The 113,855-nt window shown below is 46.6% G+C and overlaps 1 protein-coding gene across 2 annotated transcripts; it reads right to left on the bottom strand.

The window, feature by feature from the left end:
• Nucleotides 1–8,877: 8,877 nt before the first annotated feature.
• Nucleotides 8,878–109,078, bottom strand: LOC119968739 (junctional adhesion molecule B-like). Of its 2 annotated transcripts, XM_038801394.1 has the most exons (10): nucleotides 108,868–109,078; nucleotides 39,970–40,035; nucleotides 32,567–32,677; nucleotides 31,377–31,526; nucleotides 20,548–20,750; nucleotides 17,304–17,406; nucleotides 14,588–14,695; nucleotides 12,868–12,883; nucleotides 11,644–11,686; nucleotides 8,878–9,764 (listed from the first exon to the last, which is right to left on the bottom strand). In XM_038801394.1, exons 1-10 carry the CDS (start codon nucleotides 108,914–108,916, stop codon nucleotides 9,732–9,734), a joined length of 882 nt encoding a protein of 293 aa, XP_038657322.1. In that variant the 5' UTR covers nucleotides 108,917–109,078; the 3' UTR covers nucleotides 8,878–9,731. The 2 variants fall into 2 exon arrangements, with proteins under 2 accessions (XP_038657322.1, XP_038657323.1); XM_038801395.1 differs by lacking the exon at nucleotides 14,588–14,695.
• Nucleotides 109,079–113,855: the final 4,777 nt, after the last annotated feature.

Raw genomic sequence — 113,855 nt, 5'->3', positions numbered from 1 at the left:
TTAGAGAAACATTATAGTGTCAGTACAGGACCTTGGGTTTGACGTTACTCCAGTTAACAGATGAAGAATTAGAATTACAAGGTGTTCTGTTAGAAGCTTTTTTTTTCCTTTAAAACTTACGGCACAGTTTATTTGCATCAATTCAAGTCATGTGACTCAAAGCAGCTAAAAACAAAAGCATGTAAAAAAACACTATTTTCAACTCATTAGAAAAACAAAAACAGAAAATGCTGGAAAACGCAAGATACATCAGCATCGAAAAGTACACAGGGACAGATCAAAGCTTCCGACGCAGGTCCTTCATCTGACAAAACTAGAAGATGAGCGAACACTTTCATGGCAACGGTGTTCAAATTCTGCTGCAAAATACTGATCAATTCCATGGAAAATCCTGCCAATATTGCTGTACTGCCCACTGCAAATACTGATGTGTTCCTGGGACCTATCTAGAAATATTTGTAAACAGCAGGGGTTTTCCCTGAAGCTACATTCCTGGGCACCCTCATTGTTAATACTGATACACTATTCAGGATATTTTAAAAGTTCTTGTGGCCCTCTGCAAATACCGATCGAGTCACATGCGTTCCTTGGCACCCTTTTCTCCCAATTTCCTGAGAGATCTCGGGCGAAATTCTCCGACCCCCAGCAGGGTCGGAGAATCTCCTGGGGGCGCGTAAAATCCCGCCCCCGCCGTGGCAGAGATTCTCCGCCACCCGGGAAGTGGCGGGGGCAGGAATCTCGCCCCACCGATTGGAGAGGCCCCTGCGGCGATTCTCCGGCTCGGATGGGCCGAGGTCCCACCGCTGGGAGGCCTCTCCCGCCGCCGAGGTTTAAACCACCTCTGGAACAGCGGGCTCAGCGGCGCGAGCAGGCCCCCGGGGTCCTGGGGGGGCGGGGGGCGATCGGACCCCGGGGGGTGCCCCCACGGTGGCCTGGCCCGCGATCGGGCCCCCCCCCTCAGACTCCGGGCCAGTGCCCTGGGTGCACTATGTTCCTCCGCGACCGCTACGGCCTCCGCCTTGGTGAAGCGGAAGGGAACACCACATCGCGCATGCGCCGGCAGTGACGTCAGTGGCCAGCTGCTGCTGACGTCACTGCCGGCGCATGCGCCGACCGGCGAAAGCCTTTCGGCCAGCCCCACTGCCGGCGGCGACGGGTGTTTGCGCCAGTCTTCTGGTGCAAACCGCTCCGGCGCGGGGCTGGCCCCCAAAGGTGGGGAGAATTCCCCACATTTGGGGATGCGCGACCCCTGAGTGGTTGGTGCCACTCCCCTACTCCGGCACCCTCCGTCACGCCGGGTAGGGGAGAATGCCGCCCCTCATAAGCTGTTGTGGAAACAGGGGTAGGTCATTTAGCCCTTTGAGCATGTTCAGCCATCCAGTCCAGGATTTCATGGTCTCGCTGCAAACCCCCATCCTGGAAGATGGAACATTTAAATATTTAAATTGATGTCTACTTCGGCGTGACCATAATATCCTTGGGGGGGGGGGGGGGGGGGGGGCGTGGTGGTAAAATCCTGGGCACGAATGACATGTATCGCCATCAACCTGTCCTTTCGAGTTGTATTTGACCCAACATTCACAGCCTGTTGGTGGAGTGGATTACAGATTTTCACTAATATTTGTGTGGTAAAGTGCACTCTAGTTCCATTCTTGAATGGCAGAGCTCGAAGATGTCCCCTTACTGTTTATTCCCCCACCCGAGGAAACAGTCTCTATCTCCGCCCTCCTGAACAACTTTACCATTTTAAACACTTCAATTAGACCATCCCTCAATCATCTAAACGCAAAGGAATGTCAGCCAGGTTTATTCAAATTCTTCTCAATTTAAACCCTTCAATCCTTATTGTGTTTCTGGTGAATCCATGCTGGACCACTTCCCAAGTCCAATCGATCCCTCTTGAAGTGTGTTGCCCAAAACTGAACAATGTCTATCAGGTGGGGTCTGACTAAAGCCAAGGGCGAGATTTAATGGAAAAAGTTTGAAATGTCATATCGGACACGACTTCCTGGGTGTTTCCCGACGGCTGAACCGGCGAGATTGCAGCCCGTACAGTAAAAATAATAATCGTTTATTGTCACAAGTAGGCTTCAATGAAGTTACTGTGAAAAGCCCCTAGTCGCCACATTCCGGCGCCTGTTTGGGGAGGCCAGTACGGGAATTGAACCCACGCTGCTGCCTTGTTCTGCATTACAAGCCAGCTGTTTAGCCCACTGTGCAGTGCAGGAAGACCAACGACCTCCACCAGGCCACCGGGGTGAGTTAACACCAACCCCCTGGCATCAGTTCCGCCCACCAACCCCCTGAACCCGGCTCCTGACTTTGGCCCTCTCCCGCCCCTCCCCAAATAATTCAACGACTGGCACCTTGCACCTTCCCACATCCGATCACCGTGCTTGTGCCCCCAGCATATCTTGGCACCCATCAACACAAACCCTCCATGCCCAGGTCAGTTCCCACATGTGCCACCTGCAGTAGACCCCCACTCCCACTGCACCAAGCACACAGCTCAGAAAGCCCCCTCTCTGTCCCCGCAGGAGAAGTTAGCCCATAATAGGTGTGAACGGGCCCAGACCAGTGATGGATGTTCCGGACATCAGACTTCTCACCCCCTACAAGGAATGGGCTCTGGAGATTGCAGGGTTGACAGAGGACAGAGCAGTCACCGACAGCAAGGTCAGCCTGCCCCGTAGAAGTGAGGAGCCACTGCCCTTCACCCAGATGACCGGTCTCAAGTCAGTTGTTCATGTTAGATAAAATGATCCTTCCTTCCCATGGACCACATGTCCATTCTCTTGCAGCATCTCCACCTGATAGGGCCAGACGATCGGGGGTCAACCCCCCCTCCCAAGCCCCCCAAGAGAACACCTCAGATGAGAACGCCGGGGCAGCTATCGAGATGTCAAAGCCGTCACCCCACCCTCAACCAGTGCAGAGACACACACCTCGGTGGGTGACACTAATGGACAGCTTCTGGGGCACAAGCTGGTGAGCACCACAGGCAGGAACGCCCAAGGGAGTCCGAGGTCTGCCCAATCCCAGGACTCAGCCGAGTCCCAGTCAAATGCCGAGCCTCTGGGTAAGGTTATCCCCAGAGCTAATGCAGACGCCAGGACACGGATGCGAGATTCAGGAGGGGATGTCAGTGACACTCTGGTGAGCGCATAGACAATTGGAGAAGTCACAAAGACCACGGGTGCAGGAGATGGCCCCGGCAATGTCTGGCACTGAGGCCAACACAGCTAGGGTGGTGACTGCAGTAGAGAGCCTGAAGCACGACGTCACCGCCTTGGGTGGTGGTGGCCAAGGCATAGCTCAGTCAGTGACGTCATGGCTGAGGGCCTCGATATCACGTCCCAATCACTGAGCGATATGTCACAGACGCAGATGGACATTGCATCACTGCAGAGCATGGCCCAGATGTAGGTGGAAATGGTGGCACGGTGGTTAGCACTGCTGCCTCACAGCGAGAGTGACCCGGGTTCAAATCCGGAATTGGTCGCTGTCTGTGTGGAGTTTGTACATCCTGTGTCTGAATGAGTTTCTTCCGGGTGCTCCGATTTCCTCCCACAGTCCAAAGATGTTAGGTAGATATTCCATGCTAAATTTTCCCTTAGTGTCCAGGGATGTGTAGGTTAGGTTATGGGGTTACACGTGTAGGGAAGGGTGGTTGGATTTGGATAGGGTTCGAAGGATCGGTACAGACTGCCAATCTGGAGTATTTCTCAGTCACTGAGGGCATCAACACCACGGTGCAGACAATGGGGAAGCGACAGATGTGCCAGATTCGGGTGATGCAGAGGCCTCTGGAGCTCACTCTAGCTGCCCCTCTGTCCCATGGAGACCCTCAAGACCCTCCTCCACCATCCAGGAGGAGGGAGCGCTGGAGGCTGACCTGGTGCCTGCCATCAGGGAAATGATGGCAGTCTCTATCTCACTCGGATCCCCTCCTCCTGACATAGAATTTACCGTGCAGAAGGAGGCCATTTGGCCCTTCGGGTCTGCACCAACCCACTTTCACCCTATCCTCGTAACCCAATGACACCATCTAACGTTTTTTTGGACACTCAGGTCAGCTTAGCATGGCCAATCCACCTAATTTGCACGTCTTTGGACTGTTGGAGGAAACCGGAGCACCCGGAGGAAACCCACGCAGTCACGGAGAGAACGTGCAGACTCCGCACAGACAGTGACTCAGCGGGGAATCGAACTTGGGACTCTGGAGCTGTGAAGCCACAGGGCTATCCACTTGTGATACCGTGCTACCCGTTCGTGCTGCACGGAAGATTAACAAAATTGAGGATACTTGAGTAGGCTTGGGGGGGGGGGGGAATACTTACAGCTAGGGACAATGAAAGTATCAAATGTTAAACATCTAACATCTCATACATGTGAAGCCTCTGTCACGTTATTTGGCACAGCAGGCCTTGCCTGCACCCCCACCCCATTGCCCTCCGCTCCTCCAATCCCCTGGCCCCCTCAGACACAGTGGCCCGAGAGCAAGAGGCCCCAATGCAGACCCCGTGCAGATGATAGGTGTGAGTGCACCGTCAGCAGAAAGACAGGAGTGGACTTTGGCATAGACTGAGGAGCACCAGAGTTAACCTCACAGTGAGGCATCATCACTCTCCGGCCTTGTACATTGACCCGCTGACAGTACCAACACAGGCTCATCACCACGGAGTGCAGACCCTGGGAGGGTGGAACAGCGTAGTTGGGGTGGTGGCAGGAGGAAGGAGGGGAATGGGATGGGGTGGTCAATGGGGAAGGTGGAGGTGAATGGGTGGGAGCAGGGGTGGGGAAGGGGGGTGAGTTGGCAGACAAAGTCTCATCCTATGAGAAATGGGCAAGGATGAGGGCCTCCCTGGCTCTCGGGCATACCGGACCTTCGCTGCTGTCTGTCGTCCATCCTCCAACTGCCTTTGTGGGTGTTGGCCGGGCTCTCCTGGTCCGGCTCCTCAGACGAGGCCGCATGTCCCTCCTAATGCTCCTCCCGCTGATGTGCCAGGTTGTGGAGGGCACAGCAGGCCACCACCAAGCAGTAGACCCTCTGGGGGTTGGGGGATGTACTGCAATGCACCGCCAGAACAGTTCAGGGATCGGAACTGCATTTTGCCAGTCCGATGCACCGCTCAATGACAGCACAGGTGGCAACATGGGCCTTGCAATATTGGATCTCCCCCTCGGTCTTTGGACTCCGTACTGGCATCACCAGTCAGGACCTGAGCGGGTACCCCTTATCCCCCAAGAACCAACCCGTCATTCTGGCATGGTCCTTGAAGACCCTGGGGATCTCCAAGATGTTCCAGGATGCAGCTGTTGTGCACACTCCCTCGGAAGTGTGCACACATGTGCAGGATCTGGAGGTGGTAGTTGCACACAAGTTGAACATTCAGGGAGTGGAACTCCTTTATGTTAATGAAGGGCGCTCCCTGCTGCCCCGGTGTGTGCAAGGTGACATGCATGCCATCAATTACCCCCTGAACCTGGCACATCCCGGCGATGGCTGAGAATCCTGCTGCCCGGGCATCTTGATGGGCTTGGACCAGCTCAAAGTTAATATAGTTAGCTGCACGGGCATACAGGGCATTTGTGACGTCATGGATGCACTTGTGGGCTGTAGCTTGGGAACTGCAAACAAGTCCCCCCTCGAGCCCTGGAATGAACATGTTGCAGAAACGCTGAGGGCTGTGGCGGCCGTAAGCGGGTGCCTTCCTCTTCCACGTGGTGCCAAGTCCGCGAGTGCTTGGCACAGGTGCTGCACGTCTCCTTGTTGGGACGGAGCCTCCTGTGGCACACGCTGCCCATCACCTCGTCGTAGGAACAACAATGCCTGTCCATCTAGGGCATCCGTCCCGCGACCCTCATATCCCCCGAGCCTCCCCCCACCCTTACATGTTCCGCCTCATCTCAGGGTGCCATCCACTGAACCAGTTGTGCTTGAAAACTCCGCCCTATATACTCACCCGGCCCCACATCAGGAGCCCCGAAAGCCCGGATCCCAACTGGGAAGAATCCACACACACACCCTCTGGTCGCAGGATTATTTCCAGTGCGGAAGCCCAGCTGTGGGCTGTTTGTTAGCTGGTAGGACAGACAGGCAGAAGCTTTAGTTTCTCCTGCTATTGGAGGATGACTTGTAAGCCCCATAGATGCTACGTCTCTCAACCCCACACCCCCTCCCCGCCACCTCCGACCTATGACGCCCAGAACCTCCATCAGGCCCATCCCCCCTGGGGGTTCCCCCCAAGCACTTGGGCAGCAGTTCCAGTGCCCCTGGGCTGCATGCCAGAGAGTGGAAATGAATACTCAGCTCCCCCCAGCAACCACTGCACCAGTTTCCATTTTAAATAGGAGTCCTAAACAATAGGAGTAACCTCCCGTCGGGGAGCCAGTTAGTTCCCGAGAGGCCATTAAATTGGGCTTCCATCTCGCTAATCAGCTGGAGATTGGTCTGAATTGGTATCAAATGGTGTCTCGCCGTGTCGGGATGGGATCCGGAACCCTCCACCAGGAGCAGGCCGGTTAGCTCGTGAACCCATTTGCACTCGACATGGATCCCAATTTCAGCCTCTCCCGTTATTTAACCGGCGCAACCAGATCCATGCTGGAGACAACGCGGCTGTTAAATTGTGCCCCTTGTAAAACTGCAGCATTGCTGTTGACTTAAAGGCTGATTTTACATTTGCTTTTTCTTTCAAACCTAAGCATTGGTTTTATGATTTGTCTGCATGGATGCACAAGTCCCTTTGCTCCTCCACAGTTCCCAGAGTTTGCTAGTACATTAACAAACTGACTAATGTGTCTTCGTTAGATTCAAGATTTAAAGTGGATGTCTTTGCATTTTCCCAGTGCCATAGCCTTTCCCATTTAGTCTCTCTATGCAAAGGAAATCAATGCCATCATTGTATAAAAAATGTCCATTAGTACTCTGTGACATTAATATCTACAAATATGGGAGAAGAATATAGAATCTATAAGTCTTGAGACACTTAGCTTGCTGCTTGCAAACCCTCAGATTATATACTCATGAGTCCTGTTTTAATGTTATCTATCTGAGGAGTTTTGGAGTCATCTGTTCTTAATGCTGTCACATTATTGTGGCTCAGTGGGTAGGTTCAGGTTCCACTCCAGAGACATAGGGCACGACCTACCGGCCTTGTTGTGCCTGAACGGAAGTGGGAACGCAGCCGATAGATGCCAGGAAAGGCTTCCCGCGGGTCTCCAGACAGCCAGCACGCCTCGCCGGAACTACCCAGATCTCACGTGATCAGGATTCCACCCACAATGGGCAGGACCAAGCCTCACATGCTTAAGTAGGTTTAAAACCCATTTAGGCATGCAGGCCCATGAGCTATGCATGTAGGGGGTGACACTGTCCGTGGGTGGGGGTTGTGGGGGACCCACAGGCCCACTAAGAGATTGGGGCACCCTTTCAAAACGGTGGCCAGATCTCCGAGGAGCCGGTCTGACCAGCGGGTTCAGCTCCCCAGTGATGAAAATAATTCTAAGTGTGGGACTGACTGGGGAGAAACTCCCCAGGGACCACAAAAGTGACTGAGGGTGAGATTCTCCGGCACGCTCGCCCGGCGACAGAAAATTCCCGCTTGAGGCGTGGCTGAAGAATCCAGCCCCAAGTGTGGTTAGAGAGCGGAGGGGAACTCGCTGACGGAGCCGGGAGAAACTCCCAGCAAAAACCCGCACTAAGAAAGGTTTCAATTAGATCGCGCCCATAATCTAATCTGACATTTCAAGGCAGCAAAGAGAGGTTGCTGCACTGTTGGAGGTGCTGGCTTTCAGATGCGACATTGAACCATATACCAGAGAGCAGATGGGGTGATGTAAAAGATGGAACAGTTCCTCCTGTTGTCCTAGCTAATTTCATACCTTAGCCAACATCAACCAAATCAACTCATGTTGTCATTATATTGTGTGAGCTTGCTGTGCATAATGTGATGAATATAAGACATGCTCACATTTAAAAGTTTGTACCAAGTATTTTTGCTGTGACTGTTAAAAATAGGAGAGAATTATTGATGTTTGCAAGGGCAATGCAATTGTTTGTAACAATGAATGTGGGGTGCTTTTGGATTGGGGTGGTATGGTTAATGGGAGGGGTCAGGTTTGGTTGTTGCTTCTGGAACAACAGGCTGGACAGACAGTAAAACCTGATTGTTAACATTATTTCACTAATGATATAACTGTTAAGCTATTCCTTTGTTGCTTTTGTGTATAATTATGTGTTTCAAGTTCGTCTTACCATTAAGGCTGTCTGCTAGTTAGTGTTATTACCCCTCTGGTGTGGTATAATTTCCTCACAATTTTCCAAAGTAAAATTTAGGGTTCTGGTCTGGACCCTGTAATAATAAATCGTCTACCAAGTTTCCTGCATTTCAACAGTGGCTGCACTTCACAAGCCACTGATAGTTGTGCTTTAAAAGATGGATTGGAAAGGGGTCACAACCAGCCCGCTTATCGGAGTGAATAAAATGAGCGGGTGCGAAAGGAAATAGCTTGAATTTATATAGCTAAAATAAAAGCAAATTACTGCGGATGCTGGAATCTGCAACGAAAGAGAGAATGCTGGATAATCTCAGCAGGTCTGGCTGTATCTGTTGCAAGAGAAAAGAACTAACGTCGAGTCCGATGACTCTTGAGTCATCGGACTCGCAGCGTTAGCTCTTTTCTCTCCTTACATACAGATGCTGCCAGAACTGCTGAGATTTTCCAGCATTTTCTCTTTCGTTGAATTTATATAGCACCTTTCATGACCTCAGGACGTCCAGAAGCACTTTGCAGTCAGTAAGGTACTGTAAGTGCAGTCACGGTTATAATGTAGGAAACACAGCAGCCAGTTGTACACAGCAAAGTGATGAATGGCCGCCTAATCTCTTTTTAGTGATGTATGCTGGCTAAGGACACTGGAAGAATTCCCTATCCAGATTAGATTCGGTAGCAGTTAAGGCAGAGCTCCTGACTCATTCCAAGTTTCCAGCATTTGCTGTTCTTTTCCCTTATTTTTTTTAATATAAAAAAAACTAATTTAATAGAAATCCCTTTCTCTTTTGTGCAAAGACCCTGTTAAATGGAGCATGGGATCAATAGACCTTTAAAAAAAAAATGGGTGGTGGTTTATGTTCTTGGATATGAGCCAATATTACCTTCAAGTGTCACGTATAGGAACATGTTTTGAATCAGAGGATTCAAAGTTATTTTGAGTGTAAGACATTGGGGTAAATCTTGACTTTTCTCAATATCGTAGAAGGGGTGATAGGAGTTGGATTTTACATCTCTCTCCATTCTTACTTCCATTGAAGACAATAGTAGAGATGTAAAACAAATTTCTGATTCCCCGGCCACACCTTGTATCTGTGAAGTGACTTAAACATAGCAAAATGACTCAGGGTGCTTTACTGGGGCATCATCAGATGGTAGCTGAGATTGAGCCATAGAGGGAGCTATCAAGGCAGGTTGTTTACACAGGCAAATTTGAAGGAGCACCTTGAGAGAGACGGCGAGGTTTAGGGAAGGAATTCCAGTGCTTGGGACCTGGGCAGCTGGAAGTCCAGCCGCCAATGGTGGGGTGAAGAAATTAGGGATGCGCAAGAGGCCGGAAATGGAGGAACAAAGTCAAATTCTACTCCAGTGTCCTAAAGACAAGTCAAATAGTCTTTACAGATATGAATAACGGTTTGGAAATCTTCACAGATGCACTGTCCTTCCCTCTGCTTTCAGATAATAAAAGATTTGGTATGTTTGAAATCCTGCAATAGCAAGGAGAAAAAGAAAATCAGAGACACAAATATAATACATTCTGTAAAATCTATAATCACATATAAGAAAGGAACGTATTTGGATGAATAAAGAGAGAGCAAGAGATCCAGTTATCTCACGCTGGCTTCTTATGACCTGAAGCTGGAAGTTTGGAGTCCTTCCCCAATTTGTAAACTCCCCTCACCAACTGGTGACGGACCATAGCATGTGCTGACTTGCAGCCAATAAAAGGACAGGGCGAGGGAAACATGAAACTCATCTAAGCAGAGAAAACTGCAAGGTCATTCGCTGTTAAGTGTAACTGCTGATCCTGGCTTATCAGTCTGTCAGATTACAATAGCTGCAACTTTGGTGTGTATTAGAATGAATCAGAGGCTCAATGTATATTCCAGCAGACCCTGGGTATATTACGAGATTAGAGACCACGTATACATTCTAGATGAATAGCAAAGCCATAGAAAAAGCTTAGATTGATATGGAGTGTTTTTACCATCTTCCAATCTCTTGTCTATATGTTGAGTTGTTTTGCAGTTGAGTTATACTGCACACTGTCCATCTTTCAGCAGTGATGCACAACGTGCAGTATAGAAGTTGCCATAGTCCCAGAGGAGAATAGGCTGCTCTCCCCTTTCGAGCGAGGGAGAGAGAGAGCTGACTGATGGCGATATAACCGGACGGTCACCACACCTCAGGCGAAGGGCAAGGTTGAGAAGGTAGATGCCTTGAAATGAAATGAAGTGAAAATCGCTTATTGTCACAAGTAGGCTTCAAATGAAGTTACTGTGAAAAGCCCCTAGTTGCCACATTCCGACGTCTGTTCGAGGAGGCTGGTACGGGAATTGAACCGTGCTGCTGGCCTGTCTTGGTCTGCTTTCAAAGCCAGCAATTTAGCCCTGTGCCAAACCAGCCACTTGATGGTAACATCAGCTGGTACGGGAATTCAACACACGATGTTGGCATCACTTCACAAACCAGCCGTCCGGCCAACTGAGCTAACCGACCCCTGTGCAGTATTACTGAGGCATCAAGAACACAAGAACTAGGAGCAGGAGTAGGCCACGTGGCCCAATGAGCCTTCTCCACCATTCAATACAATCATGGTTGATGTTGGGCTTCAACTCCACTGGCTCATATCCCCCGATTCCCTGAGAGACCAAGAGCCTGTCTGTCCCGGCCTTAATTGTATTTAACGAAGGAGCATCCACACCCTCTGGGGATAGAGAATTCCAAAGATTCACAATCCTCACCTCAGTATTATTGATTAGCCCCTTACCCTGAAACTGTACCCCCTTGTTTTAGCTTCCTCAACCAATGGAAACAGTCTCGCAGTGTCTACCCTGTCAAACCCCTTCAGAATTTTATAGGTTTCAGTGAGATCGCCTCTTATTCTTCTCAACTTCAGAGTTGTCTCACCTTACAAGTGTCTCACCTTTTAAAATATATTCTTCTTCTTTATTATTACCACCAAAGGGCTTCACCTTTCTCTATATTATAATCCCTCTTGTTTGCTCACTCACCTAATCTGCCCAGATCTCATTTGCAGCATCTCCCTGTCCTCTCCACAACTTTCCTTTCCACCTCGCTTGATATCATCAGAACACTTAGATGCATTGCTCTCTGTCTTTTCACCTCAGTCATTAATATGGCCTCAGCACTGATCCTTGTGGTTATTCCCTGCCTGCCAACATGAAAAATCCCTGATTAAGCCCTCTCTGTTTGCCAATCCTCTGTCAATGCTAATATATTGCCCTCAATTTGGAGCCCTTATCTTGCCTATTAACCTCTTGTGCACCACCTTACCAAATGCCTTTGGGAAATCAACAAACCCTCCCATACAAACATCCGCATATCACACTATTTTGAACTTACTTCTTTCACTGGAGGAACAGTGGTATGGTTGGTGCCTTTTCCCCTGTGGAACAGACAACAGGTAAGTACAGCATAATCTGAGGGGGAGAAATAGCAGGCGAGCAGGTGGATTCTTGGGAAAGCAATGAGGAAAACCAACAATTTTGAAGAAATAAGGCAGGCGGTGGCGTAGTAGTATTGCCTCTGGACTGGTAATCCAGAGGCCCAGGGTAATGCACTGGGGACCCGGGTTCCAATCCCACCACGGCAGACAATAGAATTTGAATTCAATAAAATCTGGAATTACAAAACCATTGTCAATTGTTGTAAAAACCCATCTGGTTCATTAATGTCCTTTAGGGAAGGAAATCTGCCGCCCTTACCTGGTCTGGCCTACGCGTGACTCCAGATCCACAGCAATGTGGTTGACTCTTAAATGCCCTCAGGGATGGGCAACCAATGCTGGCCCAGCCAGCGACACCCACGTCCCATGAACGAATAAAAATAAGAAACTTTCATTTATATAGCACCGTTCACAATCTCAGGATATCCCAAAGCACTTGTACAGCCAGTTAAAAGATTTTTGAAGTGCAGTCTCTGTTATAATGTAGGAAACAACGACAGCCAACTTGCACATAGCAAACTCCCACGAAAGCTATGCAGTAATGACCATGTCACCTGATTGTCAGAGACTTTGGTTGAGGGAGAAATGTTAGTCAGGATACCGAGAGAGAGCTCACGATTGGCCCTTCTTGGAAATGTGACCTTTTACTTTAGAAAAACATGGGCAAATGTATTGTTTCATGGCAGACACTTTGTGAACAAATAAAGGTACCACATCTGGACGGGGTGGGCTTGATGGCTTAGAATCCTGTAAAGAGAGGGATTTACAATAGGTAGAGGCAAAGAGAAAAAATGAAACTGCATTTATGTAATGCGTATCACCTTCTCAGGATGTTTGAAGATAGCTCGCGCGTGTGTGGCCTGTTTGTTGCACTGTGCAGTCTCTTTACAATTTCCCCCCTGGCTGCGCACCGTAAAAGGACCACTGCTTTTGCCCTGCCTGATTGTCCAGTGTGGCATATTCCTGACTGTTGTGTGGGCGCACCCATGCAGCCTAGCGGGAATGCAGGTCAAGGTAATCTCATTATAGCAGCTGGATATTATAAGGAGATGTTAACTTCTGGAGAGGAGGTGGGAGAAGTGAAAACTTGAGGGATAAGGGAAAAACGCACAGATACTTACTTGGATGGCCTTGAACCTGTGAATAGAAAAACAAACTAGAATTAATATTTGACAATCACAAATTACATTATGAACGAGAGACATGTCTATGTCTGTACTTCCAAGATGCATTGGAACAGATATATACCACATTGAAATAAATGCAAGACGAAGGAATGCTTTTATATTGGCTTACATGGGATATACTATACAATACAGAAACAGATCATTCGGCCCAACCAATCCATACTGGTGTTTATGCTCCACCCAAGCCTCCTCCCCGGATTCTTCATCTAAATCTACCATTGTAACCCTTCCTCAACTGCTTGTCTAGGTTCCCCTTAAATCCATCCATACCGTTAATTGCAACCACTCCCTATGGTAGCGAGTTCCACATTCTCACCACTCTTTGGGTAAAGATCTTTCATCTGAATTCCCGATTGGATTTCTTGGTGACCATCTTGTATTGATGGCCTCTCCTTGTGCTCTTCCCCAGAAGAGGAAAATTTTCCCTGTGTCCACTTCATCAAAACCTTTCATAATTTTAAACACCTCTTATCAGGTCACCTGGCAGCCATCTTTTTCCAAGAGATGAGACCCATTCCTTTAAACATATACATATACAAGGATATATACATATCATTTCGTGATATATATATATACCCACATATTCCTGGAGTATCCTCGTAAATCTTTTCTGCACTCTCTGGCCAGAACTGCACATAGTGCTCCAAGTCTGGTCTAACCAAGATTCAATACAGCTTGAGCATAACTTCCCTACTTTTCAATTCTATCCCTCTAGAATAAAAGTCTAGTGTTTGTTTTTATATGACCTTGTGCCTCCACCCCACTGAATATTTCAACTTCAAATTAATAAGCAACCTCCCTGTTCTTTTCTGCCAAAATGTACATTTATTTATGTTGAACTTCAATTTTCTAATTATTTACCCATTCTACAAGTTTATTAATGTCTCCTATATTTTGTTCCAGCCCTTCTCAGCATCGACTGGCCCCTTCAATTTGGTGTTGTCCATGAATTAAAAAATGCAATTTGTGTTCAGCAGCGTTTCCAGGACTGACCCTCGTGAAACATCACTTCCTTTACTCACACTCTCTACTTTCTGTTTTGAAGCCAGTTAGCAATCCATTCTGCTACTTGCCCCCAACTCTCCATTTTCTAACCTTATTCGTTAGTCTATTATGGAGTATCCCACAGAAGGCCTTTTGAAAATTCAGATAAATTACATCTACCGCATAACCACTGTCTATTCTCTTGATTACCTCCTCAAATAATTCAATTAGATTGATCAAGGAAGATTTTCCCTTTTGAAATCCATGCCGACTATACATTATTATATTTTCCGTTTCTCGCGAAGATGTTGTTCAATGAAAAAATGTACAAGAAAAAATCATCATAATGTGTAACAAAGCTCATTTAACCAGCTTTCTGCCTCAAACGCTTCCTTTTTCTCTCCCCTATCTTAATGCTTTCCCCCTTCTCTACTGAGTGTACTGCTATGGACTTCAATAGTCTTGTTCACTGACCATTCTCCATGTGTGAGCCTGGAGAGATGTCAACACTGGGCTATTTTTGACTGTGGAAGATATTGTAACCCAACCCATTCACAGCGGAGCTCCACATGTGGGCAGCTCATTCAAGCTGGCCTCTTGCTCGCAGGACATAGATCATATCCTAACAATCCTCTACAGACACTGACCCAGGAAACAAGACATTACTCACTCCCTAAGTAACCCTTTCTGTGGGCGTAGTACATTCCGAACCCGCACAGCGACAGCACCGAGGCGATGATTATTACGGTGATGACGATTGCACCGACGTCAAGATCGTCTGTGAACAAGTGTGGAGGGTGAGTTTGAATCAAACAATTTCAACAATGGACAATATGAAAAGAAAGGAAGAACTTGCATTGATATAGCAACTTTCACAACCTTAGGATTACCTAAAGTTACTTCAACAGGTGTTTTATCACTTGGCTTTATGAATACTTTTTTAATGGAAGAAAGGTGCCTAACTGCCTAACATTATCATAAAAGTATGAACTCGTTGAATACGAAAAGAGACACATTTATTAGTGCTTTACACCCAAAGCTTTACACCTCGCTTTGTGGTATAGTCATTGTTGCAATGCAGGAAACCAATTTGTACATCAGAAGGTTCAACAAACAGCAATGTAATATTACCCCGATCATAGAACATACAGTGCAGAAGGCGGCCATTCGGCCCATTGAGTCTGCACCGACCCACTTTAAGCCCTCACTTCCACCCTATCCCCGTAACCCAATAACCCCTCCTAACCTTTTTGGAAACTATGGGCAATTTAGCATGGCTAATCCACCTAACCTGCACGTCTTTGGACTGTGGGAGGAAACCGGAGCACCTGGAGGAAACCCACGCAGACATGGGGAGAACGTGCAGACTCCCCACACACAGTGACCCAGCAGGGAATCGAACCTGGGACTCTGGCGCTGTGAAGCCACATCTGACTTTATTTTACACTGCTGTTGGTTGAGGGAAAAATGTTGGCCAGGAAGCCAAATATAATATAATAATAATTGCTTAGTGTCACAAGTCGGCTTCAATGAAGTTACTGTGAAAAGCCCCTAGTCGCCACAGTCCGGCGCCTGTTCGGGGAGGCCGGTGCGGGAATTGAACCTGTGCTGCTGGCATTGTTCAGCATTACAAGCCAGCTGTTTAGCCCACTGTGCTAAACCAGCCCTCAGGATGACCCAGAGTTACTTGAACAGGTGTTTTATCACTTAACTTTATGAATACTTTTTTAATAGAAGAAAGGTGCCCAACATTATCATAAAAGTATGAACTCGTTCAAAACGGATGTTACCAGGGGTAACTCCCCTGCTCTTTATGGAATCCCTACAGAGCAATAAGGAGGTCATTCGGCCCATCGAGTCTTCCGAAAGAGCACTCTACCTCGGCCCACTCTCCTGCCCTATTCCTGTAACCCTGTGCATTGATCAAGGCCAATCCACCTAACCTGCATGTCTTTGGACTGAGAGGGGAAACCGGAGCACCCGGACGAAACCCACGCAGACACAGGGGGAATGTGTAAACTCCACACAGATGGTCACCCATGGCTGGAAATGGTGCCAAGGGATCTTTTACATCCACCTGAGAGGGCAGATGGAACCTTGGTGTAATACCTCATCCAAAAGACAGTCTCTTCGAGAACGCAACATTCCCTCTGTACTGCACTGCAGCGTCAGCCTAGACTTTCAGCTTTGAGTCTCGGGGTGGTTAAACCTGCTGACTCAAAAGCGAAAGTGTTGACCACTGAGCTGTCACATTGCTGATAAAGCAGTGAAAATGGGAATTGTAACAAATAGATATTTTTCAATTTATGAAGGTTTCTTATGGTGAATGGGGTTAAGTTTATTTTCTCTGAGCGGGAAGTCAGTGACAAGGAGTCTTCATTGTTGTTAAAAGAGTGGGGAGCAGAATTATGAGAATATTCTTTACACAGCAGATTGTTAGTGCATGGAGTGAATTGGCACAGGGCCTGGTTAAGGTGGAAGCCATCAAATGTATAAGGGAAATAAATTGAGCAGAGTGATGCGCGATCAATAACCACAGAAACGAAGGAGTAGGCTGAATTGAAGGCTTTAATCTACTAGATGTTTCCCCAACAGCTCGAGTACAGAAAGAACAATGGCTGCTGGGAACACGTGTTCTTATACCCCACCTCATTGGGCGGAGCTACCTTACGTCTTGACCAATGAGAAAGCAACACTTGGGCCAATAAGCAGCGAGCCTTCTCCACCAATGGTAGCTCACAGTCCCAGGTACCGTAGTATCTCTAGTCATACTACCACACAGAGCAAGATGCATGGCTGTGAGGATAGAGTAGGAGAGTGCGTTATTCGTAAAAGGCTAACAGAGACACCTATAGTCTGAAAGGCCAGCTCTGCTGCTAATTCCCTCTCTGTTCTTGGCCGCTCTGGATGGTTGTTGTTAGGGTGATTGTGGGAGACTCGAGGGGGTTCAGGAGAAAATCCAGAGTGGTGAGAATGTAGCGCTTCTTACCACATAGAGCGGTAATCTGGAGGCACTCAAGGAGAATTGAGATAAACACACGAGGGAGAAAAGAATAGAAGGGTAAGGGTACGCTGATAGGATTAGTTGACGCAAGGTGGGGAGAGGCTTGCCTGGAGCACAAACACGCACAAATCAGTTAGGCCAAATGACCTGCTTCAGTGCTGTCAATTTTATGTAATTTCTGATTTAGATGCAAGCATGCTTCTAACTGAGCCAAGCTGACAAGCTAAAAGTACAAAAAGACGGAGATCATTGTAGTGTGATTTCAGTCCATTAAAAAAATCTTTTGTTACGCTGCATTTATGACAAAGAACCTGTTTCTTTCTTTAACAAATAGTACAAGACAAAGGGTAGAAGATTCAGGTACAAAAGCGACAGCACTTACTGATTTGCATGTATTGAGCAGAACATTTTTGTGGACCACCAGCTTTATTTTTCGCCTCACAATGGTATGATCCACTGTTAGTCTTTTTGACGGGATTAAATGTCTGTTAAAAAAAAAAGGTTTACACAGTCAAAGAATAAAGAAGGTTGCTTGGTTATAATAATCTTCATTTGTGCCACAAGTAGGCTTACATTAACACTGTAATGAAGTTACTGTGAAAATCCCCTCGTCGCCACACTCTGGTGTCTGTTCGAATACACTGAGGGAGAATTCAGAATGTCCAATTCACCTAACAAGCACGTCTTTCGGGACTAGTGGGAGGAAACCGGAGCGCCCGGAGGAAACCCACTTAGACAGGGGGAGAATGTGCAGACTCCGCACAGACAATGACCCAAACAGGAATCTAACCCGGGACCCTGACACCGTGAAGCAAGTGCTAACCACTGTGCTATCGTGCCGCCCACCTGATTTCCAAATTCATTTTGAATTATGGGCAGGTTCCCAAGGGAAGATAAACCATTATTCCAGTCTTGGTCACCCAGTCTTTCTATTTTTAGTAGTTAAGATTGGACAGTATTGAGCAGGATTTTAATTACAAAAAAACACGTTGTACTTGTGAAAGCATATCTGTTTTCTTAATATGGATGACAGTCACTAACAAGGATCACAGTCACTATCAGCTGGTGGCAATGTCACTGAATCACAGATTCAAATCACACCAAAGTTGAGTGAGTGGGCAAATGCATGGAAGATGCAGTGTAATGCGGATAATCGTGACGTTACCCACTTCGGTAGCAAAAACAGGAACGCAGATTATTATCTGCATGACAAGAGATTGAGAGGGGGCATATGCAATGAGACCTGGGTGTCCTTTTACACCAGGCACTGAAAATAAGCATTTGGGTGCTGTAGGTGGTAAAGAAGGCAATTTATATTTTGACCTTCATAGCGAGAGGATTTGAGTACAGGAGCAGGGATGTCTTACTACAATTATACTGGGCCTTGGTAAGGCCACATCTAGAATAGTGTGTCCAGTTTTGGTCTCCTTATCTGAGAAAGAATGTTCTTGCGACAGAGGGAGTGCAACGCAGATTTACCAGACTGATTCCTGGGATGGTGCGAGTCACGTTAGGATTATATTTGCCGGGGCGGCACAGTGGCGTTGTGGTTAGTACAGCTGTCTCACGGCGCTGAGGTCCCAGGTTCGATCCCGGCCCCGAGTCACTGTCCGTGTGGAGTTTGCACATTCTCCCCATGTCTGCGTGGGTCGAATGTGCAAACTCCACACCCCATCACCCAAAGATGTGCAGGGTAGGTGGCTTGGCCACGCTAAATTACCCCTTAATTGGGAAAAATTTACTGGATACTCTACATTTAAAAAAATTATATTTGCTGGAGTTTAGAAGAACGGTGGAGTAGGGGGGCATCTCATCGAGAAATATATAAAATTCGATGCAGACAAGGCAGGGTAGATGCAGGAAGGATGTTCCCAATGAAGGGTGCATCCAGAAACAGGGGTCACAGTCGAAGGATTAAACCATTTCGGACTGAATAAGGAGAAGCTTCTTCACCCAGGGAGTGGTCAGCCTGTGGAATTTGCTACCACAGGAAGCAGTTGAGGCCAAAACATTCCAAGGGCAATTTTCCGGCAGTGTTGCAACCGGCGCAAATCCTGATTTGGTGGGAGATTTCCCGGACAGGCCTCAAAAGGGACTTGTGCCGGTGCCAAACACTGTGCGATACTCCTGGCCTGCTCCATCCTATAGTTCACATCCAGTGAATAGCATATTAAAAGTAGAATTTAAAAGGCTGACCTGTGGCGCAGTGGTTAGCACTGGGGCTGCGGCGCTGAGGACCCGGGTTCAGATCCCGGCCCTGGGTCACTGTCCGTGTGGAGTTTGCACATTCTCCACATGTCTGCGTGGGTTTCACCCCCACAACCCAAAAATAGGCAGGTTAGGTGGATTGGCCAGGCTAAACTGCCCCTTAATTGGAAATTTTTTTTTGGGTACTCTTAAATTTATAAAAAACAGAAATAGAATTTAATATTCAAAATTGTCTTTAAGCCGAATCCTCCTGGCTCCTGTCATTCTCCCACCAACCAGCGCAAATCACCTCTGGTCTCCACTACAGGGGACCATACGGATGACCATGCCAGGGACACGGAGGCCATTGTAGCCCCCAGGTGGTTGGGTACATGGCATTGCCCTCTGGCAGTGCCACATTGACACAGCCAAGGCCAGTGTGAGGTTGGCACTGCCAAAGGGGTGGCCCCGATGCCAGTGATTCTTGAGTGGGGGTTGATGCCGGTGAGGATGATAATGGGGCTGTCACTGAAGCCTCGATGCTGGCTATAGCGCTGCGGGTGGGGCACCTTTACTGTCAGTTTGAGACTGGGGCACCCTGATCTCTGTGAAGTGTGGCTGGATTGCGTTCTGGATTGTGCCGACTTATCCAAGGCCCAAGCAGGATGGCCTGCCCGCCTTTCCCCTCCCTACCGACTCTGGACCGCCCACCTAACACTCTCCTATTCCTGAACTCCTCCTGCCACCCTCAAAATTGAGGTTGGGTAATTGACCACTGAAGGGCCTCAGCTGGGGAGGGCAGGCCGCACCAGGCGCACTAAAGTTGCACATAGATCTAGACGGGTTAGATGGCAGCACGAATGCCACCTCTTACCAGGGGCGGGGAGCCCTAAAGATGCCACCTGATAGTGTGCCACCCTCTTGAATTGCTGCAGCCCACCTAGTCCGATTTTTCTGTTGTTGTTTGACACAAATGAATCAGCCATTTCAGCAGCAACCGCATTGCTGCAGGTCTGGAGTCTCATGTAGGCCACACCAGGTAAGGATAACAGAAGGACATCAGTGTAATCAGATGGGCCGTTGCAACAATCAGTTATATCGTTCATGGACACCGTTACCAAGTCAAGCTTTCAATTACAGATTTAAAAAAAAATTTAATTGATCGACTTTAAATTCCACCAGCTTCCGTTCTGAATTTGAGCCCATGTCCCCAGATCATTAGCCTGGGCATCTGGATTACTAGTCCAGTGACATTACTACTATGTCCCCATCTATTGTTATCACTATTTTCCTGTCTCTCCCCAAAATCAGGTGATTTAAACTTTCAACCACATTCAATCATTCAAAGCAAGAACGAGTGAGATAATTATTTGAAACCTCACTATTAACCAGAACAGGGTCCCCAGAATATGGCTTAATTCCCCAAATGTTTCCCTTACCAGTACTCCAGTCTTTTGGTTCACCGTGTAGGATGTGTTGATGTAGGCGAGATCCTTAGCAGGACGCTCCAGGAGCTTTTTGTTGTCTTTGAACCAGGTGTAATCGGACGGAGGTGACCCATCTGACTCCTTGCAGGTCAACACGACCCTGGACCCTGACATCGCAGAGCTTGGAATTTTACAGGTGGGAACAGCTGGCGGCACTGGCAACAAAAGAGTAGCAATGAAGCCGGAACTGCCACATAAATCACCAAAAACAAAGACACGTATTCAAAACTTGCAGTGTGCGCCATCTACAAGGTGCATTGCAGCAACTTGCCAAAGTTCCTTTCATGGCACCTCCTAAACCTGATACCTCGACCGCCAAGATGCACCATAGCAGCAGCCCCATGGGAATGGCACCACCTGCAAGTTCCCCATCAAACCATTCCTTTGGAACTGTATCGCCGTTCCTTCACTGTCGCCGAGTCAAAATCCAGGAGGGCCTAACAGGTCCCTAATGGGTGCTCCCATACCACGTGGCTGAAGGACAGTCAACTCAGTTGGCTAGATGGCTCGTGTAACAGTAATGTTATGGGCCAGGGTTTAGAAACTCCAAAGTATATTATGAAGTCCACCTGACCCATAACCTTTATGTTGAATTTGGCTAGGATGAGCACCTTACCTTCAGGTGTGATTCAACAGCCTTCCTGGACACTTTAATCAAAATAAGCTTTATTCTAAGAACTTAGTTAATACATACATATAAACAAATAGCAAGAATGTTTATCAATTACAAACATAAAGACTCCCACAGCTACAGTAATCTATGTATAACACTTAATGAATCCCCCCTCAACTGTTCCAATTCAAAACCAAAATCCCATAAACAAAATAAACTTTTTTTTTTAAGGGAGTGGCCCAGCACTCTGCATTCTCACTCGAATAAGACTGGCCTTTCCTGAGATTCTGACGGCGTCTCGTCAGCAGGTTTAAACCCTTCCGGAAAGCAAACTTTCTCTTTTCAGTTACCAAAGCAGGTAGCTATAATCAAGGTTTTTTTTTACTGGAACAGATATTTAAAATGAAAATTGAGCGAGAGAGACAGGCCGAAACACTGATTTTCTCTGTCTGAAGTCCATAGCAGTCAAAGCGAAAGTAAAGCAAACCTCACAGCCACAGCTCAGCTCCACCCACAAAATGACATAACTGAAGCCATGTGATAAGACAAAAACCTTTCTTAAAGGGACATTCACATGACAGTAACACCAACAACATGGGCTCAGTTCTCATTCTGGCTGCAGTAGATTTGGGACCTGCCTTCTTGCCTTGCTCTTGAGAGTAGGCGACAATGGCAAACCACCAGAAAAACTGCCAAAGAAATGTCTCAGCCTGGAGCATCAGCAGAGAAAGGACCTGCCTTCGGGTGGAGCACATATGAATGAATGAATACCACGTGCACTGCAGCAGTTTGAGAAGGTGGCTCACCATTACCCTCCCAAGAGCATTTGGGGGACAGACAACAAAGGCTGACCATTCCAGCAATGCCCACATCCCATCATGAATGAATAATTTAAAAAAGTGCCCCTGAATGTTGCAAATGTCCCAGCGCGATTCACTGGAGCATTATCATCAAAGTATGCCACCGAGCCACACAAGAAGATATTGGGACAAAATATCAATTTTGTTGACATTGGCCAACAAAAGGTTTGACTAAAAACTCAGGTTTGAAGAAGGTGACAGCGGAAGAGAAGGTTGGGAAGAAAATTCCAGAGCTTAGGACCTTGGCAGCTGAAGGAATGGCCGCCAGCAGAGAAGCAATTAAAATCTGGGATGCATAAAAAGGCAGAATTGAGGAGTGGAGAGATGTAAAAGGGTTGGATGAGAAACATTGGACCAGGAGTAGTCCATTTCACCCATTGAGCCTGTTCCACCATTCAATGAGATCATGGGTGATCCCATATATATCCCATAGCCTTTATACCTTTGATCAACTGCAATCTATCAATCTCAGATTTAGAATTGCTCTTTGGGGAAGAGAATTACAAAACCTTGTGTGTGGAAGCACTTCATTATTTCACTGCTGAAAGCGTGGACATTAATTTTTAAACTCTGCCAAACCAAAGGAAATAGTTTAAAAAAAAAATCTATACTCTCCTGTTCCCCTTCATAACTTGGAAATGTTTGTCAAATCGGCCATTAACTTTCTAAACTGCAGTTTGTGGTAGTTTTGCTCAAATTGAACCCTTAGACCTCCGGTATCACTCTGGTAAAGCTATGCTGCACTCTCTCCAAGGCCAGTATATACTCTTTAAGGTGTGGGGCCCGGGATTTACGACAGTAATCCAGGGGTGGTCCCACCCAGGCTTCTTAGTACTAAAGTATACACTCTTGTATTCTATTCCTCTAGCAGTAAAGGACAGCATTCCGCTGGCCTTTTTTTTGGATGATTAGGTTACAGAGATAGAAAGGGGCGAGGCCAGGGAGGGATCTAAACATAACCATGATAATGTGGATCCAGAATCAATGGAGGACAGCAGGCACAAGAATGGTGGGTGAACACAACTTGCCCCAAAGTTAGGACATCGGCGAAATGTATTTTTGCTTCTCAGTTCTGGTTAGGAAGTGTTAATAGTGCCAGGTTTTAGTGTTCTGCCAGTTATGCTCATATCTTATCTCTTTATTAGATTCCAAACTAGCACTGTGCTCCTGGATGGGGCTTGTGAATTTGGTTCATGAGCAAGATCAATGAAAAAAGTGTCTCTCTGCTGACTCGGAGACAAGGTATTCAGCCTTTTCATATTTCTAGATCATATTTCTAGATCAGAGCAGCACGGTAGCATTGTGGATAGCACAATTGCTTCACAGCTCCAGGGTCCCAGGTTCTATTCCGGCTTGGATCACTGTCTGTGCGGAGTCTGCACATCCTCCCTGTGCCTGTGTGGGTTTCCTCCGGGTGCTCCGGTTTCCTCCCACAGTCCAAAGATGTGCAGGTTAGGTGGATTGGTCATGATAAATTGCCCTTAGTGTCCAAAATTGCCCTTAGTGTTGGGTGGGGTTACTGGGTTATGGGGTTACTGGGTTATGGGGATAGGGTGGAGTTGTTGACCTTGGGTAGGGTGCTCTTTCCAAGAGCCGGTGCAGACTCGATGGGCTGAATGGCCTCCTTCTGCACTGTAAATTCTATGAAAGTTGCGGAGGGAGAAGATTTATAAAAATGCTGCCAGGCTTGGAAATGTCAGCCATGAGGTGACGTTGGGTAGGCTAGGGCTGTTTTTGTCAGAACAACGGAGGCTAAGTGGTGGCCTAATTGAGGCGTACAAAATTATGGAGGGGCCAAGATAGGGTAGACAGGAAAGACTTGTCTCTCTGAGCTTAGGGTCCAATGACCAGGGGGCCGAGATTTAAGGAAACTGATAGATGGGTTAGAGGGGACATGAGGAAAATTATTTTCACCCAGAGGGTGGTTGGGGTTTGGAATTCACTTGACTAAATTGATGGTTGAGGCAGAATCCATCACCTCATTTAAAAGGTAAATGGATCTGTATCCACATCTGAAATGTTGTAACCTGCAAGCCTACCAACCAGGTGCTGGAAAATGGGATTCAAATGAGCGGCTAGTTTCCTTGTTCTCTTTTATGGCTGGTGCAGATGTGATGGGCTGAATGGCCTCTTTCTGCACTGTAACCATTCTATGGTTCTGTGGACTGGGCTTACCTTTACAACATTAAAGTGACTTCAGTTAGACTTTGTTGGGTTATTAATTTCAAGTAACCTGGATCTCAGGCGGGTAGATGGGAGTTGTATACAGGATTGCCCATGAATTAATTAAATGGCCTAACCCTGTTGGAACATTCAGTCTGCGTTGAGTAATTGTGAACAAACAAGAGAGGACCAGCAGGCCCACCTAACTCGATCCGGACACAGCGGAACCACACTGACTGCCTACTCTCCAATGAACCTAACAATCTCCTGCGAAAGGCAAAAACAAAAACCCACACCCAATATCATCGTGTAAAGTAGGTGGGTGATTAGCCATAGTCCACTGTAGACAATTGGTTATTGAAAGATTTCGATTGTGTCAGTTGAGGGATTTTGAAACCATTCAATTCAAGGTTACCAGCTGTACTTGCGATTACTGGAACTCAGTAGAAATTCAAGTTAAAACTTGTCAGGTGCAAATAAGAATTGTTTTATTTGTCTTCTATTGATTACAACTTGAAAGTCATTTAAAAGGCAATTCGTAGACAATTTGAAGCTTTCAAAGAATCACAGGAATTATCTTCTTAGACAAACAGCTCGAAACATAACTTTTAAAAGTCAAAGTCTGAAGTCAAAGTCTGGAAATGAAATATGAATACAGAGAGACAGTGAATAGTTCAGATCAAAGTATATATGCTTCTAACCTACCAACAAAAACTATCCTAAAACCCTCTCTCTCTCTACCCCTCTCTTTCTCTAACCTAACCCTAACCTAACTCTCCAAAATGGCGGCAAAATCTTCTATTGTTATACTATTTCATATCTGTCTTAAGTGATCTGATCACACCCCAATATAATCCTAATTGGTTTGGGTTAGACTCAAACACATTTGATTTGATGGTAAGCTGTCCATCTTCAATATGTAACATTACTTCTAATTGTTGCCTGTCTGCCTACTTCTGCATGTTAAAGAATGCAATATTGTGCTTTATCAAAGCCAGCAAAAACTGGTTTAATGCTGACCTGACTACTGCAACAATGGAGACCTCATGCAATCTTGTCATGTCACGCTGGACATGACTCCGAAAATATAATTCAAACTGTCTATTTCAATCTAGTAAAGTAAATTATGCTGTTTTTTATAAAATTGTTGTTTTGAGAATGTTGGAATCAAATATATATATATATTTGATTCGATGTTCTAACTATCCATTTATTAAAAACAAGGCAACATAGTCTAAAATGTTTCAGCTTCTATAAGTCATGGGATGTGATTCGCTTTAATCTCGAACGGCGTGAGAACAGTAGAACCTTCACTCCTGCCACCTCGTTGCCATGGATTCAGCCCTTGTTCTTGGAGAAATGAAATGAAAAGTGTTTGTCTTATCAGACTTCTGTGTTACTTTAAAACTATGACAATGAGTTTGCAAAATATGTGTTTTCTTTAATTTTAAAACTGGGGATTAATATTTACGCTTAAACAGCTATATTTTACCTATATTAGGTGTATTAGAAATACCTGGCTTCTACAGTTATACAGTTTGAGGAGCACCACCCTGCATCAAGCATGAGAGAGCCAATGAGCAAAGCTGGAATGGGAATTGAACCTGCGCCGTTGACATTATTCTGAACCAAACATTAGCCATCTAAGCTAACCGGTCCCCTACCATATATTGTACCAATGGAGGGGGGAGGGAGCGGGTACGGTACGGGAATTGAACCTTCGCTGTTGGCCTCAATCGGCATCACAAACCAGCTGCTTGGCCAACTGAATTAAACCAGCCCTCTTCTTTGAAATAGTGGATCTTTTACATCAACCTTCGAGGAGACTGGCTCTTGATTGTGGCATCTCCTTCAAAAGTCTGCTCCTTCATCTGTGCAGTGCACCCTCAGTACTGCAATGAAGTGTTAACCTAGATCTTTGTGCTTAAATCTAAGGACTTGAACCCACAGCATACGGACTCAAGAGGTGAGGGTATTATACACAAAGACACTGGTCATTCGCGAACAGCAGTCAGAACTATTCTCCCCAAATTTGACGGGATCAACGTTCAACATAACTGGATTCAGGGGACTACTGGGTCATATCTGAAGAAAGGGATATGTAGAGGTACTTTGGATGGGTGGGGCTGATCTTATTTAAGGAACAAGCTTGTTGGGTCTAATGGTGTTTTCATGCACTTCCTAAAAATCTGTTCCTGGGATTGTGGCTATTACTGGCAATTAAATCCAGCATTTATTCTCCATCCCAACCCTGCTGATGTGCTGCCTTTCTGAACCTCTGCACTCCATGTGGTGGAGATACATCCACAGTTCCGGTAGGGAGGGAGTTCCTGGATTTTAACACAGCGACTGTGAAGGAATCAGGAAACATTTCAAAGTGGGCCGACTCCTGTTCCTACTCCTTATGTTCTGAAGTCAGGATGGTGTGTGACTTTGGGGGGGAACTTGCAGGGGGTGGTGTTACCATGCACCCGTACTGCTCTTGTCCTTCGAGGTGGTAGTGTCTGCGTGATTGGAAGGTGCTGCCAAAGGAGGCTTGGTGAGTTGCTGCAATGCATCCTGTAAATGGTGCACGTTGCTGCTACTGTGCGCTGGTGATGGAGGGAGTGTATGTTTAAGGTGGTGGATAAGGTTCCAATCAAGTGGGCTGATTTGTCCTGGATGGTGTTGAGTCACTTCAGTGGCAGAACTGCACTAATTCAGGCGTATTCCATCACATTCCTGAATTTTGCTTTGCTGACAGTGGGCAGGCTTTGGAGAGTCAGAAGGTGAGTTGCTCAGTGCAGAACACCAAGCCTCTGATCTGCTTCTGTAGCCACAGTATTTAAATGGCTGGTCAAGTTTAATCCCTGATCAATGGTAACCCCCAGGATGTTGACATCCTGTGCGGGTTCAGTAATGTTAACACAGCTGAATGTTAAGGAGAGGTTCCTAGATTCTCTCTTGTTGGAGATGGTCATTGCCAGACATTTGTGTGGACTGATGCATGGACTGATTCATTATCTGAAGAGTGGAATTGAAATCTGTACAATCAATCAGCAGTAGTCCATGTGGCCCATTGAGCCTGCTCCATCATTCAATTAAATCATTCCTGATATCACATTCTGATATTCCGTCTTATTTTCCTGTCGGCATCCATAACCCTCAACTCTCTTTTAGATCACAAATCTTGCCTTAACTCAACCTGGAATATATTCAATGATCCAACATCCACTGGTCTCTGGAATACAGAATTCCAAAGATTAACAATCCTTTGGCAGAATTCCACCATTATTCACTGTAAATTATCCTGTAAACACCCCTTTATTCCAAACATCCTTATGTCGGTGGGAAAGCCCACATCTGGAATGCTGTGTGCAGTTTTGGTCTCCACGTTTAATAAGGGATGTACTTGCATTGGAGCCAGTACAACAAAGGTGCATGCCAATGTTGAGCTCGCAAACCACAATCTAAAATCACTGCAGCTGGGTGTGGCAATGGACGGGTTACCCAGAGGACAATGGAGAGCATGTAAAAGAAGGCAGATTGTATCGCCAGTGGTTGATCTACCCCACTAAGGTTGAAAATTACCAACCTTACCATACCCTAAAATTGCAGTAAAGCCAGAATCAGGGAATGGGTACAGTTCCATTTCAGCGCCAGCAGAGGACGCTGCAGCACCACAAATAAGAACGCCACTGACCACTTGACCCTGTCACACAGTCCAACTGCATTTTAAAACTCCCCAGTGCTTTTCCTGCCATATTCTCCCTTTAAATTTTCTTGGACCATGTCACACACTTTGGCCAAATAATTTCTTCTTAATATATGTAAATGCTTTAAACTTATTTGTTTTAAAATTAATTTCTGGGATGTGAGCGCCGTTGGCTTCGCCAGCATTTGTTGCCCACCTCTAGTTGCCCTAGTGGTGGTAGAACAGGAGCAGAACTAGGGATGGGCAATAAATACTAGCCTAGCCAGTGACTCTCGCATCCTGAAAATGAATTTAAAAAAATATTAAGTTCTTGGAATCATACAGCACAGAAGGAGGGAGGCATAAAGTGGATAGCTATAGGCCAATTATCCTAAGATCTATTGTTGGAAAAAAATGTTGGAATCAATTATTAAGAAAGTAAAAGCAGCTCATTTGGAAAAGCATAATCTAATCAAGAGAGTCAGCATGGCTTCATGAAAGGGAAACCATGTCTGACTAATTTATTAGAAATTTCCGAGGCAGCAGAGTGGATAGAGGGGAACCAGAAGATGTGATGTATTTGGACTTCCAGAAGGTGTTCGACAAGGTAAGTCATCCGATAAGAGCCCATGGTGCTGGAGGTAGCGTATTGGCATGCATAGAGGATTGGCTAATGGGCAGGAAACAGCGAGTGGGGAAGAAGGGTCTCTTTTTCAGGTTGGTGACCTGTAAACAGTAAGGTCCCACAGGGATCAGTGCTGGGACCGCAACGGTTTACAATTTATTTTAATGACTTGGAGAAAGGAAGGGAATGTATGGTAGCCAAATCTGCAGAGGACACAAAAACAGGTGGAAAGGCAGGTTGCGAGAGGGATATAAACATTTGCAAAGGGATATTGATAGGTTCAGGAAGTGGGCAAAAAGTTGGAAAATGGAGTATAATGTGAGAAAATGTGAAGTTGTTCATTTTGGAAGGGAGAACAAAAGAATAGAGTATTATTTAAATGGAGAAAATCTACAGACAGCTGCAACACAAATGGAACTTGGGGAGACTTGTGCATGAAACACAGAAAGCTAGCACACAGGGTGAGCAGGTAATTAGGAAGGCTAATGGAATGTTGGGCCTTATTACAGGTGGGTCGGGGGTTGGAGTACAAGAGTCGGGAAGTCTTGCTGCAACTGTACAAGGTACGGGTGAGACCGCATCTGGAGTACTGGAAGCAGTTTTGATCCCCTTATTTCAGGAAATATATTATTTCATTGGAGGCGGTTCAGAGAAGGTTCACCTGGATGATCCCCAGTATGGAGGGATTGTTTTATGAGCAAAGGTTAAACAGGTTGGGTCTCTACTCAATGGAATTTAGAAGAATGAGAGGTGTTCTCGCTGAAGCATATAGGATTGTTGGGGGGCTTAACAGGGGATCTTTCCCCTTGTGGGAGAGTCTAGGACCAGAGGGGATAGTCTCAGAATAAAGGGGTGCCAAACTGAGGTGAGGTGGAATTTCTTCTCTCAGATGGTTGTCAGTCTTTGCAACTCCTTGCCTCAGAGAGCTGTGGGGGCAGAGTCCTTGTGAATATTTAAGGCTGAGATAGATTCTTGATCAGTAAGAGAATCAAGGGTTATGAGAAAAGGGCAGGAAAGTGGACATGGCAGCACGGTGGCACAGTGGTTAGCATTGCTGCCTCATGGCGCCGAGGTCCCAGGTTCGATCCCAGCTCTGGGTCACTGTCTGTGTGGAGTTTGCACATTCTCCCCGTGTTTGCGTGGGTTTCGCCTCCACAACACAAGATTGTGCAGGGTAGGTAGATTGGCCACGCTAAATTGCCCCTTAATTGGAAAAAATGAATTGGGTGCTCTAAATTTAAAAAAAGAAAATAAGGAAAATGGACAGGAGGGATGTTGGATCAGCCTTGATCCTATTGAGTGGCGGAGCAGGAGAGGGGCTAAATTACCTACTCCTGTTCCTATTTCTTATGGTCTTAAGGAGACCTTTTGGTCCACTTTGAAAGATCTATCCCTCCCCAGCTCTTTCCCCAAAGCATTGCAAATTATTTATTTTTAATGAAGGAACCAATTTCCTTTTGGAAGTTACTCGAGTCTGCTTCTAGGTCACATTAAAACACATCTCCTCTTGTTCTCTCTGGTTTATTTGCTGATTTTCTCAAAACTGTGTCCTCTGGTTACAGGTGACCAAAATCTTAGTTAAGGAGGCGGGTTGTCAGGAGGGTCCACGGATTAGGCTTAATGTGGCTTCAGCACGGCCGCCAGTCGGGTGGTACAGGGGTGCGAAGGGAGAGGTGGAAGACAAGAGACCAAAATTGGAGAAGCCCTCAGATCGTAGGAGATGAGAAGAGGGTTGGAGGAGCTTATAGTGATAGAGAGGGCACAATAAATACTAGCAGGAGTAAGTCATATGGTCCATTGAACCTGCTCCACTATTCAATAGCATTATGGCTGATCTTTAATAATAATAATCTTTATTAGTGTAACAAGTAGGCTTACATTCACACTGCAATGAAGTTACTGTGAAAAGCCCCTAATCGCATCGCTACCTGTTCGGGTACACAGAGGTAAAATTCAGAATGTCCAAATTACCTCACAGCCCGTCTTTCGGGGCTTGTTGGGGGAAACCGGAGCACCCGGGGGAAACTCACGCAGACACAGGGAGAACGTGCAGACTCCACACAGACAGTGACCCAAGCGGGAATCGAACATGGGACCCTGGAGCTATGGCAGTGCTAACCACTGTGCTACCGTGGACTTCAACTCCATTTTCCTGTCCGCTCCCTATGTCCTTCGATTCACTGAAATCCGTCTTTCCCAGCCTCAACTGTCTTCAATGATGGAGCATCTAATACCTCTGGGGTAAAGAATTCCAATGATTCACAACCCTTTGAATGAAGTAATTCCTCCTCATCTCAGTCCTAAATGATCGACCTCTTATCCTGACACTGCGGCCCCCTCATTTTAGAATTGCCCACCGACCAGCAGCAATCTCTCTGCGTTTATCTAGCAAGACCCTTCAGAATCTTGTACATTTCAACGAGATTGACTCTCATTCTTCTAAACTCAGCCTCTCCTCATAGGGCGACCCAGGGTTGAATCTAGTGAACCTCCACTGTACCGCCTCTCATGCAAGCATACACTTCCACCCTCTGCAAAGGGATGATCCAGGGCAAAGGAGGAAAAAAAAATCTTTCTTTTCAAATGTTTCCAACAAATCAAACCTGTCGCCATGTCTGCGACTGTGGAGTGGCCGATTAGTGCCAGGCAGTCAGGCACATCGGCATCAATTGACAGCTATTAACCGGAAATAAAATATGGAAAATACAAAGCAGGGCTCTTTGACAACCAGGTCATCTCTTCAGACGCTGACTGGAACAGCCACATAATTCCAGCCATTTTCTTTCTGGATTGCATGTTTATAAAAAAAAAAGAAACTTTGACATTGTGCGGACCAGCACTGCTCACCAAGGACAGAGAGCTTGATATCTATTTCTGCAAAGTCCACCTTGTCCCCCGCGGCCGCCACTTCACAGCGGTAGGTAGCCATGTCTTCCCGGGTCACATCACGCAGTCTGATGCTGGAGCCTCTCATTTCCGCACGACCCCTATATTTCTCTTCAAGAGGGATAAGAAACATAAAAATAAACGTGGGTAAAGATCAAAGGAAATAAAGATTTGCACCTACGTAGCAGCTTTCACATTATCAGGACATCCTGCAGTGCTTCATAACTAATGAATTACATTTGTCAGCCAGCAGGGCAGCCAATTTGTGCACAGCATGATCCTACATACAGCACGGAATGAAATAAATTGGCAGCCACGGCTTGCTGTTAAATATCTTGCAGCATTATTTAGAAAAAGAGTTTCCCTGTGACTTCAAAATAGTACACTGGGATCTTTTACATAAATCTTAAGAGAGCAAACTGTGCCCCAGTTCAATGTCTTATCCAAAAGACAGATTTTGCTCTCATAGATTGGACTTCATTTTAAAAATGGAGTGCTCGGTGATGCTGTGACCCTGCTGCTTCATCACCCCTGGTCGAGCCAAACTCCACCGGGGCCCTTCTCAACTGGAGGCTGGACTATGGCAATGTTGCCTTTACCCACCTCCATCACCTCGCCCACCTAGACTGTCCCCAGGACCTGCCCATGAAGAAATGCCTGCACTCCCCACCACCCTAACCTTACCACAACTCCATGAACTCCATCTTCAGCCGTCACACTGGTTTTGATATTGTCCTGTTCTCCTCCAAATCCTTCGCAGACTTTCTATTGACTTTCTCAGTACTTCTCGGACGCTTGCTCCCACTCCACTGTTTCAATGCTACTCTTTATATCCATAGTGCTGTTCCAGTTAGTTTCCTCTCTCCGAAACCACCTTTTCCATGGCCATGTGTTGCTCCCCTGGTCCTCCAGCTCAATTGACAAAACATCTCTCCAACCACTGCCCCTCCAGCACAATCCCTTCCCATACCCAAACCTATCAGTTAAATTATTCAACTCAACTCTACCCTTCCGTTTCATTCCCCCAATATCATCTTCCTTGTCCAATCTCTCCCAACCCCTGTCATCCCAATTTTGTTGTACTGTTGAGGGTGTGGGGTGAGAGGGGGGGGGGGGGAAGAGAAACATTTCACTTGCAATAACAATCATACCCATGAGAAGGCCATTAAAGTAGACGAAGGATACTTGATTTCCGACGATTTTCTTCCACTCCAGCCGAGCGTGGTCACTTTCCACCTGGTAATTGCAAGAGAGTTGTGCCGCTGGGAACAACAAGGGAACAACAAGAGCAAAACAGTGTGAGTGGGGCTTGAGAGTGAGGCACTGGAGGGGGATGTCTCTAATAATAATGCATGCAATGTGAGAAAGTTATCGTTAAGAATTCCCCAGCTCCTCTGATTACTGAGTAACTAGACACGCGTGAACCCACACCACGAGGGCTGTTCAAAGCCCTCTTCCCCATATCGCCCTGGTAATTCTGTGCGGTGCCCTCATCGAGGTCTTTATGAGGGTGCGTGGTGAGGTGAAAAAGCCACACAACAACCATCCAAGAGGCGGCAGGTTGGCACAGTGGTCAGCACTGCTGCCTCACAACGACAGAGACCCAGGTTTAATTCTGGCCATGGGTCACTGTCTATGCGGAGTCTGTACGTTCTACCAGGCCCTCCGCTTTCCTCCGATATCCAACGGTGTGCAGGTGAGGTGGATTGGCCATGCTAAATTTCCTCTCGATGTGCGGGTTAGTTGGGATTATGGGGGATAGAGTGGGGGGCAGTGGGCCTAGGTGCCCTTTCGGAGGGTCAGTGCAGACTCGATGGGCCGAATGGGTTCCTTATGCACTGTAGGAATTCTATGAAATAAAAACCCACAATTTAAAAACCACGTGAATACATATTACACAAGAACAGGAGGAGGCTGTTCAGGCGGGAGCCGGGATCGAACCCGGGTCCTCGGCGCCGTGAAGCAGCAATGCTAACCACTGCGCCACCGTGCCGCCACTTAATTCCAGGTTTTTAATGATTTCAAATTCCACCATCGGCTGTGGAGGTATTCGAACCTGGGTCCTCGGAGCATTACCCTGGGTCCTCGGTTACTAATCCAGTAACAATACCAACATCCCGCCCCCCCGGCAAGATTGATTCCAATGGTGTGTGAGAATCATTAATCAACTTGATTCCAGGTATTTCAAAACCTGCAGTGATTCCGAATAAAGAGGAGTTAATTCTGAAACCAAAGATCTGGTCATCAGTGCCTTTAAAAGATGCAGTTATATTTGTTTCTTCAGAATGTAGACTGATATTCAACCTGATGTCAGTATAAAAGTTAGTAAAGCTTCAATGCTGCAATGTGACGTAGTGTCTCATGTCCCAGTCCTAACCTTAGTAGGTCTGCTTCCTGTAGGCTTCGCCTCAGTCCTGTACCCTCAATGTTGCACACAAGTCAGTCACAATTGGATAGGGAAATTTCTAACACAACTCGAAGATGGGAAAGCCATAGGGTGTTGTGAAAGGGAAAATGCTGGAAAATCTCAGCAGCATCTGTCGGGAGAGAAAAGAGCTAACATTTCGAGTCCGATGACGCTTTGTCAAAGCTAACAGACAGACAAAGTGGGAAATATTTATACTGTGGAGTGAGAATGAAAGATGAGTCGTAGCCACAGAAACCCAGGGAAACCGGGTGCTAATGGCCACAGATACTAAGTGGAAAGAGTGCTAATGGCAGTCCGCAGAGAGAACAAAAGATGTGAAAGGTCAAACAGCAGGGAATCTAACATCAGAGGATGAACTGTAGGTGTAGGGGGAGGGGAAGGGGGAAGCAAAGAGGAGAAAAGTGCATGAAAAGGTGGATAAGATTGGGGGGGGAGAAATTAAATGTATATTAAGGAAGAAAGAAATGGTAAAAGACAGTTAAAATGAAATGAAAACAAATGGGTCGAGGTGGGGCTGATCATCTGAAGTTGTTGAATTCGATGTTCAGGCCGGAAGGCTGTAGCGTTCCTCACCGGAAGATGAGATGTTGTTCCTCCAGTTTGCGTTGAGCTTCACTGGAACATTGCAGCAGGCCAAGGACAGACATGTGGGCATGGAAGCAGGGTCTTTTGTTAAAATGGCAAGCAACAGGTGTTGCTACATCCTCTCCAATATTATGTTATGGTCACTGTTTCCGAGGGAATCTTTTACTCTGAGATTGTTTATTCATCCTGCCTCATTACTCTTTTTTTTTTTTTTTAAATAATTTTTATTGAAATTTTTCGATACAAACATTTACCCCTACTACATTTTAAATTATAACACAACAAATCCCCCCTGGAATATCCTCCCCACGCCCTCCCCCCGCGCGCACCCCCCCACCCTCTCCCCCCCCCCCCCCCCCCCCCCCCCCCGCGCTACCAGTCTAGCAACCAAACCGTTTTTTCCCTTTCTGCCGATGGCCTCGGGCAGTCATTGCCCGCGACCCCCCGCTGACGTGCTCCCTTCGTTGCTATCCCCCCCCCCTCCCTTCCCCCCCCCCCCTTTCTCCCCGGGTTGCTGCTGTTTCGGCCTCCAGTTCCTATCTCTGATCCAGAAAGTCAAGGAAGGGCTGCCACCGCCGGAAGAACCCCTGTACCGACCCTCTCAGGGCGAATTTGATTCTTTCCAATTGGATGAAGCTTGCCATGTCGTTTAAACCAGGTGTTAACACTTGGTGGCCTTGTGTCCCTCCACTGAATCAAGATCCTTCTCCGAGCTACCAAGGACGCAAAGGCCAATATTCCGGCCTCCCCTGCCTCCTGTACTCCTGGCTCCACCCCAACCCCAAAAATCGCTAGCCCCCACCCTGGTTTGACCCTGGTTCCCACCACTCTCGATACCGTCCCCGCCACCCCCTCCCAGAACTCTTCCAGTGCCGGGCACATCCAGAACATATGTACATGGTTCGCAGGGCTTCCCGAACACCTAACACACCTGTCCTCACCCCCGAAGAACCGACTGCCTCATTACTCTTTACCAGATCCAAAATAGCCTGTTGCCTGGCTGGATCCACAGCATATTGTTCTGGGAAAGTGTTCTAGAGTACGACTCTATGTATTATTTCTCCTGGCTACCTCTGCCAATATGATTTTCCTAATCCACATGAAGATTAACCCATGACTAATGTACTGCAATTTTGCATGCCCTCATTAACTCCTGATTTATTCTCTGTCCCCCAGTAAAGCCACTGTTCGGGGGAATATAGATTACTCCCACCAATGTCTTCTCCGTTTTATCTCTTACCTTCTCCCATATCGATTCTACATCTTCTGATCCACGATCCTTTCTTGCTTTGTACTGATTCGATCTCGTACTAACAAAGCTACCGCACCACCCTTTCCTTCCTGCCTCCTTACAAAAAGTCACATCCACTGATTTAGTTCCCTATTTTGACCTTCCTGTAACCACACCTCTGCAATGGCTATAAGATCTTAGCCAATAACCTCAATTTGTGCAATTAATTCATTTATTTTGTGCGAATACTGCGTGCAATTAAATAAAGAGCCATTAATTTAGCCTTTTTACCATTTTCCCCCTTTTGACTCCATTTGCTGCTTTTTTAACGTTTGTCACTCTGTCCCTTCCTGTCACACTCTGGGTGTAATGCTGGTTATGCTGCCATATCCTTTAGCATCGTCAGCCTCCATATCCCCTCTCCAGAACCATGCCCCCACTACTTAGTTGTCGCAATGCATCTTGTAGATTGTACAAATTGCTGCAACTGTGTGTACGTGGTGGGGTAGTGGATGTTTAAGTTGGCGGATGGGGTGTTGATAAAAAAAGGACTGCTTTGTCCGGGAAAGTTTTGAGCGTCTTGAGTGTTGCTGGAGAGTGTTCCATCACGCTTCTTTTCTTTTTTTGTTGTTAAAAATTTAGTCTACCCAGTTCATTTTTTTCCAATTAAGGGGCAATTTAGTTTGGCCAGTCCACCTACCCTGCGCATCTTTGGGTTGTGGGGGCAAAACCCACGGAAACACGGAGTGAATGTGTAAACTCCACACGGGTAGTGACCCAGAGTCGGGATCGAACCTGGGACCTCGGCGCCGTGAGGCCACAATGCTAACCCACTACGCCACCCTGTTGCCCGGTTCCAACACACTTCTGACTTGTGCCTTGTAGATGGTGGGCAGACTTGGGGGGAGGCAGAATGTGGGTTACCCTCTGCAGAATGCCCAGCCTTTGACCTGCTCTTGTGGTCACTGTAATTATACGGCTGTTCCTATTTAGCTTCTGGTCAACGATAATTTTAAGGATGTTGAAAAAGGTGGATTTTGCAATGGCAATGCCATTGAATGTCAACAGGTGATGGTTGGATTTTCTGTTGTTGGAGATGGCCATTGCCTGACACTTGTGTTGTGCAAATGTTACTTGCTGGTGGAACTGTGAGAGCACATCTATGAAGACTCAGATTGAAGATCCCATCTTGCTGCCAGTGAAAGGTGCACATCGGTTTCTGCTAACGACCCTTGCTTCCCTTCAGTACTTCATCCCTCTTCACCTGTCTCACTGTTAAAGAGTGGAAGTTCACACTGCTGACACACGTGTCAATGTTTACATGATGTTGATAAATAGAAAAATAACAATAATAATCTTTATTGTCACAAGTAGGCTTACATTAACACTGCAATGAAGTTACTGTGAAAAGCCCCTCGTCGCCACACTCCGGCGCCTGTTCGGGTACACAGAGGGAGAATTCAGTTTGTCCAAATGACCTAACAGCACGTCTTTCGGGACTTGTGGGAGGAAACTGGAGCACCCGGAGGAAACCCACGCAGACACAGGGAGAACGTGCAGACTCCGCACAGACAGTGACCCAAGCCGGGAATCGAACCGGAGACCCTGGGGCTGTGAAGCAACAGTGCTAACCACTGTGCTACCATGCCGCCCATATAGCACCTTTAATGTAGTAAAACATCCCATGATGCTTCACTGGAGTGTTATCAAACAAAATTTGACACTGACTCACACAGGGATGTGACCAAAACTTTGGCCAAAGAATTAGGATTTTAAGGAGCATCTTAAAGGAGGAGGAAAGAAATCGGAGAGGTGTAGGGAGGGAATTTTGGAGCTTGGGCCTTTGCTGCTAGTGAGGGTGTGATTATAATTGGGGATGATCAAGAGGCCAGGATTATCGAGCACAGATGATTTGGAGAGTTGCTAGGCTGGCAGAGAATAGAGCAGTCAGGGTGAAGTATTGGAGGAATCTGAAACCAAAGACGACAATTTTAAAAGCCGACGCATTGATGGCCCAGGAGTCAGTGTGGGTCAATGAGGAGAGGGGTGGTGGGTATTGGAATTCGGACAGCAGAGATTTGAGTTCAGATTCACAGGCAGTTCAACACACAGAGCAAGTCCACCTAATGGATTCAGGGCCTGAGTATTAATATAAAATATCCAAAATGCTGCACTTACAGGAAGATACCGTGCATGACGCAAGAAGATAAACATCTAACCACTCCCTCATTCATTTGAAACTTCTCTCAGGCTTTTCTGGGATTACTGCCACATAGCCCATTGTTCCAAAACCCTGGCCCATTGCCTGCGTCCCCATCTCTTATTTGTTGCTGTTTAGTCAGAAACAGATTGGATACTATCCAATGCAATGGGTATGAGGTGCATTTCGTTGCTGAGGCATAATGAACCGCCTGTTATTTACAATCTATGGGAAAACAACATCAAAGCTAATTCACCCACAGCTTAACTGCTTACTGCCTCCCAGATCATGTTAAAGAAACTTGCATAAATACACTATGCTTTAAAACAGAACATTGAGCAGTAACTCAACTCCCCCCTGCTGCCAGACCTGCTGAGATTTTCCAGCATTTTCTCTTCAGCCTCGACACATTGCCTGAACACACCTCACAGCCAATAAAATACCTGAGGTGGGTGGGGAAAGATGTCCATTAGCAGCCATAATGTCCTCAATTGGCGCAAGGGTGGGCAGGCTGCCCGTTGCCTCCCACCCTCACTGGTAAAATACCAGTGACATTGGCAGGCAAAATGCCCATACACAACCTACACAACAAATTGAGGCATAACATTCATTAACTGAGAAATAATAGCTGCTAATGTAATGAAGGAAAGATTAGCTATTGAGATAATGCTGTGTGATATTAATACAAATGCAATTCTTTTTCGTTGTCATTAAAAAATAATTAACTCACTCACCCGAAACGTGTTCATGCCTTTATTTCAATAATGGGCAGATAGATTAGTGCAGTAGTGCTTTTAAAGAATCCTGATTTGTAATATTTTGGGAACCAGGAGTGTAATTCAGGCATCGTAAAATCTCGGGCTAATGGAGTTCTGTTTGGATTAAGGGGGTTTCCTGTGGAGTTAATTAGATACATTGCGTTTCAGCTTGATAAAATGATGGAATTAAGGTACCAGACATTTTGCAGAAAAGCTGTTGAGTTGAGCTTTTGGTGAGATGCGAGCAGAAGTCCAAAGATGTGCAGGTTAGGTGGACGGTCCATGCTAAATTGCCCTTAGTGCCCAAAATTTCCCTCAGCATTGGTGGGGTTACTAGGTTATGGGATACGGTGGAGGTGTGGGCTTGGGTAGGGTGCTCTTTCCAAGAGCCGGTGCAGACTCGATGGGCCGAATGGCTTCCTTCTTGCACTGTAAATTCTATGAAGGTCTATGAAGAAGTCTAGCATCTGCTCTCACTGCAGTTCAGTTAAACATATGTCTGTAGACAGATTGGCAGTTTCTTTTTAAACAGTTCAGAATTGTGTGGCAAGAAGGTGAGCTGAAATAGGCTGAGAAACAGCTTCTGAAGAAATACAGGCAGAATTTCTGCATGATTCTGACAGGATTCAGATCTTTTCTTTAAAACAGTCTCAAAGAACATCTCTGTATACAGGTATGGCTGAGTCTGCTAACTGTCTTTGAAAGTGGATTGAGATCCAAGATGGTTTGAGTGGGAATAAAGTTAGCAGTTAAGGGTTATTGATGAGCTTTATTTAAAGGGTAATTGTAAGCTATTTTTCTTGTGCGATGTTAAAGATATTTTAATACTGTGAGGCCATAAAGTTTGTTTTGATATAACATATCCCTATTTTGCACGGAATCACTCCTGCAGCGGTTTGTCCTTTCCTCAACAGTCTTACAAAATATAATATTGGAGTTTCTGTCCTGTATCCCAGCCACGGTTGGGGGTCTGATCCAGGATCGTAACTCAACATCACACAACATGTTTTTATCTTTTTAATTCTTTCCACATTTTAAGTAAATGAAACCAGCAATTCACTTTCCATACAGTCACAACGCCTCCAACGTAGTAAAATGGCCCACGGCTTCAGGAGTGGCATTCAACAGTATCTGACACTAAGCCAAAGGAGATATCAGGACAGGTGACCAAAGCATTGGTCAACGATGGAGGTTTTAAGGAGCATCTTAAAATGTGAAAGAGAAGTGGAGATGTTTAGAGTGGGAATTTCAATGCTCAGGGTCTTCTAGGCAGTGTCAGGCACGGTTGCCACTACTGGAGTGGTGGAAGTTGGGACATGCAAGAGACAATGCAAATAAAAGTCAACACTTACTTTCAAATTCCTTTACTTCAACATTGCGATGTAAAGATGTGATGGTGACTCCGTGGCTTTGATGAACTAAAAGCAGATAAAAAGAATGACTCAGTCAGGTTGCATTGAGTGCCACAAGCTGTAGCCTCTATAGGTGTTGATCCAAACGTAGACCCATCCTCAATGCCAATTAAACCTTCCATTCAAGGGTCAGAACACACAGTTCCATTCCCAGAACCCTCAAAGTAGACATTAAATATCCATGTCCTCTCCCTGCCTCCAATTCTAAGGAAGTTGAGCCGTTCCAGATTATGTGGGTCCAACCAACCAACAACAACTTACATTTATATAGCAGGTTTAATACAGGGAAAAGTCCCAGCGTGTTTCACAGGAAAGTAATCATGTGAAAACTGAGTCACATAGCGAGACATTAGTACAGGAGGTGACCACATGCCTGATCATAAACCAGATGTAAGGAGTGGTGTAAAGATGAAGAGAGAGGGATAAGGTGACTAGATTTGAGGAGGAAATTCCAGAGCTTAAGGCCTAGATGGCGGCCAGTGTCGGTGTAAAGCTACACTCTTGTATCCACACCATTCTTCACATGCAAGGCTGAACTGTGATAATGTGCAGTCTTATTTACATCCCAGCTATCTGTCGTCACATCCTCACCCAATGTCCTGGCATCAAGAGTAGTACTCTGGAGGAAAGAATCCCAACCTGTTCAGCTTTCCCTGATTGTAATAACCTTGCAGTTTTTGGATCATCCTTGACTATTGTTTGTGCAGCTTTTCTGCTGTCTCCATATCCTTCTTGGAATATGGATGCAAGGTAAGATAGTCGTCATAGGTCCAGGTAATCATAGGCTGCTTTCTCCTTTGAGAGGGGGGGGGGGGGGGGGGGGGGGGGGAGAGCTGACTGGTGGTGATTTAACCTGAGGATCACCACAGCTCAGGTGAGGACGAGAAGGCGGGCCCCTCGTGAATAACCTCAGCCGGTTCGGGAATCGAACCCGTGCTGTTGGCCTTGCTCTGCATCGCGAACCAGCTGTCTAGCCAAGCGAGTTAAACTGGCCCATAATGTCATGGAGCAAATGACCTTTGTTCTCCATTAACACATTTTGGTTTCTTACCTCTATGCCACTATCAGTATCTTCTATAGCCCTTCACACTGACATTAATGCTCTTGCCCTGCACATCTTTGTTGCAAACTCTCACCTCCCCCCCCCCCCCCCCCCCCCCCGGGGCATCTATCACATACCTTCTGATCTGTTCCAGCTGTTCCACCCTCTCTTAGACAGTACATAATACATCACATTTCTCCCTCTCTTTAACTCTGAAGAGTCACATACAGATTCGAGACATTAACTCTTGTTTCTCTCGCCACATATACTGCAGGACCTGCTGAATTTTTCCAGCATTTTCTGTTTTGATTTCCAGCACCCGCAGCATTTTGCTTTCAGATTATTATTCCAATTTCTCATTGAGCAGTTATTGGTTGCCACAGAGATAATAATAATAATCGCTTATTGTCACAAGTAGGCTTCAATGAAGTTACTGTGAAAAGCCCCTGATCATAACCACTGCAATGCTGAGGGTGTGTTACGCTCTCGGAGGTGCCATCTTTTGGATGAGGTGTTAAAACGAGGCCCGTCTGCCCTCTCAAGTGGATGTAAATGATCCCAATGCGCTATTTTGAAGAAGAAGCAATGGATGATCTGGGTATTACCATGGTTGCTGTCTGTGGGGGTCATGCTGCGTGCAAATTGGCTGCCACGTTTCCTACAATGCAGCATTAAATATTCTTCAGAAAGTATTTAGTTAGGTGAATTGGACATTCTGAATTCTCCCTCTGTGTACCCTAACAGGCGCCGGAGTGTGGCGACTAGGTGATTTTCACAGTAATTAATTGCAGTGTTAACGTAAGCCTACTTGTGACACGAATAAAGATTATTATTAATTAGTTATGAAGTATTTTGGTACATCCTAAATTCGAGAAAGGTAAAATAAAGACATTTTTCTTTTCTTATTTATACTTTACAAGAGCAGCCTTGGCAATCCTCTCTTGTCTGGAAGTTGGCTTGGCTCAAGGCTATGGTTGCTAAGCAACACACACTTCAAGGGTGACATTGTTTTCAAGCTAGTGATTACACAAAATGAGGAATGAGGTCCACACAAAAGCTGTTGAAGCTCCGGACCAACTGACAATTTCAAAATTGAGACTGACAGATTTTTGTTAAGTAAGGGTGTTCAGGGATATGGGTCCAAGACAAGTGATTGACAATAAGATACAGATCGGCACTAATCTAATAGGTGATTAAAGGCCTGCCTACTCTTCCTCCTATACTCATGGATCTTTTGGATGCCTTGCACCTCCCCCCCCCCCCCCCCCCCCCCCCCGGCCACCTTTTCTTACCACTAGCTGCTTATAGCAGGTGAATTTGAAGGGACCATGAAATGGGAAAAGGTAAATTTCAAAGTGAATGGGACGTGGTAGTGGGGGTTCAGACATCAGTAGTGGAGGATTGGTCAGGGTCTTAAATAGTTACTCTGAAGGTAGAAGTGCATCTTTTCCCTCTAACTCTTTCAGAATAATTATGAGTGTAGAACTGGCAGAACTATCTGAAGTTAGTAATTTAAATTGTTCAGTCGGGTGACACGGTGGCACAGTGGTGCCAGACAGCGCCAGGGACCCGGGTTCAATTCCGGCCTTGGGTGACTGTGTGGAGTCTGCGCGTTCCCCCCTTGTCTGTGTGGGTGCTCCTACGGGTGCTCCGGTTTCCTCCCACAGTCCAACGATTTGCAGAGTAGGTGGGTTTACGGGGATAGGGCAGGGGTGTAAGCCTCGGTGGGGGTACTCTTTCAGAGGGCAGTGCAGACCCGATGGGCTGAATGGATTCCATTCTACATTTCCCAGCTCAATACAATCCTACAGGGGAAGTTAGCTGGGTAAAACCTTACATGGGAACTTCCAAGAGGGATTCCTCAGCAAACCTTTGGTGTACCTTGATTGAATCTCATCCTATTCTCAGGCAGTGAGTGCACTGCTAATCTTAACCACTCAAGTTTTTTTATGTCACCTTTACTTTTTTTCCCCCAATCACTTCTAGTTGTCCCTGATTCTCAATCCTTCTGCCAACGGTGATAGTTTCTCCCTATCGATTCTGTCCAGGCCCCTAATGATTTTGAATACCTCTGCCAAATCTCTTCTCAACTTTCTCTTCTCTTAGGAGAAAAACCTCAGATTCTTTTTTTTTTCTTTTTTGAAAATTTTTTAGAGTACCCAATTATTTTTTCCAATTAAGGGGCAATTTAACGTGGCCAATCCACCTATCCTGCACATCTTTGGGTTGTGGGGGCAAAACCCACGCAGACACGGGGAGAATGTGCAAACTCTTCACAGACAGTGACCCAGGGCCGGGATTCGAACCCAGGTCCTCAGCGCCGTAGGCAGCAATGCTAACCACTGTGCCGCCCAACCTCAGATTCTTCAATCAATCCATATAGTTGAAGTTCCTCATCGCAGGAACCATTATCGCAAATCTTTTCTGTACTTTGTCGGATGCCTTTATATCCTTATGTGGTTCCCCGAAATGGACACAATATTCCATTTGAGGCATTTGTATCTTCATTAATGTTCCTGCCTCTGGTTAAGACGCTAGCTCGCAGGTCTGTAAGCTTTCCTCCTGCGCCGTAAGGTATTCAGAATAACTTTGCAGGAGTGGGCTATTGAATACCTAGAGCCAGAACCACAGTTCAGCTAAATCATGGTTGATCTGCACCTCAACTCCATTCATCTCCTTTTCATTTGCTGAAATACAAGAGAATGAGGCAAGCAGTTCCACAAGGTTATTTTTCAGATCCACAAAAGCAAACTTAGCGTCAGCATCAGCGTTAGCTCCCAAACAAATTCACCTAGTCCTTTTGTTGCAGAGGTTAAGGAATCTATGATGTGCATAACGTAACGAGTGGTAATATTTTAGAGTCCATTATTAAAGATGAGATCGTGGAGTACTTGGAAGTGTGTGATAAAATAGGACTGAGTCAGCACAGCTTCGTCAAGGAGAGGTTATGTGTGACAAAAGTGTTAGAATCCTTTGAGGAGGTAACAAGAAAGTTAGACAAAGGAGAATCAGTGGATGTGATCTATTTAGATTTCTAGAAGACATTTGACAAAGTGCTGTATTAGGAGACTGTTAAATACGTTAAGAGCCCATGGTGTTAATGGCAAGATAGTGGCATGGATAGAGATTGGTTGACTGGCAGAAGGCAGAGAGTGTGGATAAAGGAGCCTTTTTCAGCATGGTGACTAGTGATGTGCCTCAGGGGTCGGTCCTGGGACCACATCTTTTCACAATATACATTAATGATCCGGAAGAAGGAACTGAAGGCACATGTTTGCAGATGATACAAAGATATACAGAGGGACAGGTAGTGTTAAGGAAGCAAGGGGGCTTCAGAAGGACTTTGACAGGCTAGGAGAGTGGGCAAGTAAGTGGCAGATGGAATACAATGTGGAAAAATGTGAGGTTATGCACTTTGGAAGGTGGAATGGAGGCATAGACTATTATCTAAATAGGAAATGTTTAGGAAATCAGAAGCACAAAGGGACTTGGGAGGCCTTGTTCAAGATTCTCTTAAGGTTATCGTGCAGGTTCAGTCGGCAGTTAGGAAGGGAAATGCAATGTTAACATTCATGAGTGCTAGAATTCAAGACCAGGGATGTCCTTCTGAGGCTGTATAATGTTAAGACGTTTAGATGCTGTAGTATAAAGAGTCAAAGGTTCTGCTGCTTTGCAACAAAACACCTTTAATTTCCTTCAACAGACTTTGCACAAAACTCTAACATCACATCACCTGACACAAGGGCCATCTGAAGCCCCTTTACATATCAGTGTCAATTATTGGATGCTTAACATAAACGAGACAACTAATTGGAATGTCTCTTAACCCATTACTTAACAGTCTCCCCTTCCTTGGAGGAAAAAATAAATAATTAGGTGAAACAAAGTTACAAGAAACTCAAAAACACACACGCAATTTCCCCCCTTCTTTTTTTTTTCATTTTTTAATTTTTGCAATCTGCCCTCTGTCCAACATCTGCTTCAAACTTGCGGATGTCTATCCTTAACCTTTTTTCATTGATACTTTTTGTCGAGTGCACATTTTCCCACAGGGATTTATTGTCAATGTGACATTCAATGGGTATATTTCCCAAATCCCCTAATCCCAGAATTTCTGTAATATCTGAGATATATAAAAGGCCATATTCACCGCCTTTACAAGGCTTAATGTCTCAGCAGCCAAAGTACTTTTGACCATTCTCCATATTTTATTTGTTTTCCCACACAAGAGGGCAACATTTACCACTGTTCCCCAAATGGAAAATGATAAAACCTCCTGCGTTTGAAACCCCATCACATAAATTTGCATAGGACGCATCACTATAAACGATGAATTTCCAGTGCCTAAGGTCATCTAAAACCAGGAACCTCAAAACACACTCCTGCATTTTTAGTTTGACCAATGCTTTATTTGCTCTTATTATGTCTTCCACTTTGGGATCATTCATTTTTGTACTCAACTCTAAGACAACCTAACCAATTCAGTTGCCCAATTAAACTTCGCAGTTGCTCCTCTTCCATCTTTGAAACCATTGCGTCTTTTTGTGAAACCCGGCCACGACTAATTGCCATTGGGCTGATGCTTTCCAAATAAGATTGCTGACATGAAGTTGCCCCTAACTTAGTCTGTCCGATTTCTAGTCCAATATATTTAAATGCACCGGAAGCCTGACTTCCAATCCTGAATTCTTTCCTCAAACCAGAGATTACAATAGCTTCAAAATCACTAGTCCCACCCCACAAAAACATCATCGACATGCAACATAAATATGCCAGAAATATTTTCTTCATAGTGCCAGTAAAACATTGCCGGATCTGCTTTCAACTGGCAATAGCCTAACTTTAACAAAACTGACCTTACCGAAAAGTACCAGATTTTCGATGCATCATTCAATCCATACACACATTTGTTCAACTTCCAGAGTACCACTTCTATGTTAGCTGCCTCTTTTGGAGGACGGAAAAAAATGTCTCTTTGGAGCTGATGCCCCTGCAAAAAGGCAGCTTTTATATCTATAGACTTGCATTCCCATGCCTTTGTGGCTAATAGAGCCAAGAATATCTTTAAACTAACCCTTCCTGCCGTAGGTGAATCTACACTTAAATCCTGATCTTCTAAGTGTTCTTCAAATCCCCTTGTCACAAGCCTGGCCTTTGCCTTATAAGTTCCATCCAGAAGAACCTTTTCCATGCAAATCCATCTGTGGGATAGAGCTCTTTGTCCCCTTTCCGGTACTTCCATGTATACCCTAAATTCACTCCAACTATGCAGTTCTTGCTGTTTGGCATCTTTGATAACCTTTTCATCTAATTTATTGGAAGCCACCAAAATCTCACATGCATGTGGGCTTCTACTCCTATTAGCATTCGTAGTCTTACTCATGATCCGAGATCTTGATAAACTACGTTCCCTCTCCCGCCTGGTTTCTCGTTATGTACTGCTACTGCTTGATCTTTCACTTCTGCTGTGGGATGTCCTTTCAATAGTTCTCGACCTTTTCCTGCGGACCTACTTACTATCCGATGTACTATCAGAACTGGCACTGCGTTTCTGTGCCCTCCATTTTTGAACTTTGTGTTTCCAATCCATTGTCTTGACTCCTTTGCCTGACTGTTGTACATTCAACCAGTGTTTATACTTTCCAGTGGCCTTCCCGCCTCTACTAATAACAGTTGCATCCTTCCATTGACTAGACACTTCAGGCAAGTTTGTCACTTTTGTACCAACTTTTGGCATTTGCCCTTTCGGAAAAATGGCCTGTTCTAATTCATCAGAAGTGTTGTGTTCCTCTACAGAAACCCTGTCTATATCAGTTAACTGTTCCTCATTGTTCTGTATCACGTGGGTACCAGATGACTCTGGTTTCTCATCATGTCTGTCTGCTCTGTCTGAATTTGAAAATTGTAATCTGTACCCATTATCCTTGATGAATGTACCCTAACAGTTTAATAACCATGTTGCAAAATAATTGTTTTGCCATCTATGCCTATGATGTTCCCTGGGCCTTTCCATTCATTAGAATTGCCTCTCTGATAGTATACCATGTCTCCTTGCTGAAAAACGGCATCTGATGGCCGCACATTATGTCTTAAAGCTCTGCGAATTCTTTCAGAGACTTGTGCTTCCAAAAAAGCTTTTCTACTGCTATGTGATGCATTTAAATGCGTAGCAAAGCAGAGCTAATTGTAGTCACTTCCCAAACTGGAGACCGGTCATCTAAGATGGAAGGAATTTTAGGGTTTCTGCCAAACACTAATTGATAGGGACTATAGCCCCCAACCATCTGAAATGAATTCTTTGCCGCCCATGCTAAAGCTGAAGTTAACTTGCAGTTTGGTCTATCCGCCAAAATTGTCCGGAGCATGTCATCTATTACCGCGTGGTTTCTTTCACACACACCATTACTAAATGGGCTTTCTGCAGCCATATTCATAACTGTGAAGTTCACATTTTCACACATATCCCTAACCTCATCATTAGCAAATTCTCCCCCATTGTCCGTAAGGAATTTTGCCGGTGGGCCCATTCCTGTCCCTATCCATTTTTCCACGATTTGATCCAGAATTACGCTCTTTTCTTTACTTCGTACGATCGTTGATTGACTAAATCTGGTTGCTAAATATACAAAATGCAAAATAAATATATTATTGGCTTTATCCCAGATCTTAAGGTCCATGGCCACAATGTCGTTAAAATCCTTGGCCAAAGGTAAGGTTACTATCGGTCGTGCTGGTGTCCTTCTGTACTTCCCACAAACTTCACAGCGATCACTAACCCGTTCTATCATTTTAGTATAGTCTTCATCCCTTACCCCTGCATCCTTTATACATTTTTCAGCCTCCGAGGAGACGGATGCGCAAATTGCCTATGGGGTTTTAACACAACAAGCATTTTATCAGCTAAAGACCCATTTTCAACTGCCATTAACACATCCTTAACAACTGTACTTGAAATATTATTTGTCAGTAATGGAATACAATAGTGTCCTGACTGTGTAAATGGTAAGTCCACCGTCTTTCCAAAAACTGTTGCCGTATCCTGTTCCATATCCAGCTTCATGTGTGCTTTCTTCATCGACGGTCTGCTCAGAAGCAAAGGTACCTCACTTGATACAACATCCGTGCTAATGAAATGATTCACTCCGGCAATATTGCAAGAGAACACCACTCTTTTCAGCGACTTCAGAGTATTATCATCCCCAAACCTGAAACTTGTGGGACTTTCAAATTTCTTAAACTTGTTACGATTTTCAGCATTCAAGGAGTCCAGGTAACATTTTAACCAGTTAATTCCAGACACAGTAGATGTGCAGCCACTGTCCAATACAACACAATTGAAGGATTCTGCAACCAACACCCTCATTACTGGTGTAAAACTGCTTGTTAATAGGACAATGCCTTCTTTCTGGTCACTATCTTTTTCCTCTTCTGACTCTTCCGTGTCATGTGTCGCTTCAAACACTATCATAACGTGTTGGGCAGTTGAAAGCATAATGGTATCGAGAGTCACATCGAAACATTGATTTATCATACCCCGGGCATTTCTGGGGTTCATCTTCCTATTGTAGGTTCTAACTGGGTTTCTGTCTTCTTAATTTCTGGGTTCCGATCTCCCCCTATAGTCTTGGAACCAGTTTGTAGCCGTGTGATTTCACCATCCTGTTAGTAATGTGTCTTCTATATTCTGCTTTATTGCAGACTAACCTATGTGGCAAACTGAACTCCTGTCAAAACCAGGAGCCTATCCGTCTACACAACACTTCTGATGACTTATAACAGGCCATTTTTCCAAAAGGACAATTGCCAAAAGCTGGTAAAAAAGTGACATACTTGCCTGAAGGGTCTAGTCAATGGAAGGATGCAACTGTTATTAGTAGAGCAGGGAAGGCCACTGGAAAGTATAAACACTGGTTGAATGTACAGCATTCAGGGGAGGGAGTCAAGGCAATGGATTGGGAGAACGAAGTTCAAAATCGGAGGGTGTATTTGGATTTTCAGAAAGCTTTTGAAAAAGCCCCACATGAGAAGTAAGTTTGCAAACCTGAGGTGTTTGGGGCTGGACGAAATATACGGGCATGGATTGAGAATTGGTTAGCAGATAGGAAACAGAGAGTGGGAATAAATGGGTCTTTTTCAGAGTGGAAGATGGTGACTCGTGAGATCCCACAGGGCCTGGGCCCCCATTATTCACAATATATATATCAACAATTTGGATGATGGAATCAAATGCTATGTTTCCAAGTTTGCTGATGACACAAAAATAGGTGGAAGTAAAGAAGCTTCAAGGCAATTTAGACAAGTGAGCAAATAAATAGCAAATGCAGTATAACGTGGATAAGCATGAAATTATCCACTTCGTTAGGAAAAACAAAATGGCAGAGTATTATTTAAATAGTGATAGATTGGGAAACATTGATGAACCAAGGGACCATGATTTGATTTAATTTTTAAAAATAAATTTAGAGTACCCAATTCATTTTTTCCGATTAAGGGGCAATTTAGAATGGCCAATTCACCTAGCCTGCACATCTTTGGGTTGTGGGGGTGAAACCCATTGATTTGATTAATTGTCACATGTACCGGAGGACAGTGAAAAGTATTTTTCTGCGGCTGAGGGAACATACACAGTACGTACATAGTAGACAAAAGAATAATTAACAGGGAACATTAACAAATGGTACATCAACAAACAGTGATTGGTTACAGTGCAGAACAAGGGGCCAAACAAAGCAAATACATGAGCAAGAGCAGCATAGGGTGTCGTGAATAGTGTTCTTACAGGGAACAGATCAGTCCGAGGGGGAGTCGTTGAGAAGTCTTGTAGCTGTGGGGAAGAAGCTGTTCCTATGCCTGGATGTGTGAGTCTTCAGACTTCTGTACCTTATGCCTGATGGAAGGGTCTGGAAGAAGGTAATGCCTGGGTGGGAGGAGTCTCTGATAATGATAATGGTGCAGCATGCAATTAGAAAGACAAATGGCATATTGTCCTTCTTTGCAAGAGGATTTGACTACAGGAACAAGGATGATTTACAGCAGCCATACAGGGCCCCGTGAGACCACACCCAGAGTATTGTGTGCTGTTTTGGTCTCCTCATCTCAGAAAAGATATACTTGCCAAAGAGGGAGTGCAGCGAAGATTCATCAGAATGATTCCTGGGATTGTCGTACGAGGAGAGATTGGGTCGACAAGGTCTGCATTCACAGGAGTTTCAAGGACTGAGAGGGACTCTCAGTGAAATTCTGACAGGGCTGGACAGACCTGGGCAAGGATAGAACAAGGGGGTCACAGTCTCAGGTTACGGGCCAGTTTGGACTGAGATGAGGCGAAACTTACTCATTCAGAGGGTGGTGAACCTGTGGAATTCGGCAAGTCACTGAATGTATTTCAGAAAGAAACATATTTCCCGACACTAAAGGGGGTCAAGGGATATGGGGAGAGAGCGTATGATGCTGAGACAGACAATCAGTCACGATTATACTGAATGGTGGAGCAGGATGAATGGGCCGAATGGCTTATTCCTGCTCCTGTTATCTATGTCTCCACATTTCTGTACAACAGGTCCTCTCGCAGGACACAACCACTTTGTGGTTCACTGCCCCATTAAGGAGTTAACTAAAGACTTTTCAAGCAGCATAGACGTCTCATACAATGACGGCTTTATCAAGATTGAGCGCGTCAATGACCAAAGCTTGTAACTGTTGACTTGCCAAATGACAACCCTGTGGCACTGAACAGGAACAGTCATGGTTTCGGAAACGGTCAATTAGTGGGTCACTCCCACCAGAAAACTGAAGCCCAGTAAGTTATGTTTCCCCAGAGCTGCAGGTGAATATTTCATCCTCCGAGGCTCCGACACTTGGACATGACCCAGCTATTTGAATGAATAGTTTGAAGGGCTGTTGACAGGCCGCTGAACAATTCAATTCAACTCTGACTCCTCTGTTCAGCGTCTGTATCTGAGCACCGAGCAGCTACAGAGTGCCAGCCTGTTGCTTCAATCCTCAGATCAGGCAGGAACCTTGGCATATATCCTGGAGGAAGTTGACTAGCAGCCCTACCTTCCTCCTTTTCTTGGATAAGTCAAGTGAGTGGGGGGGAGGGGTGAAAAGGGCGGGGGGGGGGGGGGGGGGAGGGTGAAGAATCTGCTGGAAAAGTGAAATCTGAAAATTGTATACTTCAAAGTAAAAAGTTAAATTATAATCAATTCTGACAAATACTACTAAATTTGAAGAATACTCCATTTTATTTGTTCTGGGCACCCCCTGGATATACAACCATAGAATTTACAGTGCTGAAGGAGGCCATTCAGCCCATCGAGTCTGCACCGGCCCTTGGAAAGAGGACCCCACTTAAGCCCACACTTCCAACCTATCCATGTAACCCCACCTAACCTTTTTGGACACTAAGGGGCAATTTAGTATGGCCAATCCACCTTACCTGCACATTTTGGACTGTGGGAGGAAACCGGAGCACCTGGAGGAAACCCACGCAGAGACGGGAAGAACATGCAGACTCCGCACAGACAGTGACCCAAGCCAGGAATCGAACCTGAGGCGCTGGAGCTGTGAAGCGTGGAACTGTACTAACGTGTTGTCCCATGTTTCACCTTTAGTTTAAGTGGAGGGATTTTCATTTTGGTGTTCAATTAAAATTTTATAATTGCAACATTCAACACGATTCTTCCTCCAATTTCCTTCACCCAAGGTTACCTTAAAGGGGAAAATGTGTCCCATACCAAAATGTCACAAAACCATTCAGAAAAATACTCCAGTTGGTAGTGATTTGTACAATGACCCCTATTTGCAGCAAAGACATTATGGGTTGGGTACTCTATTTGTGAAATTATATTTTCTCGCCGGAGGTGAATTGCAACCTGTTTACGATCCTCCTGGGAGTGCAAACCGGCAAGCAAATCAGTGTTCCTTGCCTTGTACATTTATGCATGGTGTGGAATACGAGGAATCGAGAGATCCTGCTATGGGGCCGCACCTCAAATCAGCCTCGATCCGCCCACCGCAATCCTCCACACCTGGATTGCCTGCGTGATCCCCCTACCTATACGTACGGGGCTCACCCGACCCAACCCGTTCCCCCAGGACCCCTGCAATAGGGAGACCCCCCAGGGACCCCTGTAATAGCGAGACCCCCCACAGGACTACCTGTAATAGGGAGATTCCCCCCCACAGGGACCTCCTGTCTAAATGGACCCCTCCAAACAGAAGAGATACCTGTGCATTCCAAGCACTTAGTGCATTCCAATCACTCAAGCGTGTGATTGTGCTGCACTTACCTCTCTTTGATGTGGTCAATGTTTGTAAACATTGGTGTTTCATCACAGGCCACTGAACCATGAACGGAGATGAATGAACCAAAGCTTCAGATGATTTGTAGAAGCTGTTAATTACACACCACTTTTAGAAAGCTATGAATGGCTTGCCGTTAATTGATATGTGGGGCCCAGCAGGTCACAGCTGCTCTCCTTCTAGGAATGGACACTTGGCGCTTCAAGGTAAGTGTTACCGCTGTAATTCTTCTCACTGCCCCTTTCTGGACAGTTCTCTAAATTCCAGACAGGGGTCTCCTTTCTGGGGGGGTGGGGGGGGGGGGGGGGGGAGGGGGGCAGGGTTTCTCCTATCACAAGGGTCCCTGGAGGGTGGGCGTTGGGGGTGGGTCTGGTAGGAGTTGTGGGCAGGCAATGCATTATAGTGGGGGGGGGGGGGGGGGGGGGGTGTTGCCCTTGGCTGGGTTCGGATTATCACTCCCAGCATGTTGGACCTTGCGGTGGGCCCAGGGGCTAACAAGTTACCCTCTTTGACCACCGTGAGGTCCACCATGCCATGGCTAAGCTGGTAGAGACCACAAGTGACCCATGCCCACGTGATTACTGACGAATCACAGAGGGCCGGAGCATAGGGTGCTGGGCCCGCTAAATGGGTCAGTAAGATTTCTTTGCATTCGTTGACATGCTCTCGCTGGTGTCTGGTCGTGGACCTTGATCCTCTCGCCAGAGGGAAGTCGGAGCATCATGATCGGGTCGGCACCTGACATCAATCCCGATATTGCCCTGACGCTCAATTATCCATCTCATTGGGGAACGCAATCCAGGTGCCCCGGGACGGAGAATGCCGCTCTATATTGCTAAAGTTTTACCAGTTTCATGGGGATTGTTGACATTTTCATTTCTGAAATAAAAAATATATTCTCCAAGTTCCCAAAATGAAAGTGTCAGACAGTTCTAGGAAAATAAACGAACAGGGTACAGGAGGCAATATACTGGCACAGATTAAGAATGGGCTAACAGGCAGAAAACAGAGAGTAGGAATAAATGGGTCATTCTCGCATTGGCAGACTGTGTCTAGTGGGGTACTGCAAGGATCAGTACTTGGTCCCCAGCTGTTCTCAATATATATCAATGATTTGGATGTGGGGACCAAACGTAATATTTTCAAATACACCGGTGATATAAAGCTAGGCGGGAATGTGTGTTGTGAGGAAGATGTAAAGTGGCTACAGAAGGATTTGGACAGACTTAGGACAAGAACATGCAGATGCAATATTACGTGGAAAAATGTGAAATAATCCGCATTGGTAGAAGGAACAGATTATTTCCTTAATGTTAAGAAATTAGAAAGTGTAGATGTACAAAGAAAGCTATTGGGAAGGTTAATAGAATATTCACCTTTACCACAAGGAGATTTGAGTACAGGAGACCTCGCGTCCTGCTTCAATTGCAGAGAAGCTCGGTTAGACAGCACCTGGAGTAGCATGTGCAGTTTTGGTTCCCTCACCTCGGAAAGGATATTATTACCTGAGAGAGAGTGCAACGTAAAGTTCAGCAGACTTGTTCTGGGGATGGTGGCGCTGTCTTATAAAGAGAGATTGGGCAACTAGGCCGGAATACTCAAGAGTTTCGAAGAATGAGAAGCCATCTTATTGAAATCTACAACATACTTAAAGGAATTTCAAAATAAGGATGATGCCTCTTAGGACCAAGATGAGGAGAAATTTCTTAACGCAGAGGGTTGTGAATCTTTGGAATTCTCTACCACAGAGGGCTGTGGAAGCTCAGTCACTGAGTATGTTTAAGGTAAAGATCGATAGATTTCTGATTGACAATAATGCAAAGGGTTATGGGGATAGTGTGTAAAATGCATTGAAGTGTCCAATCAGCTGTAATTGTATGAATGGCGGAACAGGCTCAACGGACTGAACTGCTTTCTCCTGCACATATGTTCTGATCACTGTTCAACAGTAGCCAATAGACCTCTGATCCTGACCATTCTCCAGATCTTAGATCAGAGTTATAGTTCACAATGAAGGCTTGCTCATCGCCTTCTGATTCAAAGGCAAGAGTGATTAGAGTTCAACTTTTACTCACTTCAGCACAAAATCTAAGCTGTATACTGTAATGTTCTTGTCGGATGGCCTGATTTGCTGAAGCTATAAAATGATTTGTTAACATTAACTGTGGGTCAATTATATACAAAACAACATATGAATAAGAGTATGAACATGCACAAACCAGTATCTCTCTCCCAGCTCTCTAGTCAGTCTGTGGTCACCTGACTCTAACATTCACTTATATACTAATGTGACTCCATGTGACCAGTCAGTGAATTGCAACACAACTATGATATCACTACATACAACATGCAATACTGAAGGAGTGCATACTATTGGACCAAGATCGAGTCAGCCCATAAAATTGCAAATTTGAGGGAGTTCTGCCTCGTGTTCTGCCAATATTTATCCTTCAACTACCTCCTAAAAAACAGATTATCTGCTGATTATCTCATTGCGATTTATGGGACCCTTCCATGCACAAATTGTCTGATGCCTTCCCAAAAACAGTGGCTATACTTCAAATGTACTTCATTGGCTGTAAAGCTCTTTCAGGTGCTCTGGTTCATGAAATATGCTCTATAAATGCAAGTGCTGATTTTTCTTCTTTATTTTGAGTGAACATTGACAACGTGTGTTGGCCGCTTATCTGACTGCACAAGGCAAAGTAAATGAGCCCTGACCCTGTCCCCACTTGATGGCCATGGCTATGTGTTCACTTTCCGTAGCGCTCACTGTAGAACCACAGACAGAATCCTGCAGGAAATCGTCCCAGCCCAAAAAAGCAGAATTAAACTCTACTGCCATTACTGGGATCTGCTGATTGGCTCAAGAATGCAGAGTGGATTATTTTTCTCTAAGGAACAAATCTTTATGGTTTACTGTTTCATGAATAATTTCTTCCTGTAATCAGGTCGTTTTTTTTACGGTTTAGTAATGAAACACCTTCCTGTCAGCCCTGACCATGAAGCTGACTCCTTACATAATCTTTTTCTGGTTCAAAGGCTCTGGTTCAAATGTATAAATTGCTGCACGTTGCTATGAATCACTGGATTGAATCATCAATTTGACTAGAGGCCTTTGTATCAAAGAATGTTTCAACACGAAGGAGGCCTTACAGCCCATCATGCGAGTGCCTTCTCTCTGCAAAAGCAACTCACCAAGTCCCACTCTCGTTGCTACCCTTGCGCTCCAGTGCAGCAATTTATTAACCCCCACCCCCCCATTCAGATTATTGTCTAATTCTCTTTTGAATGCCTGGATTGCAGCTGTTTCCACCACTCTCAGGAAGTGTATTCCAGATCCTAACCACTCGGCGCATAAAGACATTGTCTTCATATCGCCATTGTTTCTTTTGCCAATCACCTGAAATCTGTGCCCTCTGGTGCTCAACCCTTCTGCTAACAGGAACAATTTCTCCCTGCCTAATCAGTCCAGAAGCTTCATGATTTTGAACACCTTTATCAAATCTCCTCTTTAGTTTCTCCTCCCAAAGGAGATTAGCCCGTTTCCTCAATCTATCCAAGTCCCTCATCTGCCGAAATATTGTTGTAAATCCTTCCTGCACCCTCGCTAAAGTCTTCACATCCTCCCAAAGGCGTGGTGCCCAGAATTGGACATAATACTCTAGTTATGGCCAGATGATGAGTCATTCAGAAAAATTACACTGAAACGCCACAGGGGGCAGCAGCAAACCTCAATGTGCAGAACAGCATTACCTTTGAAAAGAATAGGAAAAATGGTCATTGCTGTTCCTATGCCTTAACACTTTCCAAATAGACTTTTGCCACTCCCCCCAAAAGTCATGTGAGCTCCTGGATAAGAAATAAAGGCCAAAGCATTCTCGAAAGCTCTTCTTGGTTTCTTCCTTTCTCTCTCACCAGCTTAATTGGCAAATACGCTACTTGGAGGAAAATCAACAAGTTACCATTCTAATTTTTTATTACGATTCCAGACCAGACCCCAACAGTGGCTAGGATACTGGGCAGAAACCCCAATATTTTATTGTAGTTTTGTTCGACTGCAAGGAAAGGATACTTCACTTTACGAGTGATTTTACACGAAGGATACGGTATATTGAAACAAACTTTATTACTAACACATTACTAAAATATCTTTAACATCCCACAAGAAAATAGCTTACAATTACTCCTTAAACAATGCTAATCAATACAGTGACACAATAACCCTTAACTGCCATCTTTAATCCCACTCAAACAACAAAACCAACTCAGATCCCAATCCACTTTCAAATACAGTTAGCACTCAGGAAGAATTGCTGCATAGAGATGTATTGAATATTCCACTTTGGGAAAGAGAGATCTTTTGAGACTGCTCAAGGAAAATACTTGACACCATGTCAGAATAATGCAGAATCTTTGGCTATTTCTTCAGAAACCTTCTCAGCTCACCTTCCAGCCAAACATTAACTCAACCTCAAAACCGGACTGCTTCAACCCCTGGCTCCTCCAATTGACTACATCATCTTACTAACCATGCACAATGTCTCCAGAGGAAACCCTCTTAATATAAACAAAAATTAATTAACCCAAATTTTTATGATGCTTTAATTGCACCTCTGGCTCCCAAAAAGCCTAGCTATCTTGCAAACCAGGATTTAAAAAAAAACTACTGCAGCAGTCATGCACACACTTACCCAGACTTCTAACCCTTACCGCACCAAATACATATCATACAATATGTCTGAAACTCCTACTGTGATGAATAATAAGAACATAAGAACTAGGAGCAGGAGTAGGCCATCTGGCCCCTCGAGCCTGCTCCGCCATTCAATTAGATCATGGCTGATCTTTTGTGGACTCAGCTCCACTTTCCGGCCCGAACACCATAACCCTTAATCCCTTTATTCTTCAAAAAACTATCTATCTTTACCTTAAAAACATGTAATGAAGGAGCCTCAACTGCTTCACTGGGCAAGGAATTCCATAGATTCACAACCCTTTGGGTGAAGAAGTTCCTCCTAAACTCAGTCCTAAATCTACTTCCCCTTATTTTGAGGCTATGCCCCCTAGTTCTGCTGTCACCTGCCAGTGGAAACAACCTGCCCGCATCTATCCTATCTATTCCCTTCATAATTTTAAATGTTTCTATAAGATCCCCCCTCATCCTTCTAAATTCCAACGAGTACAGTCCCAGTCTACTCAACCTCTCCTCATAATCCAACCCCTTCAGCTCTGGGATTAACCTAGTGAATCTCCTCTGCACACCCTCCAGCGCCAGTACGTCCTTTCTCAAGTAAGGAGACCAAAACTGAACACAATACTCCAGGTGTGGCCGCACTAACACCTTATATAATTGCAACATAACCTCCCTAGTCTTAAACTCCATCCCTCTAGCAATGAAGGACAAAATTCCATTTGCCTTCTTAATCACCTGTTGCACCTGTAAACCAACCTTCTGTGACTCATGCACTAGCACACCCAAGTCTCTCTGAACAGCGGCATGCTTTAATATTTTATCGTTTAAATAATAATCCCGTTTGCTGTTATTCCTACCAAAATGGATAACCTCACATTTGTCAACATTGTATTCCATCTGCCAGACCCGAGCCCATTCACTTAACCTATCCAAATCCCTCTGCAGACTTCCAGTATCCTCTGCACTTTTCGCTTTACCACTCATCTTAGTGTCATCTGCAAACTTGGACACATTGCCCTTGGTCCCCAACTCCAAATCATCAATGTAAATTGTGAACAATTGTGGGCCCAACACGGATCCCTGAGGGACACCACTAGCTACTGATTGCCAACCAGAGAAACACCCATTTATCCCAACTCTTTGCTTTCTATTAATTAACCAATCCTCTATCCATGCTACCACTTTACCCTCAATGCCATGAATCTTTATCTTATGCAGCAACCTTTTGTGTGGCACCTTGTCAAAGGCTTTCTGGAAATCCAGATATACCACATCCATCGGCTCCCTGTTATCTACTGCACTGGTAATGTCCTCAAAAAATTCCACTAAATTAGTTAGGCATGACCTGCCTTTTACGAACACATGCTGCGTCTGCCCAATGGGACAATTTCTATCCAGATGCCTCGCAATTTCTTCCTTGATGATAGATTCCAGCATCTTCCCTATTACCGAAGTTAAACTCACTGGCCTATAATTTCCTGCTTTCTGCCTACCTCCTTTTTTAAACAGTGGCGTCACGTTTGCTAATTTCCAATCCACCGGGACCACCCCAGAGTCTAGTGAATTTCGGTAAATTATCACTAGTGCATCTGCAATTTCCCTAGCCATCTCTTTTAGCACTCTGGGATGCATTCCATCAGGGCCAGGAGACTTGTCTACCTTTAGCCCCATTAGCTTGCCCATCACTCCCTCCTTAGTGATAATAATCCTCTCAAGGTCCTCACCTGTCATAGCCTCATTTCTATCAGTCGCTGGCATGTTATTTGTGTCTTCCACTGTGAAGACCGACCCAAAAAACCTGTTCAGTTCCTCAGCCATTTCCTCATTTCCCATTATTAAAACTCCCTTCTCATCCTCTAAAGGACCAATATTTACCTTAGCCACTCTTTTTTGTCTTATATATTTGTAAAAACTTTTACTGTCTGTTTTTATATTCTGAGCAAGTTTACTCTCATACTCTATCTTACTCTTCTTTATAGCTTTTTTAGTAGCTTTCTGTTGCCCCCTAAAGATTTCCCAGTCCTCTAATCTCCCAGCAATCTTTGCCACTTTATATGCTTTTTCCTTCAATTTGATACTCTCCCTTATTTCCTTAGATATCCACGGTCGATTTTCCCTCTTTCTTCCGTCCTTCCTTTTTGTTGGTATAAACCTTTGCTGAGCGCTGTGAAAAATCGCTTGGAAGGTTCTCCACTGTTCCTCAACTGTTCCATCATAAATTCTTAGCTCCCAGTCTACCTTAGCTAGTTCTTCTCTCATCCCCTTGTAATCTCCTTTGTTTAAACACAAAACACTAGTATTTGATTTTACTTTCTCACCCTCCATCTGTATTTTAAATTCCACCATATTGTGATCGCTCCTTCCGAGAGGATCCCTAACTATGAGATCATGAATGAAGGAATTGTTTTGATTCAGGGGATTGATTCCCTGTGATTAGAGTTCAGCTGGGTAATATGCTGTTGTTGCTGGGTGTGGCAACAGCATCAGGTATTTTGCAGAAAGCAGTTCAGTTGTGAGCTAATGAGGCTGTGGCCAGAAGTCAAGCAGGTTGCTCTCATTGTAGTTCAGTTAAAAGAGATCAACAGTCTTTAAAGCAGTGCAGACCTGTCTGAGGACAAGAGGGAGCTGAAACAGCTTCTGAAGCAATACAGCCAGAGTTTCTGCATGGTTCTGACAGAAGTCAGATCTTTTCTTTAAAGCAATGTGAAAAGATCTTTCTTTCACAAAGAACATCTCTGTAAAGCAAATATTCCTGAGTGCCAGTGGTATCTAATAGTGGTTTGAGAGCGGAGGTGACTCTTTTTTCCTTGTTGTTTGAGTGGAAGTAAAGATAGCAGTTAAGGGTATTGTATCACTGTGTAGAGTAGTATTATGTAAGGGGTATTTGCAAGTTATTTTCTGGTGAAGTTAAAGATATTCTAACACTGTGTTAGTAATAAAGTTTGTTTTAATATACCACATCCCTATTTCTACATGCAATATTTTCCTGGAGCAATGTATCCTTTCCTTACAGTCTTACAAAATTAAAATAAAATATTGGGGTTTCTGTCCAGCATCCATGCCACTGTTGGGGTCTGGTCTGGGATCGTCTCATCATCACATGTTATTCAGTGAGAGTGTGAGTGTACGTGTGGCTATTGCGTAACAAAAAGCTTATGCTTGGTTCCGATGAGGAGAGAAGGATGCCTTTATATAGCACCCTTTCTGACCTCAGGACATCCCAAGTCTCCTGTCGCAAATGAAGTAGTTTTGGAGGTATAATCACTGTCGTAATTTAGGAAAAACACAGCAGCCAATTTGAGCATAGGAGCTCGCAAAAACAGCAATGTTATCGTGACCAGATAGTCTGTTTTTCTGATGTTGTCTGAGGAATAGACTTTGGACAGGGGCAGCACATGAAAACCCCAGTGCTCTTCTTCAAAATGGGACCTTACACCTCCGTCCGAGAAGGCAGAAGGAGCTCTGGTTCGCCATCTCAACTACGAGGCCCTCATGTCGGACTGTCCAGTACTCCCATCGTTCTGCACTACCTCACCAGCGTGGATTATTGGATTAAATCTCTGGATTTGAGCTGGAACCCACAACCTTGCAGCTCAGAGAGTGTTACCAACCGAGCCACGGTTGACGGGAGTTAATACATTCGAGTGGGGAGAAAATCAGGAAAAGTGGAAAGGAAAAACTCAAGTAGTGGATAGGGAGGAAATATATATAAAATCCTCACAACAGCTCTCCTTCCCCCTCCAATCCCCCAGCGCCAATCAATGGAATGTATATCGAACACAACAACATAAAACTCCTTATAAAGGACAGCTCGAATTAATCGGCTTCTTTGGCTGCTATTCAAATAAATATTCCTGACAGTCAATAACATATCGTGTTGGAGGACTCTGGCTCACAGTCCCTAACTTGTGCCATCAGTGCAATAAGGGGAATGCAGCAGACATGTGAAATAGATTATAAAAACCATTTGCTATATTGCAAGATAAGAGACACATGCAACTCGGGGTGGGAGAGAGCCTGGTATTTCACAAAATATCTCCCGCAGTGACTGCAGACTGCCATTTTTAAAGCTTCTAGTCCCACAAATAAGGTGGCACAGTGGTTAGCACTGTTGCCTCAGTACCAGGGACGGGTTTAATTCCGACCTCGGGTGACTGTGTGGATTTGCACGTTCTCACCGTGTCTGCATGGGTTTCCTCTGGGTGCTCCACTTTCCTCCCACAGATCAAAGATGTGTCAGTTGGGAGGATTGGCCAGGCTAAAATTGCCTCTTAGGTGTCCAATGTTGTGTAAGGTTTGAAGAGGAGTTCGGATTGGGGAGTGGGCCTATGTAGGGGGCTCTTTCAAAGGGTCAGTGCAACGACCTCCTTCTGCAGTGTAGGGATTCTGTGGCAATACGCTGAAAGAAAATAAAGTTAGCACCACTGCCGTGGATTCTGGGAAACAATGTGACTTTTCAAAACAATAATAATAATGTTATTGTCACAAGTAGGCTTACATTAGCACGGCAATGAAGTTGCTGTGAAAAGCCCCTAGTCACCACATTCTGGCACCTGTTCGGGTGCACAGAGGGAGACATCAGTGTGTCCAATTTACCCAACAAGTACGTCTTTCAGGACTCGTGGGAGGAAACGGAAACCGGAGCACCCGGAGGAAACACACGCAGACACGGGGAGAATGTCCAGACTCCGCACAGATAGTGATCCAAACCGGGATTCGAACCTGGGACCCTGGCGTGGTGAAGCAACAGTGCTAACCACTGCTAAGTTTATTTTGCAAGGTTATCAGGGGATATGGAGTAAAGGTGGACAAATAGAGTTAGGTATAGAACTCTTTGCGCAGAAGGCTGTGGAGGCCAAATCACTGAGTGTCTTTAAGACAGAGATAGATTTTTGATCAATAAAGGGGGTCGGGGGGGGGGGGGGGGGGCAGCACGGTGGTGCAGTGGGTTAGCACTGCGGCCTCATGGCGCCTAGGTCCCAGGTTCGATCCCGGCTCTGGGTCACTGTCCGTGTGGAGTTTGCACGTTCTCCCGTGTTTGCGTGGGTTTCGCCCCCACAACCCAAAAATGTGCAAAGTAGGTGGATTGGTCAAGCTAAATTGCCCCTTAATTGGAAAAAAAATAATTGGGTACTAAATTTAAAAGTAAAAATAAATAAGGGGATCAGGGGATATGGGGAGAAGGCAGGAGAATGGGGATGAGAAAAATATCAGACATGATTGAATGGCGAAGCAGACCCGATGGGCTAAGTGGCCTAATTCTGCTCCTATGTTTTATGGTCTTATGTCATGCCCTAAACGGCAGAACAGACTCAAGGGGCTGCATGGGTTACTCCTATTGCTAGCTTCTTATGAATATGGGAAAAGAGCCATTTGGTAGTATGAATAAAATCAAAAACTAGAAACCAGCTGAAGAGGAAACCTGGTTCCACTTAAACCGCTTTGAAGTCAGCCACATCAGCAACTGAGGGACAGTGACAGATCAACTGCTGTACTGGGACTAGTTTCAGAGCACTGTCCTGGTATTGCCCATGTATATATGTACTTTGTTCTCCTTAAGTATAAAACTACAGGACAGCATGGTAGCACAGTGGTTAGCGTTGTTGCGTCGCAGAGCCAAGGACCCAGACATTCTGAATTCAGTGTACCCGAACAGGCGCCGGAGTGTGGCAACTGGGGAATAGCGTTAATGTAAGCCTACTTGTGCCACCAATAAAGATTATTATTGAGGTGACATTTCATTAACTTGAGCTCCATCATTGACCAAGAGTCGACCGAGCTCCTGTAATTGTCCTCCATATTCCTATGGCAGGGGTTTGATACCAAACCTTTGTGGTGTGCTTCGGGTTGTCCATAGTGGTTCTCTTGTTGACTAGCTGTGTGTGTTAGATGTGTCAGCCCATGCAGCGTGTGATCCTATTTGTTAAAACATCACCTTCTGACAGTATTTCCTCCATCAAGGGTTTTCTCTCCTGGTCTCGATGTTCATTTGATACCGTCATCATTGACAGTGCCCAGAAGAGGCTGAGTTTACTTAACCACTCCGTGTTGATGAGTCACAAGTAGCAGCATCATTACGGGCTCAAGTTTTAGTACTGGAACTGTTTAAAAAAAAATGCATATTCATTCTTTTGATGTGAATGTTGCTGCCGAACGTTTAGTGCCCACCCCTAACCGAGTGGCTTTGGAGGACAGTTAGCAATCAGTGTTGGCGTGGGACTGGGTCACTATTGAGAAGATTAGGTTAGAGCTGCAGGTTCCCTTCCCAAAAGGACATTAGTGAACCAGTTCTGTCTTTACTACAACTTTCCTGGGCACATTTATTATACCAGATTTTCTAAACTCTCACGTTGCCTGCTGGGGTTATGGACTCACTATTTTTAGATTACTAGGCCAGGTTTGTTACTGAATCTTGGAATTTACAATGTAGGAGGCCATTCAGCCCATTGAGTCTGCACCGGCCCTTGGAAAGAGCACCCTACTTAAGCCCAGTCTCTACCCTATCCCCGTAACAGTGATCCCACCTAACCTTCTTGGACACTAATGGGCAATTTATCACGGCCAATCCACCTAACCTGCACATGTTTGGATTGTGGGAGGAAACCCACACCGACACGGGGAGAAAGTACAAACTCTACACAGACAGTCACCCGAAGCCGGAATTGAATCCGGGGCCCTGAAGCTGTGAGGCAGCAGTGCTAACCACTGTGTCACCTCAACGGTGAGATCGGCAGTTTTAGATTGTGACCTTTCTCCTCCATCGTGAATTCTATTTTTAAAAATCCCATACGCGTATTGCCTCAGTGAAAAAACCCCAACCACACTAGGCCTCCTGTTTTTTTGTTCTTAAAATCACTACATTTTGTTGCAATCTCTCACAGCTCCACTTTAATTTCTAACACATTCTCCCTCCACCCCCTCTCCAGTTCTGACAAAGAGCCAAAAGGACTCGAAATATTAACTCTGTTGCTCTCTCCTTACAGTTGTTGCCAGACCTACTGAGTTTTTCTAGCATTCAATAACAAGTCTTATACCAGTGAGAAGGCCGTGTGCTGGGCCACACCTTTGAAAAGGGGTTTCTGATTTTACTTGGTTTTTTCTAATTGAATTGGAACAGTTAAGGAGGAATTCATTAAGGGTTACACATAGATTACTGTAGCTGTGTGGGGCCTTTATGGTTGAAGTTGATAAAAATTCTTACTGCGTGTGTTTATACACATGTTAACTAAATTTGTAGAATAAAGCTTGTTTCTTTGATTAAAAGCGCCTAAGAACTTTGTTGAATAACACCTGAAAGGGAGGCTCTGGTGTTTATCCTAGCCAAAGTCAATAAACAATTGTAGGTCAGGTGAACTCCATGATGTACTTTGAAGTTTTCTAAACCCTAGCCCACAACACTGTCTTCACATTGAGGATACTTTCCGTTGTGTTGTGTGACACTACCACCATGCGATTCCCGTCCATTGTGTTGTGTGGGATTGTCAAAGTGCTAAATGGGATATATTTTGAACAGATTATTAGAATTGTATTCAACCATAATCTGTATCCTCCCCAGCATAGCCTACCACCAAGCCAGGGGATCAACCCTGGTTCAATCAAGGGTGCAGGAGGGCATGCCAGGAGCAGCATCAGGCATAATCTAAAAATGAGGTGTCAACTTGTAAAGCTACAACATACGACTACTTACATGCCAAACAGCATAATCACAATGGGCAGACCTAAGCTATTCCACAACCAACGGATCAGATCTAAGCTCGGCGGTCCTGCCACATCCAGTCATGAGTAGTGGTGGACAATTTAACAACACCATTGGGGAGGAGGCTCCACAAATGCCCCCATCCTCAATGACGGAGGAGCCCAGTATATCAGTGCCAAAGGCAAGGCTGAAGCATTTCCTACAGTTTTCAGCCAGAAATGCTGAGTGGATGATCCATGATAGCCTCCATTGGAGGTCCCCAACATCACAAATGCCAGTCTTTAGCCAAATTGATTCACTCCACATGACCTCATGAAATGGCTGAAGGCACTCTGGATACTGATATTCTGGCATAGTACTGAAGACATCTGCACCCAAAACCTGCTGTAACCTTAACCAAGCTGTTCCAGACCAGCTACAACGTTGGCATCTACCCAGCACCTACCCAGGGGCTGTTTAGCATAGGGCTAAATCGCTGGCTTTGAAAGCAGACCAAGGCAGGCCAGCAGCACGGTTCAATTCCTGTAACAGCCTCCCCGAACAGGCGCCAGAATGTGGCGACTAGGGGCTTTTCACAGTAACTTCATTTTAAGCCTACTTGTGACAATGAGCGATTTTCATTCATTTTCATTTCATTTTCAATGTGGAAAATTGCCCAGGTAGGTTCTGTACACAAAAAGCAGGACAAATTCAATTCAACCAATTACCTATCCTATCATAGAACGTAGAACATAGAACAGTACAGCACAGAACAGGCCCTTCGGCCCTCGACATTGTGCCGAGCATTGTCCGAAACCAAGATCAAGCTATCCCACTCCCTGTCATTCTGGTGTGCTCCATGTGCCTATCCAATAACCGCTTGAAAGTTCCTAAAGTGTCCGACTCCATTATCACAGCAGGCAGTCCATTCCACACCCTAACCACTCTCTGAATAAAGAACCTACCTCGGACATCCTTCCTATATCTCCCACCCTGAATCTTATAGTTATGCCCCCTTGTAACAGCTACATCCACCCGAGGAAACAGCTTCTGAACATCCACCCTATCTATCCCCCTCATCATCTTATAAACCTCTATTCAGTCGCCTCTCATCCTCCTCCACTCCAAAGAGAAACGCCCTAGCTCCCTCAACCTTTCCTCATTCTGGGGGGGGAGGGTGAACAGCCAGCTGTCGTGGTGCACATAGGCACCAACGATATAGGTAAAAAACGGGATGAGGTCCGACAAGCGGAATTCAGGGAGTTAGGAGTTAAACTAAAAAGTAGGACCTCAAAGGTAGTAATCTCAGGATTGCTACCAGTGCCACGAGCTAGTCAGAGTAGGAATGTCAGGATAGATAGGATGAATGCGTGGCTCGAGAGATGGTGCAAGAGGGAGGGATTCAAATTCCTGGGGCATTGGGACCGGTTCTGGGGGAGGTGGGACCAGTACAAACCGGACGGTCTGCACTTGGGCAGGACTGGAACCGATGTCCTAGGGGGGGTGTTTTCTAGAGCTGTTGGGGAGGGTTTAAACTAATGTGGCAGGGGGATGGGAACCGATGCAGGAAGTTGGAAGGTAGTAAAACAGGGACAGAAACAAAAGGAAGTAAGGGGAAAAGTGCAAGGCAGAGAAGACATAGTCAGAAATCCATAAGGGCGACAGTACAAGGTACAGTGACTGAGGGGAGCACAGTGAATAGGCCCAGTAATAACAAAAGGAATAAAACTGGAGATGTTAAGATTCAAAACAGAGGTAAAAAAACCAACATAAGTGTACTTTACCTGAATGCTCGTAGTATTCGGAATAAAGTAAATGAGTTGGTGGCACAAATCATCGTAAATGACTATGATTTAGTGGCCATTACTGAAACATGGTTAAAGGATGGTCACGACTGGGAGTTAAATATCCGAGGGTATCAAACTATTCGGAAGGACAGAGTGGATGGTAAGGGAGGTGGTGTTGCTCTGTTATTTAAGGATGACATCCGGGCAATAGTAAGGGATGACATCGGTGCTATGGAGGATGAGGTTGAATCCATTTGGGTGGAAATCAGGAATAGTAAGGCGAAAAAGTCACTGATAGGAGTAGTCTATCGGCCACCAAATAGTAACGAGATGGTGGGGCAGGCAATAAACAAAGAAATAACTGATGCATGTAGAAATGGTACAGCAGTTATCATGGGGGATTTTAATCTACATGTCGATTGGTTTAACCAGGTCGGTCAAGGCAACCGTGAGGAGGAGTTTATAGAATGTATCCGCGATAGTTTCCTAGAACAGTATGTAATGGAACCTACGAGGGAACAAGCGGTCCTAGATCTTGTCCTGTGTAATGAGACAGGATTGATTCATGATCTCATAGTTAGGGATCCTCTCGGAAGGAGCGATCACAATATGGTGGAATTTAAAATACAGATGGAGGGTGAGAAAGTAAAATCAAATACTAGTGTTTTGTGTTTAAACAAAGGAGATTACAAGGGGATGAGAGAAGAACTAGCTACGGTAGACTGGGAGCTAAGACTTTATGGTGGAACAGTTGAGGAACAGTGGAGAACCTTCCAAGCGATTTTTCACAGTGCTCAGCAAAGGTTTATACCAACAAAAAGGAAGGACGGAAGAAAGAGGGAAAATCGACCGTGGATATCTAAGGAAATAAGGGAGAGTATCAAATTGAAGGAAAAAGCATATAAAGTGGCAAAGATTGCTGGGAGATTAGAGGACTGGGAAATCTTTAGGGGGCAACAGAAAGCTACTAAAAAAGCTGTAAAGAAGAGTAAGATAGAGTATGAGAGTAAACTTGCTCAGAATATAAAAACAGACAGTAAAAGTTTTTACAAATATATAAGACAAAAAAGAGTGGCTAAGGTAAATATTGGTCCTTTAGAGGATGAGAAGGGAGTTTTAATAATGGGAAATGAGGAAATGGCTGAGGAACTGAACAGGTTTTTTGGGTCGGTCTTCACAATGGAAGACACAAATAACATGCCAGCGACTGATAGAAATGAGGCTATGACAGGTGAGGACCTTGAGAGGATTGTTATCACTAAGGAGGGAGTGATGGGCAAGCTAATGGGGCTAAAGGTAGACAAGTCTCCTGGCCCTGATGGAATGCATCCCAGAGTGCTAAAAGAGATGGCTAGGGAAATTGCAGATGCACTAGTGATAATTTACCGAAATTCACTAGACTCTGGGGTGGTCCCGGTGGATTGGAAATTAGCAAACGTGAAGCAACTGTTTAAAAAAGGAGGTAGGCAGAAAGCAGGAAATTATAGGCCAGTGAGTTTAACTTCGGTAATAGGGAAGATGCTGGAATCTATCATCAAGGAAGAAATTGCGAGGCATCTGGATAGAAATTGTCCCATTGGGCAGACGCAGCATGGGTTTGTTAAAGGCAGGTCATGCCTAACTAATTTAGTGGAATTTTTTGAGGACATTACCAGTGCAGTAGATAACGGGGAGCCGATGGATGTGGTATATCTGGATTTCCAGAAAGCCTTTGACAAGGTGCCACACAAAAGGTTGCTGCATAAGATAAAGATGCATGGCATTAAGGGTAAAGTAGTAGCATGGATAGAGGATTGGTTAATTAATAGAAAGCAAAGAGTTGGGATAAATGGGTGTTTCTCTGGTTGGCAATCAGTAGCTAGTGGTGTCCCTCAGGGATCTGTGTTGGGCCCACAATTGTTCACAATTTACATTGATGATTTGGAGTTGGGGACCAAGGGCAATGTGTCCAAGTTTGCAGGTGACACGAAGATGAGTGGTAAAGCGAAAAGTGCAGAGGATACTGGAAGTCTGCAGAGGGATTTGGATAGGTTAAGTGAATGGGCTCGGGTCTGGCAGATGGAATACAATGTTGACAAATGTGAGGTTATCCATTTTGGTAGGAATAACAGCAAACGGGATTATTATTTAAACGATAAAATATTAAAGCATGCCGCTGTTCAGAGAGACTTGGGTGTGCTAGTGCATGAGTCACAGAAGGTTGGTTTACAAGTGCAACAGGTGATTAAGAAGGCAAATGGAATTTTGTCCTTCATTGCTAGAGGGATGGAGTTTAAGACTAGGGAGGTTATGTTGCAATTGTATAAGGTGTTAGTGCGGCCACACCTGGAGTATTGTGTTCAGTTTTGGTCTCCTTACTTGAGAAAGGACGTACTGGCGCTGGAGGGTGTGCAGAGGAGATTCACTAGGTTAATCCCAGAGCTGAAGGGGTTGGATTATGAGGAGAGGTTGAGTAGACTGGGACTGTACTCGTTGGAATTTAGAAGGATGAGGGGGGATCTTATAGAAACATTTAAAATTATGAAGGGAATAGATAGGATAGATACGGGCAGGTTGTTTCCACTGGCGGGTGACAGCAGAACTAGGGGGCATAGCCTCAAAATAAGGGGAAGTAGATTTAGGACTGAGTTTAGGAGGAACTTCTTCACCCAAAGGGTTGTGAATCTATGGAATTCCTTGCCCAGTGAAGCAGTTGAGGCTCCTTCATTACATGTTTTTAAGGTAAAGATAGATAGTTTTTTGAAGAATAAAGGGATTAAGGGTTATGGTGTTCGGGCCGGAAAGTGGAGCTGAGTCCACAAAAGATCAGCCATGATCTAATTGAATGGCGGAGCAGGCTCGAGGGGCCAGATGGCCTACTCCTGCTCCTAGTTCTTATGTTCTTATGTTCTTATAAGACCTATCCTGCAAACCAGGCAGCATCCTGGTAAATCTCCTTTGCACCCTGTCCAATGCTTCCACATCCTTCCTATAGTGAGGTGACCAGAACTGCACACAATACTCTAAATGTCGTCTCACCAGGGTCATGTATAGTTGCAGCATAACCCCGAGGCTCTTAAACGCAAGCCCCCTGTTAATAAACGCTAACACACTGTAGGCCTTCTTCACGGCTCTATCCACTTCAGTGGCAACTTCAGAGATCTGTGGACATGAACCCCAAGATCTCTCTGTTCCTCCATATTCTTCAGAACCCTGCCGTAATCCGCATTCACATTTTTTCTACCAAAATGAATCACCTTGCACTTACCAGGGTTAAACTCCATCTGCCATTTTTTGGCCCAGCTCTGCATCCTTTCAATGCCTTTTTGCAGCCCACAACAGCCCTCCACCTCATCCACTATTCTACCAATCTTGGTGTCATCAGCAAATGTACTGACCCACCCTTCAGCCCCCTCCTCCAAGTAATTGATAAAAATCACAAATAGCAGAGGACCCAGCACTGATCCCTGTGGTACACCACTGGTAACTGGTCTCCAGTCTGAAAATTTTCCATCCACCACCACCCTCTGTCTTCTATGTGATAGCCAGTTACTTATCCAATTGGCCAAATTTCCCTCTATCCCACACCTTCTTACTTTCTTCATGAGCCGACCATGGGGAACCTTATCAAACGCCTTACTAAAATCCATGTATACGACATCAACTGCTCTCCCTTCATCAACGCACTTAGTTACCTCCTCAAAGAATGCAATCAAATTTGTGAGACAAGACTTACCCTTCACGAATCCGTGCTGACTATCCCGGATTAAGCTGCATCTTTCCAAATGGTCAAAAATCCTATCCTTCAGGACCTTTTCCATTAACTTACCGACCACCGAAGTAAGACTAACCGGCCTATAATTACCAGAGTCATTCCTATTCCCTTTCTTGAACAGAGGAACAACATTCGCCACTCTCCAGTCCTCTGGCACTATCCCCGTGGACAGTGAGGACCCAAAGATCAAAGCCAAAGGCTCTGTAATCTCATCCCTTGCCTCCCAAAGAATCCTTGGATATATCCCATCTGGCTCAGGGGACTTGTCAACCCTGAGGCTTTTCAAAATTGCTAATTCATCCTTCCTCAGAACATCTATCTCCTCCAGCCTACCCGCCTGTATCACACTCTCATCCTCAAAAACATGGCCCCTCTCCTTGGTGAACACTGAAGAAAAGTATTCATTCAACGCCTCTCCTATCTCTTCTGACTCCATGCACAAGTTCCCACTACTGTCCTTGACCGGCCCTAACCTCACCCTGTTATTCTTTTATTTCTCACATAAGAGTCTACTCTTGATCATCAGTAAAGTGATGGATGAGTTAATCAATGATGCTATCAAGCAGCACTTACTTAGCAATAAGCTGCTCTCTGACCCTCAGGCTTCCACCAGGGCACTCAGCTCTTGACCTCATTACAGCCGTGGATCAAGCATGGAAAAAACACAAATTCAACTGATGAGGTAAGTGACTGTCCTTGCCATCAAGGCAGCATTTGATTGAGTGTAGCCCTTGCAAATCTGGAGTCACTAGGAATCAGGGGGAAACCCTCGCTAATTGGAGTCGTACCTAGCACAAAGGAAGATGGTTGTGGTTGTTGGAGGTCAGTCATCTCAGCCCAGAACATCACTGCAGAGTTCCTCAGGTTGTCCTAGACCCAATAATCTTAAGCTGCTTCATTGATGACCTTGCTTCCATCATAAGATCAGAAGTGGGGATGCTCAAAGATGATTGCACAATGCTCAACACCATTCGCGACTCCTCAGGCACTAAAATGGTTCATGTCCAAATGCAGCAAGACCTAGACAATATCCAGCATTGGGCTGACAAGTGGAATTAACATTTGCGCAACACCAGTGCCAGGCAATGTCCTTCTCCAACAGAAGAGAACTTAACCATCGCACGCTGACATTAAATGGTATTACCATCACTGATTCCCCCACTATTAATATCCTGAGGGCTTACCATTGACAAGAAACTGAACTGGATCAGCCATATCAGTCCAGTGACTACAAAAGCAGGTACGGGTAACTCACCTCCTGACTCCCTAAAGCCTGTCCACCATCTACAAGGCACAAGTAAGGTGTGTGATGGAATATTCCCCTGCTTGCATGATAGCTCCAATAATACTCAAGCAGCTTGACACCATCCAGAGCAAAATAGTTGGTTTGATTTGCATCCATCTACAAACATTCACTCCCTCCGGTACTGATACACAGTAGCAGCAGTGTGTACCACCTACAACATGCAGTGCAAATACTGACCAAGGCTCCTTAGGCAGCACCTTTGAAACCCATGACTGCAGCGGTTTAAGATGGCAGCTCACCACCACCTTCTCTCTCAAGGATAATTAGGGATGGGCGATACACGCTGCCCTAGCCCCATCCCTTGAAGAAACCAAAACAAAATCAGTATGTTTCAGTATATTAATGGAGATACACAAATGTAATGGCTGAAAGCAAAAAAGGCAGGATTAAATATTTCCATCGACTGAAAAAAGATGTAAACGGTGTCCCACAAGAGGCTGTGTCAAGAATATACCTATTTTTTACGATGCAGATAACGATTTGCATTTAAGAATTGAAAAAGGGTGGCGCGGTGGTTAGCATTGCTGCCTCACTGCGCTGAGGACCCGGGTTCGATCCCAGCCTCGGATCACTGTCAGTGTGGAGTTTGCACATTTTCCCCATGTCTGCGTGGGTCTCACCTACACAACCCAAAAACGTGCAGGGGAAGGGAATTGGCCACGCTAAATTGCCCCTTAATTGGACAAATAAAAATGACAAACATAAAGAATTGAAAAAGGAAAATAACTTGTATTTGCAGGACCTCAGGATACTCCAAAGTGCTTTGAAGTCATGAAATGCGATGAAAGCATAGTCAGTGTTGTAACTGGGAAGGGAGGCAGCCAACCTGCACACAGCTAGCTCCAGTAAACAGTGACATGACAAAAGACCAGATAAAGGTTTTTAAGTAATGTTAATAAACAGGACATTGGTGAAAATTCACCTGACCTTCTTCAAAATCATGCTCTGCAATCTTTTACAGCAACCTGACTGGCTTTTGGGGCCTCAGTTAAATGTTTCATCTTAAAGACAACAACCCCTGACAGTGCAGGTCTCCATCAACACTGCAACCAAGTGTTAACCTGGATGTTGTGTTCTCGTCTCGGGATTATTAGTCCGGAAAAATATCCACTGCTTCACCATAACCCTTCATGAGTAAAAAGTGCCGCTGGCACCAAATGTGGATATGAAAAATGATGACAGGGATGGAGAGAGATTGCAGGCCAAAGACGAACCGACTTGACAGATAGATAGGTGACTGTGCTGTGCAAAACTAGAAAATGAAAGGTTACACTTCGGAAGGAAGCATGGGGAAAGGAAATACATTTTAAAATAATAGAATTTAAAATAGATCCTTGGCATGTAACATTTAATGATCTGAGTGTAAGTGTTCATTGTGTTTATATTGTATTTATATATTGTATTGTGACATAGCAGTTAGCACTGCTGCCTTGGCCTTGGGTGACTGTCTTGTGTGGAGTTTGCACTTTCTCGCCGTGTCTGTGTGGGTTTCCTCTGGCTGCTCTGGTTACCTCCCACAGTTCAAAGAAGTGCAGGTTAGGTGGATTAGCCACGTTAAATTGCCCCTTCATATCCAAAAAGTTAGGAGGTATTATGGGGATAAGGTGGGGGTGTGGGTTTAAGTAGGGTGCTCTTTCCAAGGGCCGGTGCAGACTCGATGGTCCGAATGGCCTCCTTCTGCGCTGTAAATTCTATGACTCTATTGTGTTTATTTGGATTCGGTTGGTGAACCTTAACTTGGATTCACTTGCATTGCTGTAAATTCCACGGGCACACTGTGGCATTGTGTCCTGCAGTACGGAAAGGCTCTCTATTCGGGACCCTCCCTTCTTCCATCAGGGATTTGGCATGGAGGATGTTGCATGCAGCAGTCCCATGCAATAGACCGTGCAGTTCATACACAGATTCTTAGGCTCTCTGCGATTTCTAAGTCTAGAGGAGTCAGCGTTTCATGCATATGTTGAACGCGAGATGTTGCAACCCCTCTACTAATATCCGAAATGGCTGCTCCTCAATTTCTGATTGCACTTCAGCCCCACATTGCTGATATTTGACCAGCCAATGTGCCGGGTTGGGGGAGGGGGCAGGCACATCAGGTTGCGTCCTTATTTGACTGCTCACTGCCCCTGGGCCTGACCAAGGTGGCCATCAACAAGTCCAGGCAGCAGGTGGTCAAGGGGGTAATTCGAACTGACAGCCTGCCTCCTCTCCGAGCCACACCTGGAGAGGAAGCACGCATTATCCACCAGTGTGCCACCACAGGTATCCCGTGACTGGTGGGCACCAGGGTGGCTGGTGCGCATCGCCAGCCCCAGGAATGACATTTGAATTTAAGTTATTATCTTTCATTTGAAGTTTTGTTTTGTTTTTATTCTCGTGGGGTTCAGTTCCCCTATCGAATGTGGAACTTAATTACTTGTCCATTCTTTAAAAGAGTAAAGTGGAGCAGATTGAAACAGCGATTGTTGGTTGGGAGATACATGTTTGCAATGTATATCTCTGTAAATAAATACTTAGAATTGCTGAAAGATTGCGCTCCATGGGGCGGCACGTGGCGCAGTGGTTAGCACTGGGACTGCAGGGCTGAGGACCCGGGGGTTCCAATCCCGGCCCTGGGTCACTGTCCGTGTGGAGTTTGCACATTCTCCCCGTGTCTGCGTGGGTTTTACCCCCACAACCCAAAGATGTGCAGGTCAGGTGGATTGGCCACACTAAATCCACCCCTTAATTGGAGAAAAAGATAATTGGGTGCTCTAAATTTATTTTTTTTTAAAAGATTGCGCTCCAGTTTCTTTATGTTTGAAGAAATGTAGCAAGCAGTTAATGCCATGTGGGAAAAAAACCCAAAGTTAAATTCTTGGGTTTGAATCAAAAAAAAAACGAGGCACTGATGTTAGCATCTATTGTTGTGTAACTTTGAACCCATATTCAGTACGGGAAGTTCTCTGCCCATTTACAGTGATACTGTGAGTAGTGTATATCTAATCTAGTTTGTTGCCAATTGAAATGAATGCAAAACACCAGAATTCCGATCCGGTACAAGCCTCTCATGGAGGGACTCGTGATCCTAAAAGTGGCTTTAAACTGCAGTGCTGTATTCTGAATATCAAGCGACATTTCCCGGAACCACCCCTCCCTCCCACCCAAAGGAAAGTTGGCTTTGCTCCGTGCAAGTGAGTCCCACAGCCTGAAGATGCTGTGGAGGGGCCACAGGGGTAAACTGTGGGAGTTCCGTCCCTCAAGCCAACTATTGGAAAGCTATCCGGTTCAGTTTGTTTCACTATTGATGTGGGCTCCCAGCCCACTGCCTTCTCACCTACCTTCAAGCTCACTCACAATACAGGGCAGGGGTGCGGATGCCAAAATCAGTAGCCCACCCACCATGATTGAGAAAGATAATCAAGGGTCAATTGAGCTTGACGATGATAATAAATGGCCCATATCATAATATGGTTGGTGTGGGTGGTAAGTCCCACCCTCAAAAGCTGCTGGCCAATCCAGATGGCTGACTTTAACAGCCCAACCAGCACCAAGATCTCGGTAGTGAGCACTGCTGGGACTGCAACCAGTCCCTCAGAGTGAGGCATGCCCCAGGTATTTGGTGGAGTGGAGGGGTGTGATTTGGCCAGTTTAGAGAGGGGAGTGGGCAATAGAGTGCAGGTGGGTGGGGAGGGGGGGTTACTATCTTTTGGGGCATAATCCCTTTGCTCAAACAGCCTGCCCACACCGCACATTTACCGTGTTACGTAGGTGAGCTTGAGGGTCAGTGAGAAGGCAGTGGGCTGGGAGCCCACTCGATTTTACCTGTCCTCCCACCACTAAAATGCCCAATGGGGGCACCTAAAGTCCTGCCCATTATCTCAGTTTGCCTGTTGACAATTCTTCCATTTCTCTCACCAATTCCTCGCTAGTGGGTGTCTCTCCCCACATCAATAGGGGAAACAAAATTAACCAAATGGCTTTCTAACAGTTAGCTTGATTGTAGTATAGCAATTCACAGTTTAGACTGAGGAATGCTGAGGAATGCTGCAAAAGAAGCATTGCTGCCTCACAGTGCTGAGGTTGTGGGTTCAATCCCGGCCCCGGGTCACTGTCCCTGAGGCGTTTGCACATTCTCCAATTGTCTGCTGGGTCTCACCCCCACAACCCAAAAAGATGCGCAGGGTGGCTAAATTGGCCATGGTAAATTGACCCTTAATTGTAAAAAAAATAAATAATTGGGTACTCTAAATTTAAAAAAAACAAGCATTGCCTTCAATCGAGATCTTAAATTGTCACTGCGTTTTGGCAGTCTGTGTGGATGTAAAAGGAATGGAAAGGAGCAGACATCTATCCTGGTATTATTTCTCCTTCAGATCCATGCATGGTAGCACAGCTGCTTCACAGCTCCAGGGTCCCAGGTTCAATTCCCGGCTTGGGTCACTGTCTGTGCGGAGTCTGCACGTTCTCCGTGTCTACGTCGGGTTCTCCGGTTTCCTCCCCCAGTCCAAAGATGTGCAGGTTAGGTGGATTGTTCATGCTAAATTGCCCTTAGTGTCCAAAAATGTTAGGTAGGTTTACGGGGATATTTGGAAGTATAGGCTTAAGGTGGATGCTCTTTCCAAGGGCCGGTGCAGACTCAATGGGCCGAATGGCGTCCTCCTGCACTGTAAATTCTATGATTCCAGACCAAGATCTACTCGTGGAGTTTAGAAGGATGAGGAGGATCTTATTGAAACTTACAGGATACTGCGAGGCCTGGATAGAGTGGACGTGGAGAGGATGTTTCCACTTGTAGGAAAAACTAGAACCAGAGGACACCATCTCAGACTAAAGGGACGATCCTTTAAAACAGAGATGAGGAGGAATTTCTTCAGCCAGAGGGTGGTGAATCTGTGGAACTCTTTGCCGCAGAAGGTTGTGGAGGCCAAATCACTGAGTGTCTTTAAGACAGAGATAGATAGGTTCTTGATTAATAAGGGGATCAGGGGTTATGGGGAGAAGGCAGGAGAATGGGGATGAGAAAATATCAGCCATGATTGAATGGCGGAGCAGACTCGATGGGCTGAGTGTCCTAATTCTGCTCCTATGTCTTATGGTCTAAAAGCAGCTGAAATTGTGTGAGATTTCAGGATTGCTGCTTTTACATACATTACACTTCACAGTATATTCATTGAAGCTTAGAGGGTGATGGAACACATTACACACCTCACTCCACTAGTTTTCACCCAACTTAGCATTGGAGAGTCTGAAACAGGCAGCAGGCCCTTAATTATCATACAAGCATACAAAATAGAAGCAGAGGTAGGCCCCTCGAGCCTGCTATGCCATTCAATACGATCAAGGCTGATCTGTTTGTGTTGAGCTCCACATTCCCATCTACTCGCGATAACCCTGGTCTAGCAAGAATCCATCAACCTCCACCTTAAAAATGTTCAATGACCCCGCCTCCACCACCTTCTGAGGCAAAGTGTTCCAAAGTCGTACAACCCTCAGGGCAACCCCATATTTTACAATAATGACGCCCTAGTTCTGGACTCAAGAACAAGAGAAAACACCTTTTTAATTCCCAGCTCGTCAACGTATTTACATCCTTCCCTAAATGAGGAGATGTGGTCTCACCAATGCTCTGTATAACTGAAGCGTAACATCTCAAATGCTCTCTTAATAATGGATAGCATTCTATCAGCCTTCGATTATGGGCTGTCCCTGCAAACTAGCTTTTTGTGACTGATGTACTAGAACACCTAGATCCCTCTGCATCCCAGAATTCTGCAGCTGTTCTACATTCAAGTAAACCTCTGCTTTTTATTATTCCTGCCACTGTGAACAACTTCACCGTTTCCTACATTATACTCCCATCTGCCAGACTTTTGAAATGAAATGAAAAGAAAATCACTTATTGTCACGAGTAGGCTTCAATGAAGTTACTGTGAAAAGCCCCTAGTCGCCACATTCCGGCGCCTATTCGGGGAGGCTGGTACGGGAATCGAACCGTGCTGCTGGCCTGCTTGAAAAGCCAGCAATTTAGCCCAGTGAGCTAAACCAGCCCACTTGCTCAACTGATCTACATCAATATACCATGATGTAAACTTATGTCTTCTTCACAACATACTTTCCTACCGGTCTTTGTGTCGCCTGCAAATAAGCTACCTTCCTTTCGCACATAGATCATAGAATTTACAGTGCAGAAGGAGGCCATTCGGCCCATCGAGTCTGCACCGACTCTTGGAAAGAGCACCCTACCAAAGGTCAACACCTCCACCCTATTCCCATAACCCAGTAACCCCACCCAACACTAAGGGCAATTTTGGACACTAAGGGCAATCCACCTAACCTGCACATCTTTGGACTGTGGGAGGAAACCGGAGCACCCGGAGTAAACCCACACACACACGGGGAGGATGTGCAGACTCTGCACAGACAGTGACCCAAGCCAGAATTGAACCTGGGACCCTGGAGCTGTGAAGCGATTGTGCTATCCACAATGCTACGTAAGTCATTGATGTAAATTGTAAAATTGCTCCCCTATTGATGGCCATGCATTCAGCTGTCACATCCCTCACATTTGGAATTCCCTCTCTTAACCTACGCCTTTGACCGAGCTTTTGATCATCGGCCCTAATATCCCCATTTATGGGTTGAGCGCCAACTGTATTTGATAACACTCCTGAAACACTTTGGGATGTTTCACCAAGTTTTTCTCGGTGAAATAAAAAAATATTTTTATTCCAACCAAATTTTAAGAATACAAAAACAACCCCAACACAACACAACACACCCCAACCCAGTTTAGTGTCAAGACTACACCCCCCCTCCCCCCCACCCCCCAAACCCCTGCCAGGTTTCCTCACCAACAAAGAAGCCCCAAATAGACTGATTGAATGGCTCCCACCTCGAGTAAAACCCAACCGCCGACCCCTCATTGCATACTTGATTTTCTCGAGGTACAGAAATTCCATCAGGTCCCCGAACCAGGCCGAAGCCTGAGGCGACACTGGATGCCTCCACCTGAGCAAGTCTCGCCTGTGGCTATTAGAGAGACAAAGGCCAAGACATCTGCCTTCATCCCCACCAGCGAGTCCCACACTCCAAAACTAGCCACCAACAGGTATGGGCTCCAGTTTAACACCCAGAATCCCTGATATTGTTTCAGAAAATGGGGCCCAAAAATTAACAAGCTTGGGGCAGGACCAGAATATGTGCGTGTGGTTTGCCAGCCCCTTGGAGCACCGCTCCCATCTATCCTCCAACGCCAAGAAAAACCTACTCATATGCGCTCTGGTCAGGTGCACCCTGTGCATTGCCTTGAGCTGTATCAGACTTAACCTTGCACATGAGGAGGTAAAGTTAACTACATTTTAAGAAGTGACAGGGACTCCACACCGAGTTGAACAAAAGAAACTAAAGTTTATTTACAAGGCTTAAGGTACACTGCTCCCGGTGATACCCAACCGGGTCTGAGGCAGCCGGGCCTGAACTGGCCGACCTTATATACAATGGCAATTAAGCTTTCCCTGCCCCTTAGTGGGGAAGCTCATATTCCGCAAAGGACACAGGGAATACAGTCGTCCCCACCCCCAAGTCCCCACCCCTAAGTCCCATGTGGATGGAGGTTAGGAGTAGAAGAAGAGGAAGGGCGGCAGGCTCCTTCAGCTCAGAAAATCCTGCACCCTAGCCACTGGGTCAAATGGTGTGTATCACATCGGGGAACGCCGTTTCCTGCCGCTGCGGTGGGGGTTTGGCAGGACCAAAGATGATCTAGACGGCGCTTCAGCAGCTGGCTACCGACCCAAACCTGGTAGGAGACCAGCCCAGTCTGGAAAACAGCCCCCCTAAGAACCAGGAGCGGTGACTGCAAAGTTGCGGACGGACACCCTGTCTTCTGAGCGAAGTGCCGGGGCGGTCAACGCCGAACAGGGCAGAGTCCCTGTAGTTCCTGGTTAAGGTGCACCGTCGCCCTGATATCGAAGAACAGCAAGCTAAGGCGGGTATGGAGTCGCTGGCCCATGAGCACCTCAATCGGGGCCACTCCAGTCACTGTGTGCGGCGAAGAACTGAGCCAGCCTCGTATCATGGAACCTGCAAGTCTGTTTCTGGAGTCCCCGTTTGAATATCTGTCGCCAACAACTGCCCATAAATGTCGGAGATCCTACCCTCCCGTAGCTCGTCCAGGAACAGGGCCTTAGCCATAAACGAGGGCGCTGGTAACAGGGGAAATGAAGGAAGCTCCTTACGTACAAAGTCCCGCACCCGAAAGTATCTGAATACATTCGCTCTCGGAAGCTGGAACCTCTCCACAATCTCATCCAGACCGGCAAACCTATCCTCCAGAAACAAATCCCTAAACCTCTCCCACCCCTCCCTCTCCCATGCCCTAGCAGAACTAGGGGGACATAGCCTCAAAATAAGAAAAAGTAGATTTAGGACTGAGTTTAAGAGGAACTTCTTCACCCAAAGGGTTGTGAATCTATGGAATTCCTTGCCCAGTGAAACAGCAGAGGCTCTTTCACTAAATGTTTTTAAGATAAAGATAGATAGTTTTTTGAAGAATACAGGGATTAAGGGTTATGGTGTCCGGGCCGGAAAGTGGAGCTGAGTCCACAAAAGATCAGCCATGATCTCATTGAATGGCGGAGCAGGCTCAAGGGGCCATATGGCCTACTCCTGCTCCTAGTTCTTATTTCTTATGAATGTTGAATCTAAACCAGATGGCACAAACCTATGGTTCCTACAAATCGGCACCAACAGCAACATAGTGCCTAATTTCAAATGCTGCCTAAATTGATTCCAAGTCGTCCAGGACACTATTACCACTGGGTTCGATGAAGATTTTAACCAGAGAGAATGGGAGTTGAGCAGTATGGAGGGCCCTCAGATTCAACGTTATGCACGAAGCCTCCTCCACCCGCCCCCATACAGAGTCAGGATCCTTAATCAGATTAGGTAGTGCCAACCCCTCCCCCAACAACGGCGAAGACCTCAAGCACTTCAGTTCCCTCCCAATCCGTGCCTATTAACAAAAGACATTCGCTTCCTCCAACATATTGAAGTAGTCTCGGCCCCGAAGACGAGCTGGTACAGAAACCTAAACCACATGACATGTTGATCTTACCGCCTTGGGCTTACTAAACGCCATAAATCTTCTTGCCAGCTCTGCCCCAATGTCCTCGTATATTCTGACGGGCATGGCCCCCCCATCTACCATCGCAATGGTCCTTCGCCCATCTCAGGACCGCTCCTTGTCCAGGTACCTATGGAATCTGACTCTGATCACCCGTGGTGGCTCTCTCCATCTGGGCTTCTGCCTCATGAACGATGGGCCCGTTACAACTGAGGATGGGTTGGAAAGATCCCCTTCCCCACCAACATTTCAACCATCTTAGAGATGTAATCCTTGATGATTGTACATTCCAAAATCATGGAGACCATCAGCTCCATGCAGATGGGGAAGGCCCCGGACCAGAGAGGAGGTACTTTGTCTCCTATGCTAGCACAGGTTACAGAATGTGGATCATATAGACCCATTTCGCTGTTGAATGTTAATGCGAAAATACTTGCAAAAGGTCCTGGCCAAAATGACTGCGTACCAGAGGTGGTCGCAGAGGACCAACCTGTTACTGGAATGGTTTGGACTAGGAGCGGGGTTCACCTCCTGGGTGAGACTCCAGTACAACGCTCTCAAGGCGATTGTCCGAACTAACACCACCAGATCTGAATACTTTCAGTTACAGAGAGGAAGACAGGGCAGCCCGCTGTACCCACCCTTGTTCGCGCAAGTGATCAAACCCCTGCCGATAGCCCTGCGTGACGTAAAAAGCTGGAAGGGCATCCTGAGGGGAGACAGAGAGCACAGAGTCTCACTCTATGAAGATGACCTGCTCCTCTATGTCTCGAAGCCACAGGAGGGACTGAAGGCAATACTGCAAATCCTGAAAGCGTTTGGAACCTTTTTGGGTTACAAACTTAACATGGACTAAAGCGGGGCATTCCCAGTGAACCCAAAGGGGAAGGGGCAGAGCTGAAGGGGCTTCCGTTTAAAATGGCCCAGAACAGATTCCGCTACCTGGGGACCCAGATAGCCAGAGACTGGACACAGATCCACAAGTGGAACCTGACCAGCCTGGTGGAGGAAGTAAAAAATGACCTACAGAGGTGGGGCTCACTCCCACTCGCCCTGGCGGGGAGAGTGCAGACGATCAAGATTAACGTGCTGCCGAGGTTCCTCTTCCTGTTCAGATCCATACCGATCTTGATCCCCAACACCTTTTGCCAAAATGTAGACGGTCTAATCATGGCGTTTGTGTGGGGGTGGGGTAAGAACCCGAGAATTACCAAACTGACACTGCAAAGAAGGAAAATCAAAGGGGGCTTGGCTTTACCGAACCTACAATACTACCACTGGGCAGCAACAGTAGAAAGCGTGAGGGGATGGGTACACAAACACGACTCAGAATGGGTACAGATGGAGGAGGCATCCTGTAAAGGAACGACCCTCCAGGCCCTGGCTACAGCAGAACTCCCATCCTCCTCAACAAGATCCACAACTAGCCAGTGGTAGCGGCCACGCTGAGAACATGGACCCAACTGAGACAACACTTTGGGCTAACCAAGATAGCCCCTTTGGCCCCCATCTGCAGCAATCACAAATTCCCCCCAGCCATGCTAGACACCACCTTCAAAAGGTGGAGACGAGACGGGGGCGCACTGGCGGTCAGGGACTTGTACGTAGGGCACAGACTGGCGACACTGGACGAACTGACGAAGAAGTGGAAACTAGCAAAAGGACAGGAAATGAGGCACCTTCAAATAAAACACTTCCTACGCAAGGAGACAGTAGGGTACCCGGGGACCCAGAAAACACACTATTAGAGGACCTGATAGGCACATGATGTGGAGATGCTGGCGTTGAACTGGGGTAAGTACAGTAAGAAGTCTTACAACACCAGGTTAAAGTCCAACAGGTTTGTTTTGAATCACCAGCTTTCGGAGCACAGCTCCTTCCTCAGGTGAATGTTCTGGCTCGCTGACCTTTCAAAATTTCTCCACCTGGAGAAGATTAAGTACCCCATCCAAGGGTCAGAGGAAGGCTTCCTAGATAGGTGGGGGCAGTTTGACGGCCTGTTCCAAAACCTGAAGGCCAGCAACGAGGAATAAGATAAGAAAACGGGAAAGAGAGGAAGAAAAAGAGGGAACATGGAGAAAGAACCAGGATAAATGGGGAACCGAAGGATGCGCAACCCGGGGGGAGGGAGAAGGGGGAGGAGAAGAAAGAGGAAAGGCGAGAAAGTCACAAACCTCCCTGATCACAAATCAAACAGCAAAGTCGCTAGGGGGTGGGATGGAAGGGACCTAGGCCGTGTAAGAGGGCCGCAAAATGAATATAAAGTTCATTAAAGGACAGGGTAAACCTTTCTGTACAATAGAGTAAATTAATAGAGTAAATTTACGCGGTTAAGAAAAATGTCTATAACTGTTTATAAACACGGAAAATGCCAATAAAAAGATTTTTAAAAAAATGTTTGTACATTCCAGACCCCCGGCAGCCCAACAATTCTTAAATTCTGGCGAGATCGTCGATCTTGGACTTTAACGCCCTTTGCCAGCAACGCCATCTCTAGCTCCAAAGAGACAATCCGAGTGCTATGGTCAGTGAGTGCCTCCTCCACCTTCTTGATCGGTGCACCTTGTACCTCTAACCGCCGATCCATCCTGTCCAGGTATACCCCGATAGATGCCACGGCCTCCTCATCGCCTCCACCAGATCCCTCAGCGACCGGTTGCTGCTTCTTAAATTTGCCTGTTAAGAAGTCCACCAACTTGTTGGTGGTCCATTGGCTTGGCAACGGCGCCACAGAATCCTCCGCCATTTTCTCCTCTTCTGCGGGTCGATGACCTTTTGAATCAGATGAGTCTCCCTTGCTCGACTTCTGCCTTGTATTTTATCCAACAGCCATCATTCACAAGAGTGGATCTTATTCTACCATAACACATCAACTTCTAGGGCAGCACGGTGGCTCAGTGGTTAGCATTGCTGCCTCATGGCACCGAGGTCCCAGGTTCAATCCCGGCTCTGGGTCACTGTCCGTGTGGAGTTTGCACATTCTCCCCGTGTCTGTGTGGGTTACGCCCCCACAACCCAAAGATGTGCAGGGTAGGTGGATTGGCCACACTAAATTGCCCCTTAATTGGAAAAAAGTAATTGGTAACTCTAAATTTATTTTTTTTAAAAACACATCAACTTCTTCCCAAAAGACTTCCGGTTGCGGTGATGTGGAGCTAAGCCGCACGTTCGGTAGCTCCCGCTATTTTTGGTGTTTTGGGCTCTTTTAAGGGCCCGTTGTGGTGCTGGCTGGACCTTTCCCCGTGTGGGAACACATCCACTGTGCTTATCTGCCGGTGGATGGACTGGACCAGGAGTGGAGCGGTCAAAAAAATCTCTTTGGAGCAGAGAAAGGTGCGAGGCAGGAAAAACAAGATGGCGGCGGGTGGGGAACCGGCAGCGTGGCAGCATTGGGCGCAGGAGCAGCAGGAGCTGCTTCAGCGCTGCTTGAGAGAGCTGAAGGCAGAGATCCTGGAACCGTTTAAGGCCTCGCTGGACAAGCTCATGGCGACTCAGACGGCTCAGGGTGCAAAGATCCGAGAGCTATGGCAAAAGGCCTTGGAGAGCGAGGACAAACTCCTGGGCCTGGCAGTGAAGGTGGAGTCGCACGAGGCGCTCCACAAGAAGTGGCTAGCGAGGATGGAGGAGCTGGAGAACCGCTCCAGTCGGAAGAACCTGCGGATTCTGGGCCTCCAGGAGGGGCTGGAAGGTTCGGATTTGGGGGCCTACGTGACTGTGATGCTGAACTCGTTAATGGGCGCGGGGTCGTTCCAGGGACCCTTGGAGCTGGAGGGTGCCCAGGCCGAACGAGCCGCCTAGGGCGGTGCTGGTCCGTTTTGACCGCTTCATTGACCGTGAGCGTGTGCTGAGATGGGCGAAGGAAAGGAGCAGCAAGTGGGAGAATGCAGAGATCAGGATCTATTAGGACTGGAGCGCGGAGGTGGCGAAGAGAAGGGCTGATTTCAATCGGGAGAAGGGAGTGCTTCACAGGAAGGGGGTGAAGTTTGGCCTGCTACAGCCGACCCGCCTCTGGGTCACTTACAAAGATCGCCAGCTCTACTTCGATTCTCCAGAGGAGGTCTGGGCCTTTGTCCAGGCAGAGAGGTTGGATTCGAACTGAGGACTGGGGGGGCTGGGGAATGATGTACACAGTCTGGAGGCTTTGTCTTCCTTGGTATCCTTTCGTTTGTATTGGTTGTGTTTGATGATGCCTTTTTGCTTTTCTGCTTTTTCGCTTTTTGGGGCTGTTATTTATTTATTTGGGTGCTTTTTTGTTTCTTCACTGGTGGAGGACTGGGGAGCTGTTCACCGTCCCGCTGGGTCATGTGCCTGTCTTTTTCTCGCGTGTTGGGTCGGGGGGGGCAGGGTTTTGGCTGGAAGCGCGGGTTTTCTTCCCGCGCTGGAGCAGTGGGCGGGGCTGGCACTGGGAGGAGGGAATGGTGGTTGTGTTGCATCGGGGGGGGGGTCGTTGGGATGGTGAGAGCAGCCGGGGTCAGCAGGAGTCGGCTGACTTACGGAAGTACGATGGAAGGGGTTATGCAGCTAGGGGGGCCCTAGCTTGGTGGGGGGGGGGGGGATGGGACGTTTCGGCGTGGCCAGTTCGGCATAGCCGATTGGAATGGGACGTTTCGGCGTGGCCGATTCGGCGGAGGAGTTTTTCGGCGGAGGGACGTCAAATTAGTTATAGTCGCAAAATGTTTGTGCAGCCCATTTCTTGTATCTTTTCCTTCCAGCCGCCTCAGATATCGTGTTTGTGCACCAAACCGGGTCTGACTTTACACAGCCGGTGTTACTGAAGATATTGTGACTTTACACAATGTGTTAAGTCAGACAACAGTGTAGATCACTGGGCAGCTGCTTCAATACTTTCTGTAACACCGGCTTTCTTTAAGAGACCCGGCTTGGTGCACAAACACGATATCTTCAGTAACACCGGCTGTGTAAAGTCAGACAGCAGTGTAGATCACTGGCGAACTGGTTTAATGTTGGTGCCTTTTTTTAAAGAGACCCGGTTTGGTGCACAAACACGATATCTGAGGCGGCTGGAAGGAAAAGATACAAGAAATGGGCTGCACAAACATTTTGCGACTATAACTAATTTGACGCCGAAACGTCCCTCCGCCGAAAAATTCCTCCGCCGAACTGGCCACGCCGAAACGAACCAAACCCGTGGGGGGGGTAATAGGGGGGGTACCGGGTTGCTGCTGTAGGGGCCGAAGGGGAACTGCTGGTGATGGGGGAGATTGGGAGGGGGGTCTGCCACCGTGGGGAACGGGCCTGGGGGGGTTCTGCGGGCACGTGGTGAGCCGAGGGAGAGCTATGGCTGACCAGCACAGAGGGAGGGGGAAGACCCCCCAGATTCGGTTGGTCATATGGAACGTGAGGGGGCTGAATGGACTGGTGAAGCGGTCCCGGGTCTTGGCGCATTTGAAGGGGCTGGGAGCGGACGTGGCTATGCTCCAGGAGAAGCACCTTAAGGTGGCGGATCAGGTGAGGCTGAGAAGAGGCTGGGTGGGGCAGGTGTTTCACTCGGGGCTAGATGTGAAGAATCGAGGGGTGGCGATTTTAGTTGGCAAGAGCTTGTCGTTTGTGGCGTCGAGTGTGGTGGCGGACAGTGGAGATAGATACGTAATGGTGAGTGGTAGGCTTCAAGGGGAGCGGGTGGTTCTAGTTAATGTGTACGCCCCCAACTGGGACGATGCGGGCTTCATGCGGCGAATGTTGAGCCAGATCCCGGACCTGGAGATGGGGGGCTTGATCTTGGGAGGGGATTTTAATACTGTGTTGGATCCAGCTCTGGATCGTTCGAGGTCAAGGACGGGCAAGAGGCCGGCGGCGGCCTCAGTGCTGAGGGAGTTCATGGATCAGATGGGAGGGGTAGACCCTTGGAGGTTTTTGAGGCCGGGAGGTAGGGAGTTTTCCTTTTTCTCCCATGTCCACAAGGCTTATTCCCGGATTGACTTTTTTGTTCTCAGCAGGGTGCTAATCCCGAGAGTGGTGGGGGTGGAGTATACGCCGATAGTCATATCTTACCATGCTCCGCATTCGGTGGACCTGGAGCTGGGGGAGGGGAAGGATCAGCGCCCGCTGTGGAGGTTAGATGTGGGGCTTCTGGCAGAGGAGGAAGTATGTGGGCGGGTCCGTAGGGGTATAGAGGGGTATTTGGAAGCTAATAACAATGGGGAGGTGCAAGTTGGGGTGGTCTGGGAAGCGCTGAAGGCGGTGGTTAGAGGGGAGCTGATATCTATTCGGGCGCACAGGGAGAGGGGGGAGAGGGTTGAGAGGGAGAGGTTGGTGGAAGAAATGGTGAGGGTGGACAGGAGGTATGCAGATGTCCCGGAAGAGGGGCTTTTGAGGAAGCATCGCAGTCTCCAAGCAGAGTTCGATATACTGACCACCCGGAAGCCGGAGGCGCAGTGGAGGAGGGCGCAGGGGGCGGTATACGAGTACGGGGAGAAGGCAAGTCGGATGCTGGCCCACCAGCTCCGGAAGCGGGAGGCAGCGAGAGAGATAGGGGGAGTCACAGATGCAGGAGGGAACCTGGTGCGGAGTGCTAGGGACATTAATGGGGTGTTCAGGTCCTTCCACGAGGAGCTGTACCGGTCGGTGCCCCATAGGGAGGTGGGCGGGATGGACCGCTTGCTGGATAAGCTGGAGTTCCCAAGAGTGGAGGAGGAGTGGGTGGAGGGTCTGGGGGCCCCAATCGAGTTGGAGGAGCTGATGGAGGCGCTGGGGAGTATGCAGACAGGGAGAGCACCGGGACCTGACGGGGTCCCGGTGGAGTTTTATAAGAAGTTCTCAGACCTGCTGGGCCCGCTGCTAGGGAGGACCCTGAATGAGGCGAGGGGGGGGGGGGGGGGGGGTGGGGGGGGGGGGGCTTTGCCCCCGACGATGTCTAGAGCAATAATCTCACTGATCCTGAAGCGGGATAAGGACCCCCTCCAGTGTGGGTCTTACAGGCAGATCTCGCTCCTCAACGTGGACGCAAAGTTGTTGGCTAAGATACTGTCCAGGAGGGTGGAAGATGTGGTCTCGATGGTTGTCCAGGAGGGTGGAAGATGTGGTCCCAATAGTTATCCATGAGGACTAAACGGGGTTTGTGAAGGGGAGGCAGCTGAATGTCAATGTGCGGCGGCTTCTTAATGTCATGATGATGGCGTCGGCGGATGGGGAGGCGGAAATAGTAGCATCGATGGATGCGGAGAAAGCTTTTGACAGGGTGGAGTGGAGCTACCTGTGGGAAGTGCTGAGGAGATTTGGGTTTGGTGAGGGATTCATTAGATGGGTGAGGCTGCTGTATAGTTCCCCGGTAGCGAGTGTGGTGACGAATGGGAGGGGGTCGGAGGACTTTTGGCTGTCCCGGGGGATGAGGCAGGGGGGCCCCTTGTCTCCCCTGCTCTTCGCATTAGCGATTGAGCCCTTGGCCATGGCGCTGAGGTATTCGAAGAACTGGAGGGGGATTGCGCGGGAGAGGGGGAGGAGCACCTGTTGTCGCTGTACGCAGATGATTTACTGTTGGACATCGCAGATCCAGCAAGGGGGGGGGGGGGGGGGGCGCGGGGGGAGATGCCAGAGGTGTTGAGGATACTTGGGGAGTTTGGGGATTTTTCGGGCTATAAGCTCAATGTGGGGAAGAGTGAAGAGTGAGATAGGAGAGCTCCCACTGAAGAGGGCATAGAGGAGCTTTAGATATCTTGGGGTCCAGATATCTAGGAGCTGGGGGGCCCTACATAGGCTAAACTTTTCAAAGCTGGTGGAACAGATGGAGGAGGAGTTTAGGAGGTGAGATGCACTGCCACACGCTTTGGCGGGTAGGGTCCAGTCAGTTAAGATGACGGTGCTCCCGAGGTTTTTGTTTCTCTTCCAGTGCCTCCCCATATTGATTCTGAAGGCTTTTTTAGGAGGGTTAATAAGAGTATTCTGGGGTTCGTGTGGGCGCAGAAGACCCCGAGAGTGAGGAGGGTATTCCTGGCGCGAGGCAGGGTGGTAGGCGGTTTGGCGTTGCCCAACTTGTGTGGGTATTACTGGACTGCGAATGTGGAATGATTCACAGGTGGGTGATGGAGGGGGAGGTGCCGCATGGAAGAGGTTGGAGGTGGCGTCCTGTGTGGGTACGAGTTTGGAGGCATTGGTGACGGCCCCGCTCCCACTTCCCCCGGCAAGGTACTCTACGAGTCCAGTAGTGGTGGCTTCCCTCAAAATCTGAGGGCAGTGGAGGCGGCATAGGGGGGAAGTGAAGGCCTCAGTGTGGGTCCTGATACGAGGCAATTACCGGTTTGCACCAGGGAGAATAGATGGTGGGTTTTTGAGTTGGTATAGGGCAGGCATCAGGCGGATGGGGGACCTTTTCCTCGATGGGAAGTTTGCGATTTTAGAGGAGTTGGAGGGGAAGTGGGGTCTCCCCCCATGGAATACTTTCAGGTATATGCAGATTAGGGAATTTGTTAAGCGGCAGGTGGCAGAGTTCCCGCTACTGCCGCCTCGGGGGTGCAGGATAGGGTGCTCTCGGGGACGTGGGTCGGTGAGGGTAGGATCTCGGCAATTTATCAGGTGACGCAGGAGAAGGCGGCCTCGGTGGAAGAGCTGAAAGTGAAGTGGGAGGAGGAGCTAGGGGAGGAGATCGACGAGGGGACGTGGGCGGACGTCCTGGGGAGGGTGAACTCGTCCTTTTCTTGCGCACGGCTCAGCTTAATTCAGCTGAAGGTGCTGTATAGGGTGCACATGACCGGGTTCGCAGTTCGCACGGTTCTTTGGGGGGGGGAGGACAGGTGTGGGAGGTGTTCGGGAGGCCCGGCAAACCACACGCACATGTTCTGGGCATGTCTGGCGTTGGAGGGGTTCTGGAAGGGGGTGGTCGGTTCCAGGGTGGAACCGAGCTGGGGGCTCGCGATCCTTGGGGTAGCATCGGAGCCAGGAGTGCAGGAGGCGAGAGAGGCCGGTATCCTGGCCTTTGCGTCTCTAGTAGCCCGGCGTAGGATTCTTTTGCAGTGGAAGGACGCAAAGCCCCCGAGCCCGGAGGCCTGGATTAACGACATGGCCGGGTTCATCAGGCAGGAGAAGGTAAAGTTTGCCCTGAGGGGGTCGGTACAAGGGTTCTTCCGGCGGTGGCAGCCCTTTCTCAATTTTCTAGCGGAGGGTGGTCAATCTCAGCAGCAACCCGGGGGGGGGTTAGGGGCCTGTTAAGGGGGTTTGTTTTTGCGACTGTTTGTTTGCTACTTTCTTCTTTTTTGTATTGTTATTAATTTATTGCTTTGTATTGTGGGGGGGGGGGGGTCCTTCTTTCTGTTTATTTCTATACCTTGTTTATTTTATTGTTGGGAGAAAATTTGTTGTTGAAAAATTTGAATAAAATTATTTTTTTAAAAAACCTCTTCCCAAAAATCACCCGTTAACCGGGCAGAAAGGGCCAAAAAACCAAATCCTCAGGTGGGAAGACATCACAGAGACGTGGCTGCAAGGGGATCAGGGCTGGGATCTAAATATCCAAGGCTATGTGGCCTATCGAAAGAACCATATCGGCAAAGGGGTTGGGGTTGTATTATTAGTAAGGAATGGATTTAAATTGATAGCAAGGAGTGACATAGGATCAGACTGCATAGAATCTCTGTGGGTAGAGTTGAGGAATCGCAAAGATAAAAATACCCTGATGGGAGTTATGTACAGGCCCCCTAGCAGTAGTGAGGATCTGGGGCAGAAAATAAATCAGGAGATGGAAAAGACATGTAAAAAAGGCAATATTACGATAATCCTGGGAGACGTTAATATGCAGGTGGAAAGAGAAAATCAGGTTGGTAGTGGATCCCAAGAAAAGGAATGTGTGGAATGTCTGGAGATGTTTTTTTGGAACAGCTTGTGACAGAGCCTACTAAGGAACAGACAATTCCTGATTTGGTGATGCGTAATGAGGCAGACTTGATTAGGGAACTTAAGCTAAAGGAATCCTGACGGAGCAGTGACCACAATATGATGGAATTTACCCTGTAGTTTTCAGGGGGAGAAGCTGGAATCAGATGTAACGGTATTACAATTAAATAAGGGTAACTACAGAGACATGAGGGAGGAGTTGACCAGAGTTGATTGGAAAAGGAGCCTAGCAGGGAAGACAGTGGAACAGCAATGGCAGGAGATTTGGGGGGTTATTCAGGAGGCACAACAGAAATTCATCCCAAGGAGGAAACTTGCCAAAGGGAGAACGAGGCATCCATGGCTGACGAGGGAAGTCAAGGACAGCATAAAAGCAAAAGAAAAAGCATACAAAGTGGCGAGGATTAGTGGGAAGCCTGAGGATTGGGAAGCCTTGAAAAGCGAGCAAAGACAACTAAAAAAAGCAATAAGGGGGGAGAAGATGAAATATGACTACAAGCCAGGGATGTACTTCTGAGGCTGTATAAGGCTCTGGTCAGACTCCATTTGGAGTATTGTGAGCAGTTTTGGGCCACGTATCTAAGAACGGATGTCCTGGCTTTGGAAAGAGTCCAGAGGAGGTTCACAAGATTGATCTCTGGAATGACCAGCTTGTCATATGAGGAACGGTTGAGGACTCTGGGGCTGTACACATTGGAGTTTAGAAAAATGAGGGGAGTACCTCATTGCAACTTACAGGATACTGTGAGGCCTGGATATAGTGGACTTGGAGAGGATGTTTCCACTTTTAGGAAAAACTAGAACCAGGGGGCACCATCTCAGACGAAAGGGACAATCCTTGAAAACAGAGATGAGGAGGAATTTCTTCAGCCAGAGGGTGGTGAATCTGTGGAACACTTTGTCACAGAAGGCTGTGAAGGTCAAGTCACTGAATTTCCTTAAGACAGAGATAGATAGGTTCTTGATTAATAAGGGTTATGGGGAGAAGGCAGGAGAATGGGGATGAGAAAAATATCAGCCATGATTGAATGGGGGAGCAGACTCGACGGGCCGACTGGCCTAATTCTGCTCCTATGTCTTATGGTCTTTAGCTGCCACCGGAAGTTGGGATGTTTCATGATGTTAAAGGCACTACATAAATACAAGTTGATAATGTCAGAAGTTGCCTCATCCAAATAGGCGGAGTTTTGTCAGGTTTTTTCTACAGGGCCCGCTCTCATTCTCTCTGTCCTCCTCCTCCTCCTCCTGCTCCCCCCCCCCCCGAGAACAAGGCCCGAAATAAAGTAGAATTTTCACCAGTCTTCAGGTGAGAAAGGCAGAAAATATGAAAAGTAAAAACCAAAATGGGCAAGTTAACCTCCAACAACAACACATTCTGTTGTCTGGGGAGGGTGGGGGTGGTGTGATGTCAGGGAAGGGAATTGATGTTGAATTCTCTTGCCTTCGGTAGAAATACTTTAAGGAGACTTGTGTGAAATATTCACTCAAGTTCAAACTCTTACGCAACTGAAAGGAAACAAAAAAGACTTGAACTCATGCCATTTTTCCCTCAGCAGGCAATTATACAAGTCCTCAAGGCTTTGTTGCGCTTCTAAGCTGTGTGTTCGGAAAGTAAAATTGGCTGGATGGTTGTTAAAGCGTGCAAGTTTTCTCGGATGACTGCTCCCTCCGCAGCACAGAAATCTGTCAGCCTCCCCAGACCCCCGACTTGCTGTACACTGTTCAAACTCAGCTCAGTTTAAAGAACTGCAGTCCCACCCCATGCAGTCACAAGATCTGCTGCGGCATTAAGCCTACTGTTACCAAAATGTACGAGAGGCAAGAATTTTCTTTTAATAAAGCAGCTGAATCGAGAGTGTACACTTTCAATAAGAAAGCATACCCCGCAGTGTGATCCTGCAGTAGATGAAGTAGTAACAACTTGAATTTAGATAACAACATTAACATAGGGAAATGTTTCAAGGCACGTCATGGAAGCATAGTGCTTAAAAAATTAAATATGAAAACTGGTTTGTAATTTTGGGCTAAGAAATGGGGGGGGGGGGGCTGGTAACTAAGGGCTTGATTTTAAGGCATGTATCACAAATGGAGGGAGGGACCTGGAGAGATTGATGAAACCTTTAAGATCTTGAGGGGTAATGTGGAGAGGATGTTTCCTCTTGTGGGACAATCTAGAGCTAGGGCTCGCTCATTTAAGTAAGAAGTCTGACAACACCAGGTTAAAGTCCAACAGGTTTGTTTCAAACACTAGCTTTTGGAGCACTGCTCCTTCCTCAGGGTAACCTGGTGTTGTAAGACTTCTTACTGTGCTCACCCCAGTCCAACGCCGGCATCTCCACATCATTGCTCATTTAAGACAGAGATGAGAAGAAATATTTTTTCTCAGAGGTTCCTGAGTTCATGGTATTCTCTTCTTCAAAAGGCAGTGGAAATGAAGGCAGAGGTAGATAGATTCTTGGTAAGTAAGGGAGTGAAAGGTTATCGGGGGCAGGCAGGAATATGGAATTGAGGTTACAATCAAGATTGCCATGATGCTATTGACTGGTGGACCTGATTAGAGGGGCCTACTTCTGCTCCTAATCCGTAACTTTGGAGAGGGAATTCCAGACAGGGCCTAGATGACTGAAGGCACGGACACGAATGTTGAGGCAAAGGGAGTGAGGGATGGACAAGATGTCAGAGTTGAGGGAACAGAGTTCTGAGAGTCTGGAAGTTTGGAAAATCAAGTAGCTATCAGTTTGTTAATCTCTTGGCGGGTTAGACAGGTGTAAGAAATTGGGGTCTTTAATAAACAGGCGTTTTCTGCATTTTGTAGGATTTTCTAAGTAGCATGAAGAGTCTTAGATCAAGCTGCCGTGTGGACAATCCTAAGCTGCTTGGATGGCATCCTGTGCGCCCCCTTAATTGTCCTAATGCTTAGAAAAGACCAAGGTTTGACCCTCAGTGGGATGTAACCAGAAATGTTGACCTCGGGCAAGGTGATGCACAAAGGGGGTGGTGACCACTCTGAAGTTTTGAGTACCTTTCTGGTGTCCATTGGACAGAATAGTTTCCATAGGCGACTGACAATAGGCGAGCTATCAGACTCTGCTAAATTAATATATTGGAAACAAGGTCCTCAGATGGGGCACTGCAAAGTGGTTGCTGCCCAGGACCAGCACTGTAATCAGATAGAAGAAAAATAACAACATTGAATGAGAGGAATAGCCCATGTAGGACAATTATAGGCAACTAGACATGGTAATCTGGGATACACGGGAAGAAGGGACACTCTGCATTCTGGAGGATACAGCACAACCAAAGGTTACTAATTCAAAGTCATTTTGAACTAAGCCAGGCCAGAATTGCAGGCCAGTAGATTGACACTGATCCAGGGACAGGCAAGGTTAGCAACCTTGACTCGTATGATTGTTTGAGTATTAAGTTAAATAGGAAATAGTTTAAGAGCAGGATGTTGGATTGTAACCAGAGGTGAACTTACAATGAAACACACAACTGCAGCGCAGGGCCCTGGCCAATGGAGGGGCATAGAGAGATGGCTGTGGTGTGGAATGACCAATCAGAGCCTGGTATTTCTGAAAAGCTCAGCAGGCAATACAGAACAACATAGAACATAGAACAGTACAGCACAGAACAGGCCCTTCGGCCCTCGATGTTGTGCCGAGCAATGATCACCCTACTTAAACCCACGTAACCTGTATACCCGTAACCCAACAATCCCCCCATTAACCTTACACTACGGGCAATTTAGCATGGCCAATCCACCTAACCCGCACATCTTTGGACTGTGGGAGGAAACCGGAGCACCCGGAGGAAACCCACGCACACACGGGGAGGACGTGCAGACTCCACACAGACAGTGATCCAGCCGGGAATCGATCCTGGGACCCTGGAGCTGTGAAGCATTGATGCTAACCACCATGCTACCGTGAGAACATTGGGCTTAGATTAATGGGCCCTCCATTAGAGCAGGAAAACAATATGCCAGACGTTGAGAGGTGGTGGAGTAGTTCCGATGAATCTCGTGATTGTCTGGTTCCTGAACTTTTGAGTGAAGCGGCGGCCAGGTTTCTGACATTCAGCCTGGCAACTGAGGCAAAAGCGAGGTCGCCGACCTTAATTCGGGGTGTGAGCGTTCGAAGCCTTCAGCAAGGCAGAGGAGGCAGCGTGGCTAACAACCAACAAGGGGTGCAGCAGGGTGACTCTCAACCTCCATGCCAAGGCAGAGGAGGGCAGGCAACCAAAAAACAGAGACCATAACAAGCCAGTCCCCAGCAGCAGCCAGGCAGACAACCAGGAGCGCACCTGGTCGTCTCGGTTCCTGGCCCAGCCACCTGAGTAAGAGCTGTGAGCAGGCGTGGGGTGCGAGTTCCAGGCAAGCATGGTTTTCGGGGAGCAGTGGGGTGACTCGAGCAGAGAGGCCAGGGCGGAGAGCGAGAGGGCTGGGCAGCAACCGGACCAGCGAGAGTGAGAGCAGAGGCCAGGCCAGATAGCCAGCAGCAGCCAGTGAGCTACCACTGAACCTGCCAGCTAAGGTCGTTGATGCAGGGGTGAGTTGACCCTCAGGCCAGGGATGAGGAGGGCAAAGAAGACGGGCTCTTTCTGAAAATTCATATTAATTGAAATCAAGACAGATCAGTCGATGTGAAGGCAGTCAAAAACACAGCAAGTTGAAGGTGAGGCAAGAGGACAAAGCTGGGCACAAAAACAGTTTGAAGTATTGAACAATGTCCAAACTCCGCATTCATCAACAACAACAACAAAAAGGTTTTGTGACTTATCTGATATCTTCGGCTTGTTGATTTCCAGAGACAACACATAGCCTGGTGATGGAACCATCAATTCACCAGACACGTGTTTCTGATATGAATCTAGGCTTTAATCGACTTACTACAGAGCCAGCCTGTTACCCGTTGATGAACTCTCAGTGAACTGCAAGCTGACTCTGGACAAGGGTATTTATACAGCAGCACTAGGGGGAGGAGTCGTGAGCGGAGCCAAGGGTGGAGCCCTGTACAAGCTCCTGAGCATTCCCAGAGGTACTCCCCCTAATGGTCAGATAACGCTACTGCGCTTACAAAGACAGTGTGAATTATCATATTACATTCACCACACCTGGAAAACCTGAACAAGAAGCGGACTCTGAAATGGGAATGGCACTACAAGATAATGCTCAAACTCATTGTTCTGCTGCTGAAGTGAGGGAAGAAACCTACTCTGAAGACATCGCCTTACGGTCATAACCTGTTCCACTACTGCGTAATAAATAGACCAGGGAAAATGGGTAATATGGAAAAGAGTTTGAAGTCCGAGCCCAAAGGCAGTTTAGAACCTTCATGAGTCTTATTTCCCGAGGGTGAAGAGAAATGGCATGCCGGAAAGGAGAAATTGGTTAATTTTTTCCCCAGGAACCTCGAAGGCAGTCTGCTGTTATGTTTTCAAATTGTTGCCTGATCCTAGTAATGGGAAACAGGCATCAACGATGGAGACTCTAACTGGAGAAATGTTGGAAGAGATATTGCTGATCATGAAACTTCCAAACGTCACAGTAAGGCTACGTGTGCGTTCGTTCAAGGATGTAAATTATGTAAGAATTGATTCTGCATTATCGGCTCAGTTTGGAAAGGAGTGTTCTTACTGGAGTAATGTGCTGTTGCCACGGTCAAACTGCTGTTTGCCTTGGGACTTCCTATAAAGGGACACGAGGAGCCATCAGTGTCAAGTCGAAGAGGTAATTTTTCAGCCTGCCTTGAAGATCTTAGTGAATTTGATGAGCTTCTCAGAGAGCATTTGGAAAGTTATCAATATTGTAGCTCAGGGAAGACCAACTTTTTAATGCACAGAACTTACTCTGACTTCATCACAATAATGGCAGAGCGGCTCAGAAACTAATTCACTAATGAAGTAAAAGATACTAAATACTATTCCATGGTGGTTAGATGGCTAGCACTACTGCCTCACAGTTCCAGGGTCCCGGGCTCAATTCCAGTCTGTATGGAGTCTGCACTTTCTCCCCGTGTCTGTGTTTCCTCAAGATGCTCTGGTTTCCTCCCACAGTCCAAAGATGTTTAGGTTAGGTGGATTGGTCATGCTGAAATTGTCCCTTAGCGTCCAAAAATAAAAGTTAGGTGGGGTTACTGGATTATGGGGATAGGGTGGAGGTGTAGGCTTAAGTAGGGTGCTCTTTCCAAGGGCCGGTGCAAACGCAATGGGCCGAATGGCCTCCTTCTGCATTGTAAATTCTATGATTCTATGTTAAATAGAATAACGTTAGTTAATGCAGCTCTATGTCTGACTTCATCATTGATGAGTCTGGCAAATAGGAATTAAATTAAACTTTACTTAAGAGTAATATTGCTATCCTCTCTGTCTGATCTAGTTTGCTTAATGATCAGTACAGTTTGGACAGATGCATCTGGAGCGCAGTAATGAAGACCAATTTTAGGCATATTATAAACTCAGAGAGGTGAGCGCCTTGGCCCATTCTGAAACCCACTTCCACTGTGTTAGGAAAATGCGTGGTCTTTTAACAGTCTATGCCTTACTATTCCGCACATTGTGAATTACACATTGCAGCCATGCTATTGAGGAAGTACATGAAAAAAAATAGTGGAGAGATAAATAGCTAAAAAGGGCCACAAACTCATCTTCCGCTCAGATAGGCAGGCAGAGAACTGGGAGCAAGACATCAGAGAATGTTGATTCGAATAGATTGAGAAAAAGACAGGGCACTGTTCATTTCAGATGTCACTTATTATTATTTAGTTGCCTGTGGAATTTAGATAAAGGCTTATGTCAAGACAGGAAGTAGTGCTAGAGCTTGTTTTTTAAAAGCTGGTAAATTGTCGGAGGAAGGAATCCCAAGCGGAAATAACGACTTGCAGAGTTTTCCATTTCTGGGAGAGGATCAGTTGCAGACTGATGAAGTTGCAAATTTGTTTCGAGCTGTCCCAATGTCAATTTCTCATCCTTCTCTCTGTTCCCGATGACTTAGGGGCGTGTTGCAAAAATCACAGAGAAGTCTACCCCTTAAGGATGGTGGATCCTATATAGGTTACTAAGTGGTGTCCAACTGATTTTGCTGAACTCACTATGGTAGAATTGAGGGACAGATTAAATACCGCAGTGATGGGACAGAGGCTACTGGTTTGCCACCAGAAAATCAAGAGTGGAACAGAGGAAAAGGAAAGACAGACCTGACTTCATCCAGCACTTTTCATGACCTCAGGATGTCAAAGTTATCCAAACAAAATGTCACTGTAATGTAGGAAACACGGCAGTCAATTTGTGTGTAGCAAGCTCCAATGAACAGTATTTGGTTATGACCAAATAGTCTGTTTTTAGTGATTTTGATTGGAGGATAAATCTTGGCCCAGAGACGAGAAAGAACTTCCCTTCTTTCTTCACATCCACTACGACAAGCAAGACTGGGCCTCGGTCCGACTTCTCCAGAGATATGGGATGTGTGGAGAGGTTGAGCGATCAGTTGCACTAATTATCATGGAACAAAACTGAAGCAGCAGCCTAGACCTTGTCCTCAAGCTGCTGGAGTGGGACTTGAGCCACTGGTAATAGGACCAAAGAGGAAGAGACAGCTGGCGCAATCCATTTCCAAATGGGAAGAAGTCTACAGAACAAAATGTCTGTACAATAGATTTGGCAACTCAACTCTGGGAGACCACAGGATGGCCTGTGGAATGGACACCTTATTGGGTAAACTAACTCTCCCTCCATTCTGCATCCAAGCTTTGTGGTAACTAGTGTAACTATGCAGGAAAAGGATAGCCATAACATTCCCTGGCTCCAACATCCCTCAGTTTAATGAGGCCACAATTAACACACACAAGGAAAGTTATAAACAAAAATAAAAAGAAGGGAGGGTAGGTAAATAGCATAAATTCCACTGTACCATGAATTCCAAACTCTCAGAGAGAGGGGAACTAAAACAAAAGTTTGTTGCATTCTCAACTGTCTTTGTGAAGACATGTGTCTCTCAAATTGAGCAACTGTGTGGAATTCCATGGTCAAGAATAAGTTTCACGTCTTCCACTTGTAGCTTTGTGGTGAAGGGTACTCACTGTGGCACTAAGTCACAGAGACCCAGGAGGTCCCGGCTCACTGCTCTCTCTCATGTCAACTCCAAACTTACTAATCTTAAATCAGTGGTCGACATGACTGGTTTCTGAATTCTGGGCTAGAGAAAGGATAAATCAGACAAAGTCCCTACAGTACTTGCGACCGCACAGTGAAGATATCAGAGGAGACAAGGTCAGGCTGGGTGTTCCAATGTTGCAAACTCTGCTACCACCCGCTCTCCTGGACCACACAAGAACAAAAATTATTTGCATGTAGTATGAAGACTATTGGAACCACACCCCAGTATGAATCATTGCTGTTTGGAAAAAAAATCTTAATTGGTTGGGGGAGGGTGAACAATTAATACAAATGAAATGCTTATATTAATACTGCACCTGGCAGAATGTCCCAAAGCACTTCACAGCAATGAAGTACCTTAGTCGCAATTTATTTGTACACAATGAGGTTCCAAAAACAGGCAGTGATATAACAACCAAATAATCTGAGACCTCTTGGTTAAGGATTAAATATTATCAGCACACACTCCTGCTCTTCTGTAAGGTCAGGATGGTTCAGTTTGTATCATTCATGCTATGTGTTCGAAGATTCTGGGCTTAACCCTCCCTTCAGGATTTTAGCCCTAAAGGCCAACACTCTTAAAATCACATACCAACAGAGTGGGATAAACGTTATTGCAGTGAGGTCTCATCCACTTAGTCAGGAAGGTAAGCAGGTGAAGTCTACTGTCCTACATCATAAAAACAGCCCCAACGTTCCTCCCATTGTTCTTTACAGAATCCGGCCATTTGCAAAATGGCTGCCACGTTTGATTGGATTGGATTTGTTTATTGTCACGTGTACCGAGGTACAATGAGAAGTATTTTTCTGCAAGCAGCTCAACAGATCATTCAGTACATGGGAAGAAAAGGGAATTAAACAGAATTCAAGAAAATACAAGAAAATACATAATAAGGCAACACAAGATATACAATGTAACTACATAAGCATTGGCATCGGATGAAGCATACAGGGTGTAGTGTTAATGAGGTCAGTCAATACGAGTCATCTAGGAGTCTGGTGACAGTGGGGAAGAAGCTGTTTTTGAGTCTGTTTGTGCGTGTTCTCAGACTTCTGTATCTCCTGCCCGATGGAAGAAGTTGGAAAAGTGAGTAAGCCGACGCACAAACAGTTCCTTTGCTTCAAACCAAACAATATTAAAGGTGCCAAACAATTGCAACGTGTTGATTTTAGTACAAAGTATTTTGAGACGTTTGTGAGAGATTTGATATGGAGTTAGAATCATGGGGCAGGATTTTCCGGTACCAAGGCGAAATTCCTGCCCAAAGTCAACCGACCAATTTTCCCTCAGATCTCCTGTCCCGGCCATGCCTAAGATGATTCCTAAGATGGGCGTGGCTATACAATTTGGGTGACATAATCTAACAGCACAGAATATGATCATTCGGCCCTGCGTCAACTCCTTGAATTCAATTAGCCCCTCCCCCTCAAAAGTCCTGCAATTTTAACTTCTCTCTGAAGTTCCTATTAGAAAATTATTGAATCTGCTTCCACCACCCTTTTAGTTCCGCACATTCCTGATCATGACAATTTGCTTCGTAAAAGAAAAATTCTTCATCGTGCCGTCCTCGCTTATTTTTTTCTAAAAATAATTTTTATTCAAACTTTTCACATATTATAAATAACAGAAAGGAAAAGGTAGAACCCCTCCCCCGCCCCTTTACACAAATAATAAAACAACAAAAACAAAAGTGCGTAAGCAAACAAATAAACGTTAACCAGTGAACCATAGTACATCCCCAACCAAACACAAACATCCCCCTTCCCCCGGGTTTCTGCTGCTGCTGACCATCTCCTAACGCTCCTCCAGGATATCTAAGAACGGCTGCCACTGCCTGAAGAACCCCTGCACAGATCCCCTTAAGGCAAATTTCACCTTCTCCAATTTAATAAACCCTGCCATGTCGTTAATCCAGGATTCCACGCTTGGGGGCCTCGCATCCTTCCACTGAAACAGAATCCTACGCCGGGCTACCAGGGACGCAAAGGCCAGGATACCGGCCTCTTTCGCCTCCTGCACTCCCGGCTCATCTAACACCCCAAATATTGCAAGCCCCCAGCTTGGCTTAACCCTGGAGTTCACCACCCTTGACACCGTCCCCGCTACAGCCCTCCAGAACTCCTCCAACTCTGGGCATGCCCAGATCATGTGGGTGTGGTTTGCGGGACTCGCCAAACACCTCACGCATCTGTCCTCACTCCCAAAAAACCGGCTCAGCCTTGTCCCGGTCATGTGCGCCCTGTGCAGCACCTTAAATTGTATCAAGCTGAGCCTCGCGCAAGAGGAGGAAGAGTTCACCCTTCCTAGGGCATCCGGCCACATACCCTCATCGATCTCCTCTCCCAGCTCCTCCTCCCATTTACCTTTCAGCTCCTCCGCTGAGGCCTCGTCCACCTCCTGCATCACCTGATAAGTTACCGAGATCCTACCCTCTCCAACCCACACCCCCGAAAGCACCCTGTCCTGGTCCCGACACGCCGGCAGCAGCGGAAACTCCACCACCTGGTGCCTAACGAACGCCCTTTCCTGCATGTACCTGAAGGCATTTCCAGGGGGGAGCCCGAATTTCTCCTCCAGCTCCCCAAGGCTCGCAAACTTCCCATGAATGAACAGGTCCCACATCCTCCTAATACCTGCCCTGTACCAGCTCTGGAACCCCCCCCCCCATCCATTTTCCCCGGGACAAACCGATGGTTCTCCCATATCGGGGACCACACCGAAGCCCCCACCTTCCCCCCTGTGCCATCTCCATTGCCCCCAGATTTTGAGGGTCACCGCCACCACCGGGCTCGTAGTATACCTCGTCGGAGGGAGCGGCAGCGGTGCCTCCACCAGCGCCCCCAAGCTCGTGCCCACATAGGACGCCATCTCCATCCTCTTCCATGCTGCCCCCTCCCCCTCCATTACCCACTTGCATACCATCGCCACGTTGGCAGCCCAATAGTACCCACAGAGGTTAGGCAACGCCAGCCCCCACACCCCCACCCCCTCCCTACTCCGTTCCAGAAACACCCTTCTCACCCTTGGGGTCTTCTTCGCCCATACAAACCTCATAATACTCCTGTTAACCTGCTTAAAAAAGGCCTTAGGGATCAGGATGGGGAGGCATTGAAACAAAAACAAAAACCTCGGGAGCACCGTCATTTTAACCGACTGCACCCTACCCGCCAGGGAGAGCTCAACATATCCCACCTTTTGAACTCCTCCTCCATTTGCTCCACCAGCCTCATTAAGTTGAGCTTATGCAGAGCCCCCCCCAGCTTCTAGCCACCTGAACCCCCAGGTATCTAAAACTCCTTTCTACCCTTTTTAGCGGAAGCTCACCAATCCCCCTCTCCTGGTCTCCTGGGTGACCCACGAACAACTCACTCTTCCCCAAGTTGAACTTATACCCGGAGAAATCCCCAAACTCCTAAAGTATCCTCATCACCTCCGGCATTCCCCCCACTGGGTCCGCCACGTACCATAGCAGATGATCCGCATATAACGAGACGCAGTGTTCCTCCCCCCCACCGCACCAACCCCCTCCAGTTCCTAGACTCCCTCAAAGCCATGGCCAAGGGCTCAATCGGCAGCGCAAAGAGCAGGGGGGATAGAGGGCACCCCTGCCTCGTTCCTCGATATAGCCGGAAATATTCCGACCTCTTCCCGTTCGTGGCCACACTCGCCATCGGGGCCTCATACAACCTCACCCAGTTAACGAACCCCCCTCCCCGAACCCAAACCTCCTCAACACCTCCCACAGGTACCCCTACTCCACCCTATCAAAGGCCTTCTCCACGTCCATAGCCGCCACTATCTCCGCCTCCCCCTCCACCACCGGCATCATAATTACATTCAGGAGCCTACGTACGTTGGTATTCAACTGTCTCCCTTTCACAAAACCCATCTGATCCTCGTGTATGAACCCCGGGACACAGTCCTCGATCCTCATGGCCAATATCTTTGCAGGATTTTTCGCATCCACATTAAGGAGCGAGATCGGCCTATACGACCCACACTGTAAGGGGTCCTTGTCCCGCTTCAGAATTAGGGAGATCAGCGCCCTAGATATCGTCGGGGGCAGAACCCCCTCCTCCTGTGCCTCATTGAAAGTCCTTACCAACAGCGGACCCAATAGGTCCACGTACTTCCTATAGAATTCCACCGGAAACCCATCTGGCCCCGGTGCCTTCTCCGCCTGCATACTCCCAAGTCCCTTGACCAGTTCCTCCAACCCAACCGGCGCCCCCAGCCCCACCACCTGCCCCTCCTCTACCTTCGGGAACCTCAGCCGGTCCAGAAACCGGTGCATTCCCCCCCCCCCCCCCCCCCCCCCCCCCCTCCGATGGGGGCTCAGACCGATACAGTTGTTCGTAGAAGTCCCTGAAGACCCCATTAATACCCACCGTACTTCGCACCGTGCTCCCACTCTCTCCCTCACCCCCTCCCCCGATCTCCCTCGCTGCCTCCCGCTTCCGAAGCTGGTGTGCCAGCATCCAGCTAGCCTTCTTTCCATACTCGTACCACGCCCCTTGCGCCTTCCTCCACTGCACCTCCGCCTTCCTGGTGGTCAACAGGTCAAACTCAGCTTGGAGGCTACGCCGCTCCTTAAGTAATCCCTCCTCAGGGGCCTCCGAGTACCTCCTATCCACGCTAATCATCTCCCCCACTAGCCTCTTCCTCTCTCTCCTCTCCTTCCCCTCTTTGTGGGCCGTGATGGAGGTCAGCTCTCCCCTGACCACCACCTTTAGCGCCTCCCAGACCACCCCTACCTGCACCTACCATTGGCTTCCAGGTACCTCTCGATACACCCTCGGACCTGCCTGCACATCTCCTCGTCCGCCAACAACCTCACCTCCAATGAAAAAGGAAATGAACATACTCCTTTGCCAATTATCTTAAATTTGTTTTTTCTGGTTACTGGCCCTGAAAATGAGCGCAAAGTCGTTCCCCCTATCTCATCTATCAAAGTCCTTATGATTTGATAACCTCGATTGAATCTATTTGATCTTCTCTGCTTTAAGGAATAACTTCAGCATCTCTAGTCTCACCACATAACTGGAACCCCTTAACCCCGGTGCCATTCCCGTTAGGATTGCCAACCCTCCAGGACTGGCCTGAAGTCCCCGGGGACTTCAGGACACTTCCCTGTGCGATCCCGGAGAAAAATCACGACAACATTAAAAAGGATTGCTTTCTTTTGTCAATTTCTATGACCATTTCTCTTTATCAGATGTAAAAATACTGAAAATGAAAAAACAAGGGCTGGTTGGTTGGCCAGTCGAGGATCATTCAATTAGTTTTTTTTTTTTGCTTTCCGATAGAAAGACAAGCGCGTCACAAGGATGGAGGTGTTGGCCGACTAATGGCTGGAAAATGCGGCCAAGTCATGTGATGAAATCTCCATGAATACTTTTAATCACAGTTGGCAACCCTTACCATTGTAAATCTCCTCTCCACCTTCTCCAAGGCCTTGACAATCTTCTGAAATGATTATGCGCAGAATTGTACACAATCCTCCAGATGGGGCCTAACCAGCGATTTATAACGGGTTACCATAACTTTCTTGATTTCGTACTCGGTGCCTTTAGTTATAAAGCGAGCGTCTGTAGCAGTCTTCTCAATTGGCCCTGCCGCCTTCAAAGTTTTGCTGACAAACACCCACGGGTCTCTCTTTTCCTATAGAATTTCCCCTTAGAATTTTTATTTATATCGCCTCTGCATATTTTTCTTGCAAAATGCATCACTCCATAAATACAAGATATTTGTTGGTCCTTTTATCTGGAAAAGGGTAAAAACCACGAGACAGCAAGATGAACATGGAAGGCAGCCAACGAGGGGAGGCAATGTGTAACTTATGTGTTACTATTCATGTACTGGAATTAATGTCATTATTGCAGCCCTGGCTGACAGTCTGCTGAGCCTGAGAGAGAGTTTGGCTAACAGGCATGTTAAAAAAACAAAAACTCTTCAGGAACTTGTCAGAAAAATAAACAGCGAAAGGGGAAGCATTTATAAGGCTAGAGCAGAAGAGCGAGACTAATTTGAAAACTCTTCCAAAAGAAGCAGCATAGGAACAATGGGCCGGATGGCCTCCTAGTCCCTGATCCTGTGATAAGAGTCCCAATACCACAGCAAATTTAGTCACTATGTAGCCGAGCAGCACAGGCTAGAAAGGCCGCACTGTGGATCCCAACAGTACAAGGGTACAGCACAGACAGAGGCCATTCAGCACATTGTACCTCACTGGACAACACATTGAAGGTGTTTCCTGACTCCTTTCTTAGTATCCATCTAATTAGAGCAGCAGAACCACTCTCACCAATCCCATCCAATTGCAGGATGATGACAGGAGGTGCTGGAGGAGAGGCACAGTGACCGTGTCTGCGTGGGTTTCCTCCGGGTGCTCCGGTTTCCTCCCACAGTCCAAAGAGGTGTAGGTTAGGAGGATTGGCCATGCTAAATTGCCTTTAGTGTCCAAAAAGGTTAGGTGGGGTTACAGGGATAGGGTGGAGGTGTGGGCTTAGGTCGGATGCTCTTTCCAAGGACCGGTTTAGACTCGAAATGAAATGAAATGAAAATCGCTTATTGTCACAAGTAGGCTTCAAATGAAGTTACTGTGAAAAGCCCCTAGTCGCCTCCTTCTGCACTGTAAATCGATATCTACGTCTATATGTTTAGACCACCCACTAAATCAGTGTTTTTCAAACTTTTTATCCCGGGACCCACTTTTGCCACCCGGCTGACCTTCGATGCCCACAGCGGCCGACCTTCGCAATACACGTCATGTTCCCTTACCTTTAATGTGGAAGGGGAGCCTGCTTGGTCCTCAGAATCTCACTCCAATCAAATCTACAGGAGAGGGCAATGCACCTATCAGATGCAGAGTTCAGCCAGTTACTTTGTGCCGTCTTCATCTTGGTGAGAATGGAAAATCCAACCTCACCCATGTGGGTTGCTATGAAGGGCAATAGCAACAAAATGCTGGTTTTACTCACCACGGGATACTCCTGGGAGATGCTACTCCAGAATGCTGACAGCCTCATGTGCTTTCGGTGCATTTTTAATGTGCTATCACTGGTCAGGTACAACAGCATAGTCTTTTATTTTGGACATGATGTGGAGATGCCAGCATTGGACTGGGGTGCGCACAGCAAGAAGTCTTACAACACCAGGTTAAAGTCCAGGTTAAAATTGGGGCTGGTTTAGCTCACTGGGCTAAATCGCTGGCTTTTAAAGCAGACCAAGCAGGCCAGCAGCACGGTTCGATTCCCGTACCAGCCACCCCGGACAGGCACCGGAATGTGGCGACAAGGGGCTTTTCACAGTAACTTCATTGAAGCCTACTCGTGACAATAAGCGATTTTTCACTTTTCATTGCAAGTCCAACAGGTTTGTTTCAAATCACCAGCTTTCGGAGCACTGCTCCTTCCTCAGGTGAATTATTTGGGAGTCAGCTGTAAGTTATCAGCTGACTCTGGGTCTCAACATCAAAAGGAATTTTTGATCCAACACTTCTCTTTCAAAATCTGAAACTTTTCCTCTCATTTTCCAGTACTTCCCTGCATATAACAGTCATGGGCTTTGCATCCTGATTTGCATTGGCACAATTGGCAGAACCATACCTCAAGAAAACATCTTCATACTGCTTGGTTCCTGAGTAAAGTTTCTTCTTTGTCGGCTGTTAACCAGAGCCCCTGGAGCTCTGTCCTGCCTTGGACTCTTCTGTGCAGCTCTCTCCAGCAGATACAGATGTGAGATTCTGGCTAGTAAGTTCTCTGCCTATTTGTGTATCTGGCTGCCTCTTTCTTGTTAGAAAATGATTCACCTTCACTGTCCTCTTGCTAGCAGTTAGAAAATGGAAGAAACTCTCCTCCGTGACTTGCCGTACATTCAGGGTGCTTGACGTCAAGTGTATGTGCAGGGCGCATGACCTGCTCACTGCTGTCACGTCTGGACGGAAGGCTAAACACAACCTCATTTCATTCTTATTTAAAAGGCAGCAACAGTCGCCATTCTCAATAAAAAGCCAGTGGGGAATCTCTCCTGTGATCGGGACCACTGCGACCGATCGCCTCGTGGCCCTCCCGAAACCTGCCGGCGACACACCCGTGGGCCGTGACCCACACTTTGAAAAACCCTGCACTAAAGCACCCCACTGGTAGTTAAAAGATACCAGGGTTTTCATTGCCACTCATCAATCTGGGAGCCCATTCCATGAGTAGAGCAAAACATCCTGATATTGGTCCTAAATTCACCTTTCACGACGCCAAATCCATGAGTCACCCCAAAACAAAATATATTGCATTTACACAATGGTGATCACCACCTCAGAACATCCCAAAGTGCTTTAAACCCAGAAGAAGTATTTTTTGATTGATGTCGAAAAAAAGGAAGCCAATTCGCACCTAGCAACTGCCCAGAGCAGCAATGTGGTAATGGCCAAACAATCCTTTTGTGATGTTGATTGAGGGAATAAATATCAGCCAGGGCACCAGGGGTAATTCCCCTCCTCTCCTCAGAAATGGTGCCCTGGCCTTCTTCATGTCAGAAAGAACAGTTGGGGCCTTCAATCAACTCATCTGAAAGATGTCCCTTCTGGCACTGCAGCACTCCCTCAGTACCACACCAGAGTACCAGTTTGAATGGTCAAGCTCCAAATTTAACCCTGCCTTATGATCTTGTTTAAAGTTATATGAACAAATTAAATACAAGATACATATTGCTCCATCGCATAATACATAAACTTTATAATGCTGCTTCTCAGCTATCTCCTTTCAAGGTACAAGAACCCAAGTTTCTCTAGCACCGCCTTGTAATGGAAACCTATATATTTTTTTAAACCAAATGCACTCATTGAAGGATGACCGGGTCAGTCGTGGGATATTCACTCCCTCTAATTTAAGGCTACTGAGGTAAATGGCATTGCCCAATTACTACCTTGGCTGGAATCAGCTGACCACTGGACTATTATAGCTGGGGCATTGCCTGATCTTCAGTTGCTATGTGAAAGGGTCAGAATTAACAATTGGTCAACTGCCAGTTTCATCATGAACACTTCCAGCAGGAAAATAAGAAATTGTGTTATTTAATCAGGAGCTGGGCAACATAGTTCACCCCCCAGGATTTAAAAACAAAAAATTCTGGATACACACAACAAATCCATCTGTACGTTATCAGGCAGATCAGACTGTTCCTACCTCCCACTTTTAAAAATCTACAAACCCCTCTTTTTTCACTCTATCTTCACATTCCTCTCCCATCTGTTTAAGTTCCATCTTAAATCTCTCGCTTACAATATTATCTCCCATCCCGGGAACGGCTCAAGAATCACAATCACCTCACCCACTCACTGTATGGGAGGAGATGCTCTGCCTGAACAAAGGGTTTCTGACAAAATCTTCAATACGTTTCCAGAATTTTGATTCCGGTTTGCCCCCCCCCCCAATACACCTCCCCCCCCCCATACACCTCCCCATACACCCCCATTCCCATCTCCACCACGCCCCCATACACACCTCCCCATATACACCCCCATTCCCATTTCCCCCACACACACCTCCCCAAAAACCCCCTCACCCCCATACACACTTCCCCTATGCCTTCCATGCCAACCTTCCCCAAACTCCCCACACCCCCTTGCCTGTATTCCCCATGCACACCTCCCATACCACTATGCCCACCTCCCCTTACACCCATGCCCACACACCCAGATGCCCACCTCCCTCACACCCACACACACCACTCCCCATACAAATCTCCCCCGTACAAACCTCCCCCACACCCCCTCCACCGTCCACGTTTTGACAGCCACAAAGTGGGAATTTGAGCTTTAAAAACAACTCTAAACTTAACCAAAACGTTCATTTCCTTCCCCCAAAGTGAGCCACATGGAACCCCTTGGCCCAAACTAAAGGGACACTTCTGGAGGTGTCTACCCCCCCCTCTCTCAGCACATTAACTGGAGGGAGGGGGGTCGTCACATTAACAATATCTGGGGAGGGGGGGGGGGGATAAAAAGCAGAAAGGAGCTGCCAACAAGAGTAAAGGAAGCAGCTCCTTGCCCCGCTTCAAGGTGACTTTCTGAATAAAGAACAGGCGAAGGAAACCGTTAGAACAATGGAGCTGCTGCTGGTGGGGGAAGGCAGTGGCTCTGAATACAAAGTTAAAGGGACTTTATAAAATACTTACTCAGCTGCAGGAGGCTGAAGGAACACAGAAAGATTTCAACTCTCGTCATCTTGCACCCCCTCAATTCAAGACAAAAGGGGAAAAAGTTCCTCCAGAACTTTTCTTGCGGAGTTTTGAGGGTAGGTGTTTGGCAGGCTGGGATCTGGGAAGGTCCGACCTGTTGTTGCTGCTGCTTCTCCTCAGCCACTTCTGCACTCTCCCGTCTGTCAGGGCAGCGGCGCTCGCGGGGTCCTAACGCCCGGGCTGTCCAGCAGCCACTCTCATCCTGCAAAATCGGTGGGGGGGGGGGGGGGGGGGGCGTCCCACTGGCGCAATTAGCCCCTTGGCTGCACACTAGCCGCTTCCAAGTGTTGTCCTCCTCGCCTTATAATAATCATCACCTTTATGAGTGTCACAAGTAGGCTGACATTAACACTGGAGTTACTGTGAAAAGCCCCTAGTCGCCAAATTCCAGCGTCTGTTTGGGTACATGGAGGGAGAATTCTGAATGTCCAATTCACCTAACAAGCATGTCTTTCGGGACCTGTGGGAGGAAACCGGAACACCCGGAGGAAACCCACGCAGACACGGGGGGAACGTGCAGACTCCGCACAGATGGCGACCCAAGCCGGGAATCGAACCCGGGTCCCTGGCGCTGTCAAGCAACGGTGCTAAACACTGTGCTACCGTGCTGCCCGTCTGGAGCTCCTCCTGCCTTTGTGGAATGGTCACAGGACAGGAGGAGACCATTTTGCCCATCCTGCCTTTTCTCAGCAAGAGCAATCCACCCAAGACCCCCTCTCGGACCGCCTCCTCTGGAAGGGAGGCTGTGACGTTGGTACAGACGCAAGGGTATCCAATCTCTCCAGCGCACCCTGCATTGTGTGGCTGTACTGCGAGGGGAGGGGGGCGGGGAGGAGAATGAGACTGCATGGCCCGAATAGACATCTTGATAACGGTATTGCAAGATTGTTGTTGCTGAGCTTGTGTTGTCGCTGCCTGTGGTTTAGCGCTTGTACCGTTTTGTTTGGCCAATTGCAATGTTTACCGTTTGATAAACAAAATATTCCTCTCTCAGTGCCGCATTTTTCCCTGCAATTCCCATTCCCCCACCAAAAACTCTTGTTGAATGCCTTGATTGAACATGGAGGCAGTTGGCGGCACCACTCACACGGCAGATTCCAGATCCTCACCACTCGCTGCGTGAAAATGCATTTCCTCATGCCGTCATTGTTTCTTGTGCCAATCACCTTCCATCTGTGCCCCCTGGTTCTCGACCCTTCTGCTCACTGGAACGGTTTCTCACCAGCTAACCTGTCCAGAACCTTCATGGACTTAAACACTTCTATCAGTGTCCCAGGTTCGATTCCGGCTTGGGTCACTGGCTGTGCGGAGTCTGCACATCCTCCCCGTGTGTGCGTGGGTTTCCTCCGGGTGCTCCGGTTTCCTCCCACAGTCCAAAGATGTGCAGATTAGGTGAATTGGCCATGATAAATTGTCCTTAGTGTCCCTTAGTTGGGTGGGGTTACTGGGTTATGGGGATAGGGTGGAGGTGTTAACCTTGGGTAGGGTGCTCTTTCCAGGAGCCGGTGCAGATTCGATGGGCCAAATGGCCTCATTCTGCACTGTAAATTCTATGAAATCTCCTCTTAATCTTCTCTTCTCGAAGGAGAACATCCCCAGCTCCTCCAATTGATCCACATCCCACCAACCATGGTTGTAATTATTTTCTGCAGCCACCCTTCCTCATGAAAGTGTGGTGCCCAAAATTGGACACAATACACTGCTTGAGGCCGAACGAAACATTTAGAAAAATAAAATTGATGCACCATAGGCGTAGCAGCAGGGCTTAAAGTGCAGAACTGCACCAAATTTGAAAAGAATAGGAGAGAAATTGAGATGTAGTGATGCCAGGCTTCACTTATGAATGTTTGAGTAATGAGGCAAGGGAAGGGCGCTCTGCTTCATCCACACAATTGTGATCCCTTTGCTATCACAATAGCACATAGAAAGATAAGCAGCTGGATTCTCCGCCATCGGGATGCTCCATTTTGCCGGCAGCCCAGGGGTTTCCCGACGGCGTGGGGCTGCCCCGCAATGGGAAACCCCATTGACTGGCCAGCGGGGTGAAACAGAAAGGTGGCATGGCGGGGCCAAGAATCCAGCCCACGAAATAGAAGCTGGAGTAGACTATAATGTAGTGATATCATGGTTGAGTTGTAATTCACCGACTGACCACTAGGAGTCTCATCAGCCTATAAGTCAGGGGTGGGCAAACTACGGCCCGCGGGCCGCATGCGGCCCGCCAAAGGTATTTCTGCGGCCCACCAAGTCATTAAAAAAAAAAAATTTTTTTTTTTTTTTTTTTAAAATTTTTTTTTTAAATTTTTTTTTTTTTTTAATTTTTTTTTTAAAGGTTAATGGGTGGGGGGGCTGTTGGGTTACTTACTGGCATAGGGTGGATACATTGACTTGAGTAGGGTGATCATTGCTTGGCACAACGTCGAGGGCCGAAGGGCCTGTTCTGTGCTGTACTGTTCTATGTTCTATATGAGGCGCCCAGAATCATAACCGGGTGAAGTAATTATTTTACTTAATATACTATGCGGCCCTTTGTGAATTGTGAATTTCTGAATGCGGCCCTTGCACGGAAAAGTTTGCCCACCCCTGCTATAAGTGAATGTTAGTAGAGTCAGGTGACCTCAGACTAACTGGAGAGCTGGAAGGCGAGGTTGCTTGTGCATGTTAATACTGTTATTCATCTGTTGTTTTGTATATAGTTGACCCATAATTAATGTTTATAAATTGTTTATATATTTAGCTACAAATGTTCTTGTAATTTAAATCAGGTCATCTGACAAGAACATTACATGGTACCAGGGTTGGATGGTATTAAACACTGGGGGGAAAAAACTACCAGCCTGCCGCGAGGTACACAGAGATTTGAAGATTTTGCAGGCTGCCAGAATTAACAACATGGAGTCGTTGAAACCACCAAATGAGTCTCAGATTTCATGGTAATGTGGACATCAACTGGCATGTGTTTAAACAACAATTAAACTGTTTCTTACTGCAGTAAATGTATGAGATCAATCAGATTTGCGTAAGGTAGCGATGCTCCTAACAGCAGCAGGGTCTGAAGCAATTACTGTGTTTAATACGTTTAAATTTGCAAACGATGAAGATAATAAAAATGTTAACAACTAATTTGAAGATTTGATGCACATTGCACCCCAGAAAGAATGAAATTTATAAACGCTATGTGTTTAGATAACCTTTACCGAAGACAGAAGAGTCCACAGATCAAATCATTACTGATTTAAAGTTAAAAGCTAATACCTGTAACTTTTCCTGTGGTGGAATCTTCCATGATTCGGGAGCAGATTGTATTTGGTGTGAATGAAAATAAGCTGAAGGAATGGTTGCTGAGGGAATCGGAGCTGTCCTTGGAACAAACAGTTAAGATTTGTCAGGCTCATGAGCGAGCAGCACAGGATTCCAAAATCTTTCTCAGTAATGGCTGCGTTTTCATGGAGGAAAGCACTCTGGTTGAGGGCAGCATGGTGGTGCAGTGGCTTAGCACTGCTGCCTCACGCCACCGAGGTCCCAGGTTCAACCCCGGCTCTGGGTCACTGCCCGTGTGGAGTTTGCACATTCTCCCCTTGCTTGCGTGGGTTTCGCCCCACAACCCAAAAGATGTGCAGGTTAAGTGGATTGGCCACGCTAAATTTCCTTTAATTGGAAAAAATGAATTGGATACTCTAAATTTAAAAAAATAAAAATAAAAATAAAGCACTCCGGTTGCCGCCCTTTTACCAAAAAATGGGAAACTTCCAAAAATGGTGGGGAAGTTCCTGCAGCTCCTCGAACACCAGCAAACAGGTTAAAGATCAGGACAAAGTATTTCTGTGTTGTGATGAATGGTATCGGTATAACTGCTGTAACTGTACCTTGCCTTTAATACATTGGCCCTTTAAGACCAGGCTTGGAACCCTGGGGGACTCCGCCTCTGGCTCCACCCCCAGGAAACACTATATAAGATGATGCTTACTGGGCAGCATGCTGTGAGCACACTTCTTGGCAGCTGTCTGGTTCTCTGGTAATTAAAGCCTTTGAATTACCAATCTTCGCTCCTGAGTCGTAATTGAGGGTATCTCATGTGTAAAAGATATGGTCAAAGGCACAAATTAAGGCAGTGTCCAGCGTTAGGCAAGTTCTGTTTCAGATGCAAAGAAAAGAATCACTTTGCTCAGAATTGTCACTCGAAGCTCAACCCCAGATCAGTCAGCACAGTGGAAGACACAGTCTCCAGTGATGAAGCATCATTGTTTGTTGGAGTAATAACAGAGAAGAAGAATCTTTTGGAGACATCAAAAAAGTCTTCAACACTTAAAAAAATGCAAACTGACACTCCATTTAATACATATGCGGTTGATGAGGGCAAATGGCACTTTTTAAGTGAACAGTATAGTGGTCCAATTGAAGTCAGACTTCAGCTAGTCCCATTCCCCAGCCATATCTCCGTAGCTCTTTAAATTCACCACTTTCAAATTCAAATTCAGCTCTCATTTGAAACCTGCTATGGAATCCACCTCCACCCAGGAAGCGCATTCCAAATCCCAACAGCTCTCTGAGTAAAGAAATTTCTCCTCACCCCACTCCGAGCTCTCTTGCTGACCATCTTGAAATTGTGACCCCCTAGTCACTGACGTACCAACAGTGGAAACAGAATATTCTTATTTACTCTGTCAAAATTGTTCAGAATTTTGAACACCTCAATAAGGTCGCCTCTTAATCTTCGCTGCTCCAAAGAGAACAAGCCCAATTTTCTCAACAACTGCTATGAATCCATTGCAGTTATAGTTTTCGGCAATTCTGGACAGGTAGTCACACTTTGCTTCTGACATATTTACTTGGTAAATGCAAAGTGTTTCCTCATGCATGGGAGGTAGAAATAAAGGTTTGATGTCTTTCTATCATCCAAATGCATGTTTTACCAGCAGGAACCA

This window comes from Scyliorhinus canicula, chromosome 7, assembly GCF_902713615.1.
Source record: "Scyliorhinus canicula chromosome 7, sScyCan1.1, whole genome shotgun sequence".
Lineage (NCBI taxonomy): Eukaryota > Metazoa > Chordata > Chondrichthyes > Carcharhiniformes > Scyliorhinidae > Scyliorhinus > Scyliorhinus canicula.
Note: the sequence above shows the minus strand (reverse complement) of the source record. Positions and strands in the feature narration are given on the sequence as shown.

Coding starts and splice junctions, on each gene's coding strand:
- LOC119968739 (XM_038801394.1), bottom strand. CDS start 108,916: ATGACGAGAGTTGAAATCTTTCTGTGTTCCTTCAGCCTCCTGCAGCTG. Junction 20,751..31,376: donor TATCAAGCTCTCTGTCCTTG/GTGAGCAGTGCT, acceptor TTTTGTTGCCAG/TGCCGCCAGCTGTTCCCACC. Junction 14,696..17,303: donor TGCTCAATACATGCAAATCA/GTAAGTGCTGTC, acceptor ACTTGTTCACAG/ACGATCTTGACGTCGGTGCA.